This window comes from Dermacentor variabilis, chromosome 5 (genome assembly GCF_050947875.1).
Source record: "Dermacentor variabilis isolate Ectoservices chromosome 5, ASM5094787v1, whole genome shotgun sequence".
Taxonomy (NCBI): domain Eukaryota; kingdom Metazoa; phylum Arthropoda; class Arachnida; order Ixodida; family Ixodidae; genus Dermacentor; species Dermacentor variabilis.
Genome location: NC_134572.1, coordinates 124,620,385 through 124,742,280, shown reverse-complemented (window position 1 = coordinate 124,742,280; position 121,896 = coordinate 124,620,385). Strand labels below are relative to the sequence as shown.

The following is a 121,896-nucleotide window of genomic DNA, read 5'->3' as shown; positions in this document are numbered from 1 at the left end:
TAATTCATGCAAGTATGTATATTATAATTCATTTGGCTACCCCTGAACGTATGAAAGTTTTTGACGAAACGAAACCATTTGGCATTCATCGTGCTGGGCATCTTGTGGATGGTGCTGCAAAATGATACCATCAACCTGGTTGCTCTTGGGTTGTGTATTTGTTTGCATGTCTGTGATGGTCATATATTAGTTTGAACACAATGTTGTGTGTATGTCTGTACTCGTAATAACCAAGCAATACAGAGAAACACCATATAGAAGGGCACTGGTTCAATCTTGATCAACCAGGAATCTAAAAAACCCTTAAACCTAACACATTTTTGCATTCCATCCCATTTGGGATGCGGCAGTTGCAGCAGAAACTTAACCCGCGCCCTTGTGATTAGCAGCCCAATGTCAGAGCTAGCAAATGACCATGGTGGTTAATAAAAATTTAATGGTGGGGTTTAACGTTTCAAACCAACATTGGGGTTATGAGACATCGCACTGGAGGACTGGATTAATTTTGACCATCTTGTTTTCTTTTTTTTTTTTAACATGCACCCTAAGCACAGCGCACGAGCGTCTTTGCATTTCGCCCTCATCCAAATGCAGCTGCCGCAGCACCGTCGTGGGCTACAGGTCTTAACCCACAATTCAGTTTGGGAGCACATTTAACACTAAATAATTAAAATTTGTAATAATTTAAAACCTTGCATTTGTCAGAAGTGTGAACATGCACGCTGACTATATGTTAGCAAAGAAGCAAAAACTTCAGTGGCCACGTAAACTGTGTTCGTGGCTTGATACATGCAGAATGCAGGAGGCAAAGGTTCTTTATTTAAATAACATTTTATGTAAAAACAAATGTAAAGAGGTCAGCTACAAGTCCTCCACGCTCCATTTGTACGCAATTTCTTCAGTTGCCTTCTTATTATTCTTTGTATCGATCAGTTTCTTCTCGAAGCCGTTTGACCTGTCCACTCCATCCCAACGGTAGCCAGGACGAATGCCGAAGCGATTTGGTGGAGGCTCAGGTCCGCTGTACGCGGGACGACCTGCACAAAGCACAAACATGAGAACTCCTTTAAAGGAAGATCACAAAAGAGCTTGTTCTTTGCCCAGAATATTTAGTTTAAAGTGCCATAAATTAGCCACGCAACTTCTCATTGCCTCAATGGCATGGTTAGTGAAGGTGTCATCCCTGTCACTTTTACTCACTTTCTCTCATTGAAGGAACAATCAAATAATCAGGTTTGACATCACAGAGAGAGAGATAGGAGAGAGGAAAGGCAGGGAGGTTGACCATTAGTTGACCAGCACATGGGGGAAGGGGACAAACAGGCAAGAAGAATGAAAAAAGAAGAGTGAGCACACCAGTTGCCTGGCCACATGAATATGCACAGGAAGTCTATAAACAGTTGCAGAGACCTGTTGACGTGGGATATTGCAATAATGTCCTTGTTGCTTTCTGCACCACAGGCACAAAGAAACATCCAAACGCAATACACAGGCCACGAGCGATACTGCAGTGGAGGCTCTACATGAATCTTGACTACCAGAAATTCGTTCAACACACACTTATATCTAAGTACATACACGGGCAGTATTGCATTTCGCCTCCTTCAGGATGCAGCCACCATGGACGGCAATAGAACCTGCAATCTTATGTACAGCAACAGAATGACGCAGCCACTAAGCCACTATAACGGACATTAAAGGGGCAACGAAAAATAATAATAGCAGACCAAAGTGACAGACTGAAGCTCCAGAATACCCAAAACATAATTTTTAATGAAAACAGAGCTTTTGTAATGTAAGACAGTAGTCCCAATCAAGGTGTCGAACTGAACCCAAACTGAAAACCATACCCAAACCGGAATTACAGCCAGAAGTGAACCCCAAACGAAAATTCTTAGAATGTGGCTGAACCCGAACCAAACCTGAACCAAAAACAAAAAAATTACCGACGATTACGTTACTTCCTAATGCGAAATTTGAGCGCAGCAAATAAGCTGTTTCACCTTTTCGATAGATTGAGGCAAAGAAATCGAGCAACACATGTATGCGCTATCACATAATTTTTTTTTTATTTTTCACACGTATTCCTTTAACAAAGACTCCACTAGGTAAGCTTCTGCTTCGGTGGCACGCACCTCTGGATTCTGACGGCGACGGCGCTGGGCCTCTGCTCTGGCAGCTCGTTTAGCAGCAGCAGCAGCAGCAGCAGCAGACGGAGGACTTCCATCGGTCGTCTCGCTCATGGCTCAGAAAGAACTGGCAGATAATTTCGCAGTGGCGAACGGCAGCGGCAATTTCGGCTCGGGCGGTGCACATATACAGATCCGCCGCCACCGATCTGGCTCTCTGATTGCCACCGCACAGGGCGAACGGCAGCGGCAATTTCGGCTCGGGCGGTGCACATATACAGATCCGCCGCCACCGATCTGGCTCTCTGATTGCCACCGCACAGGGGTTGCATTGGAGGAGGAGCGAAGAAAGGAATTAAGTTCGAGCCGGCGCTTTGACAACCGGAGACTCGCAGGAAGAGGGGGGAGGGGGGCGGCGTGTACACCCAGCGGCAAACGATGGGGGCAGAAGCGCGCGCAGCAAGCGGACAACACGATAAAGGGAGGAGGGAAGAGATAGCAGCGACTGACTGATGCCGCTGACGCCGATAGTGAGTCAACCCCAGCTGCGGAGTTGGTTTCAGGGACAACGCCGCCGATGCCGACACAAACAATATGATACCCTCGCTTCCGCAGCGCTAAGAACCAGGTCTAGCCGTGGGAAGGTGGTCACGTATTCGTCGACGTGCCGGGGCCTACGTGAAATAACCGGCGCGTCGGCAACTGAAGAGCACCCTATCCGCCACACAAGAACAGGGGGGGGGGGGACCCTTTCCTCCTCTTTCTGCATGGCGGCGACGGTGTTCTATGCAGTCACGTTATCTTGACTCTCTAGCGGCGTCAGCGGCATCCAGCGGTATCAGTCGGTCGCTGCTAGCGCTGGGGGGATGAAAGGGGGGCGGAGCTGGTTACGAGGCCGACGACAACGCCGACGACGACGCGAAACCCAGGAACGGACGCCAAAGAGCTGCGCTCTAAAATAACAGTTACTTGTTCAGCACGAAACGGTTCAAGCATATAGGATACAAACGGGTAATCAATACGTAACCGATTACAGTGGAACCTAGAGAGATGTGAATAGAGATTTTTGAGAACAAATCAAATACAAATCAAGCAGTGTTAGAAGCGAATCAAATTGAATGAATACTTTTTAAATAGTCTTGGAAAAGTAAACAGCCGTTATCACAATTAATATTAACATGTGTACATGTTTATGTTTCTCCGGTGACTGCTTTTTACCGGCCAGCAAATGTTAAATGTTAACACTCAGCGCAAGATGCGCCTGCATGATTTGGAACTTATGCAAATGTTATAGTTCATTCTATCTGTTGTGTACGTCCTCGCCGAACCGTGTATTATCAGACTGCATGCGTGACAAGAATTGTGTAGTAGTTTCTGGAAACAATGTGGGCACCAGCAATTACCCTAGGACCTTCGACAAGTGATCTATAAAAGCCAACACACTTGATTCGCTGGTCTCATTTCAGCCAACGCCGACTGTGTTTGCCGTTATCACTGAGCTTTGAGTGTAGCATGATTCGTGGTCACAGGTTCACCCAATAAAAAGTTAAGTTTTTCACAGTTTTGCTGCTATGTTTTCTTTTTCTTTTTAACTGTCACTACTACGTGACAATATAAACCGATGCTCACATCCCAACAGTCTTAAAGTATGTAAGTTTCTGTCATTACAGAGTACGTTAATAAGCGTTTATTAAAGGCACAAATGTAGCATTAGGAGCAAACAAGTAGTTCTTTCGCATGCACAGAACTCTTCAGAGATTGCTAATGATCTCTGTGCAGTCTGTAAAGTATGGCTACCTAAGTGACGCAGCCTGCTCCCCTGCACAAGTTCTCATGCTTTATACCTATACTATGCCCACGGGGGTGAAAATTTACCGGTGTTTACTCCAATTTTATGTTTATTTGTGTTGTTTAATAAATATAAAAACATAATACATTGTGCAACACTGGTCATTTAATGTTGCACGAGCCAGGTGTTGCACAAACGTTGGGACAAAGCGGGCACAGAGCAGTTAGCAAAGCATCTGATGAAGTGTGCTTCTACATCAATCAAAACCTACCAGGAATGACACACAATGGGCCAATTATGCCAAGTACAGGACTACATTTACATTGAGGCCTACAAGGCTCCTATTTGCATTTCACAATTGCTGGTTCTCTCAAGTCAGCTTTGGAGCTCTAAAACCATGTTATGCGGTAAGGCTTGCACAAGATATCGCGGTAGGGACCACTGTCACGGAACAGCATACATGTTCCTTAATTATACATGAGCGCATGTGCTTTTCCTGGTCGCAGCAGGAGCCACAAAACATCCAATTACTGTACTGGAAGCTACTCAGACTGTTTCTGATGTTGTGCGGTGGCTGTTTGTGCACTTCCCCACAGTTACGTTTTCCTGGCTGGTACAGTCGTTTTCCACGGTTCCTTAAAAAGCTTATCAATGGCGTTCTACTGTAGACTGAATACTCAGGGGGCTGTGCACAAAGACTGAATGCCAAGAAGAAGGAGACAACACAACTCCTGCACCCGTAACTAATAATTATTTTGAAAAACGTATTCTTAAATATTGCTTGTAATCTTCGCGCATGTGCTATACTACGGTAGTATATTAGATTTAATAATGTCTTCTCCATGCACCACATACGACCGCAAAACTTGGCTGAGATGTTCACAGAAGCATGTGCCACCCACAGACTATGTTATTTCACCAAGCCCGAGGGGTGGTTTAGGCTGCTTTAAGAAATCCATGTGCTTATGCGTCTCAGAAGATGAATGTTATCAACTAGGTGTTTGTGAATACCCAAAATTTTGAATTCGAATGGAATGGTCATTGCTATACTATTTGCACTCTACTTGAGATTTCACAACTCAAAGTTTCCAAATATTTGTTTCGTTCAAACTGTATAAGGGGCAACGACAACTCTTGCAGTCTACAGGCAAGAAAAAATTGTGGAAATGAAGACTCGGCTCAATTATTATTATTTAGCAGTACCCCTGTTGCTGTGCAGACTGGTTGCATTTAAGAAAAAAGCACATGGATAAGGTCACTTATGCACCACGGTTAGTAGCCATTGAGTAAGCATGTCTTAGGCAGCTTACAAATTAGATGTTTCAATTTAGACACATGAATACATCATTTGGTCAACCTAATCATGTTTAAATTCTATCAAAATGATGTGCGGAACTGCAGTATTGCCCTCTGCTCTTTCAATGAGCACTGCACTCTACTAAATGTATTTGGGACGTCCTGTTTAATTTTTTTTTTTCATTCATTTCAATGTCATTGAAAATGCTGAAATGCAATATGCCCATAGCATTTTACGGTCTGCATGTATCAAATAATAGAAACATGTGTTTTGTTGCTAGACAAGCTTTGCAAAATATTTCATTTCACTTTTCTAGCAATTGGAAATGCAGACTATATTCTATTCAATACTGGACAGTCTTCTTTCTCAAATACTCACACGATGTGATTAAGAAATTCTGCTGTTAGAACATCTCTAAATTTCTACTGTTTTTCTCGCACTCATTGACTACAATAAAAGGAAATTCAGAAAAAAAAAAGGGAGCACGCATTGAGGCGTTGAACCGCGAAACCACACAAGCTTGCGACAACACTGCCTAAAATGATCGTTATGTGCATGGCTGCTGCAGCTGTACAAGATTAATGTCCATTGATATTCATGCAAGAAACACTGATTTCTGTCTCCCATGTGTCAGGGAGTCCATTTCTTCCACCTTCTGGCAAAGCCTGAGGATGCGGACAAGTCGATAGCACTACGCAGCGTGCCGCCATAGGGCACGACAAAGTTTACTGTGCTGAACCGGTTTGCAAACCATTATAAGTTTTTATTTCTACGAACCAGAACTGAATCTGAACAAGATCAGAGCAGGCTGAACCAGAACCAAACCGATATTTCTTTTTTGTTCAACACCGTGGTCTGAATGTAAGGATGGCGGCACTATAAAGATATGTAACAAGCTCCCAATTATGTCTTATGTCCCATTCGCAATATTCAGGCAATCACAATAATTGAACACGACATAATATGCAGTTTGAATAATTATTAAGTGCCCTGCAATAGAATAACTCCCTGGTGGTGTCTGATGCTCTGTTGGAACTATTTCTACAGACGTGGTGCTTTCTCCGTGTGGCCCTTTGACTCACCAGGGCATTAGTGCCCTAAAGAACACGCCTTCCCATATTGTTGGTGCAGTGCATGAATCCTGCCTTGCGCCAACATGTGGGCGATGCCTCCTAATCCATTCTCTTGGGAAAGCTACTATCTCCGAGAATCACGCCTGTCTTTAACTGCAATTTTCTCACTGACTAAGCCATCTTTCTTACGCACAACATATGGTGAAATTTTAGCTTATGTTTCCACATTTCAGCAGTAAAAATTACCCACTTCACAGGTTCCTAGAAAAGTCCTGGTGGACAGCATCTTGTCAGTAAACATATACGAACAGAAGCCTGCAAGAAAGTCTAGCCATAATCACAGGATCGAAAGTGTTGGCATATGCGATAGAGACTGTGTAGAGAGGAAAGCTTCAGCACAGGCCATACGTACCATTAACACCCACCGTTGCATGGGGCCATGCATAGGTGGGGTGTTCACTTTTAAGCTTTCCAGAATTTTTAAAAATTGCCTGTTGCAGATAACATAATCCTAGTCCTTGAGCTGGATTATTCAGAGAGGCAGATATTACTTTCACAATAATACGAAACACCCGTTCAACTAAATAAAAAGAACACTAATAAACTTCTTAATTACTTTACGGCACAAATTGCAATTTATGAAGTGTAGACGGCGAGTTTGCAAGGCCTATCCCCTTTAAATGAATCCACTTGGAGGGACAGCCACGAGAGTCGCCGCTGTCGTGACCACTGTGTGCGCAGCAAAAGATTTTAAAAATGGGAAGTCCTTGCGAATAAGTGTACAGAATGGCTGAGTGCTATGGATAGAGCAAGAGAGCAGACATGAAATTGTAACCAAGCTGTAGCCTTCCTGGTATTTCATTTGTCTATTCTTTATTGGCAGTGCCATGCTTTGCTAATGTCTGCCCCCTTCCCCCCACTTGCATGCACTTCAAATTATCACATTAAAAAAGGTAGGTCGACTTACAGTTATGTAGATACGGTATGTATCATAATTATCATAGCTGCCTGCTAACGCTAGGCTGCCAGTTTGTTTAAACTGATGCAGCGGTTTGCAAGGGATTATGCAACGCATTTTGCAAGGCATCTTTATGTTGTTCACGATAACAATCACAATGCAACCATGCGAAGACCAAGACACGCACCTCTGTTGTAATCACTAAGACACTTGTAAACTCACTTTCGGTTGGTGTTTTCTTATTCTCACTGACACTTGGTATGTTTAGGAGCAAATACGCAACATCACATTGTGCATTTTTCTTTCGCAAGATTGCTCATCGTTTTTGCTGCTTGCTGGCAATATTTGCACGCGAAAGGACACTTGAGAATGATGAGTTCACCGTTGGGTGATATTTTTCTTTCGCCTGTCGCAAAGGCTTCATGATACATGCAAGCAATTCATGTGGACTTCATCTAAATCGCAGCAACAAACATAGTGTTCATTCGAACACAGACAGAGAAATGAATGAAGTTTGCTATGTCACAGATTTTCTAAAACTGAGACTTGTAATAAGGTCCCCAGAATATTTGTAGGTTCTGGCTGTGTATACGCTCTAGCCTTAGTTAGCTTAGCCATGTCTAGCCATTACTATAGCTACATACCTTTGCATATTTTACTTGCTGGTGTTGTTGATCCTGGTCTACTCGAAATTATATGGCACTAGCAACCAGTGTGACCTTAGCTTATGATGACTCTTCATTAAAGTGCAAATTGTGGAATACCGCTTGGGAAAATGACATCAGTGCTAAAAGACCATTCCATTTGCCACTGCAAATACGAACTCCATCCTTTAGCTTAATTTTTAAAGTGTTTGTTTATAAAGCCAAATACCATTAGCTTTAACTTGAATGATAGAGTACCTCCTTAAAAGGATCAACAAACTACGGTACTTTTTTGGAAACAGAATTTTTTTTTTCGTGAAACACGACATTTGTAATATCATAGAACGAGCCCTGACCTGCAAAGTTAGCAGGCATAGATTTAGTGCATTTGGAGACCACACTTTCATCTGTCTGTAGCAACAGTCATGACAATGGTCAAAATAAACTGACCAGGTTGCACACAAGCATGCATGCAGCAAAGTGTTGACCAGCTTTTCTGGCTGCTTATGGAATAGCCATATTTTCTGGCAAAGTCAGTATTTCAGACTCTGTTTATTTAGACATTTAGGCAGTCCTCACTGATTTCGAATTATTGGTCAACGACTGTTTTGCCTGGTTTACCATTACTATGTACGTTATCAATGTTCTATATTCAATAGAGCTCTGTTTTGTTCGGAGTCCTGTTTCTTTTTTAAGTAACCTTCCAGTCCCTAAGGCGTCCGAATTAATAAGGTTCCAGTGTGCGAAGCTAAACCAATAATAAGCCAATAAACAAATCTAATGTGTTCGCCATCAGTGAGACCACATACCAGCAGCGTCATTGCCCTTTTGCTTCTTTTTCTTTCGAATGTAGTTTAGCATAGGGTCTCCTTCTCTCTCCTGGTCCTTCAGATGTTTCTCAAGGTCTTCGTCATCCTCATAACGAGTGAAGGGCTTTGACATCTCATGCAGGTGTTCCGCCAACTTTTGGTCCTGCTGTTCTTGCTGTGCAAGACTGAAAATGTGATCAGAAATGAATATTCAGGTGTAGGACGGTGTTCTTAAATGCAACGTGACAACTTTGCACAGTACATTAGGGCATGTGTCATACTCAGGTTTGCTTTTACACTTTACCAACTATGAAACACAGTTGGTTAGCACTGTCAACAGCAACTTCCAACACTTCATCGTGGCACAATGTGGGCATATTAACCAATCTTGTAGTACTGCAGGTGCAGGGATAAGGGGGGATGCTAACAGCGTTTTGCCTTAGCACACCACGCATTGCGGTTGGCACGCGCCTGCCCATCAACCGTGGTCCGGTAAGAGTTCAAGGAAACAATGGACGACCACCATGGGTACACTTGGAATGTATTTATTATATCTCTAACAAACACTTCGAGCAGGCCAGCTAGCTTTAGCTGACATCCCTGATGGTTCCCTTGATGAGAATAATATGCCAGGTAAAGAAAGGTATTTGCCAAGGCAAAAACACAGTTGACTAACCATGTGTGGGAAAACACGGCGGTGGCGGAGACTTCTACACTCGTAACTTGCTGGTGATCAAAACGAGTAGGGCGTTGGCACTGATAGCGTTTGCAATTTCCTGTGCCGCATGCAAAAGGAAGGGTTTCCCTCTCCCCAATCTGCTTGGCAACGCGTGCCCAACGCGACATTCACTGCGAATGCGACGGTCATGGGAACCGAGGTTTCCTAAACCAGAAGCTAGATGCATGCAGTACATTATGTCAGTGTTTCCAATAGCACTAGAGATTCTGATGTGCTAACTTGGCATAACATGGCAGGCATACAATATATACAACAAATGATTAACTAACAAGGGGGCACGCAGTACAACAACTTCTTACCCTTTTCCCCACTTGCTGTATATACTGGCCATCTCCGCTTCTTTGGCAGCTTTCTCTTTGGCTTTGTCCGCTTTAGTGGTGTCTCGAAGCTTCACAACTTCTTGCACTTTTTCCTACATAAAAAGAAGCACAAATGAGGCCCTAGAAGTAAGCATTGGCAGCACGCAGAAGTTACAGCAAGCATGCTCAACACAGTGATAAATCTACAATGTGGCAAGGAAAAGCAAAAATTTGCTTCATTCTCTTAAGGCATTAATGGGCTCATAAGAAACATGAGATGATGCTACTATAGCGATTCCATACCACAGCAGATACAACGAATAAATATTGCTTTATTAAAAATCAAAATAATAACACACTTCAGTGCACAACAGTGCTTTGAAAGCTGCACACAAAGACATGAAATAAGCCAGTAAGCATAATCAATCCTAAAAGTAACAAAGCTTCCCATTTTACAGGAGCTTTCACTCCACTATAATCAGCCTAGGCAATAAATCGCACAAATCGGTCCAGACTATTTTGTGTCACAGACTCAATTTATCAAAGTCTTTGCATACTGTGTGCATATTGCAGCAACACCTGCATGATGCACCGACACAGAAACTGCGAGCAAAAATAATCCCTCCGTCACCTTTCCATTTCGCATACTGACAATGCCCGTTTTGAACCTGCGTTGTTTATCCTCTAGGACATGCGAGTGGAACAGCTGTTGGCTTCAACAAGCTTACAGTGAAATCAAGTCTGTACTCTGCCTCAAAAACAACTTTTAGTGCAGCAAAAGCTCAGAGATGTGCTAAGGCATCACCATATGCTTCATGTCCACTACACAGTACAAAATGGATTACAGTTTCGTACTTCAGCATCGGTTATATCGTGTCTGCAATTGCAGAGCGGGTCAGCTCTGTGATTACCTGCCATGGTGGCTGCATTTTGATGGGGGAAGTATACAAAAACACTCATACTCTAAGATTCGGATGCCCGTTATAAAGAACAACAGGTAGTCAAAAATATTTCGGAGTGCCTCACTATGGCATGTCTCATAGCTTGTGTGTTGCTTCGATATGCTGAACCCAATGCTTCAGTAGACTGAACCCAAGTTCAAGAAGAACTACACACAGGTATTTAGTTTGCAGCCCAAGAGTGTAAAGTAATGCTGCAATTGTTCAAAACCGCAAAACTGCAGTGCAAAGTTTTTGCACACGGGCTAGCAAAATTAATTTCAGCATATAATTTTTTTTTTTCTGACCACAATAACCGAATTCCACATGCCAGCTTTGCTTACACTGCTCAGAACAATATTCATCTATTACAGAAGTAGTGCTAACCCTGATGGGACCATAATACGCATTACGATGGGCACATGAAAGTTGAAATCAGCGCCAGCAACAGCCGCAAACATGTCGCTTGTCTATACAGAATAGACAATGACACACGCACCAACACCATTCTACTGACAGCAGCGCCAATTTGGCATCGCCATTCGGAGAAATGGTGAATTATGCTTCGTAAGCACACCTACTTCTCAAGCCTCCACATTGACACACTGGTGATTGTATTCTAAATTGGGGCACTACATGGCACGCTTTCCCACACACAATCAAGCTAATTTCCCAGTACAGGCATGGTGATGTTCTGATGCAAGTTAGTGTGTACCTTCAATTTTGCCTCTCTCAATGTTTGCTATAAGAGAAACTTGCAACAGCTACTATATTTTAAATAGGCCTGACTTCATATGCATTGAAATCAGGCATGTTAATTATTACGTGCTTTACCGTTGAACAATGAACACCCTTACGCTAAGCCTCTGTATTTAGCCACAGTCAATTGCATACAGCCAATTTCAAGCAAATTGCTTGAAAGCAATTTGGGTGTTACACCTCATATTGTCCCCGACTGTACTTAGATTCAGGAGCACCTTAAAGACACCCAAGTGGCCAAAGTTAAACCAAATTCTGCACTATGGCACCTTTTGTCACCTAAGTGTTGCTTTGGGATGTTAAACGACATGACTTGATTTCAAATGCTGCAACAACACAGCATCTGTCCTCACAAGGCGTTATAGTCCCAAAGACCACTTGGCGTTACCATGGGTTATTAGTGTGACATTGTGTCTGGTCATCAAAGTAGCAGCTGGTCATGTAAAATGACCACTCACAATCTCAAAAATGGTAAGCTGTAGCCTCCAGCAAACAACTGCTGTGTGCGCACTGTGCCCAGAAGCAGTGTCACAAAGTGTGTAAAGCATTCAGAGCCTTTTGTCATACCATGTTTCCAGCAAGCACTAAAGGCTGAATAACTGTTACCAAGCAGCAAAAGTTGTATGGATTAAATATTTTTTTCGTTATCAGTAGCAAATTATGAAAGCTTGAGTGAATGCCGCTGATAGCATCATGGGTTGTTGCGATTAAAAAAAAATACTATCTTGTGATTTGTGTGCCTGAACCAAGAACCACATGATACAACTGTTTTCTTTACAAGCCCTTTGACAGAATGTGAGGGCGGCAGTGAAGGAATAATTCGTGTAATCAACAATGAAATCAACAATGACATCAGTGCCCTGTTTTTGCTCTACCTGCTTTTTGTCCCCCTGCATGTATTGCTGCATTGAAAGCTACCGTGAATTCACAAATAAAGGCCATAGACTGGCCTCTCAGCTTGTCTTCGGGTGAATGGAGATGCAGTGAAAGGGTGGCTGCAAAGCTGAAGTGAAAATTAAAATGCCCCTTGACCTGGTGGTATTTTATAAACTGTTCCATGAAGTCCCACACCTTGGTATTAATTTTGAGTGCAGCATTGTGATGTCTCTCCAATAAGCGAAATGCAGAGATTGAGATCAGGAGGCTGTGGTATCAACAGGCTCCTAGTTATAGCCTAAGGCCGCTGGATAAAAATACGGGCGTTTTTTTATCCAGCGGCCATGTCATAGCCTTAGAGTACAACCTTGGAGCTTTTCTATAGCCCTTGTGCACCTTTCTCACTCTCTCCACATGTCGTACAAAGCAACAGCTGATTTCCTAGCATCATCACTTAAAAGTAGGGGTGTGCAAATATTCCACTACTAGGTACTTTTTTTGGCGTTAACTGGATGTTAAGCAACTGCCTGTGACATATAGCGCATATCTACTCATTAAACTGGTTTACTCAAAGATGCGGACATTACTTGCACTGAAAATCAACATGCATGACTGACTAACGAAATTTCACTAATCAACTTTTTCACTAATTGCCTTAGCACACAATTGCAATATATGAATTTAAGCTGGTGCATTTCACAAGGCACATCCACATTAAACAAATTTTGAAACTTGCACCGGTTTTGAGATAAGCACTGTCGAATTTGTGGGAAGAATGTACCATTGTTCCGCTTACTATAGAACAAAATGCCTAATTACGCATTGACGCTCAACTACTGTGGCGCCAATAAATTTCATCACAAACAGTGGGAATGGAAATCTTGAAACAGGTATCATCCTCAGAATTCATTCCAAGTGGATATGACTTTTCAAGTCACTGGTTACAATTCGTAAATTGCAATATGTGCCATGATAATGAAGTAATTAGTTTAAGTAAACTGGCAAATCATTCTGAATTTCATTTTCATTTCTCATCCAAAATGTTATCCTTTGAAAGTAATCTAGCTCAAGAAGTCAAATTGTGCCACATGCCACAGGTGATTTTTAGAAATTCTTTTAATAATAATAATTTAAAAGAACACTGCCCTGTACATTGCACATAGGAATTGAATAGCCTTTGCTATTAAATTTCTGTCCGAGAATGACCTTATGCCCAATAACTTCTGATGACAGACATCAGTTCCCCAGTGGATGCACGGAGTAGCCATCTTCTGCATAATAACTTACAGTCATTAAATAAATATGTGTGTCATCTCGACTGCATCTTTTTTAAATCAATGTGCAGTACTGTGGCATTTCACTTGGTTCCCTTAACAAACACAAAACTCTACATGCATTTGGTTACGTGCTGCTTTGTCATTTCATTACTGCCATCATCATGATGTGCTAGATAACTGAAAGAAGTTGTTTATCACATACAAGCTCCTCATTTGACCAGACATCCAGTTGTGAATGGCATTACGTGCATCAGATGGCATAAATTAGCCTCTTTTTGTTTATTTTTTTAATATATAAGGAGTCCATGAAAGCTTTATTTATCACTTCGTTTAAAAATGAAAAAAAAATATCTATACTCAATTTGAAAGTCATCTTTCTCGAATATTTGTACTCAGTTTAGAAATTTATGTAATCGAGCACCACTACTTATGAGCAATGCTCCTAAAATTAGCGCTTTTAATGCAGGATTTAACACAAGGAAGGTCTCATGTCGACGAGTGCAAAATTTGAGACAGAAACATTGAACCATTTGCTCACAACAGGAATTCTAAAATTTAATTCACCGCTTCAAGAAGCATTTCAAAGGCTCTCACAGCACTTTGCAAACGTCCTATGGTGCACACAAAGCACCTACAGCTTTGCATTTTTATGGAATGTTCCTGCCAAGATGAGCTTTATTCCTACCGGTCTTGCCCCAATTTGCTCTAGTGCTCTGAAACAACACACTCTTGAGTACCACACAGTGCTTCCAAATTAAAAGGAGTTGGTGGGCTAGTTGGTTGGACTTTCTTAATTAAACAGCAATGCCACCTAATGAGACAGACAAACATATAGGACACACAAACCCAGCGCTTGTGTGTGTCTTAATTTTTGTCTATGTCTCATCAAGTGTGCTGCCATTCAATGAAGAACAATTAGCAGAACTCTCCCACAAGTTACCCTTTAAATGTCCAACATCGCTTCTAAACTTCGTTGTGCTGGCTCTAATCGTTCTCTCATTTTAAATGTGCAGCAGGCATTCTTCACATCTAATCGAAGTAACAGCTTTGCTCTGAAAGCAAGCCAAATCCTAGAAATAGACAAATGCACTTATGGTAAGCAAGCACACTGACAAGCTACGAGTTGTATAAACTTGCCACATCCCATGTGCCAGCAGAAAAATGTAAATGCAATCTACAATATCACATCATCGATTGTCCACGAGCTAGTCTATTAACACAAAGATGTCTCGCAACCCCGCAACGCAGCACATAACAGCCCAAACATGAACATGCTTTTTGAACAACATTTAATTATTCGGGTAATAAATAAATAAATGTTGTTCTAAAAGTAGAATGACACTTTTTAAAAATAATTTTCCGGAACAGTTCTACAATGTTCAGACTTATAGAATATCAAATACATTGTAATATGCAAACAGCCTCACCGGTTCTTTGCCCTTTGTCTTTGTACTCTCCCTTTCATCCTTCCCGTGTTTTTCTGAATTTTGCTTTGACACTGAGGGTGAGCTCTTTCTAGTTATCTTTCTACTTTTGTGGGGCCTCTGCTTCGACCGCACTCGGAACTTCTCCCGCAATTCACCTGGTTCGACAAGGTAATGGCCTGAGCCATCGGAGCATGGAACCTTCACAGGGTCAGAGCCACGGAGCTCGAATGGCACTGGGCTCTCACTCATAAAGCGAGGTTCCCGCGCTGGTGTCATATCACTGTCTGAACCATTGCGTCTGTCTGGTGCCTTGCCTGGACGTGGTGGTGACAAGTCACTGTCCGAGCCACCTCTACCTTTACCGGAAACACCGTCAGCTGTTCTTCGAGGACGTTCAGGCGAAAGGTCGCTGTCAGTGTTTCCCGCAGCACCGGAAGTCCTCACTGGTGACAAGTCGCTGTCAGAGTCGTGTCTCACTCGTGGCACCCTCTCAACATCATGGTCATCCCCCGGAGAGCGTGGTTCCACTTTTACACACACCTCCTTGTGGTTGGGTGAATGATGTCTTTTGCTGTGGTTGTGAGTCCTGTTTTTGAACGAGCTGTGTTCAGAATCAGCATGGCCTCTTCTTGATTTGGGAGGTGAATCTGGTGGTTCATGCGATGCCTGTATTCTGCTGTGCTTGCCATCACTTTTGTTTCTGCTGTTCTTTCTTTCTGTCATTTCATCAGATGGCTCCACTTTAACTCTAGCATGTTTGGCCCCAGAAAGGTCAGGTGACGAACTTCTGTATGCGCTCGTCAGCTCTCTTCTATGCTTGTGCATACCCGAGGAAGCATCTTTGCTTTGCCTGTGTTTCGATGATGATGATGAATGATGCTTTTGAGGGGACCCTTCCATCTCTTTTTTAGATCTGTTTGGTGACACAGGTCTTCTCTGCGGAGATAACTCACTGCCTGAATGCTGTCTCGCCTTTTGAGGGGACGGCTTGCGACGGGAACTTTTCGATTCCACAGGCGGTGTTCCTCTGCTCCGGTGGCTCCTTGAGCATTCTTCGCGCTTTCCCGTTGATTCTGTGTTTGCACTTGGCCTTTCTGGGGAGAGGTCACTGTCAGAATCGTGCCTGCTTCTGTAGCAAGCCAGCCGCTTCCGCGGAGGTGACGCATCATTGTCGTCGGATCTTCTTTTCTCAGCAGATGCACCAATTTCCTCCTTGTCTGCATCTGAATCAGAGATACAAAATTAGTACACGCACGGTGTGCACTCTAAGGCAGGGGGTGACTTCACAGTTTACCACGAGCGGCGGCAAAACTTTCAAAGCACTCGCGCTAAGGATTCGCCGCGCTTCATTCACAGCGCTAAAGTGAAAGCTAACCTTTGCCAATCTTTTTCCACTGGGCAGGCGTATACTGCTCCGCTACACGGGCTTGAAGAGGTCTGTCGTCGATAACAGACGCAACTAGAGGTTCGTCGTCTTCGGGTGTTGCTTCGCGACTCTGTGCCGAGGGGATGTGCTTCAAGTCGACGTCGTCATCCAGTATTCGCAGCCTGTCGAACGAATATGCATAGATCGCCAACTGAACAAATTGTAGTAGACCAGTTCTATTTCGCATGCATCAACATCAACGTAAGGTTAACACGCCCAAATGCAGCAATACGGCCAGACCTGCTTATATACGTACTTCCGCGATCGCTGCATACACGCAACAAGGCTCGTGGCCACAGTACACATGATGCCAAGCGAATTAAGAAAAGTCTTACCTTTGCGTTACCGAAGGCTTCGCTCGTTTCTTCTTTTTCTTTTCTTTCCCGGACATGTACTTCTCTAGATATTTGAGCTTATCGACACTCTTTACCGGGGCAACAACACCACCAGACGACGCCATGACGGCCGTTTATCCTTGCTCCCGCTTGAACTCTTCACCGCATTTACCGTGTTTACCAGTCCACATTAAAAGCTGCACTTCTCGGAGGCTACGGTGTTTACATCTAGGTCACATCTAGGCTTACAAAACTTATCAGAGATGTCACTACCAGTACTACCAACATACCAACAATGCTTTGTGTGTGTGTGTGTGTGTGTGTGTATACGGAAAAAAAGAAGACCAAGACAGGAAAGACGCTTGTGTTCCTTTCTTCTAGTTCCTTCGATATTTGATACTTTAACAAATAATGATTTTCATATTTTTTAGCTTGATATTGTTTTACAGGCATATTTAAAATTTGTAAAACTATCATTATCACCAACTATCATTGTATGACGACAAGTTTTTGCGTGCAATCCAATCCAGTTCAATCCAGTTAACATGGCAGCGCCCGCAGCGCGAAAAAAGGTTATCCAAAAAGATGACCTAAAACGTTTAATGAGAGAGCGGAAAGAGGCCTTAAGTCAGTCAACAAAGAAAATAACATCTCCGTATGCAAAATATCCTTTGGTTTTGATGTTATTTCATGCGCAAAGCGTTGTATTTATTTGGTATTTGTGTGTTCCACCTTCCGTTCTAGTAATCTTGTGTTGCTTTCCTTAATTTAGCGCACATACAACAGTTTAGGTCAGCTGACTTGTTCGGTATGTATGGTCCACGTGAAAAGCGAGACCTTGTGGGCAGCTCATGTTCTTGGGAAAGCGCACAAGCAAGTAAGTAACGCTTGTAGCACTTGGCTTGTAATGCGGATGAACGGCTGTCGGCGTTATTGTTTACGGAGAGCATGACAATTTCACTTTATATCGTGTACATGTTTTTGCATATTTTTTACATCGAAGAACGTGGAGGACCTAAAAGAAAGCGCGGCCAATCGTGTACACAGTGACAGCATACTTAGCAAACGTCGAAATGATGCATCAGGTGATAACCAAGACGGTACGTCCTTCTACGATGTTTAACAAAACTTGGTTTTGTGGACAGCATGTGATCCTTAATGGTCAAAACGTTTTCACTGTTTGAATTTCAGGCAAAAACAGGAACCTACCGGGAAGTGCCAGGTTAGTGTCCCTTTACACAAAACACTGTCACGATCACTACCGTACTTTAGTTTTCAGACAATCTTTTAAATGTATCATAGTATCTTAATACGTTCTGATCAGAAGTTGCCGTTACTTAGAGAAGTATAGGTAACGTCAAGTGAAGATTGGTGTGTTCTGTCAAAAGAATTCGTTATTCGCCAAGAAAAACGAATAGTGCCTGTGAGGTAGGTTTATCGAACATTGTAGAATGTTTTAACACACTTATCAAACAGTCAAAATTGAAACATTCGCTATGGGAAAATCGGAAGGCCCTGAAACCTGCTCATTTTATCAGAAGTATGATTTGAAGAAGCTGGAAGTGCTGAATAGATGTGGAGGAAAGACACACAGTTGTGTGTGCTGTGAGTACTTGCCTCACAGTATCAGTATTTCTTTGTTGCAGCCCGCCTCAGAAGAAGGCAAAGGGGCCTCTCCTTATGGCCGATTACTCGTCAGATGAGGACATGGATGTTAGTGCGACAACACCGAATTCAAGTTCCACAGAATCTGCACTCCCAAAAGGCAAGTTAGTTCCTTCTCTTGAGCCATTTATGCTAATGTCACTGTGTGAATATTAAGGAGTATATCTGCTGTGGTATTTTTCTGTTCAATGAGGCAGGCAGACAGACTGTGAAGCCATGCTGGGCATGTGGAGCACTGCTATGGGAAAGCGGCCATGTGTATCTTACTCACAAAGCACCTTGAAAAGGAAAGAAGAAAAGAACAAGCGGCAGAATAGAGAGTAGGATACTTGTTCAAAGTGTGGCACAATGTGATTGCTTCGCAAACACAACAATAATACCGTGCAAAACAAATGGCACTTTAAAATCCACATGACATCATCTTCACAGTTTGTAGAAAACGTGAATGGACTGAAACGCTGAAACGGTGGTACCTACAAGGGTGCACACTTCTGTATGTGACTTTCATTGTGCCCTCCATTCTCTGACTATGCAGAACTAGTGAATGTCGGGTTGAATGCTACTGTAATAAATACCACGAAAGAAAGGAAAAAACCTTCGCCAGACTATTGAACAGTAACTTAAGCAAAACCAATTAAAAAAATTCACAGACGAATATAATACTTCCTAATGCAAAATTTGAGTGCAGCTGTATACATGTTTTCATTTTGCGATATATTGACTGGTGCAGACAATCTACCTCATGCGGCACATTTCAGAGTGAAGTATGGCACAACTGCCTTGCTAATCATGACAGGTGGGCGTCATTCACAGCAGCCGCTGCAGCGCTTTGCTTCCATACAGACAATGCATGCTATTCTGGCGCTATCTTGTAAAACCCACCGTATGCGGCACTACGCTTTTCTTCTCCTGCTTTAGCCATACCCTCCTCCTCCACCTTCTGCCTCATGGTTCCGCTGCACCCTCCTTCTCGCACTCTCTTCGCTATCTCTATAATTCATCTCCTGATGCGCTCCACATTTGCTCTCGTCTTTCACTGTGCTCGTTCACTCACTTACAAGGTAGGATGCTGAAACTCGTGGCAGGAAGGACCACCTAAGAGCTGTGCTCTAAAAAATTAAGTTAGCTTTACACAAACTTGAACATAGCCAGAATGTTGCGGTACTTTTCACTCTGGAATAAAACCGAAAATAAAAATAACGGTTGTCATTTCAGGTTGGCCACATTCTCCGGTTCTTTTCATTCATACATTTTCTGCATTTGTGGCTCAGCCATGTCATCCAATTTGTATATGCAGTCAAGCTTGCTATTTAGAAGTGTCAGCACTGCTTATATATTTTATTAATTTTTCGGGGAAGTAAGTATGTTAGTAATAAACTCACGTGTGCTTGAAATTGGTGACTATCATATAGTTCTGTGCCAGTGAGAGGCTTATTGCTGGAATGAAGACTTGATTCCTAGCTTGGCAGTTACGTTTGATCACATTTGTCGGTAAACTGAAGTAGGTGCAGTTAATATTGACAGTCGCCTAGAAGACAAAGCATATAAAGTGGCAATAAGGTTTAGCATTAAGCCGGAGCTTCTCGATGGACATTCAGTATGCGGGGGCCACATGTTGGCACAAAGCAGCAGGCGGGGCAACTGCTGCTAGGCAGCAGCTACCAGGTGTTTCACGACACTGTCGCAATGAGAGCGCTGCCCTGTGCTGAAGGCATTGCACCTCGATGGCACTCGAGACAAGGTGGTCAGAAAACCACTGGCATTTGTCAGCACCAAGTGAAAGGATAAGATAGTATTAGCTTGATGTTTGCTGTCCATTACGCCTAGACCAGTGTATTCACTACGTTGTGACATGCACATAGCTGATAAGCAAGAATGCTAGTGCTTGTATGCACTCATCGTTGACACCAATAGCAGGGTGTCTACCAACTGGGAAAACCAGGAATTCTCAGGGATATTGAGTAGTCTGGAAAAACTCAGGGAGAACTCAGGGAATTTGAGCCCCTATCAGGGAAATTTAGTTGTAATATTATTGAAAAGGTCGAAAGTCGCGGTAATGCTGGCTCGAGTAACAGACAGGAATCGTAATGAATAGTCTTTGACGCCCTGTCATCGGCTAGACAAGTTGTCTGGGCACAGTCAACGACCGACTTTCCGGATGCCCGATAATATGGGCGGCTTTGTCAATGTATCAGAACGTCTGAAATTTCAGACGCAAGAACCCTTCGCCGTCCGATTTTCCGGACAGTTTGCCGTGACCGCAGGTCCGAAATGGCATTAATCAAAGCCACCACCGCTGCCATTTTGTTTACCTCGCCGCCTCGAACCGGCGCTCTCGCACGCAGATCCGCTGGCAGCCGCAGCCACCACTGCAGCAACGCTAGACCTAACTGCTTCGACGTTCGCTATTCAACTTCTTGCCGTTGGGTGCCGTGTTTTTCATTGAAATAATTCGCTGCTGTCAGCAATGTCCGCCTTTCTGGTCTTCGCGATTGGCTTAGAAGCCTGGAAAGCGCGGTGCATTGCATAATGGCGGTTCCCGAAAGTCAGCTTCGCCTCCGCACAGTAATGTCACTTGGTGAAGCACACGCAAAAGTATTGCAGTGAAGCATAACAAGCGTGGGAAGGGGCTGTTGCCACGGGAGGCAGTATGTATTGCTTAATTATACACGCGTGCACCCGGTATCTCCTGTCACAGTACGAGCACCGATATGCTTAATACGTGTACCGACAGGCCTCCAGAGCGTTTTCGAATGTGCCTGTGGCGGTTTGAGCCCTCAAGGGCAGTAAATGACATGCATTGATTTTTTCCAACCGGCCGATTTTGCGGACGTTTTCGCGGCCCCTAGGGAGTTCGAAAAATCGGATGTGGACTGTGCAGCTGACCAAGAAGATGCTTCAAATGGTCCGTGGGGCGAACGAGTGGCGGAGGGAGGACAAGAACAGAAAGGACCTACGCATTGAGAAATGAACAGGAAAGGAAGCATGCTGCTGCCGTTTTGAAGGAGCTTGAGCTCAAAAAACAAAGTGTTGGCTGATGCGGAGATGCAGGTGTCCCTCATTCAAACCAAAATAAACTCTAAAACAGTGAAGCACAACACTGAGGCCTCGTGCGCGGGCTGAGAGTATGTCAGGAAAAGTGGAGGTTGACTTACGAGCTGTTGAGAGAGAATCTCGATTGTGACAAAGTTCGGGCCTCATTTCACTGAGCTTGCTATCATTTGATAGAAATAGCTCATATTCGAAAGTATTTGCTTTTGTATGCATCTACTTTTTATTTGTATTTGAGAATGTCTGACTCTGTTTGCAATTTTTTTCGAAGATATCTTATTTGCTGTGCATTTTGCTAACCTCTCCCTTCTATTCTCTTTTTGAATAACATAAACACCACTTCTTAGTATTCAAATTGGATTGAGACGTTTTTTAAAATTTGTTTCATATGCTTACTAGAGAGGGACAGCATCGGGCAATATGGTTTCAGCTCGTTTTGACATAAAAGATAGTTCTGCATCACTCAGGGAATATTGCAAAGACATTCAGGGAAAACCTGGAAAACTCAGGGAATTTGTAAATGTCAACTTGGTAGACACCCTGCAATAGTGACAGGCAAAATGCTGCCCTGTCTCCCCTGCAGAGCCAATTGGTTGGAATGTAATGTTCAGTTTACTCGGCCCGGTTATTTTTGCAGCCAAACACACGGCGAGTCACTTGCATCTCTGGACACTATCTGACCCTCTGCGTGAGGGGTGTGCATGCGTCATCAATACCGTGACAACAGAACAGCTGCGATGATGGCAAAAGTGTGCTTGAAATGTTCGTATATTTGCTATTGCAATAAAATGATGCACTATTTACAATGTATTGCTTCTGATGTGTGCTTCGAGAATGCTAGTTTTCCTTTGTTCCTTTTTTTGCTACCTGCAGTGTGGAAAATGGCATGCTTACCTTTATTTTGTTAGTTTTTCCATGCAGCTCAATAGTGCTTTCAAGCCTCAGTACATAATAAATTTGTGATACATTCCTGTAATTATTGTTAGACTATGTGAACAAATATAGACTGCTTCAAACCATTCTGTGCCATTACTTTTCGCTATGGAGTTGAACCATTTTCACTTAATTAGAACAAAAATAAAAGTTATGATTCAATACTCTGAACTCAACTGTGCTTGACTGCAGAGATTTAATGCCCCCCCCCCCAAACATATGTGTCCCTCTCCCTTTGCACAAGGGAGTAGGCGGATAAAGTGTATAGACCCATGAATTCATGGTAGCACATAAAGAACTAGCCTACTGAGGGCAGAAATTGGTTGCTTAAACACACTGTACAGATATAGACTGACTAGATCAGATTTTGTTTTGGCTCAAAATGTCTAAACACTTAAGGCAGGAAAATGAAAGCCGTGGCCAGCATCCCAAAGATGAGGAATGCCGGAGTTGTGGGAGCATTTCAAATTTTGGGTGTGTTCCAACGCCATGGGTGCCTCTCTAGGCTACAGCATTGCTCCAGTTGAGAGCACCTGCCAAAGGCGCTGTGGAGTTCTGCTGCCAAGCAGAAGGTCATGGGTTCAAGTCTCAGCAGCAATGGCTGCATTTTGATGGGGGGAAAATACACTTGCGTACTTGGATTTAGGTGCACATTAAGTAAATCCAGGAAGTTGGAATTAACCCGGAGCCCCTCACCATCAGTTACTGGTTGAGGGCCTTCACGAGCTGTTTGAATTGACGAATGTGTAAAATGAATGTCCAGCGATATCATCCACATGGCACCTTCTACTTTCCAGATTTTTTTGATAAAGCCTCCACAAGTCAGCCAAAAGAAACTATAGCAAGTCAACCTCTGCAGCCAAAACCACAGATGTCAACTAAAAAGGCCCCTGCAGAAGTTTTGCCAGAAGGCTTCTTTGATGATCCTGTCTTGGATGCAAAGGTATACACAGATAAAAAGAAAAAAGAACAATGAGGACATTGTTGCTTACATTTTTAATAGATTGGGGCATTTGCCTAAGGATCACATTAGATAAAAAAAAATATATTCTATCAAAGCCTGTTAATAATTCCGTTGTGAAGGGCTGTTGTGACATAGGTAGCTTATGGTTTTACAGCAGAAGTTTTCCCTATTTTTTCATACTAGCATCACAATGCTCGAAACTTTCCAAAGCACGGCTGTTATTCAAATTAATGCACACCTGCCATGGTGGTTCACTGGCTGTGGAAATTTGCTGCCGAGCTTGAGGTCATAGGCTTGATTGCCCATGACTTCACGGACAATCAAATTTTTGCCATTGCCTTTTTCTTTTAATGTTTGGTTTCGGTTTAATGTTTCATGTAATGTTCATAACGACATGACCTAGTAGATCAAAACGAAAAATTGACATCCACCGAAAATCTGCACAAACTACCCTTTGTAGCTTTAAGCTACTGTTGTGCGCATGTCAGTTTTTTTTTTTTTTCATTTCATTTAATAGGTCGCGTCATCATAAACAGTAAGTGAAACATTAAAAAAAAAGCGATGGTAAACTGGCTTAACTTGCACCTTGTGAGTTTCTGTAGAACTGGTTGCGATCTAGCATTAGCTGGGCTGATCTGTATCCTTAATTTATAGGCTTTGCACCATACTTTTAATGATAGCTTATCATTCCTCCTGCCAATTGACGAAGCATTTAAGAAAAAAAAAATGGTTTACTGTCTGTCTCTGCAACTGTTTTATCTCCTCTGGCTATTTTCAACATGTATATTCTATGAACAGTGCAGGCACAACCCTGTCGTCGTTTACATGGTTTTTGTTGTAATGAAAGTAATTAATCTTTAGCAGAATCCAAAAGCTTGTTGTCTTTCTCTCTGTGTACTTAGGCAAGGAACGTTGAGTACAAAGACCCAATCGAAGAGGAGTGGGAGAAATTTAAAAAGGAAATTGCAGAAGAAACAACAGTAAGTGAATGTTTTGCTAGACATTGTCATAGTATGCTTGTAAATTTTCTTGTTTCTTCCATCCTGCTATTTTGAAGTAATGTGTGTAGCACTGTTACAACACTGGCATTTTGCTATTGATATGAATGCATTGTTTTGTACACACGACAGGCATTAATTTAATTTTTTGTGCTGTGTCATGTGAAAGAAATGTCTTGGGTAGATAAGTTTTATACTGGTTGGAGTTTGTTAAAGAAAGAATGTGCTCCCCACTACACTTTGCAAATGAATTAACTTGAAATACCAAGCAGTCAAGAACACCCTTTTCTTCCGCAGCTGAGACAACAATATCTCTATTATATATCAAGATTGATAACGGAAGTTAGATCGATATGTCCGATGTACAAAGGCTCATGATGCATGGGTGATTGTTTTATTTCCTTGGTGACGACTAACCCAGTCAGTGCTGGGAGCTGCCATTCTGTATGCGTGACAAAGTTGCACAAATATTTTTTAGCCCTACCATGTCACTATATGCAAGAGAGGTGCAGTACTTGCCTCTCCAACATACATGGCTACCAACACCCAAAGAGGCACTGTAAACTGCAACACGGCCTACAACAGAACTAGAACCATGACAAAAACAAAACCGTCTTTATGTTTATGACAATACAACCAAGCTGCCTGGCGTTAGAAAGTAAAAATGTGGTTTATTGATTGTTATTTAGTAGAAAAAAGCAAAAGTTGGGACATTTGGCTATGAACTCGGAACATTTACTCTAAAGTAAGAACTGTGCCACTAAATTTGAGAGTTGGCAACCCTACCCCACGCCGGCATCCGTTTGCTGGTTTCTGGGTCCTCCCTCAATTGGCACATAACATCATAACATGCAAGTACTCTGTCGGGTGCTTTGCATACCAAGGTGCTGAATTGCCATGAGCAGACTTATTTACAATAGTAGTACTTGAACTCTTTACTGTCATGAAGTTTTTGTATTATTTGAAGTTGTGAGACTGAGCAGTCTACCCTTTCATTTCTTCTTCTGAGCATTCTCCTATGAGACCAAGCACAACCCATTGCTTCCTCTCCTATACGTTTTTCTAAGCATGTTCATGGTTCATGGTAGTCACCCACTGTTGGTGCTTATCACTTCAACTTGCACAACTATTTTGGGCCATGTGAGCAAAAATGATGCATTTGTTCTCTCGTACCCACACATCCCTGGGCTATGAAAACGAAGTTCAGCAGCAGGCTGTTGATTGCCGCCTGTCTTTTTAGAAAATTCTAATGTTGTAACCCCTAAAGTTCTAAATTAGAAAAAAAACATGCGCTTCGTGTATCGTAAAATTACTGTATTTTAATTTGTGTAGTTTTTCATAAAGTATTTATCGCATAAAACCTGCCTCCCTTCCAGCTCCCCTTGTGCCATTTTGTTTTTCTTGTCAAAACTGGCCACGCTAATAATGCCTTGAGATTGGATGATGGCTTGAGATGTTACAATAATTATTTATGTCTACTTATTGTTTCCGTGGCAACATTCAGCCGTGGAAAGAGGCAAGAAGTGAGCTCCCCACCTTGAATAAAGGCCCTTGTAAAGGGTTATTGCTGGTATAAATGTGATGAATTGTACACAGAAATACTGTCGACTTGGAACTAGTGGTTTACAAGCATATTTCTTCCAGGTGTCGGAAGCTATTATGGCTGAAGATATTGAGGAAAGCAAAGTGGAGCGTGACATCGAGGAAATTGACGAGCAGATGTAAATATGCCATGCATGCGGTTTTCTCATGTCTCATCTTTGTGCTATTTATTTGCAGTTGCGCACGCAGCTCGCGTGCACGAAACACACAATATTGCTATGAAAACACACTGGCAGACAGCATCGGTGCCTTGGCACACTTTGCCCCTCTTTGTACCTGCAAGTTTAATGGTCATTGTATTCTTATGATTGGTGCTGGCACAAAGTATTGCACCAATATATTAGTTTGGGTTACATCAGCAATCAACATGCATTACGCATGGCTGAACTGGTTGAGAAACAGGCAGCATAGTCCTTCTTCCACTGAAACTACATTGTGGTTTCAAGGAGTACTGACATTTCTTTTGAAGTTGTAAAGACTACATATTTGTCGCAGGTAGTAGTATGACACTTGTAAATTATAACTGTTCGGGAACACTTATCGGATATATTTTAATCCAATACTAAAGTTGGTCTCTGAATGCTAAACCTGATGTCACGGACGTGGCCACGGTGTGAGGACATGGAGCTAAATTTTCTGATGTTGTGTGGCAATAAATCTATGTATGATGACCATGCTCATAAATAAAGCAAGAAAAAGTGCTGCGAGCACTTTTTTCTTTGGCTGCACTCATATGTTGTGGCAGCTGCAATGAGCGCAAGACCAAGAGTGAGCCAGCGTAACACAATGTCATGGCATATCCAACACCCCACCAAAACCACCACTACCAGGTTACCCTAACTGGAAGTGGTTTGCACAAATTAGCATTTAAGTAAATAATGTTGAGCATTCCGACGCTTGCTGCTATATTTTCCAAGGTGTGCAGACCTTTACTTACGATTAAAAAAAAAATGAGTGGTCGAAAAACTTATGTTAGTACTCCTTGTAGACTTGTAAATAAGCAACTTGGAAGCATATTTCCTCTACACACGCATTTATTTGGCTGCTGTGTTCTAACTGCAGTTTTCCAGAGGTATTATTTCATTTGTTTAGCAATACTGCAGGAAGTTTTGCTGCACGACCACCGAGTTTTTATAAATTCATAAGTTCATAATGTTACACGTTAAGGCACAATCATTAAGCTCTGTGGGCAACTGATTCCACTTCTCTAACGTAAAAAAAAAGATTTTCACAATTTTTTTCCTGGAAGAGTGTGAACCCGCTGCATTTGTAAGTTTTATACAGTATAGATTTTTTGTTAAAAGAAGCAAATATTTTACTTATGTAAGTGTAACGCAACTTTTGACTGCTCAGGTAGGACAGAAAGGATGGAACGGTTGCTGTTCCTTCCATAGTTGGTCTAGATTTGGGCTGTTTCCCAGTAACATTGTGCACCATCTAACTCCGCCTGTGTACTGACTGTTTGTATTCTACCTAGGGCATTGAAAGTTTGGTTCGCGAGCAGAGCACTGTGCAATGTAAAATTAATAAGACAAATATAATGCATTATGTTCCAAAGACAGTTTCAACTATTTAAAGTTTCCCAGGCTGGTAGCTATATTAGCAAAAGCTGCCATTACATATGTGCAGAAGTGGTGTATATATATTGTGCTGGAAGCATGTTTCACTGTGGTAAATCAGAAAAAAGGAATTGAGCCTTGCTATATACAGAGAAACGTGGATTTATGCCAGTTTGACTTGCTCTAGTATGCGAGACACTGATGAAGTAGACCTTCCATTTGTTCAAACAGAATTTGGCTGCAAGTCAGCATCTTCAGTATGCTAGTAGCAGTCCCATAGAGTAACGATGTGCTAGAGGAACAAGTAAATCAAGCTGCATTTGATTGTTTGATCCATCACAATGCAGTTTTTTCTATCAAATATTTTTTTAGCAAGCTGGTGAAATCACTTTAGAGCTAACTTTTAACTGTCACTTGCCCCATACTGCAATATAAGCTCATACAGTATGCATATCTCGGTTTCAGCCACAACTGGCAACGGGTTGATCAGCTTCAGCAGAGGAAAGAGGAGCTTATGAAGAAAGAAGTTGCCGCTAACGAGGGCAGTCAGAACAGCAACAGTGATTTGGAAGATGAGGAGTACGAGGAGTTCCTCAGCTGGCGAGCGAAAGGAGTATGGAAAGAATGACTGCGTCCCACCTTGGCTTCTCTTGTCAGGAGTTTCTTCACAAGAGGTCCACTAACGCCTCTCATACTCATACTGAAGCTATTAGGTGCTTCAGCTAGGCTCTGGTACCGTGCGGCGGAAACTGCCACAGCTTAGTTTCCCCGTGCGCATTATGCAGGTTATCTGAAAAAGGATTTCCAGCAGAGATGTTCTCAAGTCTATTACATGTCGTGTCATTACGCTGCTGCAACATCATCGACACATTGTTCATTGCCATCATCACACTCTTTGGCTAACATTAAAGATGTATAAAGTGTACAGGTTTGACAACATGGTTCACTGTGTATCTTAATTTAAAAAAGTACTTCAAGGTCCATCCAGCCATTTTTAGTTCTAAACTTCATTATTAATTTATTAAGGTAAGTGGTTTTCTACAATCATTTTTGAAAAGAATAAGACATTTTTTCGTCATGTAAGTATGGTCCTTCTTCACTGGCTTACCTTGTTTTTAATGTTTTAATGCATCACTCAGTTGGATTTTATTTCACAAAGCTGCACTTGGTCTGTGACAAATGCCATAAATGAGGTATCCAGGTTAATTTTTACCACCAAGGGCTGTATAACATGTTCTATATAACAAGTCTTTATACACTAGCTTTCCATTGCACTCTACCACCATCAGCAACTTTAACCGGAAATCAAACCCAAGACCTCTTGTACAATGCTTGGCAATTTACATCACAAGAACTATTATAATTGAGCTCGTATAAATGGCACAAGTAAGTAACAACACTCTTATTAATGAATGAATAATTATGGTAGCATGCATTTTCATTTTGTGTAACAGGAAATATTTCATGTTGTATCATTTCCTATTCTAAACTGCAGGAAGTCTTTTACACTGGGCCACTTTCCCAGATGTTGGTCTCTGTTTAAAAGGCATGGATAGGGTTACAATGACTTTCATTGCATGCTACTTTAGAGTAGCGTGCATTGAAGTGATAGCAATAAATGGCAAAAATCCATGCTCTAACAAGAGATATCGGGCATAGTACAATGGCACTGCCACAGTGGATGCCTGACTCCTATGGAACGTTTGACAATTACCTCCTAGAGGGAAAGGCTTTATTTCAGTGCTTTAGCATGTGTATGCCAGGTGGGGGGGTGGTTAAGACACATTTTTTGGAGAGTTGTGTCATCTTGAAGCCATGTCTGGCAGTCAACACTGTGTTTGTTATGATATCCTTTGCTAAAACAGTTTAAGCTTATGTTATTGCTGTGGCTCTGCTACAACAGTATAAGGTTAATGCTATGTTATATAAGAAGTTATTAAGACACCATGCTACCGTAAATTCCCAAGTGATGTCCCACCCCAAGAGACAACCAGCCCTGTTCTTGGCACAATTTTGTAGTTTTTCAAAAATACCATTAGATAACCCACCCCTGACAATAGCAACGTCCCTTTCGGCGATAATGTCCGTGGAAATTAGGTTAGCTAGCGTGGGAGATAACCAAACAATGGGCACTGCCTAAACTTTTTTGGCTGCGATAACAGGTCACATGCAGGATCTATAAGATAACATGCGCTAGTTCCTGTCATTTCATCTTTTGTTGCAAAGCAGGTACGTAAGGATGGGGGAAAGCTTCAATGTGGAGAATAAAATGGAGGTTCTCTGATGGCACCGAAAGGCCAGCAGCAACAAAGGTAACTGCATGCCAATTTCAGCTTGATCGAAAGCAAGTCAGGCAGTGGAACTCTGCTTATGAAATTCTCCTTTAGGAGTGTCACAGAAAAGGAAAGTTTACCGCTCGTTGAACAATGGTCGACCTGTGTTTTCTGAGAAGATTGACAACGGACTTTTTGAATTTCTGCAAGCAGAGAGAGAGCGGCGGGAAGGGCGATTAGTGACCTTCTGCTACAAGAGCATGCAAGGGAGCTCGCATTGGTAACTAAGCTGGGGAACTATAACCACCTCGAGCTGATATATTTCCTGAGGAAAAAGAAGTTCAATGTGTGACTTTGTGCCATGACAAACAACAGCCAGAAGCTCCTGATTGACCATGTGGAGATGGTATCGGCCTCCCAAAAGACTGTAGGAACGTTGCACCGGCAGTTGCGCACCTACAGTGACTTGTCCATTGCCAACATGGACCAGACGATTACTGGCTCCTGTTCGTCCTGGACCAGACCCCGATCCACAAGACCAGCGCCGCCCGCAAGGCCCTCGTGTCAAAGATCACCGACGTGTTCATTGTGGCTGCACATCAATAGTGCAGCCAGCTGACATGAGGTGGATGAAACCATTTACAGCCTTCGGGAGACCTGGGAAACCTTCATTTGAGCTGGGGCAGTGTCGTGTAAGGGAAATCTCAAGAAGCCATCGCGACAATATATTGCCGACTTCGTTTCCAAGGCTTGGGTGGCTGTGAGCGAAGAAGTTGTCGCCCGCTCCTTCAAGCGATGCTGTATATCAACTGCCGTTGATAGATCAGAAGATGGAGAGCTTCATGAGCAGCTTCCTTCAGCAGTCCCCCCTTCCGCTGCCCTGCCAACCACGTCGAACACAGTGCGTGAGGTGGTTGTCGACCATTTGTTCGAAAGTGACAGCGACTGTTTGTTCGACCGTTTTGACGATGAATCAATTCAGTACTAATAAACGTGTGTATATGCCGCGAAGCGCGCCTCCACCCTAATCTATGCTGCGGGAGCATATGCAGGAACACTAAATCCAGTTCGCTCGCAGCGCTCTCGCGAAATTTCTCCACACGTGGCGTTTCAGTGAGAGAGCGCCGTTCGTCCCACTCGACCACAGTCTTGTACAAAAACTCTGCCCTCAACACGGGTCGCTTTCAGGATATGGCGCGCGCAGCCACGGAGTGCGTAGTACAACGCCTCCCCCCCCACTCCGAAACCTAGTGCGCATCGGAAGACGGCGCTTCCTTCTCGCCTTCCTTAAAGCTTTCCTCCCTTGCGCGCCCGAGATTAAGCTGCCACCGTAGGCTCCCCTCGCACGCTTTCACGCGCACATGCGGCGACGGTGTTATCGCCATTGTACTTTGTACGGAACATCACGGTGACGACGTGGAGTGTCCACATAATTGATATCGCAGTAAAATTTGTGCATTCTATGTTTGATTGTTATTCACGTGAGCTAGCATCCATATACCGAAAAACAAATACTTCTGGCTAATCCCAAGGATGCTTTATTTGCTCAGGCATGTTTGAGGCCAAGCCACATTAAACACAAGCTGGACCTCCCTTATCCTGCCATTCCCTTGATGTCGAGGCACACTTGTGTACTGAGCGTGCGCAAACATATTTTCAAAATTGTATTAACTCTACTACGTACTTCTCGCATGTAGGAGTACCACTATAGGCAAGCAAGTATGAAGGTATGGAAACGTGATATGTTTTAATTGAATTTGTTCAGGTTGTCTCGCATCGCCGGACAAGGTGTCATTAACGTTGTTGTGACGTCATTACGCAGAACAAAATTTTGCGATGTGTAGTAACAAGGTTAGGTATGATAGTGCTTCTCATAAAAGAATGGTAGGAGACCCTAATCAGGTGTCTCTCAGTGGCACTCGCACCTCGGCGTTGATGTTTTTTAGGTTAAGCGAGCGATTGATTGTCTTTCCCCTGGCACGATATGCGGGCGAGGAGGAAGCGCAGCGCGCGCCACCTTGTGGGGTGTAGCCCTCTAGCATGCGGCGCACAAAGCGTAACGTTGACGTCAGAGCATGTAACGAGCGCGCGCGCGCAGCTGTTGCGAGCAAGCGAGCAGGTGCGCGCCGGGAGAGAAGGGAGAGAGGAGGGAGCGAGGTAACAACCGCTTTGCTAGGCAGATGTTTAGACCACTCCAGGCAACTTCTTTCTATTAATTAGCCGGTTAAATATCATGCCACCTTCATATGTGTGACGTTATTACTTCCGCTTTCTACTTCCGGGTTTCCAGGAATCTCGCCAAACTCGTGCTCACGTGGCGGGTTTCTAAAGCATACGATTCTGTGCGTTGATGTGCAGTAATGAGTTATGTCTAATTAATTCCAATTATTCCAGACACTTCAGTAACTTAACTTGTAACTAAATTATGCCACAGTATTAAAGAATATGCAAACGCCACGCAGCTGGACAGAACCAAGGTTATGTCGTTTGCCGTCGCTTGGAGATACTCAGATTATCTTTTTCATTCCGCCTGATTCGATAATTAGTCTTAATTCACTTATCGACTTATCAAATATTATAGTTAGATTAGAAGTGTCAACAAGAAAATTGTAGAGCAACATGGAAAACTCCCGATACAGCTTTCTGTTGCTCGATACGTGCTACATGAAAGTGCTTTTGCGAGCCTGAAAGAAGCCCACAAATGCACGCAAAATTTCCGCGCGACTGGCCGCTCAAGGCACTTTGCATGTATCCGCGGGCTTCTTTCACGCTTGGAAAAACAGTTTTATGTAGCACGTATCGAGCAACAGCAAACTTTATCAGAAGTTTTTAATGTTGCCCTACAATTTTCTCATTGACACTTTTCATCTAATTATAAGATTTGAGAAGTTGATTAATTAATTTAGACTAATGATCTAATTAGGCGAAATGAGGAAAACCATAACCTGAGTATCTCCAAGCGACGGCAAACAACATTACCTTGGTTCGGTCCAGCTACGTGGCGTTTGCACATATTTAATGATTGGCTCAAGGTACGTGGGGCAACCTGTATATATACTAAAGCGGGTCAGCATGTCTTTTTTTTTTTTTCTGCGTTTCTTTATAAGTACAGTTTCATAATCACCTCCTATGAAACTTTATATTACGCAGTGAATAGGTTGGCACGCACTCGAAAAACATTAATAGTAATATGTTTATTTTGTAAACAACCCGTCGCGCTTCACTGAGACTTCGTTGTTTATAGTCAGAATAATCGAGCCTGAATAAACTCTATGCCTGAGTGACGACGACAGGAAAGGTTTGCACCAGTGTTCATAGTGTGACTGTGTGCTCTTCTGACGATGGTGTTTCAAAAGGCTCAGCTTACTTACACTTTGTCGACGTCAGACGAAAAAAAAAAACGACAGACCGTTTCACAGCAGATAATGTTTCATCTAAGATAACATGGCGACTATCCACAGTGATGCTGAGCGCTTCGATATAAATCTTCAGGATATAGTATCGCAAACGGCACTGGACGCACAAGCTTTTCATGCTTACAGCAGCGCCAGATCCCATAGCCTAGCGAGCGGAAGACTCGTATGTTGCAGAAAACGTTACGCGTTGGCGATGCTAACAAGCATTGATATCGAGGCAAGCATTTACAGGTACTGCATATATATATATATATATATATATATATATATATATATATATATATATATATATATATATATATATATATATATATATATATGTGTGTGTGTGTGTGTGTGTGTGTGTGTGTGTGTGTGTGTGTGTGTGTGTGTGTGTACGGCAGCGTTGGAACGCTGCCGTCGATCGCTCGATCGCTGTCGTTATATAAGCAAGCTCTCGTATCACCTTCAACCATGCAATGAAACGGGCGCACGTCCGTTGCCGTTCAGAATGGCGTCTCATTTCTGGTGTAGCTGAAGCGGCCGGTATTATAAGATCTGGTAGGAAGCTGAATTAGGGAGTTTTAGAATAGGGGCCCCAATAGTTTGGGGCCCCAAAGAGCTTTGCGGGCGTTAGCGTTGGGGCACGTAGGAGTGAAGAGTTTTAGAATAGGGTATTACGTTTGCGGATAGCGTCTTGCGCTGACAGCGCCACTACGGCGTCAAAGAAAAGCTATTAGAAATAATTAAATAAAATATACCATTTTATGATAGAAATAATAATCTTGACTTGCGTGCATTCGCGTTTAATTACAATTTAGAGGTTATTCTGTAAGCAGCAAACAATTAGTTGCACTTAGTTTTGAGAAAACCAACTTTACTAGCCTTCACCAGCCAAGCTTAGCCGTGTTAGGCCTACGAACCATAAAATCCACAATCGAATTCAAAATCAGCGGCGTCTAATGAGTCAATCTTCATAACACACGCTACTTGAGAGAAAGCGATAACCGCAGTCACTTCTCCTAGCTTGCGAACCTCACGCGTTACCGCGAATCGAACCCAGTTTTGTGCTAGGTTAGAGCCGTCGCTTCGATGGGTGCCGCCATGTTTGCCGACGCAAAGCTTTTGGGACCGCTATTTGGGTTCCCGCTAAATCGGTGAAATAGCGTTCCCAACGCAAAACCCAAACGGAGTTTGCGTCTTGCGCATGCGCAGTGGCTTCGACGCTATTTCTTTGGGGCCCCAAAACATTTGGGGCCCCTATTCTAAAACTCTCTAATAGCCGGAACGCCGTCCGGCTAGTGGTCGCTGATTATAGCGTTACTATACTGCTTCCTTGCTGTCGCCTTTGAAGGCGTTCGGGAGAAAATAAAAAAAAATATAGAAAAACCCTGACGCACGGTGGAAAAAATGAGTCATGAAACTAACCAGCGGATATTAGATTAACCCCGTGACTCAAAGTCGGAGGTTAACAGCGTACTAGACAGGCTCGATGAACTAAGAGCCAACGGCACAACTATATCAAACAGCAAATAATGAAATTAAGAGATAAGTCGTATGATAAATGAAAGTGCTCAGTACTAGTGTACGAAGCCAGGCCATGGTATGTGATTATGAGATCGCAATGTTATAAGGGTGAATTCTCTGACGACTATTGGTACGTATGTTGTCTAATAATGCAGCAATTATCGATCATGTTCTTTTTCTTTAGCACGTCGAAAAATACATCAAGGGGTAAGTGAAACAGTCGCCACGTCCAGAACCTTTGGGTCATTCTGGATAGCAGAAAAAATTCGTATAGAACTGGCGGTGGAAAGGATGGCTGGAGACGTGCCGTTAAAATACGCCGAGCCTAGAGCGAAACTATGTTGCCCGTTCCCTTCACATTCGCTCACGCTGCTGGCTAAACAATACGGCATCCCAAGTTATGACTCATGGCACGCAGAACATTGCAAATGATGAACTGACGACGAAATTCAGTGTAGTTACGGTGAAATGATCTGATGTCTTTTAAAGCGAAGCTTTCTTTGCCTCTTCCTTAGACTTTCCCACTGCTGCTGCTGCTGCTGTGGCTGCTGCCACAGCAGCGTGTCAGAGCTTGTGTATACATGAGAGTCAGAGAGGAAAGGCGAAGCGAGAAACTCGTTTGGGCTCCACCGCGTCCTATGTGCACAATGCCCACTGGAGCTACCTGGGCGTCGCCGCACTAACCTCTCGACATCAGTAATTATCCGTGACAACCGTCAAAAGCATTGCAGAAACTGTAGCGCTTCCCTTTCTACTAACATGGTAGTCTAGAGGGGGCGTAGATATAGCTGTAGGGAGGAGGTAGAAGAGGCAGTTCCGATACAAGGAGGGAGGGGGAAAAGGTGCCGTGAGAAGCAAGGCAAGGTTGCGGGGAAACAGGATAAACTCATATTCAAGGTACGGTACAGTAAGTTCCTGCTATTTCTCAAAAATGAACACCAGATATGTCAAGCGGGTAAATTACGCAGGGAGTGCAGAAGGAGAGCCGTATCAATTAAAGCGCGCCGCAGAATCCAGGCAACACTACGGAAGCGGTCAGCGGTTAAATCAACACTTCTGTGCCCGCCGCGGTAGCTTTGCGGCTATGGCATTGCCAGAGGTCACGGATTTATCCCGACCGCGGCAGCAGCATTTCGACGGGGGCGAAATAGACAACGCACGTGCACTTAGGTTTTGGGACACGTTAGAGAACATCACGGTGTCAAAATCAATCCGGAGTCCGCCACTACGGCGTGCCTCTGAATCCGATGGCGGTTTTAGAGCGTGCAGCCCGTAGTCCAATTCAAGTTTAATACTTCTGTCACAATGCGATGTGGTATGTGAGGAAATGACAACGCTCAACCCTCTCAGAAGTTATAAAATATGGTTCACAACAACGCGTCAAGCAAACACCTCTCCCTGTGTGTTCTGTGAACTACGCAGGCAAACAACAGTGGTTCACGCAATGTAGCGTTTAACATCTCCTCACCACTCTCGTGTTAAACGTTGAACAAATTAAGTTTCGCCGTCAATATCACCGCTAATTATCGTCAATCAGAGCAAGCAGCACAAAAAGCTTCGCTTACATCGATTGCCACAGTGCGTAGGGTCTGCATATTTTTTTCTTTTTCCTTTTAGATCACGCGGCTTCGTACACGGCTGTTACGGCAGTGCGGAGGAAAATGTGCGACCGCGGCAAGGGGCGTAAACGCAATGAAACCGCTTCGTGTTTGACTTGTCTTTCGAGTAATGGTAGCGCGAGAGCATATCGCGACCTTCAGCCACGTTCAGTAGAAACAGCATATACATGCCACAGCACATATACAGCTTGGAACGAGACGATTTTGAATTTGCTCTTATGGTAAACAGACACCCACAGCACAAGAACGGCAGCAAAGGGAGGTGCGTGTGAAGACGCCGTCAATGGACACGCACCGAGCATGGGATTCAAGAATAAGTGGGAACATGTCGGAATTCTGGCAACGGAATGAAATCTACCTTTCTTGGCTAGATTTGGATTGAATCTCCGATAGTTCTGTCTGCTACCAATAGAATTGAAAGAAACGGAAGTCTGTATCCTGTATTCTTCAAATCATTCCGACCGATACTGAATAAGTATTCTTGAGCTAGTTCCTTTGTTGTCAACGATCAGCAGAAACATGCATGGTGCATTTCCAGATGCCGAAACGTCTTCTTTTTAGAGCGCAGCTCATAGGCGCCCGTTCTTGCGGCGAGCGTCGGCGGCGTAACCAAGCGAACAAGCACAGCTTAAGATGAAAGAGCGAACGCGGAGGGGGAGATGAAAGGCGCGAACTGCGAACGACGGAGACCAATGAGAGCGGCTCCTTTAGTGTCGTGCGCGCGGGAAACTGGCGTCATTCGGGCCCACCCGACCGCTCGATGCGTACACTGTTAAGCAAAATTACACCCTTTTGCCACACAACAATAATCGTCATCTGTCTTGTCCGCATTTCCTTTCTTTAATGCGGCGAGCACGGTACTTATAAGTCACGAATGTCATGCCCGTTATCAGCATGACAGCGCAATATTCTCGACAGGAATGTAGCGCAGCGTTTTCAAGGAAGGAATCCCAAGCAATACAGATGACGATTATCGTTGTGTGGCAAACATACACCCCAAAGGGTGTACATTTGTTTAAGAGTGCACTCTAAAATAGGTTTACAGCCTTTGGGATGTTTACATCCTTTTGGAACATTTGTTTAAGCCCCCCGTGCACTCTAAAAAAAGTCTACACCCTTTCGGATGTATATTTGCCAGACAACGATAATCGTCATCTGTTTTGCCCGCATTTCCTTTCTTTAACGCTGCGAGACCGGTACTTCCAAATCACGAACGGCATGCGCGTTATCAGCATGACATAGCATTCTCGGCAGGAAAGTAAGGAGCGCAGCGTTTTCAAGAAAGAAAATGCGGGCGAGACAGATGACGATTATTTTTGTGTGGAAAATATACACCCCAAAGGGTATAACCATTTCTTAAAGTATACTCGTATCTAGTCACCGCTCGTATCGTACTATCGTCTGCTTGCGTCAGCTCTTGCACGTGCTTGTTTGGTTTGCTTGGTTTGATTTCGTTCGCGTTTGTTTAGATTGTCATGGTTTGCGATTGTTTTGCAATGTGACTGTACACTCTTAAGCAAAATTACACCCTTTTGCCACACAACGATAATCGTCATCTGTCTTGTCCGCATTTCCTTTCTTTAACGCGGCGAGCCCGCTACTTCGCAGTAACGAACGGCATGCGCGTTATCAGCAGGGCATAGCATTCCCAACATAAAAGTAGCGGGCGCGGCGTTTTCAAGAAAGGAAACGCAAGCAAGGCAGATTATTATTGTTGCGTGGCAGAGATACACCCCAAAGGGTGTGACAACGAATTTCACGCTTGAGTGCGGAACGAGCCAACGCTTCAAGAGATTAAGGATGAAAGGCGTGCCTATGCTTCACGGCCGAGTTAAAACAGGGCGGAGAATCCACCAACGCTCGCCTCCCATAGCACCGTAATTCCCTGGTTACTACGTTCTTGCTTTGCTACCTCTGTGGGAGACCATCTCGCTGACGCGACTAGACTAATAGTGAGCATGAGATAATAGTGAGCATGACACCCTTTTCACCTTATCTGCCCATTCTATCTCATCTCACCTATAAGCTACAGCTGATACAGGCATCACCCCCACTCCCCAAGTCAATCCGTAATAAGGAAAGCAACCTTGGGGAAGGGTGACAGCTTCCGTGAAAAGTATCAGTTAGTCCAATAGCAGTGTCCGTTGGCTGCGCTGCAGTGAAAAGGCTGTATATTAAGCGCTTCCGCAAAGCTCCGGTCGTCATTCTTACCCGCAGCACAGTCGGCACGGCACGTTCCCGGTGATCACCAAGATGCACGCCCTCGCGTTGTCTTTCCTCGTCGTCCTGCTGCCCCGTCTGGCGCTTGTCAGCGGTGAGTATTGGCGCATTTTCATTTTTCTCTTCTGAATTGGCTTCTCCTTAGTATTGATAATGCAGCGTACCTTACGTTTCCGTTTTCGTGCCGAGCACTGGTAAGTCACTGTTTAGCTGTTGTCTTTCTTCCTTGATTCCTGGCGATATGCTTGGGCGTTATTGTTTCCAGCATTTCCTCTCTCTCCAATGCAGCTGCAACCGTAATCGACGCTGACGTTTTCACTGTATTCGTGCCTGTATTTCGTATGGCCGTCTCGCCATGCCTTTGCATGCGCGTGAACATTTTACTGTACCCCGCTCCCTTTATTTATTTTTTTTAGTACATTGCACTTTCGCAATCGCTAAGTTTGGTCTCTTGCTTCTCACGTTTTCAGGTAGCAGCGTGCGGTTCAACCTGTCCTCGGACACGGACGTCACCGAGGCCAGCCGCTCCATTCCGGTGTCTCTCTTTCCTCTGGCGCTAGCACTCGCCGGTCCAGCCGTCGCCGTGGCCCTGGGCACACTCAAGCCTGTCCTGCTCGTGCTCGGACTCCTTTACTTGGCACTATTCGGCCTCACGCACGTTCCCGTGCTCGGCGACCTGCTTCAGGCGAGCTTCCGCGCCTTCGGCTCTGTCGTCGTAGACAGCGTGTCTCCCGACCTGGGGCGTGACCTGCTTCGCGTTGTGGGCCTGGACACCGAAGTCTGCCGCACCCGCGCCGTGTGCGAAATCACCGAGGACGCCGTCCGAAAGTATCCCACGGTCGCAGCCATGCTGCGATCGCTCACCGGAGCCGTCCAAGCCCACGGGAACAACGAGAATCTGCTCAAGGGGCTGCTGGGAGGACTGTCCGGTCTCGGCTGCGAGTCGCTCTACTCGACGTGTTCTCAATCGCCGTTAGGCAGGTTTCTCAAGAACACGTCGTAAATATTGTGCAGAAAAGAAAGTCCGTAGGTTCTTCCAATTTAGACACTTTTAAATAAAGAACGATTTTAGTCCCTTGGCGGTCGACCTCTTCAATCTTCAAGCGCTTCAGGGTTGGGTAGAACAATATTGCATCGTTCCACATGCGCCAGTTTATTTGGCGTGCGCACCTCTTTAACACCGTTTCAAACATAAGGTAGCATAGGGTTGCAAGTAACACGCGATGCCATTGCAAATGACAATGACCCACACTTTCTTGCTCCTCTGAGTTATACGCACTGGCCTTCGTCACGTCTCATATATGTTTGCACTTGTGACATAGTGTGCAGAACATGCGCACTTCGATATTTTTACAACTCGTACACTCTTAGCTCGTGAAAGGCGATGGCGTGATAAGCGATCGGGCTGCTGCCCGAGGTCGCGAGATCCCATCACGGCTCATGGCGGCCGCATTCCGATGGGGGCGAAGTGAAAAAAAAAAAAAAAAAAACCTCACGTGTGTCATACATCGAGTGCACGTTGAACTCTAAGTGGTCTAAATTAATCCACTATGGCGCGCCTAAAGATAATATTGTGGTTTTGGCGCGTAAAAACCACGGCTTTCTTTAAATCATTTCAGAGGGTCGCGCTATGTTCCTATACGTGAAAGGTGCATTCTGCTTCATAGTCGCATGCGCGCACAGCCCCCCACACTCGTCGCGTCCCACTGCGCGCTTTCGGGGCGTCAAATCCTGTAAACTAGTTCGCATTACGCGAACACGTCATACAAGCGCTCAGGGTGACTTACGTACGTACTATGCGCGTGACCTCCGCTGCAAACTAACCGAGCTATGGACATTCGATTCAGCTGCAGTTCGCTCGTCAATCCGAAGTATCGTGTCCTGCATGCTTAGCCTAAATAGACATGGGTGTTGCGGCGGAAGATAATATTTCTCTACACTCTCATTTGCGCCACATATCGATAAGTTCACCTATTCTAGTTTTTGTATGACTAGCTGACACAGTACGCTACACGCATGTTCTCTTCTTAAAGAAAGACAGGATCCGAGAAGCTTTCACTTACCAGTAGCCAAGTAAAGAACGAATTAACGGTCATAGCTTTCGGGGGCCTTTGCAGAGCGCCGCATACCGGCGTCGACTTTTTCCGTGCAGTGATTTCGGACGTGGCACAAATCCCAACAGAGCACGTCAAGGAGCAGACGCAGTAGCAGTTGACGCTCACCAGTACGCACTAAGTCACCCGCAGGACGAACGAAGTCACAGGCAGCTGTAAAGGAACAGGCCCGGCCAAGAACGGTCGGGCCTGTTCCTTCGTGCTAGCTGGCAGCACAACGCAGCGTTCCGGGTACGAAAGCGACGCGAAAGGCACAAATCACGGGCAGCTATTGCGCAGTGTCGAAGAGACGCGCTTCGGTGGGTTGCCAACTTCGTTTTTATTTGAAGAATAAATCGTGAGTTCTGCGACCACGCTGGCTTGGGCACAGCGGAAAAGATATGCACTGTCATTTGCAACGCGACGGCTGTTCTGCCCAGCGTCTGATGCCGGTCGCCTACGCACACGCTTTTGCGTGCGGGGGCCACCAGTGATGCGTGCACTGCTGAAACGGGATTCCCGGTCAATCGCTTTCGAGGATACCGAATATGGCAATTCAGTTCTGCGGTAGCCCGCAGGGTGGAGGAAAGTTCATATGAAAGGGATAAACTGTCATTGACTGAACGGTAGCCTTTGTAGTTCCGTGCTACAGCCGGGTAAATGACAACCTTCCCTTTCGGGGATACCACGCCATATCATCCCGAGTCAGACTTGTGGAAATAAAGCAAGTCAGACGTAGACGGGACTTTCGAAAACCACGAGTAGCATCCATGTCACGCCGATAGGGCCGGTACTGAGACTCGTAAGAGGCAATAAGCAAACTCCAAGACACACCTGATAGAATACTAATGATGTGTTTACCATAGGAATGGGCACGGTATGTGACGACGGTCTCGGGAAATTGGAGAAAGGCGATTCAGATATAATTTTGGTGCACCGTTTCAGAGCATCGATGGACATGCACGATTATCGGCAATACGAATAAATAACATTCCCCTAATTGGTGATTGGTTACCATATTTCAGGGGCGCATTCTATAATTACATAATTGGAATTACAATACATTATAGTTACAAAGCAAAAACTTTTGCCGTTAACGCTGCGCCTTGCATCATTTTCAGGATTTCAGTATAGCATTTTTTTTTTCCACTGTGGAGAGACGGTAACTCGAACGGCAATGTGGTTCGCTGCAGATGATCAGCACCTAATTTTGAGAACTGGCTCAATCAAATGCACCGTTGCTGGGGAAAAGGTTACGCTTCCAGCGTGGTTGCTCAGTGGCTGTGGTGTTGCGCTGCTAAGCACGAGGTCGCGGGATTGAATCCCGGCCATGACGGTCGCATTTCGATGGGGGCGAAATGCGAAAGCACCCGTGTAGTTGGATTTAGGTGCACGTTAAAGCTCCCCAGGTGGTCAAAATTTCCGGAGTCCTCCACAACGGCGTGTCTCATAATCAGAAAGTGGTTTTGGCACGTAAAACCCCATAATCTATATGCTTTCAGCAATGCGCAACCCCAATTTCGCACTTACAACATGACCCTAAATTAATATTTAGTAAATTGAATTGCTAGGCTTTTCTAATCATTGTGTTGGCGAATGTCGTGCACACGCGCCGCTGCTTTGACCATCAGCGAGTAAAGTTATCATCGAATCAGCTACCTTTACTAATCTGATAACAGTTGTCGAAAAGCACGTGTTGTAGGGCGTGATCATTTCCAAGTTTTATGCAATTTTTTAAAAATCGCCTGTGGTAGATACTATAATCCGTGTTCTTGAGCTGGATTATTCGAAGAGGAGGACGTTATACTTGCACGAGAAAAAGAAACACATTATAAACGAATTAACAAAATATTGCTAATTAACTTCTCAGTTAATTAACTTGCGGTACATATTGCAATTGCCGAATTGTAGCCGGTGAGCTGGAGGGGAGGGTGTGCCAAATTACGATCACCCGTTAAGTATATACGGTTATGCGGCCGTTCCTGGACTGAGAAGGAGATTCTTGAATATGGGAAGGAAAGGTTGGGGTAAAGTGCAGCGCAGTAACTGTCTCTCAGCAGAGGACACCTCAACCGCATTCCTGGACTGAGCGTCGGCGTCCCTCGGCGTAACCCGCACGAACGCGTTCGTGCCACTGCTCGCGCGTTCGTCGTGGTCTTCCACAGCTGGCTCCGACGCCGCTGATCACGCCAGCGTTCCCATACTGCCCCTCCATCTGCAAAGGCGCTGACGCATTATAGGGAGCGTCGTAATCGTCAGACATTTTTTTTGCTGATTCACATGATTATTCGACGCCTCCTGCGCACAAGTTGAAACATTTAGCTTAGAAGCCAATAGTTTCTCTGCGCGCCAAGTCATATTTTCCTTTTTTTCAAACGAATATCTTTCATGAATTTTGAAGATAACCTAACCGCTGTCGAATGCGCGGGTGCACACTGACATGTGCGATCGGCTGGTGTCGAACTAAGTTCTCCGTCCTTGCGCCATTAAATTCAATAAATAAATAAATAAATAAATAAATAAATAAATAGAAGGTTGACAGTCACTGTAGCGTACGCCAAAGAGGGTGAAGGTGATATCCTGCGCGCTCGAGAGACATTCACTGTACATTACTTGACATTCTCATTCGAATGCATTGCTACTACTTATTACTTGTTTTCTCCCACCAATGGTCGTAGTTTCGAGTGCCTTATTTGACGCTGCCTTAACTAACTGTGCCTAAATGAACTTCGTAGGTTCATTTAGGTCGTGGGTTCGACTCCCACCAAAAATCGTGGGTTCGGTGGCCTTAACTCTATACTAATTCACTGTGCCCTAATCAATCTCGAATTAACCCCACAGGTTGTGAACTCGACTCCCACTTAGGCTTGAGGGTACGATTTCCACTGAAAGTCGTCATGGGTTCGAGTGCCTGAATTAACTCTATGCAATCAACTTCCCCCTCCCCCCCTCTTTTTTTTTTCTTTTTGCACGGTGAGCGGCATTGGAGCCAGCTGTGGAAGACGACGACGGCGAACACGCGAGAAGCGGCAACACCGCGTCTCTGCGTGAGGCGAGCCCACGTGATTTCTGTACCGCACGGTGCGTTTTCAAGGCCACCGTCTGATGACGCATTGAAGGTTTTCGCCTTAATAAATAAATCAATCGATCCTTAAATAAATCAACCCGGTTCCCCCTGCACGGAAGGCCAATGCTCTAACCCATGTTTTTTTCTTCAACAAAGAAAAAAAAAATTAGCCCATGGACACCCATGTCTAAGAAAGGCAGAATAAAACGCGAATTTTCCTCTTGAACCACGTCGTCTGTTGCAGCTCAACACCATTTTGTTGCTGAATAAAACCCCCGCTTGCTCTGCAAGGTACACCAATGGTGGCTGAGGGACCCGTTTGTCCACGAAATGTATACGTACAGCGCGTTTCTCGTAGCATTTCTTTTTTTTTTTCATATCGTCTGCTTTTTTAGCCCACAAAATTTCAGTCACGTATTACATCGATTGGAGGTTTCTCAATGCAAGTGCTCGTATTAGTCGAATGTCTTGCGTTTAAATTTATAATGGGCTATTGATTAAACTAACCAATTAGACTCATCGCGAAAGATACCAATTTGCTCTATAATAGTTATTTGCGTTAGCGTGCCGCAGGCCTTTTTTTCTTTTCCTTTCTTTTTTGCCTTTGCACGAATTGGCCACGACTGCCTGTAGAGGAGCGCCTCGTCGACGTCGCGCGAGTAAACAGCCTCAATCGCACCCGTGAGCCGCTGCAGCTAAGTGTAACAACCTATCCAAGTATAGGGCACAGCCACAAGTAGCTTGAACGCACTATGTGTCGACCCTACCTCAGCCGTGGTTTGTTACAGGTATATTTGACAGTCGCTCTCGACTACGTTCACGGCTGCCTCGCTGGAGCTTTCTCAGTCTACTATACCGACCGGTTCAAAAGCAGGAAGGCGGAGAGTTGCAACTCAAACACGACATGGGACAGAAACGACAAGTTTTATTTCACGTAATATTACAAATGCGCGCACAGTTCTTGCATATAGTGTTGTAAATATTATATTAAATAACAAATTAAATATTTAAATAATTACATACCAAGATATATCGGAGGATATATATTATCCGGGTCGAATTTAACGCTATTTACTACTTTTCGTTTTTCTCCAACACCGCGTGCTCTTGCGCGCCGGTGCAATGCGCTCTGAAAAAAAGAGTGCGCAGGCCGGAACAGCGCGCCGCACCACGCGAATGGCGGCGCCCCTCACTTCCACTTGATCTCGGACAGGTGGCGCTGCGCGCGACGTCCCCAGTAGGAGGAGCGCCAGTGGAAGGAGCGCTTGAGCTCCTTCGCCCGCCGGAGCCATTCCTTGCAGCTCTGGTCCAGGCCGCACGAGGACGTCCTGCGCGAGAGAATCAATCAATCAATCAATCAATCAATCAATCAATCAATCAATCAATCAATCAATCAATCAATCAATCAATCAATCAATGTTATGGATGCGGCATTAGTTATGTACACAGAAAAATGTGCAGAATGGCTTTAGGAGCTGTAGCTACATAGGCTTACGAGACACCGGCTTTGCAAAAACAAGCTGAATTGCAGCGTAGCCTTGACAAGTATAGTCTCGAATTGAAAGCTTCAATGTGCAGTAACTTTTTTGCGACCTGCACGGTCAATTAGATTGGATACGCCGTGCCTTCACAGAGCAGAAAAAAAATAAAAATTAAATTATGGGGTTTTACGTGCAAAAACCACTTTCTGATTATGAGGCACGCCGTAGTGGAGGACTCCGGCAATTTAAACCACCAGGGGTTCTTTAACGTGCACCTAAATCTAAGCACACGGGTGTTTTCGCATTTCGCCCCATCGAAATGCAGCCGCCACGGCCGGGATTCGATCCCGCGACCTCGTGCTCAGCAGCCGAACACTACAGCCACTGAGCAGTCACGGCGGGTCCAGAGCAGAAATTCACACATTTTTTTTCACACTTTTCGTGCAACCCGTGAGACCGTGCCCCGTAGTTTTTAGCGGCTGATAGTACTTCCCGATTAAATCTAATGAAAAGATTTCAAGAGGGAATCCTGGAAAGGGCTGGCGGGGGTAAAAGCATCTTGACAAAAGCCGAAGAAGGAAGAATGTTTTATCTGAGATTGGATTGGATTGGAGAAACTTTATTTATGCCTGCAGTTGGGCGCTCGCGCGCCCCGACGAGGGCCTACGTCATCCTCGAAGTTGCCGTTACTCGGCGCAGGTCTCCGCTCGCCGTTGCCGGCTCGCTGGGTCCGTGCCTTTCGAGCGCCTCGAGGACCTGCTGGACGGCCTAGAGCTGATCATCTCGGTCGTAGCTCTTCGCGGCTGCCTCGAGCCGCGGTGGGAGTGTTCTTGATTTAGCGTCTTCTGGATATTTAATGCAGTCCCACAAGATGTGCGTGCAGTCTGCAGTCTCCCTCCGGCAGACTCTGCACATATCTGTCGGATATGTCTCGGGGTACATGCGATTCATCAGTTTCGGGCTCGGTAGCGATCCGGTCTGGAGCTGTCTCAGTACTACCGCCTCCGCTCGACTCATTCTCGGGTGCGGGGGTGGGAGAGTCCTGCGAGCCAGGCGGAAGGCCTTCGTGATTTCATTGTAATCCATCATGCGGTCCTTGGTTCTGAATCACGTCGGACGGTCTGTCGCCGGGGCGCGGTTGGTTAGCGCTCGCGCCGCTGCGTGTGCCGTCTCATTATGGTTCTCATTGCGTTCCGACGCGTCGCCCACGTGCGCCGGGAACCACTTGAGTCGTACTTTTCGTTCTTCTAGTTTTACCGCTCGCAATACGCGCTCAGCCTCCCTGCAGATTTGCCCTTTGGCGAAGTTTCGCACCGCCTGTCTTGAGTCACTCAGCACCGTGTGGCAGTCTGCGTCGGCGATGGCCAGGGCGATGGCTACCTCCTCCGCTTGTTCCGCTCCGGCGCTTCTCACGCTCGCTGCCGTCCTCGTGGCGCCGGTTGACGCCTCTATGACGACCACTGCGAAGGCGTTCCGTTGGTATTCGGCCGCGTCCACGTACCGCGCGTGTTCGCCGTTGGCATGCTGGTCGATGAGAGCCTTGGCCCTCTCCGCTCTTCTTCCCTTGTTGAACTCGGGATTCATGTTCTTCGGTATGGGGTCGATTCTGGTCTGGCGTCGGACCTCTTTGGGGACGGGGAGCTTCATCTCCACCTCGTTCGAGCGTCTAATTCCCAGATCGTCCAGTATCTTCCTCCCGGCTTTGGTCACGGACAGCCGCTCCAGTTGAGAGGTCCGTTGCGCTTCGGCTATTTCTTCGAGCGTATTGTGTAGCCCGAGTTGTAACAAGCGGGTCGTGCTTGTGGACTCGAACAGGCCCAGCGCCGTCTTGTACGCTCTTCTGATGAGCACGTTGATTTTGTTTCGTTCGTGTTGCAGCCATCTGTGGTAGGCTGCAACGTACGCGACGTGGCTGATGACGAAGGATTGGACGAGCCTAATTAGGCTCTCCTCTCTCATGCCAGCCTTTCGGGAAGTGACTCGTTATCTGAGAGAATGTCCGCCTCAGGTATTACATTCCAGCCGTTATATAAAATAGGACTCGCAAACCATATGTCCTATAACCTTGTATGAACCCGCATCTTTAAAGATACAATCACTAAAGAAAACTAATTTAGCTAAGGACTAATCACACAGTTGGTCGGCCTAAGCAGTAGCGCTCGTTTGAGCGACTACGACGCTGCTGCAGCAGCATACGGGCGCATTACCCTCCCCTCTGCCCCCATTCACGCCTCAGCAACAATAATATATACAGATATGGCCCGGCAACGGGAACGAAAAAGACAAGGCCACATTTACGTAGCAATCATGAAAATTTATGAAATTTCTTACGAGATAATCAAAAGAAGCGTGGGGCTTCTTAACGTAGAGTTAAAATATTCACGAAGAAATATTCACCAAGAAATTATATTTTTTTGTGATAATGCCAATGTTCCTGGTTAACGTTTGCTCAGACACGTTTATTATTGGTAAAGCACCTTGAAGAAATTCACACATAAGACATTGTCATTGCACACGCAACGTGCTCTGTTGGCTTCTTATGCACTGCACGGTTGCTTGCATTCGTCTGCTATTTATTTGCTCTATTTGTGCGACACGTTTTGTACATTGGTTGCTGGTTCTCTGATTTCTTTTCTTTCCCTACGTTTGCACCCATTCCAGCTTTATTTTTTCTTTAGGACGGCATCTCCTTTGAGTGATTAGACACACGAAAGCTTTCAGACAATGCTATACTCGGTGACCACTATGTAATACACTTTAGGCGCCGCCCACAAAACCACACTGCAAGTGCCTTTAGTGTCTCCATGATACAAAGCACTGTTCCCGAGAGAAGCCTACATCTCAAGGAGGTAGCCTCCGCCATGACGTCGCGGAAGTAATTGCCTGGTCATTATCTGCAAATTACATTTGAGTTGGGCAATGATATACTTGCCACTGCCTTCTTAGGCTGGTAGCGACTATAAGTGTAACTTCCTAATAGCAAGCAAAATTTTTCGTGACGACTGATCCCGGAGGCGCATATGACAACCAAGAGGCTTCACGCAAGGGGCTTCACGAACCTGTTCAAAAACAAAGTATAATTTAACAGCAAATAAAGAAATGCTGCCTATTTACGTTGAGCAGCTTTAGTGACTCAAGATAAACCTGAGATCCCTGAGATCCTAGAGAAAGTCTGGGACATCTTATATATCCTGTCACTTGCATCAAGCAACAAACTTGGCACCGAGATTGAAAGCGCTTCATCCAAACATAATTACGACTGCGTTGACGTAATAGTGTTTCACAACTCCACAGCTGGCGCGCTACCTCCAGTGGGAACGTCTCCCTCCGGCACAATCATGATGCCGGATCGTTGAAATGACTGGGCCCTCCCTTCTAGCGCTCGTTAACTCCCTTATAGCAACGCATGAGAACGCGAACAAGATCGTGCATTTACCACATAGCCATGGCCGCGGTGAGGTAGAATTCTATCTCGTTGTTGTTGGTGTACGGCGCTTTGCTGCACTGGCTGATGGCAAATTCCAGGCAGGTCTTGTACAGCTCCTGCACGTTGTCCAGCGCGGGCACGTCGATGCCAACTGCGCCGTCGAAACATCGCGCACTTTAATAAGCTACAGGTTGCGGCGTGCCTACACCAGCGCATGCTTAAACAACGGAAACCAGACAAAGAAAGAACACCGTATGGTAGCTGCACGCTTGTTCACTCGCTAAGGACTGGGCAGTCCGTAAGACAACGAAGTTCACGAAAATAGCTGAAATCGTGAGGCGGGAGTTCGCACCAGCGCACCGGCATTGTTATTGTCTGAGAAGAAGAAATCGCATTTTCATATGAAACATGAGTGATGCTTGTGCGTGTGCCCTTTGTGTTTTTGTTGATGTTAGCCACGCGTTAGTTACGTATAGTTCAGCCACGATCTGAACATCTTATCTTTGAAAACGCATTTACAGCGAGGGACAAAGCGAAGGAGAGAAACCGGACATATGCGCTGCCTACAACTGAGCGTCTACGGATATAACAGAACGAACACAAAAAACATACAGCGACCGTACGCATGCCCACATGGACATGCCAATACTTTGACAATTCGCTGGACCCAACCTGTGGAACTTGCGACAAAGGTGAGTCAGCCACAGCACACCATCTACTATGGACATGTTCTGGCCCATCCTCGCTGCGAAGAATCTGCCTTGCTGGGCTACATAGCCCAGCACACGCGCGCACACACACACACACACACACACACACACACACACACACACACACACACACACACACACACACACACACACACACACACACACACACACACACACACACGCACACACACGCACACGCACACACGCACACACGCACGCACACGCACACACGCACACACGCACACACGCACACACGCACACGCACACACGCACACACGCACACACGCACACACACACACACACACCAAAACATCCGACACGTCGCTTTAGAGAATAACGCAGAAAGTGCACAGCCTTCGACAACTCATGTTTCGACAGGCGATCACGCTAAAATGTTTTTATGGTCATGCTTTTTTATCGCAAATTGAACGCTAAAATGTTTTTATGCTCATGCTTTTTTATCGCAAATTGAATAAATTTGTAGGTTCATGAACTTCAGAAAGGCTACGGTTAGCACATCCCAAATCCCGTGTTAACAAATATACATTTAGAGAAGCCCTTCTCAGTAGCTATTCCTTCGTACTGTGCCGTGAAAGTCCTTCGCTCCACAGTTATAAGGCCGCAATTGGACTACACGGAAAGATTAGATAAGAACATTCACACAAAGACAAGGACAAGCATTCCTATTACAGTGTGCCAATAACTACAACTGGACACGCAAATGCAATACGATATGAAGGCCTACGGAGACTGATGAAAAACTGGATGAAGCATGTTAACAGGCCTCAGACAAGGTGACCGACGTTTTGATAGGTGATCCTATCTTTGCCGAAGGCACAGGTCCACCTATCGAAATGTCAGCCAGTCTTGTTTGTGGCACACCCCGGTTCATCCTATTTTATCACTGTAACCGGATATCGCGGAAGTGCGAGAAGCGAGCTACGTGCTCACACTGGTGTACGAGGAGCTCGGCCAGGCCACCGTAATAGAGAGCCATGCCGACGGTGTCCTCGGCGACCTCGGCCACGTGACGCAGGTGGCTCAGCACTTCGCGGCACTTGCTGTGGCTGCGCAAGAAATACGCGCACCGGCATGAGCATAAATGCCGTGCGGGCGCAACAGGCGCAACGCTCACTTCTTGCTGTAGAGCAGCGTCTGTGCCAGGTACGGCAATATCTTCAGCAGCATGGAGGTGTAGTGGACGCTGAGGGCGATGCGAAAAGCTTCATACCCTGCGCAGAAAAAAAAAAAATGTGCGCGCGTGTAACGCTTTTTGAAGCTCATCCACCCGGTATCCAGATGCGTCTGGACGAATGCAGACCTACAAGCATTGATGGTCAATCCACTCGAACACTGACACTAGTATTAAGTGCGCTCGATCAGTCCCAAAGTGGATGCGAGTCAGCCACATTAAGTCCGAAAAGGAGCGGGTCTGAATGAGTTCGGATCCGTGCCCATATGTTCACCAATGTAAATCGGAGACTTTGCAAGCCGGATTTCAGGTTCAGGTAAGACCAATTAGGTCATACATAAAATTATGTTTCCCTTTTATAGTGTCCGTGATTCTATGACAATTTGAGTACACGCTAGCCCAAGTGAATTTGACCCTGTGCATGTACGCGAGCGGAACTTCCGAGCTCAGTTCAGTACACCGTGAATAAATGGCTCGTGTTCTTAAGAACAATCAGGCTGTAAAGTGATGAGTGAGTATTCAGGCGGCATAACATACGCACAAGCTTGATGCACGATTACGCAGTTCGCGCTGGCCAGTGCGCATGCGCTCACCCACGTCAACGGCCGAGGCAATTTCGGTGCGCAAGAAGCGCACTTCGACGATCTTGATGAGCGTGTTCAGCACGGCCACCAAGTCGCTCACTCGAGGATGCTTCTCGACCTCCAGCGAGTGGATGCAGCTGCAAAACGTTGACCGTCACTTAGGTATCCTTACGTTATTTGAATGCGAAAGCATGAGGATTTGTCTAGGTTACCACCTTAAATTAAAACTCTACCGACTGTAATCCACTTTGCTCTAATTTGTACATACCTTAATCCAATTTAATCCACCTCAATCCCCCTTAATTCTCTTTAGGCCACCTTAATCCACTTCAATCCATCTCTATCCAATTTAATCCACCCTAATCCAATTGTGAAAGTGGGCCAGCTCGGTAGATTTTTTTTTTTTTTTTTTTTTGTGGGCTACGGTGTCCGTCCAACGCCGTGGCTGTTCACCGCGGGATTTCGCAGTGCGGGCAGCAGCAGGTCTGCTAATGCAAAACAAGAATGAAAGCATGGCCACTGACAGTACCCCTAGCTCTCTGATTAAGGACTACGATCGTAGCTAGATTGATTCCACCTATTCCAATGAGGTATATCTATTGCTCGACTGATTCAGTACTTATATCTTCCTGATTCAATGGAACAATACGCATGCCTAAATACCCACCGATTTTCGTAAACCTCCCCAAAGGCCAAAGCAAGTGACACACTGCACCTAAATATGTCGAATAGTCGTGCACCCCCCGACTGCTTTATCAGACCATGTCCACAACCCATGGTCACCACTCGCCATTCGTGTCCCCGCAGCGCTTTCCATATTCTCAAGACACATCTCAAGCGAGCAGCCCTATTCGCGATCTTACTCTTTGATGGCCGTGTCCTCGAGTTTCTTCTGCTTCTTGTACGCGATGTGAACGTAGTGGCTGCTCTCGATCACCAGGGAGATGGCCGGCATCTTCTGCACGACGAAAACGCAACACGAGTGCTCCCTTTACACAATTGCTTCATATGATGTGTTCGCGATGCTTCCGCAGAGAAGCAAGTCCGTTTTCTGGTTCAGTCGCTTTTGAAGACACTTTCTCCCGTACGCAGCACGCCGTTCACGGCCTTTGAACTTTCCGCTGTTCATCGTGTCAGTGGACATATTCAGCTTCTTCATGAATGTAGCAGAAGAAAATATGTGCCGTTCGCCATCTCCTGCCGCGGGCAAGGTGAACGCCAAAAGCATTCAGCATTGCGTATTCGGCGACCGCAAGGGAGGCGTTAGGACTCGGCGGTCACAAGTGAATTGTCCCTCTCCAAACACTGACTGACGATGACTATCCAAGCTGATGCTGTACATGACTATCTAAGCCGTGGCTTTTTTTGTCTTTCGTTCTTTCTTTGTTGCTTTCTACAAGGTGCTTCGCGAAAGAGGCCAGATAACGTACACACGACAAAAACTGGGTTGACTATAGGACGAGGATACTTTGCATTCGTACCTTGTAGAGCGGCGCGCTCCGGCAGGTGACCAGCTCCCAGAAGTGGCTGGACACGTCCAGAGCCACGCGGGGGTCGCGCCGGTTCAGGAACACGCGTGCCGCTGTGTTCAGGCAGAACTCCTCCTCTTCGATCTCGTCCACGCGGCAGCTGAACAAAAGCCACGGATGGCCAGCAAGACAACACGCACGGTGAACCGCCGCCAAGCCAGCATAAAGGCCCGAACTAGCGTGAGTGAAAGGATGTGGGGCACACGGCAGGCTATGCAGCCGACGGTACAGACTTTTGCAACGAGATGTCAAAACCGGGTGGGACTCATTTGTAGCGAACTTGAGAACAGCACCCGAAGGCGCACTTTCACAGTGGTATGCAGACGCGCAGAAAAGGAACGGGGGCCCGTATTAAATGGATGGTAAACAGACTGAAAGGACTTTACGGAAATTACTGAAGCAAACGCAGAATCACAAATAGTTAAATGAGCAATTCAGAGGCAGCATTTAAACAAAGCAGAGAAAATCTGCGCTTAGCGAAAGAAAAAATGCAGGCCCCACGCACTGTGCCGTTCAATGTAACGAAAGCATATTGGAGGTAGGTGGCGATTCACCATCATTTGAGGATCTGCAAGGCGTTACCAGACGGGTCAGATACCGAGAAAATTGTGTGTGTGACGCGATATTTTATCTGGCGGCAGCGGCAAGGCGAGAACGATCGGTAATGGCGATAGTATGAAGACTCGGTTTCTCGTACTCCGAACAATTAGCGTTATGGTGTTGTGTGGCACAGGTCACAAAATTATTCTCATGCAATGTTTATGTGTATGTGCAGCACACCATTCACAACCTATGCCGAAATGCAGATGTAAAATCAGGCAGATACGTCGACAAAGTGATGTCGCGAAGCATATACGATTATTATGGGCAGAATGGCGATGGGATATGTTTGTGTATACATAGAGGAGTGAGACACATATCTAGCTACGTTGGAGGATTCTGCACCTTTTTTGTCACTATGGTACATTGTAGACAAGCTCAATGGCACGTATGTAGTGACACACAGGTCATATCAAGAACACGATAGGCCAAATATAAGAAAATTTAATTCAGCATTAATGAAGTTGTTGAATATTATGCGCGGTTCTTATTATTTTATTTATTTATTATTAGTTTATTACCACCTATGCTCTTTCATATTTAGCTCTCTCGATGAGAGCTCGCCATACCTGACAGAAGGGTGGACTGAATTGTCAATTGAAACACTAAATCGCTTGCCTCGTTCGTGCTGTAGCTTTCATAACCACAATTATTGCTCAAGCTGGACATTCGTTTTTTTTTTAAACATTTCGTTTTATACGTAGACGACACGATGCACTTGAACCACTGTCAGAAAACTTCCGCTAAGCTGTGCGGCTTTTAGTGCTATTACAAGAAAGGCATCTTTATTTTCTTTCTTTTTTCACGTGGCACACTACTGAATGAGGTCGCGGAGTTCCCGGACAACACGTCTACGTTAACGGCGAAGGCGTACAGCTATAGACATTTACGTTTATTCTATTGTGTTTTTTATCTACTCGGTGTGTACCACTAGCGACAGCGTGTATGAAAGGGCCCCATAGTTAGAATCAACGTTAAGTGAACATTTCGTAGAGATTTTTTACTTAAATGGCCATACGCACGATGCATGCAGTGTTATTTTATCTACAAAGACGGGCAAGGAAGTCGACGACCTTCACCCATGGCGGAAGCTTTGAGCAACTTGGCGTCGTGATAACGCACACGAAACTTCATATTCTGCACCACGTTTTTCAGCATAGTGCCCACGTGACCCCCGCGACCGCAGACTATAGTGTCTACAAGATTGCCCCAGTTTGCACTGCACCATCACCGAGATCGGCACTGTTTGCTATTAACGCTGCCACTGCGATGAGCCCACACAGCCAAAAAACGACCGAACAGATGCACCAAACCGCGGAAAGGGGTTACTTGCATCTGCTCACCTAAACCTTGGTGCATCTGCTTTGGGTCCGCCCGCAACATTGCCCTGCCCCGCGGGGTAATCCCATGATGACGGTTAAATGATGATGACTAGCGCAAGGGATAAATGAGCGAGGTAATAGCTGATAACGCCTCGAAGCATTGAGTGTTAGGCTTGTCGAGTGATTTGTGCAACGCCAACACTCTAAAACGTTGCGCTGGCCATAGCGCATTACATACGTACCACTGGACAACGCGCAGAGCGTAGTTGGAGGCGTTCTTGCGGTAGTCCTTCGGGATGTTCCTGCCCAGCCACTGGAACGCCAGCTTGATCTCTTGCAGCGAGGCGTCGATGTTGCCGTAGTAGAGCTGGATCTGCAACAGGAAACAGTTTGCGCAGTGATGATGACTACAGTGCGCGAGTTTTCAGAACCTGTAGGTAAAAGTTGAAAGCCAACATGGCATGTAGGGAGACAAAGACACTTCTAAAAGGGCAGAGCGAGATCCACTTACGCAGCACCTGTTGCTCAAGAAGGAAAGCGCATGCGGCCTCAAAGCATAGGCATGTTATATATATATATACACTCCTCCACCGCATACAGACAGACTCCGAATATATTCGGCATTATCCGCCTAAAAAGCCCGCAGAATTTAATTGGCAAGCTATTCGAAAGATTCATTAGTGCGTCAATAAACAAGCCCGCAGATTTCCCACATTTACCGTTAGCAGCTATAGTTACATTTAAATATAAGCTTCCTCGTGAAATACACAATAAACTACAGATACATGTGATTTAGTCACAGTACTCCTTTTCACTTTTTGTTTATTATTTGAAAGCAAAAAAATAAAGCAAGACTTTCCGAACACGCACTCATTCCACAGAAAGTTCAATTGCCAAAACACAAGGCCGCAAGTTCTTTTTTTTTTTTTGTCCATAGACGCATGGCTGCCACGAGCCGTGCGAATTTGAATGAACATTCCTTGCTCACGGTAAGCGGTAGATGGCTGTAGGGTACCTGCACGGTACCTTGTACGCGTTGTAATATCTGTTCGTATTTCGCGAAGGTTTAATTCCCTGCTATGCATATCGGTCACCCCGGGTCATTATGCCGTTAAGAGAAAGTCGTCGCTGTCAGTCTTAAGATACCTAATTACGCCTTCCTTTCAACGCCAAGGTCAATATATCACTCACGGTCGCTCTCATGCGGCTGATGGCGATGCGCTTGAGCTTCAGGTAGCGCTCATCCACGTTCTCCCAGCTCGAGGCCTTGAAGACGGTCTCGCTGCTCTCCAGGTACTCCTCGGCCTGCGTACAATGACGTCAGCACAGTCTGTTTTCTTTTTTTCTTTCTTCGTGCAGCGACTTGTCTACAAGCAGCATTGACACTGGAATTTCACGGTTCATTCTCCGCACGATCTGGGTAACAAATTTCTGCGTTGCTTAAGATTGTGCATGTCCCGTGTATAAGCGCCTCCTTCATATATAACGTGCTATACCACTCATGCAAACCCATTTAGTCTCGAACTGTTTGAAGCATCGTTTTCTTTCATTTATGTTCTTGCAGTCTGGAACATCCTAACAAAGTCCGTCTAGAGCAGTTCTGTCGTCACTCTTGCAATGTCTATTCCTCGAGGGAGCCGTATACATAAACAGGTCAAGTGGTGTGCTCGGCCTGATCCTAAGTTAATCGTGTACATCACCTATTCTATATGCCGAGTTCAATCTTCAGGCGTAGTTTAATGCCAGTAGCGCTAAGCGCTTGTGATGTATTAAGCATGCTCAGTACAGAGCAGGTCTACCAGTGTACCACACCTTCTTGACGTCGTCCACATCGAGCGAGCACTGAGTGGCGGACAGGTAGGCCTCGAGCGCTCGGCCACGCATGCCGGCCATGAAGTAGTGGTTGCCGATCTGGCCGTACGCACTCGCCTTCATCTTGTGGCACTTGCACACACGCAGGTCGGCTTTGTCCGGGGGCGACTGCCTGCAAGCCGCCGACGAGCAAGCGAGAGCCACGCCGCTACAATCTCTAACGACCCACCCATCAATCGCAACTCAGCAGTTCGAAATGTAGGGATTCGTCTCGGGGAAAAAAAAAAAAAAAAGGCTGCAAGCAACACGGGTGTCCTATAGGCACTCATTCGAGCGGTCGTTTCGGAGAAATTCGACGGCGTCACAAAAACGTGTAATAAGACATTGGATCAAGCTACATTGCGTGTCGAAGTGCGCTCTCTCAGCAATAATGAAGTTGAATTTTCCGCATTTTCTGCGCTGTAAACTTAGCTGCTGCTTTTAGCACCATTGAAACGCTCTGAAGTGACCAGCAGAAGTAGTCATAAGGACGCACTGCTTCACGCGAAGGAAGAACATTCATTTTCGTGCAGCACAGTTGCGGAGGGGCCATTCCGGAGTTGGAATGATTCCGGAATCATCCCACCTTTTCAAACATCCGGAATGAAATGGAATGATGGCAAGTCGGGCAGATGGAATGGGAATGTGGAAGCCCGAAAGTCCAGTAATGGAGTTGAATAGAATATGATAAGGGAACGTAGTCCTAGAGCATGAGATCTTGATTTCAAGTAAGACTTCAAAGCGGGTGAACTTGCTAGACCGGAACAATTCATTCATTTCTCACATTTTCGCTCAATGCTGGCTCCCTCAGTATCTGCATATAGGTGACCTCTGCCACGTTAGCAATAAACGACACGATATCCACACAACCTACATCTCTGTAGACCCGAAAACCTTTCTGTATTATAAAATAGAAGTGCACTTTTACATTTAGTTGTCAAGAATGATTCGATGTAGCAAGCACAGCTTGACATACGACACAAGAATAGAGGGGGAAAAAGAAAGCACTCTGCGCTAGATCATGATGATATGGAAGGTGCGCCATGTTTTTACACGCGTTATCGAGTATCACGTCGAGTATCTGCGCGACAACAAATGGTCAGAGAGGTGTGCGAAAAGAATTTGGTTCCCAATAATATGCCATAAAATGCGAGAAAAAAAAATGCATCCCGCAAAGCATATCGATGCTTTCTTGCCTTTATATTAGTGAACCGGGTGATAGAATAATTGCTAGCTGGATGCATGTCACGCACAAGGGTGGCAAGAATATTTTGTAGTTTGCTTTACTCCGATGAAATTAAAACAAACACTAGCCAAGAGCATAATAAAAAGACAAAAAGCTCGTCGTTGCAGAGCCCGTACGGCCCTGCAGCACTTGTTTTAGTTTCATCATGTTCCTCCCTCGTTAGGCGGGTTTCCGTCGTACTCTTCATTATGCTTTACTCATATAAAGGCAGTATCGGACTAAAGATCTCTGTAAATGGTGACTTTTATTTAAAAGGGAAACGTTGCTTGTACAGCGTCTGGTGTGGCCATGAAAGAGCCTAACATGTGTGCAGCTAAAGCGAAGCTAACTTCAGCGGTCGAGAGTGGGCAGCTGAGGATATCATATGCAAAATCAGCGCACCCTGCTGTCTGAAATTAGAGTTACGCTTTGATGTGAAAAAAGTACGCCCAACTCCAAATTGAATAAAAAATTATGGGGTTTTACGTGCCAGAACCACTTTCTGATTATGAGGCAAGCCGTAGTGGGGGACTCCGGAAATTTAGACCACCTGGGGTTCTTTAACGTGCACCTAAATCTAAGTACACGGGTGTTTTCGCATTTCGCCCCCATCGAAATGCGGCCGCCATGGCCGGGATTCGATCCCGGGACCTCGTGTTTAGCAGCCCAACACCATAGCGACTAAGCAACCATGGTGGGTCAAATTGAATAAAAGCGCGTAAGCACAACGAATTGAAATTTCGCCCATAAAAGACAATTTCTCGTTACGGTTGTGAAGAAGCCTAGAGAGTGACAGCCTTTGCTTTGTTTCTTTCCTATATGTAGAGACCAGAAAAGGGCTCCGAAAGAGGAGACCGCATGGCGGGTTGACATCCTGTAATGCGGTCCAGTCTTTAGAAATTGTCATGTATTGGATATACTTTTAATTTGATTTAATATTAATTTAATTTGATAACCCACACATCGTTACATTCGTATCTATTGGTTAACAACAGTAGATACTAGATGCAACAATGCCCTGTTGATACACCAGGCGACAAAACGCGTTTGTTTTGGCACGAAAAAATAGTACGTAACATTACTTGCAACAGTGTTAAGACTTCAAGGATGTGTTTTTGATTAACGGGCACGCAAGAGCAAGTAGTAAACAATTATAAAGAAAACGTTTCATTTAATGGAATTGGAGTAATCAAATAGATTAACTTCACCACTCAAGGAGTGGGAATGTTCCAACTCTTTGCCATTCCAAGTTGTTAAACGGAATGTAATTAAGGAGATGGTCACTTTCCGGAATATAGTGGGAATGGAATGGAGGGTATACCACTCCGAAACTATGCCGTGCAGCCTTCTAAGCTGCAACCAAAGAAACATGGCATGTTCAGACTGATAATATATTAACTGAAACAAGCATTAAGAGACGACGTTGATAACAAGAAAATATGGTCTTTACGGCACTCGCAGAGAACTCGCCAGATATGTGATCGATTTTGCTGGCTCACGTGCAGATAACAGGGCTTGAAGATATGAAATGCTTCCGTTATATTTTCAGTTAGTAAACCGACTCCCGCTTTTAAACAAAGCTGGGTTCTGCCCTCTAAAAGAAAGAAAAACAAATAAAGAAAGATGAAGAAAAAAATATCGCACATACACGCATGCTTAAATGACCGTAGAAATATTGTACCGGGTGCAAATCGTGTTTCAATCGCACGTTAACGTACGTTTCAGTCTGGCCAACAGAAAATTTGCCACGTGGCAAAGACATACAATATACAAAACGCGCTTTGCGCATGACGAGCGTTCATTAGCATGCTTTGTATCGTAGCCTCCTCGCTTGTTCTGCCCCAATTATTCTGGCGCTTTTCTCAAGTAAGTCCTTTCGGACTCGCATAGCACGCGCTATAGTTCTAAAACTTTTGCGAAGTATCTCACATGAGGAACTCGTCCGTTGCCGAGGTGTACACCTCGACGCTGAGGTACTCCTTGCAGAAGCGACATTGCAGGGCATTCTCCTCGAGGCACGTCGCTATTTCCTGGTGGATGTCCGCCTTGCTGCGAGAGCAAAAATGGTGCCGGGCTTCAGTGCTAAAGGTCCGCACACTCCCTCACGAGTGCCCTACTCCTTGCTCCACGTTCATTTTACAGGCGGGAGATAGAGGATTAGTGAGCGACAATGCATGTCAGTCGACCGGGGTACGAGTGGGTGCCGGTTGACTCGAGTACGAGCAAAGTCGGTGACGACATTAAGTGGACGCGAGTTGACCGTTGGCGAATGTGAGTGGGCGTGAGTGTGTATACGAGAGAGCGCCGGTGAATGTGAATGGAAGTGACTATGAACGCGAGTGCGTGCTGGTGAGTATGAATTGGCAGCGAGAGGATTAATCTGAGTGAGTACCGACGAGTTTGAGCGAACGTGAATTCGAGTGAGTACATAGCCTTGAAAAATATTGGCGAGCGAGTTGAGTGAGTATTGGCGTGTACGGGCCTTATTATGCCGACCACTGTTCAGCAGACATTGCTAGTTTTCATACTGAACCACAAGGAGGACGGTACCTCACCTCCCGGAATAGTTTACGTAGGATTGTCTTCCTTGAGGTAAACACGGTACAAATAGGATTAGCGCAGCAAGGGCACTTAGCGTCCTCGCCTAGTCATGTTTGCCACTGTTAGTAAAGTCAAGCACACCTCATTTTGCAGCAATAGCTTTTTTATTGAATATTGGATACATTTTCATTTGACGATGCATGAATACATGATTGTCATGGTGCTCAGATGGAAGGTGACGACATGAGTCACCTGACTAGACCCCTAGCATCATGTGCCATTTGTACACGGGCAGAGGAAAAATACCAGGAACTTGTGCAGTAATAGCATTTTATCACAAGATAATATAGATTTTCTAATACGAGGTATACATTTATAAAAATTCATACAGTACGTCTGTTAAACAATGAGTTTCACAAGAGGATAAACGAAAGTTGGGGTCACTAATTGTGTGAAGAAGAATACGAAGTTAAATGTTATTAACGATACATACAAGCATTGTGAGGGTTGTATAATAAAAAGCTAAAGCTCGAATTAGCGAACGCAGTTGAAAGAAACTTACACTGACAGCTGATATAAAAAATATAACTGCGAAAGTACAACCCGACTAACTAGACGATTCTGGATCCGCTTCGCGCTCGCCAAACACGGTACGCGTTCTGTTCACTTGCCTGAACTATTATTAGTATTAAAACTATTTTTGGTGCCGGCTTCACGTATTAGTGTTTGAACATTGCTACCGGACGAACGTAAGTATTTGAATGATTCTCCAGAAGCCATCCTTTAGGTGCGCCGTGTTCAAATGCTCCAGGAATGTCAACGCTTTTCTAGTGTTCTTTTAATTAGTTCATTATGTACATCCAGCCAATTTCTGTTGTCCCAGCTGGGGCCGAATTATAGATAAAGTCGAATGAGAACGAAATGGGATTCCCGTGCGAGATTTTGGCGCGAATGAGGGGTTCGTAGACGCGACGAGAATTTTTGTCATGCTGTCACAATAAATGCGAAGGTGTTAATTGGCTTCCAATATTATATAGCAGAGCACAACGCTTATTTTCCATTCTCGATTGATATTCGCCGTTTGGGCAAGCCACTATAACGATGGACGTATGACAAAAAAAATCGGTTCGGAATGAAACGATCGAAGACTTACGTTACTGCGACAATCCGCCTACCTGTCGTAAGTGAGCGTGGCGTAGATGGTCTTGTGCACGGCCGCCGAGTGGAAACGCATGAGCGAGCCAACCTGGCCGCACTGGGGGCACTCGGGGGCATCCTGCACCTTGCCCTCGAGCAGGTACACGAACGACGTGGTCGTGTTGGCCGAGCATGTGACAAAGTGCTGCTCCACCAGCTTCTTGAGGGCAACGTTGATCTGCGCCAGGTACAGCGGAGGAATCACGTGACGCAGATAATAGCTGCAGGTGGCCCTGATACACAGGAACACTTACACGGCAGTGTACTATAAATGCCTTTCGAAACAGCAGCTATCATGAGATAATTTTTCGTTGTCGACGTGTCAGTACGCGCGCCTTCCAGGGTAGCTTAGATTACCTAGCCGGTCGTCCTGTAAACGTTTCGTCACCATTTATAACAGTCGCAAGGTGCTAACAAACCTATTTCCTTTCAAAATAATAATAATCAGCAGCCTATTCTTATGTCTACTGCAGAACGAAGGCCTCTCCCAGCTATCTCAAATTACCCCTGTCTTGCGCTAGCGGATTCTAACTTGCGCCTGCAAATTTCCTAATTTCATCACCCCACTTAATTTTCTGCCGTCCTCGACTGCGCTTCCCTTCCCCTTGGAGCCAATTCTGTAGCTCTGATGGTCCACAGGTCACCTGCCCTACGCATTTCTCTCTTAACGTCAACTAGAATATCGGCTACCTCCGTTTGTTATCTTATCCACACCGCTCTCTTCTTGTCTCTTTACGTTACGCCTAACATGCTTGGTTCCATCGCTCTCTGCGTGGTCATATTTATTTTATCCTATTAATTATGGCGAAACAGCGCAGACGATGGAAATAAAGGTCACCCGTCCGATCGTCTGCGTTTTTTCGACGTTGTGAACGCTAACCAACTAGCCCAGCTTACAGAATCATTTATCCTAACATCGTCTCTGCGGAAATAGGTTGTCTGTTCGATACCGCAAAAACAGTATTGTAGCAAAAGTGACAACTAAGGGCATCTCTAAGCGCCTGTAGCATAAAGCGAACGTACGCACCGACCGTTCAAGTAGCAGAATCCTTTAACTGAATAGTGAACCGGAACGGCACATTAACTTTAGCATGCATACACTGATGCTTACAGACCGGAAAAAAAAAGAACTCGGTCAGAACTTAGCACCGCTAACTCACTACGCATGCTAACCTATACTTAGAGAGTGGTGCTATCCCATTGTGAAGATTGTGACCTTTCGAAAGCTGCGCACGTGCGTATCCCGGGAAACGTTGCGCGCTCTAATTTATGAAAGCAACGTTTCTGTAACTAGTATCTCTTACAAACTTGCGACTTTGTGCACACTATGACGCGCTTACAGGCGTTCAACGCACTCTCGAGTTTTCTGTTGTATACCTCTAAAGTGGGTGACGCCTGTCTAACGCTATGAAGAAATGCGTGACCGAGGCTGGGATTGAACATCTGTATTCCAGCAATGCAGTACAAAGTTCTCTCCATGAGGTCACGATTACACGCATGCTTCTCTTACGCGAAGAAAAAAGAAACTTTGAAACGTTTGGCGCGTTCGTCGCGGGCCAGTTTCTCAGTTTTCCTCGTAACAGCTAGCGCTTCATGACGCTGCACTAAGACTGCTCGGCCATCGGGATGCTGCACAGACTTCGTGATCGCGTCACTTTGCCGGCGAGATATACCTCCAAATTGGGCGATGTTCACCTATAATGCGATTGGATTTTAGCGGTACAGCAGCAGCAGTCGACTGCTGTTAACTGCAGCCCCAACTTTCTGCTTCATTGGCATTTCGGGACTTTTTTTTTCTTTCAAAATATGCACTAAATCAAAAATAATTTAACTGCTTAGCTCACCTCGGATGTGGTAATGGTGGAGCTAAGAAGTTTCAGCAGAGAGATTTCGAACGTCTTGCCACACACGGATGCCCTCTTGAGGAGCACGACCTCCTTCTCGTTAAGCATCTCCATTCGCACGACGGTCAGGGCTGCAAAGGTTAACGTGCTCGTTTCAAGGACGTCGTACTCTGCACCGACTTCTGCGCATGCGCAATGTACGTCGTACCTTGAAGGGAGTCTGGAACCTGCACGTCGTCCATGAGTCCCTCGCCAACGACGTCGCAGATTGTCTGAGAAAAAAAAGAGCTTCACTAATCAATTGCTGCACCAATATATGGCCGGAAAAGTCAGTAAAGGAAGTTCATGCGCGCCGCGTCAGTTTTCTTTTTGTTACGTAAAGCAATATCGATCAATCAACTTATCTGCTGTTATCAACTGCGGCTATCGCATTTGATAAATGATATGATCAGCGAGGAGTCATATCGGAAATAATGTTTTTTTTTTCGCAACTATGAAATTCTCATTTCTGAGTAAACGGCATGGTTTACCTTGTAGCATACTGTCTGCTTTAACACTGACATTCAAGAACTTCACAGTTCGAACGCATTCGACTTTCCAACAGTGAGTATTCTTTAAGCTAACTTACACCACCCTGCTTACGCTAAGCGCGGGCAGTATTCTCCGCTTCATAAAGAAGCATTGAATGCAACTCGATTAAACGTCCTAAACCGCTGCTGTCGCCGCAAGTAATGTAGTCTGTGAATTTTTCTCCAACAATGAATATTCCATTTCCGAACAAAAAGTGTGGGTTGCCTTCTGGCATAAAATCCGCTATAAGAACAATGCGGCATTTTTATGCTTTATAAGATATGTGCAGAAACTGTTAATATCATTTACATTTTTGTTGTTCTCATAAATCCGAAAAAAAAATATTTCAAGAGCAACAACTACACCAGGATACCTCATAGTTATGAGACTGAGCGCGAGACAGAAAGCTGGAATAATGTAAATCACAACTACAATAATTAAAACTACATTACGACATTCAACAAGAAATTGCGGATAGCATAAATAAGGCAGAGGTGAAAAACTGAATTTGAACAAATATAAGGGCAAATTTCTCTTGAATGAATCAATGGAACCTTCCTTTACAGATGAAGGCAATGAATTCCATAATCATACGGGGCAAAATATACGGTGAACTTGCCGTGATCAGTACTGGGCTTTGGTGAGAGGAAGTTAGTTAATCTAGCAAAGAGGGCCAGTGAAACATGGTGAATCTAAGAAACTGTAAAGTTTCCTATCATGCATATACATCAAGATGCCGACAAAAATAGCCAAAAAGACAAAATAGACAAAAATAAACAGGTTATACGTGAACAGTAATAAAGATGTTTTAGAGATAATGCTGCTATAGATTATAATACGTTTAGCTCGATTCTGGATGTGCTGAACTGACGATAACAAAGTAACGCAGCAAGACTTCAAACTGGGCTATTTGATGTATCCCATCACTAGTAGAATTGAAGCGTGAAGCTGTGGGCTAAGTTTTACCCCTAATGAAATGCAATAGATGAGGTGATTGTGAAGAAAGGCGTAACAGAGTGACAAAATGGTTTGAAAATTAATATAAGGGTGAACTTTTAACAAAATTCTAATGCAATACGTTATTTTTTCAGTGAACGATGATATGAGTATAGAATTTCAAGTGTTCAACCTCCAGCTCAACCCCCAAAAAACCTCCAAGTGATAGCACTATCAGTAGCATTAGTGAGCATGCTAACCGTATTCTTGGATAGAAACTGGGGTTGGCTCATGATAAATTTTAACTTTTTTTAATTAGAGGTGGTTGGTGTGGGAGCCAGGTGTAATGACAAATACAGGACACAAGTACTACTTTTTCGCAGTCGAGTAAAGAGATAAATATATTCACTTTCTCGAACAGAAACATACCTAAAATACAACCAAACCCTCTAGCTAGGTATAGAAATAATCCACAGAAAATATCAGCAAATGGCAATAACTAATTTCACCTGCAACTGATCTATTTTCAAAGTAAGCCAAACTTGCACTATTTAGTACCACACTGCATTTGTCTCTTTGCTTGTCTAGTTGAAGCGTCGTCCTTCTGTACGGCCGTTGTATGGTTACACGTCGCAGTCCAGTGCAGACATGACTGTTGTATTACTTTATCATTTTTGTAGTCGGCGGTCGTTCAGAAAGTCCCTGCCGCTTGATATATATGCGGTCGTTTATTCTCCAAGTTACAGTGATACAAGCAAGCACACTTACTTTAAGATGTTAAGATCTCGTTAGAACGGCCAGCCATTACACGATTTTTGCGCGCCTTCTCTTACGAGTTTATTTGACTCCCTCCGCTTTCCCAGCTTTCCCGAGTCTGGATAAGTGCCACTGGATATATGTGCCCGTGAGGCCACTGGGCATGTCAAAATTAACTGCGAATTCGGGGGTTCTGCTTGCTGAAATCAGGGTATGATATTGAGACAGGCTTTAGTGGGGGACTCCGGATTAATATTGACCACCTGGGTTTCCTTAGAGTGCACCTAAATCAAGTACACGAGCGCTTTTTCATTTCACTCCCATAGAAATGCGGCCACCACGGTCGGGATCGAACCCGAGACCAATGCCATAGCTAAATGCTAAGCTAAAGCTGCGTATGTGCCACTGGGTGTGTGCCGTCGGGTGTGTGCCGCTCTTCAACGATCCTCTTAAACGCCAACTTACACCACCGGGTATCACAACAACAACAGGACCGTGTGTTGCGCTGCGCACCTGTTTGCAGCACGTCGCAAAAGCATTAAACATTTACGGCGGAGTAGCTGTATGATCTTGTTAAAAAAAAAAAAAAAACATTCCCTACCTATATCCGCGAATGCTTCGCATTATGTAGATGTTAAACATAGTTGAATATACTTAAATTTCTATTGCCTTCCATTTTAGTGAACATTGCGTTCCACTGCACTGGCAGCCCCCACGACCGCAGCGTTCGAAGGGGCTCGTGTTCAAGTCCCAGCATCGAATATGTAGTTTCTTTTTATTGAGCGGCAGCTTACGTTAAACGCATTCTGTCGTCTTCGTGATGAATCAACTTCAATACGCAAACGCTGTTTCCTATCGTAACGCATCCACTATCTACGCAGTTTATACCACGCAGCGCGCTCTATATTGCTCAGATGTTTACTCTCTGCCAAGTAACGTGACGCCTTTCGCTTCACCCTTTCCCACGCTTCTCCTGTGCAAGCGCCAAGATACCCGTCACGCCAAACTCCGAGGAGACGCAAAGAAAGCTACGGATGCCGTTATAGTATTTATCTTATCGCTCACTGTAGGTAGGCAGGCGCGCTAACTTTTGGGCTATTCGGTTCACGATGATGCCCAGATTGCGAAACGCAATTTTGAGCGACAGATGAAGCGCTGCTTTCGGTATCTACACATAGGCTTACGAAGTGAGAAGTAAAGCTCGAGCGCGGTGATTTCTAATATACGGATGAAAAACGGGCGAGCTCGTGCTATAGAAGAGACACACTGCAAACCACACCCGACACCCTGAGCCCCAGAAAGTCGACGAATGCCGAACACGTTATGCCAAACAGATACTGAAGCTTACATTTTCAAGTACAATGAATGGGTTGTTTAAACAAGGCAGTGTTGATGTAGCCTTCGTTTACCACAAAGAAATCAGTGCTTTTTTTTGTTGTTGTATGAAAGCCGGCGCTGTGAAATTGTTAAATCGTTGGAGCATTGTTTTTGCTACTTTCTTCTAATGCCACTGAGTTCTGAATGTACAGTGATGTAAATGTACTTCGCTAAATGAAGATTACGTTAATGCTGCCTTTCACAATATAACGAACTTTTTTTTTGTAACAGCTTCTGCAAACCATGTTCTCTCCCTCTTCATTGCATCAATGTATGATGGATCGTGACCACTGCAATGAGAGCTTGCTTGATTGTTCGTTTTTTTTTCATATGCGTGCATTTCTAACAACAGTTACACTTTGATTACCTTATAACTTACACGAGAAGTTCGCATATGTTGCAAGCTTGGGTGCACGTCAATGTTGCACCCTGCTGTAGGCCACGCGCACATATTTCAAGCCATTCATTAAGATGGCTCCTTGGTCTATGCTACTGACGTGTAACGATGTTTAAACTGAATTGAATTGAATAGAATTGAATAGGAGGCGGCGGCCAACTCACGAATCCCTCTCCCGGGCGATGCTCTCTCAGCTCGTGCTCGTCCTCCTTGGCCAGGGTGAACTCGCGCTTGATGCGCGCCTCGGGGGTCGTCGTCGAGTTTATGTTGTGGATCAGGTTTTTCTGCTTCAGCACCTGGAAAATCTCCACCATGGCGGCGGGGTTGCCCTTGGTGTACTCCTTCAGGAGGCTGCGTATGCATGGCGCGATCGATCGTGTGATAATGCTCAGCATTACGCGTGACGAGGGACGAGCCAACCGATCGTGCACTGCCACTATCACTTGCACGCGCACACCGAGCGCGGTATTCTCGGCGGATCACTCTCGGAGATACCTTCACTTGCGCGAGGTTTCACGCGCCTAGCACCGGTCACGCCGTCTAGGGGTGACAGCGTTTCTCGCACTGTGCTACGAGAACGCACGTTTGCCATTGCGAAGGAAAAAGAAAAAAAAACGCTGCCGTCCGTAAACGCCAGCGCGTCCGACGCTCAGTTACGAAAAACCTCGCGAAAGTGGAAAAGTATTCCCGAAAGTGATCACCCGAGAATATCTTGCCTTGCCATTCATGTATTTTCTATCGGCTGGTGTTTCATATCGTAAAACTCGGCCACCGCCTTGTCTATGCGAAAAAATGCGAGCTGTACGAACTTTCAGCTACAAGCTCTCCGTAAAGAGGCTTCCGAGTTGTACTATCCCTCAACTGCCACGCGCAACGGAGCCCACGCCATCGTCTGTCAGGCAGGTTTCCGTTGTATGAAGGAATATGCTAAGCTGAAAGCGAACTCTTGAAACACTGCGTACCAGCTTTGATGATATACCTCATTTTTTCCACAGAACACTCGGCAGAAGTTCTCTTATCACTCGAAAGCGTGAATAATAAGGTTTCTGCCCAGATCCCTGCGCGCCCAGTTTATTTACCGCTGTGCAGCATTGTCTGGAAAACAGCTTTCACGGCCGCTTTTGAAGCTAAGCAGGCGCGATAGCCGACGTACATTTTCTTACAGCGCAAGCGACCGAATTTCGTCAGAAGCGTCTTTATTAGTTAAGCAATCTAAATCGATATCCGAAAATGCTCTCTTGCGGCGAAAACCACAATTTAGCCTTGCATCTGCACTTAATTTTTGGTAAAATTTAACGAAACAGTTTTGCGCCAGTGCCGCTGATGTTAAAAATTTGCACAGCCAGCTTAGGACTAAGACGAGCTTTTCAAGGTGAATGCATGAGAAATATATAACTTAAAGTCCCGTTCTTTTTTGGCGTTAAATAATACGAACATTTACAATGAGAAGACAGGGAAACCTTCATTTTCATTTGTAGTTGGGCTAGTTCGTGCATATTTGTACATTAGCTTCAGATCGAAACAATCGCCCACCATACTTGCACAGAAATACGGAACGAGTGCCCATAAGTTGTCACGTTGCTTTGTCTCCTCTGTCATAATTTGCCTTTTGTAGCGCTAAAGGCAAAAATATTAGTCTAGAACGACTAGTACAATAAGACGCTCTTCTAACTGAAGCACGCCAAATTTCGTGTGCACCAGTGAATGGACGGCTTTACTGTACTGCTTCTGTCCGTACAGTGAAACATTAGACGCGCACCCAGCCTTCCGACACCACTGTAGTTAATCATCTCTGAGCACATTGCCCGCAACTTTGAACACCTGCTTTTAACCCAGAAAAAGGTACGCTGTGGCTTGAAGCCATGTGCTTGCGGCAACATGTAGAAATAGTTTAGCCATTTGATCACCGAAGATGGAATAGGACGGTGAAATATGTTTAGGTGACGCAACGCGACGTTGCTAACATAGATGTTATCTATGTGTTAGAGAAATTGGATTTTACCTTAACAAACTTGACAAGAAGGTGAATTTCCACACGTACATTAACATGCAACCGTGTGCGTCTTACCGTGACATTTGGGCAAACAACTGGTTCTTCCAGTTCGTAAAACAGACAGCTCAGTTAGTAAGAACGGACTTGAAAAGGTATTGCGTTTCGCAGATTTCTCCACGAGTCTGAGAAACGTACCGCAATATCTGGTTGTGTATGCCCTTGACCTGCAGCCTCTGAAAGCAGAAGTCCGGGATGTACTCCTTGCTCAAGGGTTGAATGTCCACAATGAGCACGGCCTTGGCCATGATCTTCTGGATCTGCAGCGGCTGCTGGACACGCTCGGAATGCGGGATGGACGTCAGGGCCACCACGCACGGGTACTGGCTCGTCAGCTGGCCGAACTTGTCCAGCAGCTCCCAGGACAGCGTGTCCATGTAGTTTGCATCGTCCACCGCCAAGATGCACGGAGCCTTAGTGCACAGCTGCACGCCGCAGACAAAGAAGAAGCGTGTAAAAGGCGTAGCCCGGCGGGCGAGGTGATGTTGGAGGGGCGGCGGTTGCAGCCAGCGCAGAGAAATAATGTTCTCTGACGTGCTCGCGCAATGATCGCTATTATTCGTGCTCGTTTCGTTGTTAAACTTTCTACGTCTGTTACTAGAAGCGCTGTTGGTTTATGTGCAAAGTACAAAGAAATAGATGTTGCATCTGTATTAGTGAATTATCTTTCCATAACAAAAAAGTAATCTTAACCTAGCGAGGAGGCTTAATAATACAAAGAAACCAAAAATGGGTGCCGATGCAGCCGTGATGTACTCGCATCAGCCAGTTGTGACGTCATGGACTGATGGCGTCTGCTACGCTCTAGATTCATTTTGTGTCTATAGAAATAGATTGCAATGAGCTCTAAAGAGCTCCAAATTAAGCCTAGAAAGTTTCGAGTGCAGCTACTCTGCCTCTACGGTCCAAATACCAGAAAATGTTTTGAAATTCGTGACGTCACACTTACATACAGGCGCTCAAGTTTCAGCGCCCACATTTGTCTTTTGTTACGGTAGCGTTTCGCGTTTCGCAGGCCAGACAACCTCTAGCACTGGTAGTACGCGACTGAAAGAGGATTCCGGCAGGAGACGCCTCACGTCCACCAACAGTAGAGTTCCTACATCGGTATGTACCAGACTTGTACGCGTTAAAGAAAAAAATGTAACTGACTGCACTTACGGTTAATTTTTTTACGCATACATGTGATTGATTACGGTTACTGATTACTGCACCACGGAAGTAAGTGAGCAATTAATAAAAAGCAATAGATTACTTTAGCCTGACTTTCCTCCTTGCTTCTATTAATATTGCCCAAATACAGTAAACAGAACGAGCTGGCCTGGCATTATTAATGCGTGCTCTGCAGCCGTTCAAACGTTGTTTAACTTCACGCAGAATAGCTTCTCAAAATTTATTTCCTCGTTTCTTTTTATATTTCTGCAGCGACACTGGAAGCTCGCTTAACGTGCGCGCTGGAGAGAAGGACTGTGTAGTAACGTACGGACACCTTGCTCGACACTCCCAACTCAATGCCACGACGCTCGGGACTGGACTTTCTACGAAACGCAACACCTCATCACTGCTCGTGTTAAGGAAAGGCACTATGGGCCGGGCCAGTGAATATTCATACTGTAATACAGGGGTTGCTGCGCTATAAACACACGGCCAACAGAAGTAGAAGCTGACAGGACGCGTGCAGACTCGCAACTTAATTTTATTGGGTGAAAGGTGACATATACATACAATGATCAAAATGACGTCATAATGCTGACAGGCCATCCAAAATCGCTTCGGTCACAATCTTGCGTCCAGAAATTGCACCTCACAATCAGCAAGCACTGGGGAAGGATCTCTAACACATACACGCGCTTTCTTTTTCATAACATATATGTCTCGAACAGCTCCCGTGTACGACGATCCCTATGACGGTATAAAATTTTTGTTTTTTTTTCTAGAAGCGAAAGGTATACCTTCTTTGTCTCTTTTTCACAAGCCCTGCAATGTTTTGCTACGTGGCAATGCTCGTCAGGACTTATTCTTAAAATGTTCTTTTAAATATTGGGCTTTTTAAAAACTTTTGTCTATGTATTTGTCATCCACCTACGTTTCCTGGCGAGGACAGCTCTTCATTCAGAAGTCGGAAGTATGTATTGGCTCCAGAGTAGCACACGCCCTTAGCGACACCTTTCTGTCAAAAGTCGATAGGGCCATCAGTGACGACCTGGGTAGAATAGCTGTTCGCGTTTTTCGCTATGTGGACGACTACCTGCTGTTTGTCCCCGACAGGGGAGGGTCGAAAAAATGTTTCAAATGACATTGTAAGTAACTTAACTATAGTTACCACTAGCCCGTATTTAAACGATATATCAAAGAACACGAATTCAAGCACAAGCACGCGCCCATACTGTGCTTAAAGTCCCCTTTTCGCATGACGCAAGTGGTGCAGACAAGTGACACTTATACAAGCACAGCACAGACAAAAAGAACGGACGATTTCGTTCGTTCACTTCTGCCTCGGTTGTTCCCAGCTTTGAACAACCTTTGCGAAGAGAGCCGAATGACGGGAACGGGGGTGGGTCAATGAAGTCAAAGGAAGCATAAATGAAGGAACTTATGGAAAACTTGGCCAGGCCTATAAATTTTGCCCGTCCAGAAAATTAACGTCACAGAGTACGCGAGTTATTTCCGCATCTCGACCGCCGTAAGCACCACCGCAACTTTGTGATATCATGGTCTGCAGCTTGCCTGACTTATTGACGCCATCGTGGCCGTCATCTTCGGGTACAAGCACGTCGAGAATGCGTAAACAAAAAAAAAAAAAAGAAACAATCGCGACAGCACGACAGACACGTCCTGCACTTAACTATATATATCAATAACAGTGATAATCCGAAAAAAAAACGGTAAACGTCCAAAAGCAAAACAACGTAAGCGTGTTAATATAGTGCACTGACGTCATAGCTACTGCCATGTTTGGATACTAAAACGGTGAGAAGATTCCTCGCTTGTCAGGTAAAAACTATACGCGACGTACCGACTCCGTGATCGCTATTAGGTGGTCCTTCGCCTGGGCCACGCTCTTGTTCTGCCACGAGACGTCCGCCAGGCTTCCTGCCGTCGCCAGTCTCAGGGCGGGTGCGTTCTGCACGAATCAGCACAGGGGTCAGTGCCTCTGAGCTCGAAGGCTAGCAATTTGCTGTCTCCCCTTCGGCACCTTCTCCACAGGCGCCTTCTTATCGCTGTGTTTGGGTTTTGCGTTACGTTTACCACCTTTAAATTAGCAATTCGAGGTATCAAACTCAGCGTATCAAAAATGATACGTTGGGCGTTGTGCTTTAAGGAGTGCGTGTGCTCATATTCAGGTGAACAGCCGTGTTGTTACCGAAAAGAAAGATTGTTGCACCCACGGTTCTTGTACGTTTCAGTAGCATTTGAAATACTCCGGTGTAAACGTAAAATTCTACGGGCGTAAACTCAACAGGGGCAATTTACAAGCGACCGCTACGCCAGTTTAAGCGCTGTGAATTTCAACCAAACAAGATTGGCGTCGGACAGTTACCTATATAAAATGCTCCAGCAAGATGTTACCAGATGAAAACTGACAAAACGTTGAAGCCACTTCGGCTCATAGTACAGAAAGGCAGACGCCCAAAGCACGGACACGATAAAAACGAAGATAACAAAAACTGTGTTTGTGTTGTACTCGTTTTTGTACACGTGTATAGCAGGCCAGCCTTCCCGTACCCTGACTTCCTGCAGACTTAGTTTTCTTACGTTCTAACCTCCTGCTTGAGGGTTACCATAACAGCATGGCTCTTGCATTTGAAAAGACAGTAATAAAGAAATTAATTAATCTGTAATAGCAAATTAGTGCTATGCAATAGCGAAAAATCCACTCTTAGCTATAAGAGCCTCGGCAAGCCGGAAAAAAAGATGCAAAAAATCATGAGCCATTCCACCCTGTCAAAGTGGATGACCAGCGAAGCTGTTTAGCACACGACACAGAGGTGACATAGAATTTCGAACAAAGGTACGAACATATTTATTGTCCTGATCGGTGGTCATCGTGACGATAGGTATGCACACACATTCTCGTATCACCTCTTATAAATGCGTCTGTCACGTAAGACAACGAATGGCTCATACTCCCTCTTAAATAGTCCATACCACCGTAAAAAATAAATGGCAGTGGCTTAGCTCGGCTATGCCAGGATATACGTAGCGAAAGCTAAAGCATATCATGGTTAGCCAGTCCAGGTTAGTCTGGTTGTCTAGCTATAGTGCGGCGTTTAGCCAGTCGTTCGGCGCGCTGTTCGTCTGTTTCCTGGGCGATTCGTTTCCTCTTCATCTCGATCCGATGTCGATTCCAGGCCTCCTCCTGCTTATCAGAATTGTCGCCGTCCATAATGCCGCCTCAACTGCGGTTGCGGCGCACGCGAGCTCTCCTTTTCAATCCTCCGACATGTTATCAGGCATGCGACGCAAATGGCGAAGTGAGCGGAGGCGAGTGCAACGACGAGGAACGTGGTGTCACGTCATACCAAACGGCGGCTCGGTAAGGCGCGGCGCTGCACAGCGGCGGAACACCTGTGGCTCGGTTAGCCACCATAGCTCGGCGCTACTAGTGGCGCATGCGCAGTAGTGACTAAAGAGCGAGCGAGAGAGAAATATCCGCGGCGAGGCGCGCGTTGTGACGTCATGTGCCTCCCCGGAGCACCGCCACGGCGAAATCGCAAATTCGTGGTCAGTAAAGATTTCGCTTTAAAGTTAACACGGCCTTCCATTACGACAACAGAAGAGAAATGAAATTCTACCCTGGAATGATGAGCAGCAACGGAGCTAGCTGTGGAAGACGGCGACGTACCCACGGGCATAGGCACGAGCGCGTTCGTGCGGTTGCGCCGAGTGGCGCCAAAAAGCTAGTTCGCGGGTTGTTCGCGGGCGACGGATGTGACCTAGGCACATGCAGCTTCACTGTTTTCAATAACATTTTATTTGGCTATTCACGAGATTCTAGTGCGTAAGTTCAACATGCATGGTGTCAATGATGCTCTTGGTTTGCTCCCTAAAGGGCTCCCCATACCAGGTTTGGCCATTTTAAACAGACAAACGCACCGCATGTTTCAAGCGCCATGTCCATAAAGGGTGCATGATACGTTGTTCTATTTGATTAATGGTACGAAGTTTTTCTTCCCCTTATACACCCCGGAATGTGCTCCTGCAGTTTCACTGGCATAATTGGTCAAGAAGCAACCGTTTTACCGCTCTGTCTCAGCACACTAATGTCTTACAGGCAAAGCACGATTTACAGGTGGGCTGAAATATCGGAAGTTAAAAAAATTACCAAACCTATCCCTACCGGAAAATGGGGGTAAGCGAAGCTTGCCCTACGTGCACTTGACCTTCATCACGGTTAAGTAACCCACAAGCAACACTGCTGGATTGCTGCGGCCTCCCGCTGCCTCAGCTCGGTATCTTCTCGGTGCTGTCGGACTGCCTGGGCTAGGGCGGCTCTAACGGCTGGATCGGCGAATGACTCGGAATGGCTGGACCGGTGAATGAGACGGTGAATGACCCATACCCCCTTCAGCAATGGCTACTACCACCGTAAAAAAAAATTTAACGCGGGCTACCCATTACGATGACAGAAGAAAATTTAAATTCTACGCTGGAATGATGAGCGCAACGGAGCCAGCTGTAGAAGACGACAACGACGACAACGAACGCGCGAGCATAGGCACGAGCGCCTCCGAGCGGTTGCGCCGAGGGGCGCAAACGAGCCTGGTGTGGAAGGATAAGACGAGGCTTGAGCCATTGCTGATGATGATAGTTGACGATGATGATGACGGCGACGATAGTTTCCTCTTGCCAATGAATGGCTCATACCCCCTTAATGAGCGGCAACGGAACCAGCTGTAGAAGGAGACGATGACGACGAACGCGTGAGAAGTCGCACGAGCGCGTTCGCGCGGTTGGGCCGAGTGGCCCCAACGAGCTATAGTTCGCGGGTTGTTCACGGACGACGGAAATGACCTAGGCAAGTACAGCTTCGCTGTAAAACGAAAGACGAGTTGTTTTCCGTTGCCTTGAGGTTTCCGCGTTAGCTCGCCGTGATGCCTTGGGTTTTGATGACGTGTTCTCGGGCCTAGTTAATTTGTGATCGGTAAACATGGACTGCATTACATTCTAAAGGAGCCACAAGCCGAATAAGTTCCTCTAAATTTTACTGAGCCACAATAGCCTAATAAGAGGAAATACATTGAAAATCGTGAGGTCACACAGGTGCATACCGGTGCTGGGTTTTCGGGGTGAAATTATGCATGCTGCTCCGTGAAGCTTTACTGGTCTTCCACTCATCATAAGCACACAGCGGGCTTTGGTGTGTCAGTGAACACGTAACAGAATATTATGAGCAATAACATATTATATATATATATATATATATATATATATATATATATATATATATATATATATATATATATATATATATATATATATATATATATATATATATATATATATATATATATATATATATATATACAGAGAGAGAGAGAGAAATTTACAATTTCAGTCTATCATAGAAAACACATATTAAAATGAGAAACAAAGAAAGCTATATCAGCACTTACAGATCAAATATTGAATTAGAAAGCATGACCTGGGCATAAAAGCAGGCGGCATAATAATCAACCTGTTACCACCAAATAAACGAAAATAGGAGTTTCTTAAGAGTACCGTTGTATTATTTCAACACTGCGTTATCAATTTAAACTGATTAAGTGCTTGTCTTTAGCGCCCCTTCGCATCTGTAAACGCTACCCATGCAGGACAAGGGGTGTGTACCTTGAGTCGGATGATGCCCTCCTTGATGACGAGAGGCGTGGACGAGTCGGCTCCGAGTATGTCGTCCAGGATGGTGTTGTTCTCCTGCTGCGGATTGAGGCCGTAGCTGTCCAGCAGCCGGCTGAGCAGGAAGCACACGGCGCTGAACGGGTTGCGCATCGTCCGCACACTAGCGTGGCACGTTCCAGGCCTGCGCATGCGCGGTGAGAAGTCACCGGCGACGTGCGCCTTCCTTTCGGGGTCTCGCAAGCAATCTCGGATACACTGAAAACACTCTGTGCGCAGACTAATGATGGTATGGCGCATTGTTATTTGCTTCAGAGTTTGAATTGGCAAATAAAATTGGGAGGTTGTTAGCAAACCGAATGGTGCTACGATGGTATTGATCTTGACCACCTGGGTTACTTAACGTGCTCTCAAAGCACGGTACGCGTGCGAGCATTTTTGTATTCCAGCCCTACCGGAATGCGGCCAGTGTGGCCGCGAATAGAACCCGCAACACGGGGCTGCGTAGCGCAATGCCATACAATCACCGAGCTTCTGCGGTGGATATTTCATTTAGGCCTGATAAAAAAAAAGAAGCTGCCCAAGAGAAAACCAACGAAACCGCTGTACCTAAAGTAGGCGTTTTGTACAACGAAGAAATTCAGTCAATCAATCTTGCGGAAATATTGCACCATTTAACACACAATCTTTCCATGCCTTTCTAGAGACATAGAAACCACGTGGAATTACTTAACTGCATGTGGGAGGTCATTGTAGGAGATTACGCCGGTCCGGAGCAACCATTTCTTCTGTAACCGCTACAGTATGGCTGCAGCAAAGCAGGGCCGTCTATTTTTCTTTCGATGTGCGAAACATACATTTTTTTGGAAAATTCCTTGCCTTCATTGTATACGCGCACGAACTGGAGTTTTTTGATGTGTGTTCTCTGTTCTTAAAAATGTCAGTCGTTAGTCAGGGACTGCTATATGTCCTGTGTGCTCCTGCCCCTGCTCGGCTAAAGAGAATGAGAGAAATAGAACCTACGTCACCGTTTCGCTTTGAAGCAACGAAACTGACTCGGGTGAAACACTGATAATATTTAACCGGTAAATACCTAAGGGACACTAAAGAGAAATATACGTTAGGCTTTCCACTAGTAATTTACTGTCCCACAATAGCGAAAACTCTATTGCGTTGAGGGGAGGTTTGGTTATGCAGAAACGAACGCAAAAAGGAAAGGCAGGTGGCGACTCATCGTTGCTTTGCTTTTTCGGGCGAAACTGTGACTTCCTTTTCTTTTATAAACTTACAAAATATCGGCAATTTTTCTAAAGGATTCCGAGCCCTAATGAGAACTATGCTTCCTACAGACACTAGTACTTAACTTTTTTTAATCAAATGCAATAACTGTCGTTCAAATTGGTCCAGAGATTTTGTTCATAAAAGCATTTCTGCATTTTATTTGCATTTTAATTGGCAGCATCAGAGTTGAACCCGAGCTAATGTTTTCTCTTAAAGGGCCCATCACCAGGTCTTGCCATTTCAAATGACAAGTGCAGTGAATACAATGCGCGCTAACGACCATGCTTGCAATGTATTACGCTGGAACGCGCCACGAAAAGCGCTGAAATTGCAAACCAAACGCCCTGCGCTCTTCTTGCGGGCGCCGCGCTCCTAGCCGGAGAGTCGACGTCAATCGGGCAAGTGCGCCAAGTAGTTTGCCCTGCGGTGACGTCACTCACAATGGCACGTGACCATGAGAATTATTCAAGACAACAGCAGTTACTGGTTTGATCTGTTGCATCAATAGACGAATGAACGTTTACAGAAATAATAAAACCTACAATCCGAACGTCTGCTTGTTTTCGTTTTACTTCGTACCGTAGCAACACAGATGTACTTCCGTCTAGTTTGCTAGTTCCCATGTCGTGTAGTCGTGTGCGCGGACAGCGAAACTACGCCATTTTCTACCGTGTAACAGCGTGCGATCATGCTGTGTGATTCGCTTGCGTCTGCTTCAGTGTTCGCATAGCACTGACCTATACCGCTAGCCAGGTGCCCTCGCGCACAGCGCGAAAAATCGTGCGCTGCTCGAAACGAGACAAACACAGCAGCTGGAGCGCGAGAAATACCGTCAGCGGAAGTGCGCCGTGCAGCAGAAAAGCGAGAAAAAAAAAGAATGCAGGGGGGGGTGGGCGGTGACGCATGCGTCACGTGATCCTCCAGATCCGGTATGGGAGAACGCAGCGAAGGAGTTTCGCTTCCGGAATGCTTTCGCAGGCCAGACGGGGGCAAGTGGAGAGTGTGTCTATATTGGCGGTGACTCGCGTCCTGAAATTATGGGTTCATGGCACTAAAATATTTCTATCTCGGCTATTAATGAACCAATTAGAAAAATTCTTGCGGTAGAACGCTCCTTAGAGGACTCCCATGTAACAACTTCTAGCCTATAACTGAAATTTCCTACGTGGCATAGTGAGGGGCCACTTAAGCGGCGCCAACCCGACTTTTTTTTTCTGGTTCTCCAGCCTGTCCTGAAAGTAAGAGTGTTCTATTTTGGCCTTGCAAAAGGGCTAATCACTAGTACAGCTCAATTCTTTTTTTTTTTTGAAGTGAAGCTTGCATTGCGAGAGGAACGTTAAGCTACATAGAAGTGAAGTTCTAGAAGTGAAGATATTTCAGTAAACACCAAAGAAAGCATCGCTTATCACGTGTAATGCGTGGGGCCCACCAATATTTTTTTTTCTTTTGTGCCTCGTTAAAGGCAGTTCGACAGATAACGCGTTCCCGAGAACGGTGGGCAAGGTGCTCACTTGAATCCCCTCTTGACGGCCATCTTGACGGTGGCGAAGAGTAGGTGGCTCTTGCCGCAGCCGGTCTCGCCGCGCAGCAGCAGCATGTGCTTAGGCATGCGCCGCTTGGTGAGGAAGTCCAGGAGGAAGCTGTCGACCACCTCTTTCTCGTGCGTCATGCCCATCACGGGGTCGTCGAAGTTGGCGATCTCGTTCATCACCTCTCTGCGGACGGCCGGTACATAGCCACGCTATTTCATAAGTGCAGGGACTATAGGTACAAAGAAGTGGGAATTGGAGACAGAAAAGGTGCACACACACGCGAACGCACGCACACTCACACAGAGAGAATTTGTGTGGCACCAAATTTACACCTGTGTGTGTGTGCCTCTTTTCCGTCAGCGGCCAGTTAACGATTTTTTTTCTCCTTATGGAACCCGCCCAAACTGTCCCAGTTGTGAGCGTGGACTAGGCGAGGCTTATTCCATTAATACAAAGCCGCGTTACGCACAATTTCTGACAAAGGCCCTGGGGTGCTTTCTGTTGCACCGTATGGAGAAAACAGGCTGAAATAAATTTAGCGGGCAGGACGGAGATAGTTGAAGGCAGCAGGCCGCCAATACGGAAAGTATCACCCGGGAACGTTGTTCTCTGCAGCCGCTGCAATCGCAGCTTTATTAAGAGATATGGCTTATTTGGTTCGGCGAAACAATAAGCGTTTCCCCGTGCTGAAAGGGGCGAGGAACATTAGAAGGAGGGTATGCTTTCAGGATGAGTAAACTGTATCGACGAGGACAGTTAATGTTACGAATACTCCGCACGCAACACTCATGCCTCAAAGGCTGTCGTCGTCTTGTGGCCGACAAACATCCCGTCGCTGACGCTTCCGTGGCAACCAAGAAAGATAACATCTCACGCTATCAGATGCGGCATATCGAACCTCACATCTCAGTACGAGAGCCATGGTCGTACCCATTCACCTTACTCCCCTCTTAACGCCTTCCTCTGTCCTCTTCTTAGTGCGAAGTTCGTGACGTTGCAGACCAGTATATAGCGTTTAGCTTGTAGTATTCAGGCGTAAATTATTTTGGCTGAAAAATATTTCGCTTTAATAGATTTCTTGCGCCTCAAGGATAATAAAAATGCAGAAAAGAAGAAGAACCAAAAAAGATATGCATCTTGTTTTTTTACAAGTTAGTGCGACATGGGGTTATTGATGTAAACTTACCCATGAACAATAATCCTAGGACATTTGCTACGATTATTTTAGTTACCGTAGTTCATACTGATTATGGTCAAATGACTTCAGCATACGCAGCAATAAAATAATAAAATAATTTAACTCACTAAGATCATTATCATCGTTCACACCATTTTAATCATTTAATATTGAATAGATTCGAGCTCACCATGACTACTGCACATGCGAGTGCTTTCCAACAAGTTTCCTTGCCGCCATGTCTGTGGGAGATATTCGAACACGGCGGGAAGGTCTGCGCGATGGTTATCTACTTCACCTTTTCCCCAACTAGAGTTATGTGGTGAACTGCCCGTAAGAGTGCATATTCAGTCACAAAACCTTCGTCCAGGTTGAGGAGCTGGAGGCGTGAAAAAGTTCATTCTATATCGATGGAGATGGCACGCGCTTTTGAAAGCTTGCATTTGTTATCACGCACCGGTTATGCGAAGCGCTGTTGCGCATTCCGTTTTTGTCCACGGAGCACAACATGCAAGGGCGTAGTACATCGGTGCCTTAATATTCACAAATCACGACATCTTGCGTATAGAAGCGGCGGTGTACGTGTCTGCCTTTCAGAAGTGCCTCGACCGGTGAAACAATCCGGCGTGCATTGCAATACGAGTGCCAGAGCGTGCTGAAATCTTCGTAACGACTATTTGCCCGAAGGAACATGCTTTCTTTTTTTTTTCGGAATGGTTGTTATCACAGACGCTACGCCGCAACTTGGCAGCGGGAAGCTCTTCGCATATTCGACTGGTCTCTTCTGAGCGCTCCAAAAATTCCGTGCGACACAGAGCTGTGTTACACGGTTTTTGTTACGATATGCTTGTCGCAATAAAGCTTAGCACATTTGTTAGGCGACCCTAAAGATTCGCAAGGATGCTGGGTAATGACCATTCGAATGTTTGTTTTATAGGAATGTCAGATTTTTGTGCATGCTTCGACCATGCGAACCATTCCTCACGTTTTCTTCTGTACTTCCGCTGCAGAAAGCGTAGAAATGCGTAAAGGTAACTAATAGTTTTGTCGAATAATATACGAGCCCGAAGCTGTCGCTTATTTAGTGTCAAAGTGGTTGCGATTTATTTATGCCAAGAGACGTGCTCGCTAATATTCACTCGCGGTCCTGCAGTACAAGCGCTGTCTATAAACAACGCCAGTAGTTCAAGAAAACCATGTTATCTATCCACGAAAAGCAATTTGAGGCTAGCGCTATCAAGCAGCATGAGTGCAGGCAGCCGCACCGAGCAACACTTGCTCATTTCTTGTCTACGACAGCCTAGACCGGTCACGCGAGCAGCGCCTTAGATTGAACGCTCGCGCGTCTTGAATCTTTGACCCTTGTATTCTAGAACCTTCCTCCACGCAACACTCCACCTCGGCTCGATGGATGGATGGATGGACGGATGGCTGGATGGATGGATGGATGGATGGATGGATGGATGGATGGATGGATGGATGGATGGATGGATGGATGGATGGATGGATGGATGTTATGAGCGTCCCCTGGCGGTGGGTTGCGCCACCAAGCTCTTGCTATTATACTGCCTAATGTCCTACCTAGGTTAAAAAAGAAAAAAACACTATGAACTCCTACAACCAAATTTTCTGATCCCCTACTGCGAACTTTGCTTTTGTAACGTCTCCGTTTTTTGTCGTTTCCCTACTTCCACCAATCTTCCAATCGCCTCTTACTAATCTCTATTGCGGACATGCTCACTTTTCCACTGCTCTCGCTGAACCCAAGGGCTTCAAGGAGGCCAGTGGTACCTAAATCGACCGCTGGGCAGACGTCTTCAAGAAAGTAGATAGAAGCGCCATCCTTTGACAGAAGTGGACACTGCAGTTCATGATCATACCCAGCAATCCGTGAGAAGTGTGGCGTCTTCATCCGTACAAGGGTGGCGCTGTGCTCAACTCGGTGGAGTGGAGGAAGGGCTTCGAGTCGAGAATCGTTGCAGAATACGGAGGCGAATCTTATCTGGCATTGCTATATTTTGCCATTGCATATCTCCCTTACGCATACTGCTAAAACTTCCCCAGCACATGACCTATCCAGAGCACCAGGCATATCACTGCAAGCACCCTTTCCAGTTCTGTCGTTTCTTGATATCTTTTCTTGTCTTTCGCAGCATAACTACGACCATTGTGGCACAAATGCCTCAGTACCACGTTTCCTCCCTTTTTTACTTTTAGCTAATATTTTACGAGATACGCTGTAGGAGTCTGAAGAAGTCTAAAAAAGATCAAAGAAGCCTACAACATATCGATTTCTTTCCTGCCTTTCTGTCCAGATCATTTGCTAGTCCTTAACCATGCATTCCTGGGGCCAGCTGTTGTCTTGTAGAAACACTTGTAGCTTCTTTTTTTTTACCAGCATAAGGGGACACAAAAATTTATTCTCTTCATTATACCCACCAATAAAAAAAAAGAAACGCTACAAATAAAAAAGCGCCGTGCATTCTTTGTTCCATACGCTGTCCGTGCGCCAACGCAGCTCGAGCATACTACACCTACCAGCATGCATCGCGCCAGCGGTGGCGTAGCGCAACACATGGTGAGATCGGTATGTTGTATAGTGTATTATGTGTAGTAATTTTGCAGTTAAATGGGAACTTTTGTTGTTTAGGCTTTTGTCTACAAGATCACCACTTATGCTTTTGAATACATTATTTCTAGGTTGATTTTGTTGTTTTGTTATCTTCATAAATATCTATTATGACACTGCTAATGAATCAGTTCTTTGTAATCCGTGTTGAGGGTCCCGATGCAATCCTACTTTTTAAACCCTCTCCCGTATAATATACTACCTGTATTTTTCGTTCTGAAACAAAACAGTTCTTGATTCTTGATGTTTGAACATTTCAGTGAGCTTCGTTCTTCCGCAAATGCACGTGTGGTGTATTTGGGAAGCACATGGCCCCCTTCAGAAATTTGCATGACGTAAGAAATTACCGTCAAAAACTACGAAAGCAGAGAATCTGCTACTGACGCAGCCATCACCTCGCTGTTTGCTCTAGCACGCTTCGCACGTTGCCATTGTACAGCGTATAGGTGTCATATTCAGCGTGTTAAGCTGTGTGCGACAAGTTTTGAACGTCATTATTCTTATTTATGCTTACATACGATCTTTACTTCTGATGAAATGTACGATTATGCACGCCGCGTCTGATGACGTCGCATGCCTAGCTTGCCCTTAGAATGAGAAGACAACGACTCACTCCTCGGTGCTGATTTTGACCTGGAAAACGCGGCCCATGTGCTCGATGCCCTTAAGCTTGCGCCACTCAAGTTCCTTGAAGTTGTTTTGCCCCATGAGGAGCACGGAACGCTGGTACGTGTCTTCGTCGCACACCATCAGGTAGTCGGAGTACTTGCTCATCAGTCGAGCGGCGAGGTTCACCTTGCGCCCGATCACTGCACAGCCAGCAACAACCATCAAATGTGCTTGAACAAGGGCACTGAGACGCGGGCGCGTTTGAGCGAAACAACGCAAAGAAAGCGCGGGGCGTAACAATGAGGCAGCAACAGCGCGACCAGAAACTGGAGAATATTGCGCTCTCGTGACAAGTCGAAAACGCTAAAAGGGAGGAAGTGGATGAGATAACGCTTCTTGTCGCTTAAAGAGATAACAATGTTGGAAATGAAAGTGAGATAGCGTCATACATCGCGTCCGTCACAATTCCGCTCCAGATTATCATCATCTTTGCACGCCCCATGTTCCCCACACCCATTTTAGATGGGTGAGGAGTGCTCCTCAACCATTAGACTCAGACAGCACCACTTCCCCACATGCTATGGGAATGTAAAAACCAATAACCGACAATTAACACTGTGACCCTCTCGTCGAGATGGCACGCCACCCTGCGCAGCTCCCACCTCGACGACCAACTCTGGGCTACCCAGTAACTCTGCGAGGCGGCGAAGAGGCGAGACCTCGACGACCCCTTGTGGGAGGCCTAGGCCCAGCCAAATATACTGCTGGTTTCAATAAGTTTGTTCCTCTTCCTCCTCCTTTGAAGGTCAGCGTTGTTCGTCGATTCGTGCGCAGTTCCTTCGCATTGTTTCATTTTAAAGAAAACTTCTTTGTGATTTGGCACAAACTAGCCACCAGGTGAACACATACTATGACACAAGTATCGCCACTGAGAAACGGCAGCGTGTGGTTTCATGCTGAAAGAAAAAAATAAGAAGAACCAGTGTTCGAACTTCTCACGTACGCGTCTAACGGGTGTCCCAACTATCATGCACCAAGATTTAAAGATATACAAATGTCACGTAGCTGGACAGAACCAACGGAATGTTGTTTGCCGTCACTTGGAGATACTCCGATTACTTTTGCATTCCATCTAATTACATAATCAGTCTTAATTAATTATTCCTTTCTCAGATATTATAATAAGATTAAAAGTGTCATGAGAAAATTGTAGAGCAACATGAAAAACTCCCGATACATCTTTCTGTAGCTCAATACGTACCACATAAAAGTTTTTCCGAGCGTTGAAGAAGCCCACGAATACGCGCAAGATTGCCGCACGACCGGCCGCTCGAGGCACTTAGGCCAGGGAATAAAGCGTCCATACCATTTTCCAGCGGATAGCGGTTGATCGCAGTAGAAGGTGGACAGTGTTTAGAGCACTCGGCTTGAAGCCGACAAGCGCTGGTTCGATTCATCAGACTACCATGCAATCTTTAAGCAATATGTTTTACGAAAGTTCCTGTTTGCAGTAAAAGGACAGGCGCAAGCTCGCATTAGGGCGCGCACATATCAGCGTAATTAGAGTTACCGTATATGCTATTGGCAGCATACACGTTAACACGAAGCGTAACCAAGGTGGTTTAAAAAAAAAGATTAAGTCTCCTTGAGCGTAACCAATGCCGTTCGCACTCTCACCGGTGTACTCTTGGCGAAGCGGATGTCCAATGATGCCGCAGAATGTCATGCCAGAGGTGATTCCCGCTGTGACTTTTCTGCACAAAGAGAAATGGTTACGCTCCTATGTACCTGGCCCGAAACATTTGCTTAAAGCGCGGCCTCCGAGAGATCACAGCACGCGATCTCCGAGGCCACAGTACAAACAACACAGCATTGGCGGTAAGCGTGCTCACATGTTCATGGCAGCAACCTCGTGCACGAGCTTGTTGCAGCACATGAGCGCGTTGCAGGTCTCGTTCTTGCCCTTGTACCCGGGAAGACCGAAAACGGCTAGGAAGGAGCACCCCTGCAGAGGGGAACGTAGTAAACGATGTTTCAACGGAACGTATACCACGTCCTGTTGAGGGAACGGTAACAGAACGGAACAGGAATTACACTGAATGTATAACATCAATCAAACTCTAAAGACACCTTTATTAAGGGCGGGCGCCAAGGTGCAACATATAAAGCCATAAACCACGCCTCTGACGGGGCAAGCGAATAAGCTTACTTTATCAAATGTGATGACCTTGTTGAGAACACCTGCAGGGAAAATACGTAACATACAATGGCTCAAAAGTAGAACGTTTCTATACGTTCACGTCAACAAACTGTCAGTGTGGCGAATGTGCGTGCTTAACACAAACACGTAGGAAAAGAAAAGGGAAATCTTCCGTTTTGTATTATCGCCAAAAGAATTTAAAAAAAGAAGAAATGAAACAGTCGGACGAGGACCGTTGTTGGCCTACACTTACCGTCAAACTCCTTCAGAGCGGCGCTGACGATTCTGTAGAGCGCAGAGAGCGTGGGCAGGTCGATGTCGATGAAATCAGGCATGCAAATGAATACAATGGTCACGTGTCTCATCTCAGACAGGAAGATCAGCTCCTCCTGAGTCTTGATCTGAAGAAAGAAAAAAAAACGAAAAAATAAGCGCGAGTACTTCCAGTCTTTCTGTGCAGTGAATCAATCCTGTCCTTGTTGGTGGCACACCCTTCGCGATTTGAATCGATAGCAAAGGCCGATAAGCTTGGACAGCAAGCGGCAGAAAAGACGAGCGAGTTGACCACGAGAACGAAGTTCCATGTTGAAGTCGAGTATGTATATACTTGTGATTTCTCCTAAATAAGGGCAACTAAATGAAATGGCTCACAATGATGAATAATAACGCTTTTTCGTTCCTATAACGACTGATTTCAGTATTCTTCCCTTCAGCCAACGCTCCGAGATTGAAATTATTTTAGCAATTAACAACGTTGTCCTAGCAAATTATTCATATCTGCTTTCATGCTTTCTTGATAACCGAAGTATAGGTATTGCATTGTCAGAGTAGTTTTATATGTTTTGTCTAGGTAATTCTCGGGTTTCATATTTACGTAGCTGTTTTACGCATAATCTGTAGCCTGTGCACGTTCCTGCGTGTCATTATGTTGATTTTTTTATTTGTATCCCACTCATCTAATATATGTGTAGTGCTGCGTGATCCGCAGTGGCAGTACGCAGCTTCGTTGGCAAGTGTGCCATGTGCGACACGGAATACTCACGTTGACAACCACCGGCGAGATGAACCTCCTGAGCAGAGGTGTATCTTCGAAGTTGAGGGCGTACAAAGCGGGCCGCACTCCAGCGAAGGCTGCGTTCAAGTGGGCGTGGTTATGACGACAAAGTGAGTTTGTGCGTCATGAGTTTGTGCGTCGTTGTGCAGCCTTTAAGAGAAATGTGTCTTACCAGATGTGAAGGACACCTTTTCCTCTTCAGATACGCCAGGGTCGAAGCACAGGACCTGTCGATAAGAACCATTCGCTATTTCTCACCAATTCAGACTTTGCGACGTTCGACTTTTTGGAGTCTCACCACAGTCTCTGAAAAGACACCGTATTGAAGGGCTGCACCAGATTAGTGTTATAAACGACGTTTTCCATAGTTACGTGATTGGGTGAGCTTGCAGTCGTTACCATTATATTATTGTGATATCAATTATGTGGACGCTCCAGGCGCATGTTTGTCGTAGTCGTCGCCATGACATTCTGTATAAAGTATAAGTGCGATAACATCGTCGCCGCGCCGTATGCTGTATGTGTGAGTGAAAGCACGCGAGGATGAGCCGACGATGGTGGCTCGATTTCGCACGCGCAAGGAAGGAAAGCGGGGAAGTAGCGCGCCGTCTTTCATCGCGCATAAGGCACAAGGGGTGGGGGGCAGTAGGAAGGAGGGCGTTCTTCTACGGTGATCGCTGCGTATGGCGCGGCCGTGCCATACGCAGCGATCTGGAAGCGATCTGCGATCGGGACATAGTGCGCCGAGTGCTGATAGCTTCGTGTGCGTTGTGTTCTAACCGCTTAGTTCGCGTTGAGAGGCAGCGCGAAAGTCAATTCACTCGCTGCTGCTGCGGCGCTTCCTGACTCCAGCGTTTTGACACCGAGTGTGTGCGGTCATCGAGAGGGATGGGTTCTATGTTTGCATGTGTGCGTGCGACACCATGCTTGTTAATTTCTTTAGTAATCGAATGTTTATAAGTTCACACGGCCGATCAAACTACTACGGTTGCTTTGTATAGCTGTCTCCTAATTAGCTGTCGCAATCCACGCTTCATCTTTCGTGCCAAACTGCTACTTTTTCTTCTTCCGACACCCGTACAACCACTTCTAAACTGGTATCGGGACCTGCATAGTGTGTCATCGGAGTCCCTGGTACCCCGACGAATTCAGGTACACTGAATTAGCACTGATTTTCTTCAAGGTGGCCGAGGGCGTAGTTTAAGCAAGAGTTTCGATGTGCTCGTTAGCGAGTACGCTCTCACCCGCCATTGCGTCATTCTTGCCTTAGAAAGCGCAGCTAAAGCATGGCGTCCTCCGAAGCGGTATGATTCACAGGTTGAACTACAGCCATAGAAGTAATGTAGTGTGAAATCAGCTGGGAAAAAAAAAACTTACATGATGGTTGAAGAAAACTTATTTTGGAATATCCGTATACTGTGGTACCAAAACAAATTAAAATTCGAAAGCGAGATTTAAGACTGAAATGGATATTATAACTACTTTAATAGCGTTTGATTATGAGTTGCGAACTATATATGGATGCACCTGCTCGTAGAGTCAGTCATAAATTTCAACAAAGCCGACTTTAGGTGTCATTCACAAATTTGAGTTAACAGGGCTTCGCGTCCTATAGCCAATACTATAACATTATTGTACGAATGGCGTAAGGAGAAATAATCTGTATTTTTCGACTAACGCTTACTGTGACTGGTGTCCTGTATTTCGAATGACTACCAAGGCGGCAAAACAACCTCAGTACATCGACAGAGCCCGTTCATGTCCAGCCATTCTGGGCAATGCCCCCTTCGACCACCTTTAAAATTTCACCGCACTGCACAAGCGTAGCTCAATCGGTAGCACTAAAAAGAAAAACAAATATGGGATTTCAAAAGATCGGCCGGAGTTCAACAACTTTCAGTTGGGAACGTCGAGAGTGTACTCCCTTCTAATACATATTTACGGCCCTTAGTAGTAAATTTCCTGCTGCTTTGTAGCAGGGTTTTGGTCAATATCAAAATATTTTTGTTTTTCAAGCAGCCGAGGCTTTGTGTTCGAGTGTCCGCCTTCGACTGCGGGACCACATGCGTTCACGCTGGGTGAAATTCGCGATGTTTCGAAAATGCTGTTCACTTAGTTATGGTGGTGCATTGCGGTGACGTTCGACAGATGGCCGAAGGGGCAACGTCAAGAATTACTAGGTATGCAAACTCCCAGTGATTTCTCAACAAGCTCATTTTTTAAGACTAAAAACAAACGAACTCCCCTATTGCTGTCACCAGGCCAGCAAATACGCCACAGTTCATAGTTAATGCCCTCGAGTTAACTATGCAAACTATATGTCACTGAAGTACAAATATGGCTTTAGATTGAAAATAGTATGTTTAGCGAAAGGCGAGGAAATCTATAGTAAACAAGTTTCACAGAAAGCATTGCCTGGGGGATGCGCACATGTAAGGCGATGTCAGTATTTTCGGCTGACTAAATGGTTTTTTTTTTTTGATACAGGCATGTTCACAGACGACAGCAGTTCATTTCACCCACACTACACATATAATTGCCTAAGTAAAACGTATTGTACTGAATACCAGTTGTCTTCGTTCGAAATTTTAGCGACAATAAACTACAGAAAACATACGGTAGCATTACGTCACATGTTCTGAAAGTTAAGTGCAGCTAAACCATTCAGCGTTTAAGTTGTGCGGTTGTTTAGCTTGGTATGCATTGTGCTCATTGTGCTCATGGAGCACATTTTTCGCATTCACACATAAGAGAAAAGAAGAGCTGGCAACTCCCGTCGCGGAGTGCCTATTGTTCTTAACTTAAATCCATTTTCGAGAATTATCGTACCACGCAGCGAAGTACCTTCGCTCCCATTTATTGATCACAAGCAGACATAAAACCCGACGGAGCTCGAGAACCTCTCGAAGTGCAGCCAAATGTCACTCTCGGACAAATGACTTCTCAGTATACTTCATTGCTTTTAGAGTACATAGTTCCATCCGCGTAAATGACACGTTATACTATATTACTTGCGGTGAATTTTTGCACAACGTGCATGCAAGCGACTCATATGGAGCCGTGTTCTGTCGCGCATGCGCACTGCGTCATCGAGACTCAGCTGCAGTACCTTGACCATATCCTCCGGCAGCGCGGTGTAGGTGTAGCGCGTGTTGACACCCTTCTTCTCCAAGTAGCTCCAGGCCTCGGTGGTGAGTATGATGTCGCCGGCCGTGCAGAGCATCTCGGCGTTGCGAACGTACTCCACCACGGTGCCGCTGGCCGAGTAGTGCACGGAGTCGTACTCGTCGTTGAAGAAGTGGTACTCGAGCAACCCGGTCGCGATGCCTGCGAAGAGGAGTATATCCGTCGTTCACTGCTTCCGCGCATTTCACTGCCACTCCGTCGCTCTCGCAGACCTGTATACGTAACGTGCTTTGTCTCCTTGCACATCGCCGCTCGCTGGTAAAAGCTTTACTCTTTCGACATTGAAAAGTTGGGCAATTGCGTAAAGTGCCACTCGCGGAGCTGTTATCCTGCCGTGGTACACTCACGCTCGCGGAAAAAAGAAAGCTGGCTTTAGTAAGGTTACCCAACACAAGGCTGCTGAATGGCCGTGTATTGAAAGGATGAGGAAGCAGAGATCGAGAACTGCCGCCTAAACATAGGTTCGGCACTTCCCCCATGGCCGACTTTCCTACGAGCATATAGCCTTAATCGCTATCATTAAAAAAAAGCACACACAGAGCCGTTTCTTGCGCCATAATTAAGGCAAAAAGAAGGCATAATTCATGGCGATATTACTATTCAACAATTCGGGTGCTATCGCAACCGTTCTCCACCCTTTGAGTAAACTTCTTCAGCCTATAATAGTTCACTTTAGTAAGCTGTAAGCTCGAGGGCTAAGTGAGCTTGAAGAGACGAAATGGGACTAGTTAGTTCAGTTAGTATACTTAAGTGATGAACAGGCACAGACAACAAAATAGCATCGCATGCACCTATATGTCTCACGCAGACAAATAGTGGTCAACAAGTTTGGCCGTGTGTAAATTATAGACTGCTGCTCTACGTACATAACACAGCACGTGGCGAACCACACGCACCACTTCACGTTATGCCCTGCGTAACGACCGGACATCACGAACACGTACAAATATGGTATGCCTGGTCTCGCTTATCAAATACCTGCTCTAAATAATCGTCTGATAACACGCAATAACTTCTGCATTCAATTTCATACATTTAAACCGCTAATACGAGCATTCCTGTTCCATGAGGGAACCTCGTTTGTAGCCATATTTCATGTTTGATAGTATATTGTATACAATATTGACATGTTCTGAATCCGCATGGAAAAGTTGTATGTCGTTAAATACCACAAATGTATTGTTATCGCATTCAGTTTTGTATAATATTTGAATTGGTTCGAAATAATTACTGAAGTTCTTTTCTTCTTAATGTTCATTGAATGTACCAGTATTGCTAGTGTCTGTAAAGGTATGGTTTATGTAGTAGCCATTTTGCATTGCACAAGAACACTCAAATCCCAGCATTGTTTCCAATAACTTTTGTACATATGTGTCACTGATACTTGCCCTTCTCAATCTTCCCGATATAAAAATCTTCCGTTAACTCTTGCGCAAGCGTGTCTCTATGCTTACGCGAGTTGCCGAGTTACTTGCCACTCTGTGCGCGCTACGATCTACGCACCTTCCTATAGCGCAGACAGCAAATATACGTACGCCGTCTGCTCCGAATAAACTTTGGATGCGGGTTATAGCGCTTGTCTTGCGCCTACCTTGAGTTGCCCAGTCTAATACCGGCATCACACGGTCAGTCATGGTGTCGATTAGGCCGTAGGCGGATCGGATTCCTTGATCGCGATCGATAATGATCGCTGCTACATGGTCCAACAATACGAAACGAGTATGGGTGAGCTCAAACGCACGAGTGGCCATTAATGGGTCCAAAGCACTTATCAAATTTGCCTAATATGCTCAAAAAATCACAGTATAAAGCTCCTTTTTTTTTCAAGAAAATATTATTTCGCTTGTCACTGGGGCTAAGACTATTATCGTCTGCTGATCATCCGCAACTCTCCAAACTACATAATCGACAGCCTACGATCACGATCAAGAGGCCCAATCGCGATGCACGGATCGCAACTGTCTGGATCCGCATCGGGCGCGATCACGATCGAAAGTGATCGTGCCGCCCCAGTATAAGGTGCGCGCTTGTTAATTAGGTTGGGTCAGGTTAGCCACAGAGCATGCGACTCACCGATCTTGACACGCAGGGTGACACCGATGCAGGTGGGCCACTCGCCGTAGTTCTTCTGAATGTTCAGGCTGCAGTCAACCACCGTCTGGATGGTTTCGGCCAGGGTGCTCTCGTCGTCAACTTTCCAGATGCAGAAAAGGGCGTCGCCTGAGAAACAAGGAGAAAACCGGGCGCAATTAACGCGCAGTTCCGAGCCCACGCAGATGCATTGCGCTGCGCGGGCCGGTGTTGCAACATTAATTTGCATGTAAGATCACGCGTCGTGGTCTCATTCGTATTTTAAGTGCAAAGGACAGATCATCGTGCGCACACGCATCAAAAGTGTTCCCGACAGTGAAATCGCGCAAATCTATAGAAATAGGCATGCTGCGTAGCGTTTGTATGTATATATATATATATATATATATATATATATATATATATATATATATATATATATATATATATATATATATATAAATTGTAATGAAGAAGAAGAGCACAGGAACAAGGCCAGCCAGATCGTCTCTTCCATGCCTGCTGTGCAACCAGTGGGCCAGCCGGATCGCCAGTGCTTGGCACGAGTGTGAGCCGTTCGAGCTACCAGCTGTTCCTGCTCTGCGTCACCTGCCTCCTCGGTTACGAAGCGACGTTACCACCGGAACTGTTCAGCGCACCCATTACAATATATATATGTATATATATACAGGCGTGAACTCATTCTTTGTTTTACTTACCAGCGAACTTGAAGATGTCTCCGCCAGCAGTAAAGATATCTGCACGAAACAAGATCGAGAGTATAATACTGTATAAATGCTATAAACGAACTGAACTTTGCGACTAATATGTGACTATTTTTGTACTGACGTTGAATGATGTGGCCAAAGAAGTGGTTCAGCGTCCGGGTCAGAGCTTCGATGCCGAGTGCCCCGGTCATAGAGTACGTCTCTGTGAGCGCGGTGAAACCTGCACGCGCGAGTTGGTGTCGAAGACGGCGAATAAGAACTGGCAATAGTAGAAGTAACTCACGTTGGTGAAGCATAGCTTTTAGCAGAGGAGCGCAAATCGACACACATAACGTAATTACATTGATATATCCAAAGAGAAGGTGCTCGACTTGTCGATACTTCTCTGTGCATGTCTGTCAATTTGTGCCCCTCTTCTAATAGGTAAAGAACCGGCATTAGGCGCAGCTCTCAGTAACATACATCCATGCAGGAAGTGACGAGGTAAAAATTGGGTGCTCACTAATTGCGCGGTCTGTACTAACTAGTGTTTAATATGCACATTATTCTGAGCGCACAAGAAAGTTTTTGCAACGCTCAGTTATGTTGCCGTCCCCGGTCTATTGTCTTCTATTAGCTAATGTGCGCAACATCATAAATTCACGACAACTTTATTCTGCTGCGTTCACAGTTGCTCAGTCCTTCGGCAACTTGTTCGGAAACTTTGTTCGGTTGAGTTCAGCAGTTCAGCTGCGTTGACGTCAACGTTAATTCTAAAAGAATGCAGGCGAAAGGTAGCCAGGATATGCCGCATTATCCCCTTCCACCATCGACGCGGCTGTTGTCGATGTCGCAGCGTAGCCAAGTCCGACTCACCCGAGATGTCCGCGAACAGGACGACCGTGAGGGCGACCTTGGCAAAGGGCAGCTTGGAGAACGCGCGCTCATGCACCACCTCGAGGCAGATGTCGGGCAGGAAGGTGCCGTTGAGCAGCGTGCCGCTCACCGTCTCCGACACCACGGGCATCAGGTTGAGCAGGCATCGCGAGGCCGTCTTGTGGTCGCACGGTATCGCCTGCTGGGCTGCTCGCGCCCGCACAACAACGCGCCGATAAAGCTCGGCCTCTGAACACGTCGAGCTGAAAGCACTGCCGCGAATATGACTACAGGTGAACTTTGGCGGTGCTGCACTCGAACATTGAATAAGGAAAGTGGATCCACAATTAATTTTTTGTTTGTTTTATGAACGCGGGACGACGACGAAAATAAACGTTTTAGCCAAAAGTAGGAACTAACTAACTAGACTAAACTAATCTAACAGCTTGCGGAACCCCAGAGCTCAGCTGCCTGGGAAGGCTTGCCACCTGCGATCGTCCATGACGGATGATAGAGTAATGGCAATCTGAAGGCAGTCCTGAGATAGTGTATAGCGCCTAAGCGGCTTGAACACCCGTGGACCGTGTAGTTGCCAAAAAAAAAAAGAAATTATGGGGTTTAACGTGCCAAAACCACTTTCCGATTATGAGGCACGCCGTAGTGGAGGACTCCGGAAATTTCGACCACCTGCGGTTCTTTAACGTGCACCTAAATGTAAGTACACGGGTTTTTTCGCATTTCGCCCCCACCGAAATGCGGCCGCCGTGGCCGGGATTTGATGCCGCCACCTTGTGCTCAGCAGCCCAACACCACAGCCATTGAGCAATCACCGCGCCACGATTTTGTAGCGGTGCCTTCCGTTGGATTCTATACGCCGCTTTTATCGTACACCATACACAATTTACGGACGGATGATCCCACTGATAACGTGGGAGGAGCGCCACTCTGACCACTGATGAAGCCCGAAAACGAAGAGCACAGGTAAAAGGCATCGCTGCAAAATAGCGGCTCAGACGGCTCAATTAGCTATAAGGTATACAGGTGGTATCTGAATGACAAAAAAATAATAAATGCTTGCTCACGTTCTTCTTTCTTCTCGTCTTTCTGGAGCAGATTCTTCATGTCGCTTGCTGAAAAACAGGCGAAGAAAAAGTGTGTGCGTCAAGCCGCTTCGTATATACGCAAGGTACGCAACAAAGGACGGTATATTTGTGAGCCATTTCTCAAGGCAATGACACAAAAACAGAAGCAGGGCCAGTATTTCGTAATGCCCTCTTTCATTGTCGATTCTTATCCGTAATGCAAAACAACTTTTCCCAGCGACTACGGCGGCACGGCGACATTTGAGTCACGTCAGAGCCAATAACAATGGCAAAGAACTAGAATAATGGATTATGAAATGGTATACACCAGAAAACACGGCCGAACGACGGCACCAAGCAATCCTAGCCCATCGGCAGGCACGATTTCAACGCAACGGCACTACATGAAAAGAAGTGAGGACGTCGCAAAATCACTCCACAGAAAAGGACTTGCAGACGACCCTGTAGCGAAAGTAGACGCGAAAGACGGGCGCGATAAGTGGCGCGATTTTCCAACGCCCACGATCTCCGTCAAGAACAAATTTAGAACTGAAGCGATGGCACCAATCGGACAAAAGCTAACTGTTGGCAGCGCGCTGGGGCAGCGACAAGGAGAAAGCGTTCGTACCAACCTGCTGAGGTGTGTCGTCAAGGCTTTAAGAAGACCACGACATTGGACCTAGGCGACGTGCGGAACATTTCTCGGTCCTCGCTCAAAATCGGGCTTGAACGGCCTGGTAACCTGGCTTGTCCAGCTCGTGCGAGTGCACGGGATTCGCGCGCATGCTGCATGCGCAAAACGGAGAAGACGGGGCAAACGAAGCGCCCCCATGTATTGCAACCCAGACAACAACAACAACCACTAGCCACATGTCCACTTGCATAGAGATGGCACTTATCGCTTTGCGCGCCGTACCAGCTTAACGTAGTTTTGCAACGGCAAAAGTGTCAATGCAACTGTATCGCTCCTCGCAACAAGGTCCTAAATTCGTCGTGCCCAACGATGGGTGACAATATTTTTAGGCCACAGTACTTTCGCATTAGCGATCCAGGCTGGCGTCGCCTCTCAATAAGATGTTTCCGACACAATACAGGGCCACCTGCCCTTGGTGCGGTGCCAAACCTACACTCTACCACATCACCTGGGAGTGCGAACGCAACAAAGCATTCCACAAACACGAACACCCGAGTGCGGAGCAATGGGAGAGTCGGCTCACCAGCACTGAGCTCACGGCCCAAAGGGCCCTAGTGCAGCACGCGAACGGTGCATCACGACTCAGTGGAGCCTTGGAATAGGGGCCCACCCTTGCTGAAGAGAAGTCTCAAGTCGCCAGCGCCAAGAAGATGAAGACGACGGAGACCTCGTAACCGCGAAACTCTTGAGAGACTCAAAAGTTTTCACTCACTCACTCACTCACTCGCCTCTCTTAGGGTGGAGTTATCTATAAAGAATCATAACAAGAGAAAAGCTGCTAGGCACACAAGACACAAGGCACACAACTCCAGCGCCTGGCGAGTTATTTCAGGCGCCTACGTAACATTGCATGGTGCCTGCGGTTGAAAGGGTTTCCCGCATCTGCCGCCTTCGACCTGACTGACAGGATCAATCGTATACACGTACAGAAACACACGGGACAGCGGACAGGAGGATGGCACCGCAATAGTTTAACTGGTAAAGCGCAGCACACGCGCAAGATGCGGGTTCGGCTCCCATCTGCGTCGTCGTACTTTCGTCCACAATCATTTACATTTCCCTTGTTATAAATAAATAGGGTGCATAACAATACATTTCCCCCACGCGTTCTCGGGCTCCATTGGATGCTCCTTGATTCATTATTCGAACAGAGCTTGAAAACTAGTTCTGCAGAAATACAAAGGAATTGATTCATGTCACACGAAGTCTTTCTTTCAGTTTTTCATCACCCGTACATTTCAGGAATGGAACCACCTTCCTACAGGTATCGTAGCCATCACCGACAACAAACTTTTCCGCGAAACACTAGCTAACGTTCTGCAATCAGGAGAATCATTGTATTACCAGAATTCACTGCGCTTGTTTGATTCCTTTACACTGCCACTCTGTAACCACTTCCCTTTTTAATGTCCTATGGCCCTGGGGGTAATTTAAATAAATAAAAACAGAAATAAAAAGGAGAAAAAAAGGTTTTTCGAGAGGGTAGCCTGCCACCCAGCCGAAATTAGCACGTAGCAACACTGAAATGTATATGTGTTATTCGGAAAGAAAGCCTCGCAGTTTGAGAAAATTTGTCTCGCTCAGGGCACGTCGCACACCCATCGCCGTTCTGGGGCAGTAAGTCGCTCGAACAAATGAGCTAACCAGAAGGAAGAGGAGGAGGAAATGATCATTTGTAGAGGACTATGGCTCATACCCTATAGTGGGAGCCATAGTCAGGGGGCAAACAAACAAACAAGAGGTAGACGTTGGTAACTGTCTAAGGGTACGTCCTCACTTTCGGAAATAAGCGCTCGCAAGGCGGAGCGCTTCCACGTGCCGAAGGCCACACCACTGCGCATTCACGGTGAGAAGTGGTTCTTATGGGGAAGGAGGAAATGCTAGCACTATTTTCTGCAACCCATGCGGGAGCACGGCTCAGCGCCAGCAGGGTGCAGGAGATGGGATTAAAAGAGAGAGAGGGTAGGAGGGAGAAAGGTAGAGGGTCGTAGAGATGGAAGGGAAGTAGTGGCGGATCAGGAAGCCCGAGGTGGTGGGATGGCTTAACGGCCATCCGTCTTCCTAGAAATTTCCTATAGTCTCGCCGAGATCCCCGACGAGTCGAGGTACTGGACGACACTTAGACAGGCTGGTAGCTGATTACGACAGGGGAAGAGGATATCTTCCTGTCGTGAACATGGGAGCCCCAGGCGGTGGAACTCTCGCAGAAGTCGGCCGCGGTGCTGCAGGTGAGCAGGGCAGGCCAGCAGGGGGTGCTCCAGAGTCTCTGGTTCACCACAAGAGGCACAGGCTGGCGAGGTGGCTTTCCCAAGGCGATGCCGCCCGGACAAACGGGTATCCCAGGGCCGGCCTCCACGGCCTCTTCCACAGCACGGCCTCCTACGAAGGGATGCCTCGCTGCTGCTCCGACTGCGAGTTGGCTGCTACTGGCCGGCAGCCTGCGCATTCACGGTCGCGGAGAGCGACGGGCAAGCGAGAATCTTCGCCCTCTCTAGAGACGTCTCGGGAGCCCGCGAGAATTCCCGCACGTTTCAGTCGGGCTCGGCGGGAATAGAAAACACGGCGCGCGCGCCGGTCGGGCTCACGGGCGAGAGCACTGACCTCACCGCTCACGTGACGACTTCGGCGCGTGTGATTGGCTCGCTCGGGTTTGCGGAAACGTGGCACCGCGAAAAAATGGGTTCGGGATCCATCCTCGCGCGGCAGAGTGAGTGAGTGAGTGAAAAACTTTATCAGCTCTAGATTCGCTGGTCTTCTGCGGTCTTCAGATGGAATCGCCCATCTTCTAGCACAACGGTCGGTTGCCCTTAGTCCAGGGCTCCGCTGGATGCTGCTGCCAGTTGTGCTCGCCGAATCAGACCTTCTTGGTCGACCTGGCGATCGCTGGAGAGCACTCCCTCCCATTGCTCCGCACTCGGGTTTGGTATAATGGGTAGCACGTCTATCTTCTGGCATGCCCACGTTATGTGATACGGCGTGGGTGTTTCGTGGCACCAGGGGCATTTGTCATTGTATTGTGTGGGATAAATTTTGCTGAGTACGTTTAGGTTCGGGTACGAGCCCGTTTGTAGCTGCCTCCACGCGACAGTCCTCTCTGCTAAGGGAGTTGTGCGGTGGTGGATACCGCTTTCTGCAGCCCTTGTAGTAATTTAGTATCGCCGAATAGTCTTGGGGTACAGGTTCGGTCTCCTCGAGGTCGCCTATGTTGGATGCTCGGTAATAAGTGTAACCTCGAGCTATCCTGTCCGCCTCTTGGTTCCCTGCCACTCCCGTGTGTCCCGGCGTCCATACTATCGTATGCCTAATTGGTTCTTCTTTTGTTTGTCGTTCTGTTATGGGGTCTCCGGAGCGGAGTATGCGGAACGCCCCGTGCCCACAACACCTCAACCGAAAAGCTCCTAGCCTTAGGACTACACAACACCTTCGACGAATTGAAAGAGGCGCAACTAGTCTCCCAACAACGCAGACTACAGCAGACCTCATCTGGCAGGGAGCTCCTGAAGAAACTAGACTGCGCCGATCAACTTCAAGAGATACAGAGGACCGAAACAATTCCGGACGAATATCGCAACACACTAAAAGTAGCCCCCATACCCCGGAACACGGATCCCAACCTACACAAAGCACGCAGAGAAGCGAGGGCTGAATACCTACAAAAGACACTAGCACCCCAAGAAACGACAGTGTACGTGGACGCAGCCACGTACGCCAGAGCAGCGGGGCAGAGCAACAGCAACGCGGTAGCAACGGTGATTGATTCGAACCTACGCGAGATCACCAGCGCATCACTACAAGGCTGTACGATAGTCGAGGCTGAAGAAGCGGCCGTCGCTCTAGCGGCAGCGGAGGGATATCGGTCGCGCGGCAGAGAATTCTTGCCGCCAAAGCGCCTTGCGCACGCTTATTTGCGCAAGTGAGGACGTACAGTCAACAGCAAAAGTTTGCGGGATGCGCGAGCGCGTGGCAAAGCGACCCTTCTCCCCTTCTAGCGGTGAACCCCTGGTGTCGAGACCGACGCCTGCACACATGCGCGTCCCTCCGAGACTGCAAGCGTGCATGTTTCCGCGCTTACTCCTTGCGCGCCGGCGATATCCGAATGTAGCCGCGAGGTAGCCCTCTTGGGATATGCGCTGTGGCGGCTTCGACGGGCGAAACTGTGTGAAACGTGTTTAGAAGCGTGAACTTGCGGGCGCCACTGCGGCCGCTTTTTGCCGAGTCACGAGCGCTGACGCATAGGTCTGGCCCAGTGGCGAACGCAACAAAGCTTTCTTTTTTTTTTTTTTTGCTGGGCTGCACCTTCTCGTGGCCAATCTTCGTTGTTTCTTTCTTTTTACAAACGGTGCGTTCTACCGCAGAAGAGCGTGGCAGAAGACGCGCTCTATAGAATGAATGAATGAAGGTTTGATGTTTTATGGCGCAAGGGCCAAGTTTGGCCAGATAGCGTCATGTCCGCGGTAATGACTTCGCAGTGTAATCATGAGTTCGATGAAGTTGGTGCGACGTGGCTGTAGAGGAGCCTTAAAAATGGTCGCGCTAAAGTGCGTATAATCTGTATAATAAGATTATGGCGATGACCTTTGACGTGTACTATGAACATTAAGATTCATTTAAAAAGAATGAATGATACTATGTGTAAAAATATATAAGGTTATAAGATATGCTAGAGCACTACTGCCTACTTAGAGCCCTTGGGACACAAGGGCCTGGAGGCATGTGCTATATAAAACATCTATCACAGCGGCATCCTCTGTAGAGAGGATACGCTACGAAACCTTTGGGCTATTCACATGCAAGACCACCTCTTTTAAAAAAACCTAGGACAGCTTTGGTGGTAAAAAGGGGTTCTTTACCAATAAACATAGCAGGATGGAGAGGGAGACAATAGCGGTATGCTGGAGGAAAGTTTTCCCTTCTTTCTCTTTCGGCTTCCCGACACTCCACGAGGACGTGGAGGACGGTGAGCCGCTCACCACATCTACCACAGGTTGGAGGTTCATTGCCAGTCAATAGAAAATTGTGAGTACCATATGTGTGTCCTATTCTGAGTCGGCAGAATAGGACGTCAACTCTTTTAGTAACGGAGGGCCAGAAACCTAACTTTGGCTTAATCAGATGGAGCTTATTATTTGTTTCGCTGTCCCACGAGCGTTGCCAGTGTCTTCGCAGTTTGGTTCACAAAAAAGGCTTGAGGTCTGTGGCAGGAATAGTTGTGGTGGTATTACCAGCTTGAGGTGTGACTGATGTGGCCATTTGGTCGGCCGGCACATTACCTTCAATGCATCTATGGCCAGGAACCCAGCATATTATTACCTGTCTACGAGCTGCATAAATATTGCACAAATACGATTAAAGCTGAATAAGAACAGGATTTTTGTGTTTTCTTAACGACATGAGCGCTTTTATGACACTTAACGAGTCCGTAAATATAATTGCTTTTTCTAGTCCTAATTTCTTTATGTTTTTAACCGCAGACAGTACTGCACAGGCTTCTGCGGTAAATATACTGGTATGGGGGTTCAATACACCTGATTCAGAAAAAGAGGAGCCAACAGCCGCGTAAGACACGCCAACATGCGATTTTGATGCATCGGTGTAAAATTCAGGATAAGAATACTTCGATTGGAGTTCATGTAAATGCATCCGAAGTTCGAGTTCTGGTGCATGTTTTGTAAGCCTTACAAAAGATATATCACGTTCGATCTCCTGCCACTCCCATGGAAGTAGATACTTCGCTGGAGGCATCAAGCGGTGTTCGAAGAGTGGGGCATCCATTTCCACGCTAAGCTCCCTCACGCGCAGTGAAAAAGGCCTTCTCACTGAGGGTCGATTGTGCTAAAGGTTCACTAATGGTTTTAGAACACGGATGATCAAGATTACAGTACATTTTAAGAAAATATGTAAAGCTGGTGTAAGATCTCTGCATATGAAGTGACCACTCATTCGATTCTACGTATAAGCTTTCGATCGGGCTAGTTCTGAATGCGCCTGTCGCCAGACGGATACCGAGGTGGTGGACGAGATCCAGCACCTTTAGTGCGTTCGGGGTGGCAGAGTTGTATACTATGGCACCATAGTATAGCCGTGATTGAACGAGGCTCTTGTAAATATTCATTAGACATTTCCTGTCGCTACCCCATGTTGTGTGAGATAGAATTTTCAGCAAGTTCATTGTTTTGAGACATTTAGTTTTGAAATATTTTATGTGCGAGATGAAAGTAAGCTTACAGTCAAGTATTACACCTAGAAATTTGTGCTCTTTCTTGACAGGTATTTGCTCTCCACATAGTTCCACGCTCGGGTCTGGTACCAGGCTACTTTTTCTTGTAGAAAGAACAGAAGAACGTTTGTGGGGGTTGATTTTAAACCCATTTTCGTCTTCCCACTTAGATATCTTGTCCAATCCCTGCTGTACTTGTCTTTCGCACACTGCAAGGTTACAGGATTTAAAACCTATTTGTTCGTCGTCTACGTAGACGGAATAAAATATAGCTGGTGGTAATGAAGCGCGGAGTGTGTTCATCTTAACTATAAAGAGGGTGCAGCTGAGCACACCTCCTTGGGGTACACCCGTTTCCTGTATAAATGGATGTGAAACTACACTCCCGACTTTCACGCGGAATGTACGGTTGGACAAATAGCTTTCTATTAGGGTGAGCATATTGCCACGGATGCCCATTCCCGACAAGTCTCTCAAGATTCCGTAGCGCCACGTTGTGTCGTACGCCTTCTCCATATCGAGGAACACGGATAGGAAATATTGTTTATGTAGGAAGGCGGCGCGAATGTTTCCCTCAATGCGCACAAGGTGATCGGTTGTGGACCGCCCTTCTCTGAAGCCACACTGAAAGGGATCAAGCATTTGGTTTAATTCAAGGAAATGTATGAGTCGCCGATTAATCATTTTCTCAAACAGCTTACAAATGCAACTTGTGAGGGCTATGGGGCGGTAACTTGACGCCAACGAAGGATCTTTACCTCACTTCAGAATGGGAATCACAATCGCTTCTCTCCATGCAAGTGGAAGACATCCAGCAGCCCAGATAGTGTTGAAAAGTGCAAGTAAAGTCAGTTGTGTATCAATGTGTACGTTCTTAATTATGTCGCACATAATTCTATCAGGTCCTGGGGCAGAGCTCTTGCATGTGATCAAGGCATCTCTCAGCTCGGCAATACTAAAGGGACGGTTGTAAGGCTCATTCTCTCGACTTTTTCTTGTGAATGGCTTACGTTCTTCCATTTGTTTATATTTGAGAAAAGACTGGGAATAATTGGTTGAACTTGACACGCTCTCAAAATGCTCCCCAAGTGAATCTGCCTGGTCTTGCAGGGTATCGCCTTGTGTGTTTACCAAAGGGAGGGAGTATGTTTGTCGCCGTCTTATCTGGCCTCATCTGTATACGAGTTGATACCTGATAAAGACTTCTGCCAACTCTCTCTCCTGGCCAGTAAGCGGGTTCGCCTGCCTTGGGACGGACGGACGGACGGACGGACGGACGGACGGACGGACGGACGGACGGACGGACGGACGGACGGACAGACAGACAGACAGACAGACAGACAGACAGACAGAAAATGAACTTTTATTGAGGTCCTGAGGGACTAGCCGGTGGAGACCCGTTGGGGCCCCCGGCTCGCCGCTGGCTGCTCCCATGTCGGAATCGGAATTGGGATTTTACTTTTTTAAAGCTGATAAGATTCTCCGCAGAGGGGGAGGCACGTAGCAACCCCCACGCTTTGTATTGTTTATTTACGAGCGATCCTACAATCATCGTTCCACCACGGGACACGCCGTTTACATCCCGAGCCATTTACTTCTGATATGCATTTAGATGCAGCATCTATAATGAAGGCTGTAAAATACTGCACAGCAGCATCAATTCCTAAAGAAGACATGTCATTCCATGAGATACTAGTGAGAGTTCGGAACTTCTCCCAGTCGGCTGTATCGATCTTCCACCTAGGAGCCTGTGGTAGATATTCGCTTCCTTTATATGTTCTCAGCAGTATAGCGAAGTGGTCGCTCCCGTAAGGATTGTTCATAACTTCCCATTCGAGTTCAGGCAGTATAGACGGGGAGACTATGCTGAGATCAATTGAGGATAAAGTTCTGTTTCAAGACAGTAATATGTGGGTTCCTTCTTATTCAGAAGGCACGCACGAGAAGAAAAAAGGAACTGCTCAAGAAGACGACCTCACGCATCTATACGAGAGTCGCCCCACAGGGAGCTGTGCGCATTGAAATCGCCAAGGACAACATAAGGTTCTGGCAATTGATCTATAAAGGATTGGAATTCATGTTTCGTTAATTTGTAATGTGGGGGTATGTAAACAGAGCTAATGGTGATGAGTTTATTTAGGAGAACAGCTCGAACCGCCACTGCTTCAAGAGGCGTTTGTAGCTGTAAAAGCTGACACGCAATGCTCTTATGGATAACAATAGCGACACCGCCCGATGATATGACAGCATCATCGCGATCTTTGCGAAAAGTTATTTACTGTCGGATAAAGTTTGTGTGTTTGTATTTTAAGTGTGTTTCCTGTAAACACAGCACTTTTGGATTGTGTTTTTGGATGAGTTCCTGCACATCATGAAGGTTTCTAAGAAGACCTCTGGCGTTCCGTTGGATTATTTGTGTATCCATATTGAAAGTCAATAGGTGCTGTGTGTATGGAAACGGAAGTTATGCCTTAGATTGCAGAGCTCTTTCGAGGCCCTGTAATCGGGGTTTTTCCCTTTCTGAAGCGTTCGAGGGAGCCTCGCCGCTCCTTAGGTGCTTGGTGCGCCTGGAGGATAGGTGTAGTGTTCATTGCCTCTTGTGAGGCGCCGGACACGTGCTCTTCCGAGCGAGAAGTTACCAGGGAGGGTCCCGCCTTGGAGGGTAAGACCCCTGCGCCCGCCAGCCCGGAGGTCGATGGGGCTCCCTGGGGGATTTGGCTGCGCCGGCTGTTGCCAGCGCTGGAAGGGGCCGGGGAGGTTGGGGCAGCCTCGGCTGCGCCTACCTTCGGGGTCGGTGACCCCGTCTGCTGGGTTGACGGAGCAGCGCTAGCTGCAACCGCCGCGGGGGCAGATGGCGTAACCGCCGACTCGCTGGCTGTGGGTCGGACAGCCGCCGGTGGCCGTTGTGCCGCTGGCCCCTGACGCGTCACATCGGCAAAACTTTTCTTGGGCAGGTATGAAACCCGCCTGCGTGCCTCCTTGAATGAGATATTCTCTTTTACTTTGATAGTTACGATTTCTTTTTCTTTCTTCCAGGATGGACACGACCGCGAGAATTCTCACAAGCTTCAGAGGAGCGTTCATACGCGCTGCATTTCGCACAAGTTTGGCGGCCTCGGCAGCTCTGCGAACTGTGGCCAAAACGCTTGCACTTGAAACATCGAAGGGGATTTGGCACGTACGGTCTTACACGGAGCTTGATGTACCCGGCCTCGATTGACTCGGGCAGGACACTTGAATTGAAGGTGAGTATTAGGTGCTTGGTCGCAATCTTTTTTAACATCTCGCCTCATCTTAATTCTTTTGACATTTATAACATTCTGTTCGCTGAAGCCCTCCAAGAGCTCAGCCTCAGTGAGCTCCAGCAAATCATCGTCTGAGACAACGCCGCGGGAGGTATTCATCGTGCGGTGCGGTGTTACTACTACTTGGGTCTCCCCAAATGATACTAGTTTAGGCAGTTTCTCAAATTGCTTCTGATCGCGAAGCTCCAAGAGGAGGTCACCGCTAACCATCCTCGACGCCTTATATCCTGGACCAAAAACTTCGGTAAGAGACTTCGATACAAGGAACGGTGAGATTGTTCGCACTTGTTTCGCTGGCTTTTCTGAGTGGATCACGTGAAAACGAGGAAAATTGTGGACTTGGCGTCCGAAAAACTGAAAGACCTCTTCGGTTCGCCCTCGTTTCTGAGCGCGATCAGGGAGTTTAGGAAAAGCGTTTTCCATAAGTGCAGTTGGGCTTTCGGCCGCGATGCCGGCCACCCACCATGGAGTCCAACAGGGGGATGTGACAGAAGTTCCTCCTAGAGAAACCCTGCCAACGCCAGCCGTACATCGCTGCTATAACCAAATACAGCGTAACCAAGGCTGGCTAGCCACACAAGGTTAACCCTCGCCGCCGGGAAACTAGGAAGTGAGGAGAAGTGATGAGAAGACAGGAAAGATGAAAAAGGCGAGAGAGAAAGACGAAGATTGGAGAGGAGGACAGGAAAAGGCGACTGCCGATTTCCCCCGGGTGGGTCAAGTCCGGGGGTGCCGTCTACGTGAAGCACAGGCCAAAGAGGTGTGTTGCCTCCGCCGGGGGGCCTTAAAGGTCCGAACACCCGGCATCGGCTCAACCCCCAGGATCCCCCTTTCCCCGGGCACGGCTAAGCCGCGCACGGCTACACGCGGGAGGGTCCTTCCCTCGTGTGCTCGGGTACGTGGTGTCGCAACACACCAAACGCCTGCTGACGCAGACGCCCCTGCGGGGGCGCTCTATAGAAGGAGACCAGCAACACGAAAATGGAAAATTGATTTCCGTTGTACTGCCCGTTCTGCCCGTCGAAGCCGCCACGGCGCATATCGCTTCAGCCCCCGCACCCCCCCCCCCGAAATTTTTTCGTGCTGTCCATGCACCACCGACCAAAGCAACCCCCGGCGCCGGAAATCATTCTGGATTTTGTCTAGAACGTCTTTTTCACGCTCGAAAGGCCATTTCACCGCAAAAATTGCGAACTCGGGCTGGATCTCGCAGCAACGCCCATTCACAGAGAGTCACATAACGCAAGCACCCCCATCCGAGCACAAAGTTTCAAGGACGTTTTGATGGCGAACGGGCTCGCCGCGGCAGGTCGCGCAGGCCGCGGAATCTACACTCTATCATGGAATCTTCCGAGCGCGTGGGTGTCAATTCCGAAACTTTATGGCTATAAAGTTCTCATAAACTTTTGATGTGAAAGGTGCATTGACATTTCCAAATGTATGCTTTAGATTTTCAATTGCGGAACTTTGTAAGTTTAATGTTCGCATAAATATTTGACGCCAAAGGTTCATTAACTTTTCCAAAGTCGTACATCGGGCCATACAACGAGACAAGCCAAATCAACACACTATCAGACAAGTTGACAAAGCCCGCAGCGAGGCCCGATGAGACGAAGCGTTGTGGTGGTTCATTCGTGCTGTCATGTCACATAAAAAAATATCCACATTTTTTTTTTCACCTGCGCCAAAGCATCCAGTGAAGACACTAAAGCCAGCCAAGGTAACTACGTTCTTGTTTATTTTTTCTACTTTGAGTTTCAATCGCGAGGACACATCGAGCCTCTTCAATTTTTTTTTCTCGCTCCCCTACCCGCGGGCTGCCAGAGCCAGCCAGAGCGCATGCGTTTTTCTCGTGTTGCCCCGACCACCGCGCGGCGCACTTCGGTGCGCGTTCGGTTTTCTCTGGCCGAGTGCATTTTCGCCTGGCAGAGCTTCGGACGCTTTCTAGCTAGCAGACGAGAAAAAGAAACAATGGTCGCTCGCCGCCATCACTGTGGGGACTCGACGGATTGCACCGCGTTCGCTTGAGCGCAACCTCTCCAGAAAGTCTTGTCTCGTCGGTCTAGGATACCGAGCAGTATACGCATGGTTCATGGTGGACCAAGCGTCCCGTGTTTTCTTCGATTCGATATCCCTTTAATAGCCACATTAGTTGCCCAAAGTAGGCATTCGATTGTGACCAACATACCTTGCGTTTTTTTTTTCATTACGGTGCTCGCGCCCCACAAAAGAAAAAAAAGTTGTTGCGGCGCAGCGAATTGTCGCATGGTGAAAGTTCTATTTTGTTACTGGACTTTCGGGTCGCTGCTGGAGAGCACCCTCTCCCACTGCTCCGCACTCCGACCCTGCGCACATGGGGAAGAAGACCGTGACGACGGCCGACCACATCTGCCACCGCCAATTTTTAAGCAATTAGAGCAAATAAAGCTTTTCCTCCTCCTCTATTTTGTTACTTTTTCTGCGGAAAGTAATGGACCATGGGACGCTTCAGCTGCCGGATACATTATATTATTGCGATAGCATTCATATGGACACTCTAGGCGCATTCCTGCCGTCGCCCGCATGTTCCGCATAAAGTCCAAGGGCGATAACATCGTGACCGCGCGCCGCATAGTGTATGTGCGAGTGAAAGCGTGGGGCAAGGGGGGGAATGGGTGAGCCGACGATAATGGCTCAGTCTTGTGTGCGCAAGGGAGAAAAGTGAGGAGCAAGCGCGCCGTTTTCCGTCGCGCGCGATACATCGGGGGGAGTGGATGGAATGGGGGAGGGATCTAGGATTCTCTGAATCTGTGATTGCGCAACATGTTTATTTGCCTTGTTTGACCCATTATATACCGTGACTTTTTCTTAGATACGTAGATTTATTGGAGACTTATACGTATGTTTAGACATATTGTTGCGAGGTTTTGTCCATAAGTGCAGTGAACTTTGTTTCCAGTGGCACTTTTTTGCCCTTTAACAAGCTGTATCTTCGCATTTGTATATTCCATTGTATCGCCGCATTTCTAATGTACGAGGGGGAGTCCAATGAAAGTGAGCCTACCCACCCCGCGCAATTATGGTTCTGTTCATTATCTGCAAGGCCTGCGCGTAGCACGCAGGCATCTCTCATTTACAAAAGTGGCACGCAGGTGTGAAAATAAATGTTATTTAATGCGCTCATACACTGGGTTGAACATGGGTGCGTGACGTAATGAACGCTCCAGAAGTTGAGCAGCGTGGTGCCGTGAGGTTTTTGACAGCTGAAGGTGTTCCCCAAAAAGAAATTAGTCACCGTATGGCTGCCGTGTACATTGAACATTGCATTTCATTGGCCACTGTGAAGCGTTAGAACAAACGGTTCAAAGAAGGACGTGAAAGTTGCAAAGACGATCCCAGACCCGACCAAAGCCATCATGCAATCACCCCTAACAAAATTGCAAAGGTTGATGAGCTGATGACACAAGAACGGAGGATAAGCATTGAGGAACTGGCAGAGCGTGTGAACATCAGTCACGGTTCGGTTCACCGTCACCGCTCACGCCATAATTCATGAACATCTCGATTATCGGCTCTTGTGTGCACAATGGATGCCCAAGATTTTGAAACACCGCCAGAATACGGAGAAGTTCGGCACTGCCTTTACTCATCTGATCCAGTATCACAATAAGGGTGACGATTTCTTGTCTGCAATTGTGATCGGAGACGAACCATCATGTCACTACTACGATCCTGAAACACGATGGCAAAGCTTACAATGGAAACGTTCGAATTCACCACCGCAAAAGAAAGCAAAGGCCGTCATTTCCGCCGGAAAGGTGTTGCTGACTTTTATTTTGCGATCGTCCGGGGCCATTACTGATAGAATTTGCTAAATCTTGAGAGACTATCAATTGTTTCCGATATTGTGAAACGCCGGATCGGCTGCGTATAGCAATCAAGAACAAACTACGTGAAAAATTGGCGAATGGGGTCATCTTGTTCCACGACAATGCCCGTCCCCACGTCGCTGATGTGGTTAATACAAAACTGGCAAAGTTCAAGCGGGAAACGCTGCAACATCCGCCATACAGCTCAGACCTGTCGCCTTGCGACTTCCACATTTTCGGGCAAACGAAAATATAGCTCAAGGGAACCAGATTCGTCTTCGACGATGACGTGAAAGTCAGTTGCAGACGTTTTGAAGCAACAACCCAAGAAGCTTTATCAGGCGGGAATTACGCGACTCGTTAGTCAATGGGACAAATGTCTAAATGCCCATGGAGGCTCATTTGTCATATATTCGCATTGGCTCACTTTCATTTGACTCGCCCTCGTATATTCTGCAGAACTGCTGATTTTTATACGTGCTCTCTGTTACGACTATAATTTCGGTGCAATTACTCACTATACACGACCGCGGTGACAGCTGCTCCTGCGTAATACATTGTAACAAATGAGATGTAGCGTCATTGAGATTTTTCACTGGCCGTTGCATATGCACGAGAATGTAAACAAGGATCTTGACTGACAAAGTTTCATTAACATATTTGTCCTCAACTTGTTCATTTCATGGCCTTTACATTTTTCATATCAGCGGCATGCACGGCTTTGCTGGTTTCGAAGTGATGTAGTTCTGAAGTTCGTATGATATTTTCTTTACTTACTAAAAAGACAAAAAATACATGGAAGCATTGACATCAGTTATGTTGGGGACAATTTTTGGCACATACGGGTATAATATATTATCAAAAAATACATATTTTACTTGTATTGACAGTGCGTAGCGTTCAAGAATTCATTTGCAGCATCTTTGGCAATGGCAATGCAGCTATTATTCATGCATTTGATCCCTAGGCAAATTGTTTAAGAGGAAGCTTTAGCTCGGGCCCAACTCCGACGCCACCTATTCAGATACATGTAAAACGCGGAAACGCTTTTCTGAGATAGCTTATGGATCGCTTTTAATGAAATTTGTTGCATTTGAGAGAGTAAGTTAAATTCTAGTGTCTGTTAGAAGCGGAATTTCGATTTAGGGCCCAAACTTTGTTTAAGGTATCTTGAAAAATTCGAAACTTCGAAAGAAATAGAAGCACGAAGTTTACAAATTAGTAGCACTGCATCAAGAACAGATATCGCGGTTCTGTAAGAGCCATACATTACACCATTGAAAGCAGACAAATTCGATATGTCTATTTGTATCTCATGTGAATTGGTTATGTTATGTACAAGGGTTCTGCAAAAGCCGTATTTCCATAATAATGACTTTTCTGAGGCTTATGTGTAACATGAAATTTGTCCGCTGTAGATGTACTATTAAGTGCAATTCACAGAATTGTGATATCAATTTTCATTGCTGATTTACAGAGTTGTAAACTTCATTGTTTCGTTTTCTGAAAATTTTCGATTTTTGCCACTTTTCAATAAAATATTGACGACCTAAATCGAAAATTCGAAAGAAACAATCACTAGAACGTAAGTTTTTCTTTTAAATGCAACAAACCTCATCAAATAGGTCAAGTGATTGCTGAGAAAAACGAATCACTAGAACGTAAGTTTTTCTTTTAAATGCAACAAACCTCATCAAATAGGTCAAGTGATTGCTGAGAAAAACGAATTCTCCTTCTACATGTATTTAGATAGGAGCATCCGATCTAATGTTTCCTCTTAGGAGGAGGCCGAGCTGCATTGTTAGGTATCAACGGACGGTGGTTAACCTCCCTGCCTTTCCTGTTACATCCATATTTTTTTGTTGTGGCATATTCATACAGAGGTTATGCGGAGAATCACTTTCATAGCTGTGCGGAAAATGTGCAGTGCGGGTGCTTCTGGAACGTGTTGTAAAGAACTGTTCTTACCTGGAAGTGCGTAACAACTGCGCCTGGAAGTGCGTCTCCATCGTGCCTTTCTGCCCTTTGTCTGTTGTCGCCCTGTGTACATCATGGATTATCAACTAGCCCAGTCTGGCACCTTGTTTCATAACAACAGGGTAGTTGGTTGTTCCAAGTGAAACCCCGCCGTGGGCGGCTCAGTAGAGACTTCTAGACGTAGAGTACCCAAGCGACTTTGCGTACGCGAGAACCCCCAAGTTCATCGTAGACTCTTTACGTTCTTCTGTACTTTCTTTGCATTCTTTGGTAAGCCTGATGGTTTGCGTCCCCTAACTCTGGATGTGCAAAATCTAAAGCTTCGTATACCTCCCCATAGCCCTAAACTTACGTTTGTTCTGAATAAATATTTCTTTCTCTCCTAGTCACTATCAGCGTCCACAGCGTCTACATCTTCTGCCGATCGGGCTGCAACGGAAACGGGGCAAGGTGAACGCGGGGTGAGTGCTCCCCGCGTGAACACGCCCGCTCGCTCACTCTTTCCGGCACTCACGTGACTCGGTGTCCAAGGAATGTGCAGCTGAATTCCCTTGTTCCGCAGAACTGTCGCTTCTTCTTGGACGGCGGTTGTCTGCGCGTGCGCGTCAGCCTCGCTTAATTCGCTTACCTGCAGCTCCGACAGCATAGAAAGCATGCTCCGCAAGAGCCTCTGCCCGCAGGCTATGACTAGGGATCCGTGTTTTCGGTGTACACCAATAAAAGCCGAAAATTATTCGCTGAGGCGGTTTTATTTGACTCGATGAAGACGAAAAGGACCCCACAATTTCCTTGCCTTGCATTGTCTTGAAATTCGTTGTCACGTTCCCACCTCTTATCTTTACCAGCATGACGATTTCAAAGTATTTATGCCAGGCGTAAGTTTCCTAAAAAAAAGAAAGAAAAGAGGACACGGGAGTACCCACGACAAGTTCCCTCCGCAAAGCCCTCTACTCTTTGCTGAATTCTGAGCACACTACTCCTCCTCGCTCTACGACATTTACCAAGCCCCAATAAACACCAATTTTCCTCCCGCATCGGGATTAGCCATCGAAAAACCTCGATTCAAAGGAAAACGCAGCGCTATTATCAGAGAGAACTGGTTGCATTAACTTTTTTTGTCAACCAGCGCCTACTTCTAGGGTGCGGCTGGTGGGAAGGGGCACTCGCAGTGACGTCACGTTGTTTGCAAACAGGGAGCGGTCTATTGATGCAACTGGCCAATGTCAAGGACTTCCGAGGGAAATGCGTCGACTTCAGGTTGCTACTTCCCACGTGGTTGCGTCGTACACGGGGGCGATCGCGCAACATTGGAGGTGGAGTCCGGCGGAACGGTTGTGGGATTCTCCTCCGTGCTCTTGGGACAAAGGAACGACAACACAGTAGTGCAAACAATCACAAGGGCATTTATTGCACCTTTCATAGATCAATGCCTGCTAGCCGAGTTGCTATCCACAAAACATGCCGATGGGCGCGCGACAAATCTAGAAGTCTGACTCACCGCGACCGCATAGCGAGCGAATATGTTCGCCCCATGCTGGATCCCAACGCCTGGTCGTTCGCGCGTACTGTCACGCGAACGGTGGCGCATTCCAAGGCGGCCACGCGAGACGGTCTCGCAGAAGCATGGGTCGGCGCACGCGCGGCACGGCACGTCCGTCCCGCTTGCTGTCCCGTCCCAAAGAGGAAGCGCCTTGTCTCTCCCGAACCCAAGTAACCGCGCAGCGGCGCGACACTCGCGCCATCTCTCGCACCGCGCTTGTACCACTCCGACCGCCGCGGGCGTCACGCAGGCCACGTGGCGAAGCGGGATTGCAGGAGATGGGGGAAAACAAGATGTCTGGGGACGCGCGACTCTCGCGCATCCCCACACGGTGCAACATCATTAGATAGTTTTAGTTTAGGGGACGCAAGCGGCTTGCGTACGCAAGAACAAGGGGCCACGGTACTGCGCATGCGCAGACCCCTACCTATGGGTCCGCGCATGCGCAGTACCGTCGCCCCTACTTCTTGCGCTCGCAAGCCGCTTGCGTCCCGTAAACTAAAACTCTCTATTGGTGGAATTTTGCGAACGGTTCCACCATTATGATCGGCCTAAAAACAGTCATCAAATTCGCTCGTCTAGTCGCCCAGGGAAAACGACTGGTTTAAGAGTGGACACCTTTGGTGCGGTGAGTTTGTGCTGACATGTGTGCGCTCAGACATGTAGTGAGCCCACACATTTAAAAGGCCCCTATACATACAGCGGGCTTCCATATCTGGAGCTAATGTAAACAAACGTTTTTCGCTCGCTCCAACTCCGGGACGTACGCATCCCTAAACCTTCAGGATTCCTGGCCCAAACGCTACCCCGAGGCAGAACACTAACAAGGTCGTATCATGTTCTTGATTTGTCATAAGAGACACGTATTGACTTGCCTCTTTCATGCTATATGTTTCAGAACCGTGATAACTGCTCAAGGTAGACATGCGTTTTTTGTAAAAATATTTTCTTCGACACATAAATGACATCATGAATTTAAAGCGCCATGAGAGAACTTCAGCTATGCTGCGTACCTTTTAGTGCTTCGACAAGTAAGGAAACTTGCAAGCTAGTTCTTGAAGCGACGCTTTCTTGCCAAGTTCCAGGCACTTTTTTTGTACGTATCTGGCCTCTAACGCCGCACGCCACGGACGCATGCTTCGACAAGCGGCGTAGAACACTCGTTTTCGCGTGCAGGACAGCGCGTTGAGACGGTTGGCGCGTTTCGACCCGCCGTTGCGCTAGGAGAGACTGACGCATCAGAAACACCACGGGCGCAACACGTCACAATGGTTAACACCGCCGTAAATTTTACCAAATAATATGTGTATGATGTGCTGCACGTAAATATATGCACATAATATCCATCCTGTCTATAGTTCGGCGCAAACAAAATCAGTTCTACGTATGACGTGCCGCTCTTGAATACTAATATCTGTACCTCGAGAACCACACTTCATGTGCACACACACACACATACACACGATTCAGGAGCCAGTCACGCCAAGAATGCTTCGCTTTGCGTAGATGTCAACTGGAGTTGAGTCTGCCAGTTCTTCTTGTCACATGCGAATGCGACTGTGGAGTCCCACAATACGCCTACGTTGACGGCCAAGACACAGAACTATTACAGTCAGCTGCATGCGGAGCAGCGTATCTGACGAAAGCAATCGCAACACAGTGTAGGTATTCTTGGTAGCTATCTTTCCTGGAGATATACGTAGTTCCGCAATGTTTCTCGCGACTAGCATTGAATGCGTCGGCACCCCGGAGGAAAAGAAAGCAAAGACAGAAGGCCTATGCGACTTCACCGAGTCGCAAGCCAATTTCCAGCGAAGTTGCTTATTTCGATGAGCTGCTATAGGAATTTCATTTCGATGTATTTACATCACATACTTTAAAATATTGCCCGCATATGGCTCGCCCTTAAGAAATATCGCCCGCATATAACGCTTTCGAGCACTCGTTAGGCAACGAAAGTAAGCAGACCTTGAAAAGGGCGTAGTTGGTGCGCTTCTTTTCTACTAACTTCGCGCGTCACTGTGCCTGCCACAGCCCGACGGGGCGATGTTGTTATGTAAATTTTACAAAGGCAGCAATTCGTCTACGTACCTGTTACTTCACCAGAGCACTGGCCATAATGCATGCCTCGCTAAATTTGATCTCGGCTGTGTTCATTGTTCCTACTATAGGGCAGCTGGGTAAAATCATCATTGTTGCAAATTTAGCATGCACACAAATATGTATGCCATAGCGTTACACCCCTGTTCGCTAAATGTGATCGGAGTGTTATTTGGTGGTCACGCCTGGGCAGCGTGCTAAATTATGTGCCGCTCGTAAAAACACACCCGTAAAGCTCCGGAGCACTTGAACACATGATCGACCGCAAAGGTCCTAAATATCCCAGACACATCGCATTTTGCCTAAGCATTTTGCCTAAGCATTACCCTTAACGTGCTCCTTACTTTCACTAAATATTTTTTACTCTGTAGTTCATCGAGGACAAGAGAGAAATCAAGTACGAACCTTCCACGATGCCTGCAAAATACGAATAAAAGAGGTTTCACTAAATATTTGCAACCCTATAGTTACTTCTACTATCGACTAACATTATATTTCCGACACACATTATTCAAATATCCTAAAGGCCCATACGGTCATTACGTAGGGGTGATACAATAAATCAGTGATAGTCACAGTACACGCATTCAAACAGATAATAATTGTTAGAATAAATACAAGAACATATGGAGGAAAAAATGTAAAAAGGAGTACAACGACACATCCGAAACCTTGAAGATCCCCATGGCCATTAAAATGGTTGTCACAAAATATCAAGGTTATTTAGAATGCGTAATTCAAATGGTAGATGCTTGCTGAAATAAACACACATTCCAGCGGATATAGCATGTTACAATAAAAGAACACAACAAAACAAGGCAGTACAGGGAGCTCGATGATAACCTAATACAAAGCCATGTGGGCAAGGAACATCAATATATGGCAAAAAAAAGAGAAAGTAATACAAGAAATGGAGCACAAGAACACACTGACGTCTTGAACGAATGAGTAAGATAATCCTACATGGGTGTTTTAAAATAGTGTTTTAGTTTTACTAAGAATTCATCATGACTTAGACCCGCCGTGGTTGCTCAGTGGCTATGGTGTTGGGCTGCTGAGCACGAGGTCGCGGAATCGAATCGCGGCCACGGCGGCTGCATTTCGATGGAGGAGAAATGCGAACACACCCGTGTACTTAGATTTAGGTGCAAGTTAAAGAACCCAGGTGGTCGAAATTTCCGGAACCCTCCACTACGGTGTGCCTCATAATAAGAAAGTGGTTTTGGCACGTAAAATTCCATAAAAAAATCATGACTTAGAGCGAATGCAGTTTCATTTGGCAAAATATTACAGTTATATATCGCGAGAAAGTGGGGCGAGTGACTCGAGAAGTTCGTGCGCGCAAGAATGCGCTGTAGCTGCGCTTTAAAGTGATGATCAAAGCGCGGGAAGATATATCTTCCCGCGCTTTGGCCTGGTGTGGCCCGCACACCGTATACGGTGTGCGGGTGACATTAGGCCGATGCGTGCGGCCTGGTGTGGCATGCTCTACACTTAACACTGCCCATATTTTCACCGAATTTCAGGTTGCTGTCTGGTTCTGTTATTTTAGGACTCCGGAAAACATAGCGGATAGCAGTATGAATGAATGAATTCGAGGGTTTTACGAGCCAAGGAAGGAAGGAAGGAAGAAAATCAACTTTATTCAAGGTCCTGCAGGCCACTAAAGCTTTGGGCTCTCATGGAGAGGGCGTCTCCCACGACGGAACCAGGAGGTTGAGTTTCATGGCGGCGTCGTGGACCTGCTGGACGGCCCAGAGTTGGGGAGCGAGTTCTTCGCTCTGGAATGCTTTATCAAACTTGCGCTTGTCCAGTTCGGAGTTTATGTGAGCTTGCGAGCAAGGCCAGAGTAAATGATAACGTTGATAGATGTATTGCAATCGGTGCAATAAGACTTGTCGTAGAGCTCAGGCATGTAGTGGTGTAGTCTGTTTTGCGTGGAGTATGTGTCTGTTTGTAGCATTCTGAGTGTAACCGCTTGAGCTCGAGTGATCGTGCGGTGTGGCGTGCTATACTCGTTACAATGTAGGTAGTAGTGTTTACTGTATTGTTCTCTGAGTGGTCGCGTGAAGCCGCGCGGTCTGTAAGCGCGCGCGCAGCCTCGTGTGCCGCCTCGTTAAGGTTGGCGACGTCGCCGATCTTTGGTCTTAAGTGTGCCGGGAACCAGTATATGACGTGGTTGTTCATCTCTTTCTTTGTGACCATTCTTAGAGCCTGTGCGCAGACCGTGCCCTTTTGGAATGCTCTGATACCGGCGTTGGAGTCGCTGTAGATGTGAAAAAGATTGTCGTCGGTGAGCGCAACAACGATCGCAACCTGTTCCGCCTGTTCAAGCTTCCTTGCAATTGCCGTGGCTGCATGTCTTGTGGATCCGCAGCCGTCCACAACCGCCACTGCGAAAGCTTTGTTTTCCGCGTATGCCGCCGCGTCCACAAAAGCTGATCGTTCGCGGTTCGCCAAAGCTTGGTTAAGGAAGAATTGTCCTCTCGCTTGTCGTCTGCCCGTGTTGTTTTCGGGGTGTACCTTTCTGGGTTTAGGTCGGACCGTGATCTTGGCGCGGATGTCCCGTGGGACGTCCGCGAAGTCTTTTTCTATGTTTCCTTGAGCAAAGCCTGGCTTCCCTAGGATCGTGCGACCAGGAGGCGTCGCCGAAAGCCTAGCAAGCTGGGCGCGCTGCTGGGCTCCGGCAATTTCTTCCAGGGTGTTGTGCATGCCCAGGTGCCCCAGCTTCTCGTTGCTGGTACTGGTCGGGATGCCGAGGGCTTGCATGGTGACCTTTCTGATTTGGGCATTAAGTCTGTATCTTTCGGATCGTGACCAATTGAGCATTGCCGCAACGTATGCGAAGTGACATTTGACGAACGCGTGTATGAGTTTGATGAGATTATGTTCCTTGAGGCGCCTGTGTCTATTGGCAATTCTTCTGATGAGCACTATAGCATTGTTGGTCTTGGTGATGAGCTTCTGAATCGTAGAGGCATTGACGTCTTTAGTCTCTACGATCATACCGAGGACTCTGATTTTGTCGACGCACGGTACGGCGTGTCCCTAATTGGTTCGTACGGTAATTTCCTTATTATAATCGAAGTCTGACGAGTATGGCCTGCGGCCCTTCTGCGTGGGGCTGCGTACGAGCAGCTCCGACTTGGTAGGCGAGCATCTGAGTCCTGCGGGAATTAGAAATTCTTCTGCGGTGTTCACTGCTTCTTGCAAGATGTCTTGCACCATGCCCGGGATTCCTTTGGAGACCCACATGGTGATGTCATCTGCGTATGCGGTGTGCTCGAGCCCGCTATGGCAAGGTTGAAAAGCATAGGGGAGATGACCGAGCCTTCGGGGGTGCCCCTGCTCCCCAGTGAGAGTGTCTCTGTGGAGAGGTCGGCAAATTGGAGCGTAGCCATCCTGTTATCCTAGAATGACTTGACGTACGCGTGGAATCTAGCTCCGAGGTTCAGTTCGGAAATGACGTCCACAATGTATTGGTGAGAGAAGTTATCGAACGCTTTCTCGAGATCCAAACCGAGAACAGCCTTGACGTTTTTATTGGTGTCATCAATGATTTGGTGCTTGATTAAAATCATGGTGTCTTGAGTTGATAGACCTGGTCTAAATATTATGAGGGTTTGTGGTAACACTCCCTTGTTTTCGAGGAATCTGGAGATTTTGTTCTGAACGGCGTGTTCCGCCGCCTTACCCACGCACGACGTGAGTGATATGGGTCTGAGGTTCTCGACGCCCGAGGGCTTGTTGGGCTTTGGGATGAGAACCATGGTGGCGTTCTTCCATTCCGGCGGGACCCTGCCGGAAGCCCAGACCTGATTGATTTGATCCGCTAGGAACCGGACGGAGTCTTCGTCCAGGTTACGAAGGGCCTTGTTAAGAATACCGTCTGGACCTGGGGCCGATGTGCCATTCAGGTTTTGAAGGACGGTTCTGATTTCTTTCAGGGTGAAGGGTTCACCGAGGCCGGGGTTGTCCGCTCCCGTGTACGGGGAACCGGGTGCATCGGCCCCCGTATCGGGTGCATCGGTTTGGTGGCTGCTCGAGAGTGGCACATGTATCTCTCGGCAAGTCTTGCCATAAATTCCTGCTCTTTGGAGTTTTTGAGTTCGCGTTTCGCTATCTTGTCAGCCGCCTTGGTCTGGGAGCTCCTCGTTTGACCTTTGTTAAGGTGTTTGAGCAGGTTCCAGGTTTTTCCCGATGTCATGCTGCCATCGGCCCTTGCGCATACTTTGTCCCATTGTTGGTTGGAGAGTACCACACAGTGGTGCTCAATGTCCTTGTTCAGTAGTGCGATCTTTTTCGTAAGTCTTCTATTGAGTCTCTGGGTACGCCATCTCTGCAGTATGGATCTTTTCGTTTCCAGCATGTGAGCGAGCTTAGCGTCTATCCCGATTGTCTGGACATCTGTTTCTATTTCTTTGGTCGCGTTGCGGACGTCCTCCTTGAGTTCTTGCGTTCACTGTTCTAGTGTAGCGGGCGTGTCAGTACGTTCCTTTCTTACCTGTCTAAACGCATCCTGACCCGTGTATCTCCACTTTCGTAGTGGTTTCAAGGCGATTGCTATCGATATTTCCACAATGTAATGGTCGCTGCCTAGGTCGTCACCGGTATTATGCCAGGTGGCCCCCGTCGGTGTTGAGGACGAACGTGAGGTCTGGGGTGGGGTCTGGGGTGGTGTCCCTCGAGACCGAGTTGCTCATCCTGGTGGGGTGGAGCGCGGACGTGATCAGGTTGAGGCCCATCTCTTCCGCATCGATGGCAAGATTTCTGCCTTTGGCGCTGGTGACGCCATAGCCTCATTTTACGTTTGGGGCAATGTAATCTCCGGCAATAATCAGCGGGTTGTCCCCGGCTTTGTCCCTGGCCTTCTTCAACACTCTTCTGAAAGTTGGCGTTCTTTGGTTCGGGCTGCTGTACGTGTTAAGTGCTAGCATGCTCTTGGTATTTTTGCCTATGGGGAAGACTTCGATGAACAAGTGCTCGCATTTACTGTCCGGATTACTTCTGTCAATCTCGGCCCACGCGAGCCTGTTACTGACAAACGTCGCTACGCCGCTGCAGGCTTTTTTTGTGTGTGTGGAACGGCAATTGTTTCATATCCCGGAAGTGTGGGTGTGTCGGTGTTGGTCTCCTGAATGAGTATGTTGTCCGGATTGTCTGTAGTGTGTCTGATGTGTTGCTGCAGGACCGATTTCTTGTTTCGGAACCCGCGACAATTCCATTGCCAGATTATAAGCTTGCCTTGATTGCTCGTTTGCGCTTAGTGCCTTTCGGCTGGTTCTCGCTCATTTGCCTTCTCCATTTTACGAGCCAACACCACTATTTTATTACGAGGCACGCCGTAGTGGGGGGGACTCCGGATTAATTTTGACCCCCAGGGGGTCTTTAGCGTGTCGCCAGCACACGGGACACAGGCGCTTCTGCATTTCGCCCCCATCGAAATTCGGCCGCCGCGGCCGGCATTTGACTCCGCGACCTCGTGCTTAGCAGCGCAACACCATAGCCGCTAAGACATGGCGGCGGATTGCGGATAGCGATAGTATTTATGACATTGTGTTACGCTGAAAGTAACTTTGTACAAAGGTTGTAATTAACCTACTCAGAATCGTCACTTAGAACATGACACTACTTAAAATGCAAGCGTAGTTCACCGAGGAGACCCGCAAAAAGCAACCATGCCTTGCATAACGTATTAAAAAATTGGGAGAAGACACGTACTGAGTCATTATTTTCAAAGCACATAATTAACCTAGCCGCTTCAAACGTTCAACACACTTCACCCATAGAGTGGCTCCCAGTCCCTCTAAATAAGAAATTTTCTGCCATTTTGGTCCTCCCAGAGAAGCGGGGAAATATTTTAAAGCGTTTACTATAACGTTAAACCCCCATTTTCGGCCCGTTTATAGGCATGCGCCTATGAACGGGCCGAGAATGAGGGTAAGGCAATTTTCCATCAACCCCTAATTGATACACACTTCAATACAGGCCTGCACATAGCCTCAGCGATCTCCACATTTTCACATAAAGTGAACTTCGCGAGTCATCTCGCTTTTTCAGAAAACCCATGAAAACTGGCACAGAACGTTTTTACGAGCGTTTCTAGTTGTAATACCAGCTTCGCTGTAAACAGAAAACTACTTTGTTTGAGGCAGCTTAGTCAGCCGGCTTCCATAGGTTTTCCGCTATAGGGATGTAGTGTATATATAAACGCCAGGAAACCGCGCAATGCGCAGCATCTGTCAATAACGACATCGGTGCCACAGTACGGGCATGAAAGAAATGAAAAGTTCTTTTCCGAGTAGGAATTTCCGTAGCTAATAAGCCACTAGTTCTTCAACATAACTATAAAACAGTACCTACCAGCAGCTAGAGTATGTGTCTACCTTTGGTGTCGTGGACTTCACCTATGTCACTGTAGACTGTTGCTGTGGCCTCAAAACGTGGCTCATATGTATCACAGCGGCCTCCAGAAGCTTATGTTTCCTAAGAGGAAAATTGAATAGGGGAGCTCCTATCTAAATACACGGAAAGCCAGGAATCGCTGGTCTAATCACCCATTGAACCGCCAGCTGCGCTTCTCGGGGCCAGATGCGTAAGCAGGCAAATTGAACGATTAATTTGACGTTGACTAGACTTTTACGCCGATTCACTTCCATTTTCCTATATATATATATATATATATATATATATATATATATATATATATATATATATATATATATATATGTGTGTGTGTGTGTGTGTGTGTGTGTGTGTGTGTGTGTGTGTGTGTGTGTGTGTGTGTGTGTGTGTGTGTGTGTGTGTGTGTGTGTGTGTGTGTGTGTGCCGTAAAGTTTGCAACTAAGAAGAAAATAATGTATTTCATTTAATTAGTGAATGAATTGCTTTAGTCTTTTTCTTGCAAGCGATGCCGTCTAGGGCAAATCATTCATTTGTAGTGACGTAATTCAAGTAAATTTTGTAGAATTAAGAAAACTGTTTCAAGTAAAAAAGAAAGAACACCGTATAAAACGACGTGCTATAGGCTTTAACTGCATTTAAGCAAGTTCTAAAGAGAATTTGGAATTGCAGGCCACTCGCGCACTACAGTAGCATTCGCATCTTCCTATAATGAGCCGAACGCGATGCCAAATTTTCATATCCATTAGGTCATATGTAGTTACGTTTAGACGGCAGTTTCACGCTTAGTTTACTTCTTGCACCGATTTGCCCTATATGTACACACTGTAGGTATACACACTGAAGTATTACAGACTATTTTCGAGGGCTTCACTCTGTAATTTTAATCAAACGACTTATACCAGGAGCAGATGTACGATACTCAAGGAAACAACGTGAAACCAAAAGTGTCAGGCGGCGCACACGTCACCTTGAAAATTCCGCACCAGCTTTTCCCCACTTTCTTTAATGTCGGACCCTAATCACTGCACATTTGCCCAATTAACGGCGGCTCCGGTTATCGTTCAAACGAAGACGACGTACGTGCTAGTCGCACAAGCTGGCGCTTCTCTCTCGCGCGCAGTTTCATCCCCATCATCTACATTCTACGTGTCATAATACAAGCAAATACCGTGCTTGCACGCACTGTTTGTACAATTCACTACGCCGCCGTCAGTCGGGCAAACTGTCTCGCAGGAAAGCT

The 121,896-nt window shown here is 46.1% G+C and overlaps 5 protein-coding genes across 5 annotated transcripts; 2 read left to right on the top strand and 3 right to left on the bottom strand.

The window, feature by feature from the left end:
* Positions 1-797: 797 nt before the first annotated feature.
* LOC142583136 (uncharacterized) lies at positions 798-17,066 on the bottom strand. Its single transcript, XM_075693477.1, has 6 exons — positions 16,776-17,066; positions 16,390-16,562; positions 15,015-16,237; positions 9,738-9,850; positions 8,700-8,884; positions 798-1,037 (listed from the first exon to the last, which is right to left on the bottom strand). The coding sequence occupies exons 1-6, from the start codon at positions 16,898-16,900 to the stop codon at positions 862-864; spliced, it is 1,995 nt and encodes a 664-aa protein (XP_075549592.1). The 5' UTR covers positions 16,901-17,066; the 3' UTR covers positions 798-861.
* Positions 17,067-17,315: 249 nt separating this feature from the next.
* Positions 17,316-28,484, top strand: LOC142583137 (zinc finger protein 830). The gene is made up of 9 exons (XM_075693478.1): positions 17,316-17,442; positions 17,556-17,652; positions 17,779-17,875; positions 17,967-17,997; positions 18,422-18,540; positions 23,222-23,367; positions 24,291-24,368; positions 26,031-26,107; positions 28,013-28,484. The coding sequence occupies exons 1-9, from the start codon at positions 17,321-17,323 to the stop codon at positions 28,173-28,175; spliced, it is 930 nt and encodes a 309-aa protein (XP_075549593.1). The 5' UTR covers positions 17,316-17,320; the 3' UTR covers positions 28,176-28,484.
* Positions 28,485-38,514: 10,030 nt separating this feature from the next.
* On the top strand, positions 38,515-39,660 carry LOC142581962 (uncharacterized). The gene is made up of 2 exons (XM_075691396.1): positions 38,515-38,675; positions 39,052-39,660. Exons 1-2 carry the CDS (start codon positions 38,615-38,617, stop codon positions 39,582-39,584), a joined length of 594 nt encoding a protein of 197 aa, XP_075547511.1. The 5' UTR covers positions 38,515-38,614; the 3' UTR covers positions 39,585-39,660.
* Positions 39,661-44,664: 5,004 nt separating this feature from the next.
* Positions 44,665-85,932, bottom strand: LOC142583135 (adenylate cyclase type 10-like). Its single transcript, XM_075693476.1, has 23 exons — positions 85,849-85,932; positions 85,288-85,400; positions 85,073-85,149; positions 83,400-83,595; positions 78,960-79,163; positions 76,162-76,351; positions 72,347-72,454; positions 69,469-69,755; positions 67,445-67,631; positions 63,453-63,516; positions 63,245-63,375; positions 61,379-61,578; positions 59,592-59,711; positions 56,399-56,570; positions 55,778-55,891; positions 54,829-54,959; positions 52,617-52,764; positions 51,999-52,093; positions 51,145-51,272; positions 50,495-50,591; positions 50,311-50,426; positions 48,659-48,800; positions 44,665-45,069 (listed from the first exon to the last, which is right to left on the bottom strand). Exons 2-23 carry the CDS (start codon positions 85,329-85,331, stop codon positions 44,931-44,933), a joined length of 3,090 nt encoding a protein of 1,029 aa, XP_075549591.1. The 5' UTR covers positions 85,332-85,400; positions 85,849-85,932; the 3' UTR covers positions 44,665-44,930.
* LOC142583638 (adenylate cyclase type 10-like) lies at positions 85,697-95,079 on the bottom strand. The gene is made up of 10 exons (XM_075694131.1): positions 94,571-95,079; positions 93,489-93,695; positions 92,755-92,853; positions 92,625-92,663; positions 91,909-92,055; positions 89,687-89,976; positions 86,822-86,876; positions 86,638-86,726; positions 85,849-85,996; positions 85,697-85,704 (listed from the first exon to the last, which is right to left on the bottom strand). The coding sequence occupies exons 1-10, from the start codon at positions 94,608-94,610 to the stop codon at positions 85,697-85,699; spliced, it is 1,122 nt and encodes a 373-aa protein (XP_075550246.1). The 5' UTR covers positions 94,611-95,079.
* Positions 95,080-121,896: the final 26,817 nt, after the last annotated feature.

Coding starts and splice junctions, on each gene's coding strand:
- LOC142583135 (XM_075693476.1), bottom strand. CDS start 85,331: ATGTGCTGCAACAAGCTCGTGCACGAGGTTGCTGCCATGAACAT. Junction 79,164..83,399: donor GTCAAAATCAGCACCGAGGA/GTGAGTCGTTGT, acceptor GGCCGTCCGCAG/AGAGGTGATGAACGAGATCG. Junction 50,592..51,144: donor TGCCTCGGCCGTTGACGTGG/GTGAGCGCATGC, acceptor TTTTCTGCGCAG/GGTATGAAGCTTTTCGCATC.
- LOC142583137 (XM_075693478.1), top strand. CDS start 17,321: ATGGCAGCGCCCGCAGCGCGAAAAAAGGTTATCCAAAAAGATGACCTA. Junction 17,443..17,555: donor ACATCTCCGTATGCAAAATA/TCCTTTGGTTTT, acceptor TTAGCGCACATA/CAACAGTTTAGGTCAGCTGA. Junction 26,108..28,012: donor GAGGAAATTGACGAGCAGAT/GTAAATATGCCA, acceptor TCTCGGTTTCAG/CCACAACTGGCAACGGGTTG.
- LOC142581962 (XM_075691396.1), top strand. CDS start 38,615: ATGCACGCCCTCGCGTTGTCTTTCCTCGTCGTCCTGCTGCCCCGTCTG. Junction 38,676..39,051: donor CCGTCTGGCGCTTGTCAGCG/GTGAGTATTGGC, acceptor TCACGTTTTCAG/GTAGCAGCGTGCGGTTCAAC.
- LOC142583638 (XM_075694131.1), bottom strand. CDS start 94,610: ATGAAGAATCTGCTCCAGAAAGACGAGAAGAAAGAAGAAC. Junction 92,664..92,754: donor CTTTGGCCACATCATTCAAC/GTCAGTACAAAA, acceptor TGTTTCGTGCAG/ATATCTTTACTGCTGGCGGA. Junction 86,877..89,686: donor TCCATATGAGTCGCTTGCAT/GCACGTTGTGCA, acceptor TCTTATCGACAG/GTCCTGTGCTTCGACCCTGG.
- LOC142583136 (XM_075693477.1), bottom strand. CDS start 16,900: ATGGCGTCGTCTGGTGGTGTTGTTGCCCCGGTAAAGAGTGTCGATAAG. Junction 16,563..16,775: donor AAGCCTTCGGTAACGCAAAG/GTAAGACTTTTC, acceptor TTCGTTCGACAG/GCTGCGAATACTGGATGACG. Junction 9,851..15,014: donor AGACAAAGGGCAAAGAACCG/GTGAGGCTGTTT, acceptor CTTTTTATGTAG/GAAAAAGTGCAAGAAGTTGT.